General features: G+C 39.5%; 4 protein-coding genes across 9 annotated transcripts; 1 reads left to right on the forward strand and 3 right to left on the reverse strand.

Moving 5' to 3' along the window:
- Positions 1-13,012: 13,012 nt before the first annotated feature.
- Positions 13,013-16,420, reverse strand: LOC129721987 (zinc finger protein 37-like). The gene is made up of 3 exons (XM_055675140.1): positions 16,147-16,420; positions 15,958-16,075; positions 13,013-14,954 (listed from the first exon to the last, which is right to left on the reverse strand). The coding sequence occupies exons 1-3, from the start codon at positions 16,185-16,187 to the stop codon at positions 13,275-13,277; spliced, it is 1,839 nt and encodes a 612-aa protein (XP_055531115.1). The 5' UTR covers positions 16,188-16,420; the 3' UTR covers positions 13,013-13,274.
- An 859-nt stretch (positions 16,421-17,279) lies between these two features.
- Positions 17,280-94,980, reverse strand: LOC129719816 (serine/threonine-protein kinase WNK2). Of its 5 annotated transcripts, XM_055671225.1 has the most exons (14): positions 94,825-94,980; positions 92,914-93,280; positions 54,603-54,676; positions 53,028-53,513; positions 27,942-28,718; positions 27,405-27,885; positions 27,151-27,332; positions 24,398-27,023; positions 24,192-24,326; positions 23,395-23,457; positions 20,299-22,253; positions 20,087-20,237; positions 19,349-20,021; positions 17,280-19,252 (listed from the first exon to the last, which is right to left on the reverse strand). In XM_055671225.1, exons 4-14 carry the CDS (start codon positions 53,060-53,062, stop codon positions 18,744-18,746), a joined length of 7,587 nt encoding a protein of 2,528 aa, XP_055527200.1. In that variant the 5' UTR covers positions 53,063-53,513; positions 54,603-54,676; positions 92,914-93,280; positions 94,825-94,980; the 3' UTR covers positions 17,280-18,743. The 5 variants fall into 5 exon arrangements, with proteins under 5 accessions (XP_055527200.1, XP_055527198.1, XP_055527199.1 ...); XM_055671223.1 differs by lacking the exon at positions 94,825-94,980 and adding an exon at positions 93,608-93,826 and having other exon boundaries at positions 53,028-54,676; XM_055671224.1 differs by lacking the exon at positions 94,825-94,980 and adding an exon at positions 93,779-93,810 and having other exon boundaries at positions 53,028-54,676.
- Positions 94,981-98,893: 3,913 nt separating this feature from the next.
- LOC129721823 (uncharacterized) lies at positions 98,894-99,678 on the reverse strand. Its single transcript, XM_055674839.1, has 2 exons — positions 99,220-99,678; positions 98,894-99,159 (listed from the first exon to the last, which is right to left on the reverse strand). Exons 1-2 carry the CDS (start codon positions 99,550-99,552, stop codon positions 98,968-98,970), a joined length of 525 nt encoding a protein of 174 aa, XP_055530814.1. The 5' UTR covers positions 99,553-99,678; the 3' UTR covers positions 98,894-98,967.
- Positions 99,679-99,722: 44 nt separating this feature from the next.
- On the forward strand, positions 99,723-102,153 carry LOC129721822 (nitrilase and fragile histidine triad fusion protein NitFhit). Of its 2 annotated transcripts, none has more exons than XM_055674838.1 (4): positions 99,723-100,096; positions 100,151-100,525; positions 100,581-101,082; positions 101,176-101,857. In XM_055674838.1, exons 1-4 carry the CDS (start codon positions 99,887-99,889, stop codon positions 101,520-101,522), a joined length of 1,434 nt encoding a protein of 477 aa, XP_055530813.1. In that variant the 5' UTR covers positions 99,723-99,886; the 3' UTR covers positions 101,523-101,857. The 2 variants fall into 2 exon arrangements, with proteins under 2 accessions (XP_055530813.1, XP_055530812.1); XM_055674837.1 differs by having other exon boundaries at positions 99,726-100,096; positions 101,715-102,153.
- The last annotated feature ends 8,840 nt before the right edge of the window (positions 102,154-110,993 follow it).

The raw sequence follows: 110,993 nt of genomic DNA on the forward strand, positions 1-110,993 counted from the left end.
ATATCGTGTCTTAACAAAATTAAATTAAAATTATTCAATAAGATAGAAAACGTGAGTTCAATGAAAATAAGGAATACAAAGCAGAAGCAAACATGAATATTTATCATTATATAAACACACTACATGGGTTCAACAGTCTATGTATGGTCTGACACAGAAATGTCGTCGCAAAGTTTAACCCCGGGGGTTACCCAAATGTATCAACCTTAACTAGATTGCCGGTAAGTCAGTTCCATCTGCAATTTTTTAATACTGTTCAAGAAGCGTTTCTATAGCGTGTCCCTCTCTTTTTTTCAGGCTTATAGTAAATTTTCAGATACACCCTCTTCCTTTTCTGAAATTTAAAAAGGTTTTGTTTAAAAAGAGCTTTTTAATATTTTCCAAAGTAGTTTTAAGCAATACAGTGTTGTTTCGATTTTATCACGCCACCTTATTAAAAGAGATTTCAGATTTTTGAAAAAGAAAATTCAATGCTCTTACTATGCTTAGTTCATGTTTTTCAAAGCATCCCTTCTGGACAACAATATGCTTCATATTTTCGATGTACTATGGGCCCATAGGTTTACATTCGCTTATCAGGTAAGGGCACCGGTTTTGGCCATCGTATGTTATGTATGAGAGATATTTGTCCTTCTTCCTTCGAAAATTATATAATTGAATAATTTCAACGGGGAAATCGGATGAAATCGCCTATATTCTGCACTAACAATGAGTTTAAATAATCAAATTATGTTGTATTGTTTACATATTTTCCAATCAAAAAACTTCTCTAGGCTCCTGTTTTGGCCATAGCATTTCTAAATTGGCCACTTGGGTCTCCTATTGTGGCCAATTCGCGAAAAAGTTGAAGTCACACGAATTTATTTTTCATTTTGGCTTTATCATATTGATATATTTTAACAGCAGAAAATCCTCGTTTTTGAACTATCCAAAGGGCAAGTATATAAAATAATCAAACTAAATTATGATATTATGTTCACACATAGCTAGCAGGGCAAAGTACTTCAAGTTAGAATTTGTTTAAACTTAGTAGGATGTTCAATAACACTGACATCACATCATCGACCTATATTAATTTTTTGTCTGTCATTGATCTACATTAAAAAGCTTCCGCTCTTTCCTTTTTTACATAGAAACTTTTCCGTATTATTTGCTAACATCAACTTCGGTAACTCAAGTGCCATTTATTATAGTCAAATTAAGGTTGAGAATCCGAAGCGTTAGTTTTGGTAAATACAAATGAAGTTACAGATTTGTAAATAATCTGAACAAACGGAGACTTTCTAATCCCAAACCAGTTTTGTAGTTTCACATATCTCATGCGATTAAAATATCAGCTCGAAAAACTCCATATATTTCATGTTTTGCATAAACATCAATACGTTACCATGGTTTTGTTTACATACGGCCAATATCAGGATTATGAATCATGGAATTGCATTAATATGTGGCCAAGAATGGATCAATGAACGTTTTGGGAAGCTGTAGGTTATTTTGATATTGCAGAGAAAAATCACACCTAAATGTCTACATTTTTTATCCATGTACTGTAGTAATTTGTGCCTGATGCTGGTAACAAGATTTGTTATAGAAATGGGCAAATTTAAACAAAGTTATGCTCTATGAAAAATTGCTTGCAAACTACCTAAACGTTAGGCTGTATAGTGAATTGGAGAAAGCATAATTAGTTCCTTTATTAAAACTAAAATACCCATATTTATTTGCTTAAGTTTGTAATAGTTTTGTTGAATAGTATCAGCAGGTTCAATAGGAGACTTCGAATATAGAGTAATCTAAGATACTTTTTCAAAATTATCAATTTTATTCTATCATGGCTAAAACTGGTGCTATGGCCAAAACCGGTGCTTCTACCCTACTGTGTAGTGTTCGTAGTAGTACAGAAAAAGTCTTTCAAGTTCATATTCATCACCTCCGTCTTCAATATTCTGCTTGGCTTTTCCAACTGTTTGAGCAGGTATGCTTTTGCGCATGTCGGTATCTATAGCTGGATGTACATGATCCGGGGCCATGAAAGCGTGGCTTGTTTCGAAAAATTTCGATGATATTTTGCGAACCTGTACAATGTCAGAATTGATCAGGAGAAACAAATGCTGGAACATGTTCAAGTTTTTATTCTGCGCACTGCAATTGTCAATCCGAAATAAAATTTCCTGATAGTTCTCGAGTCGCTCAATGATTTTTTGAAGGCAGAGTGTTATGTCGGTTGTTTTTCATCCAGCAGTAGACTCAACCCACAGGCACGTAAAAACAGGTAGCATTTTCGCATATTCTCTGGCTGGAGCGAATGTCCCATTGTAAGCCAGTTGTCGCTGGGAGAATATCATGCTTTTGAAGCCGTCTAGCCACGGTAGTTGAATCTTGGTTCGCTTCTTCGTGAATCTATTCGGAGAACCTTCTGTATCGAAAAACTTCCATCAGAATCCAGGGAATCGTTCCAAGATATCTCCGAACATCACCTTCTGAGTCTCAGATCATCTTGACATTCGTTGTCGGATGAATCAACTGCAGTTCAGTTTTTTCTTCCGAATACTCACCGGACACCGACTTTTTTTTTAAACAGTTCTCATGGTCATACACTTCCGAACTGCGTAGGGTTGACGGTTTCTCAATTTCATATTTCTACAGATGGGACTGACTTGCGGTTACCGGCAGTTGAATTCTGTCAAAATCTATTACATGTTATAAACAGTGCCTTGACCCCCCCCCCCCCACAAAGTTGGCGCCTATGCTGATGGTTAAAACACTGTTCAAATGAAGCAACGTTTTTATAAGTGTTACGGCTCTAGAACCGACGTTCAGAAATGCCAACGAGGTTGTCACGCCGGAAACATCCCAAAAGTAGATAAAAAAGTTAAGACATGAAATTGGGCTCAATGACCGCAAAGTGAAATTTAGCGATTTAGTTAGTACCATAGGCATCTCAGAGTGTGTCATTTGTTATTCATTGATGAATCATATGAAAAACCTATGCCCGTGATGGGAGCCGCGTTTCTCAAAGGTGACTAAAATTAAAGATAAAAACTTGATTTTTTAAATAAACAGAATAAAGCTGGCTATTACAAATACGATAGACTTTTTGCAACACAGAAAATGCAGAGAATATTAAAAAATTCAAAAATAAAAAAAAATCCTAACAAAAAACTTTTTTCTCGGTAAATAATGTTTGGAAACATAATATTAAGAATGATTCATGTATTTAAAAGCCATGCCTTATCGATTATGATCAAAAACAGGATGGGACTTTAGTACCCTATTGATAAAAAAAAACAATGTGTCAAACTTTTGACGAAGAATTTTGGTGGCTCCTGAGCTCAATTGACAGCCGACAAAGAGGTGAGAGCCGTCCGAAGCACGTGTTGGTCAGTTTTTCCAGGAATTTGTCATAATATTCATCGACTTCCTTGGGCATGGTAAACAATGAATGAACAATATTATTGAACATTATTAGATCGATTGGATGTGGATTTCAAGGGAAAACGGTTGCATATGGCGAAGAAAAAAGTGCTCTTTTACCATGACAATGCTTCCACTCAGTCTGCTTGCAATACCCACCCTCCGTTTTCGCCAGATTTGGTAACGAGTATCTATTTCATTTCGGAGGGTTGTTGTGTTAATGAAAATGATCTAGCAAACTATTTACGATCTTCCCGGTTTTTTTTTTGTTACAAAAAGGAACAATAATTTTATTTGAACTACGTATTTCGACGAATATTAGCTTAGCTTAGCTAAGCTTGGCTGACTGCACATATAAATGGTTGCACTCCGTGATTGATCCGAATCAGTAAAATTGCACAGTGAATCAATTGAATGGGGTTGGGAGTGACCGAACATTCTCATTGTACAAGTTTTAGTGACTCAATGCTTTGAAGGATCAATAACGACGCCGGTCACGTCCTTGCAATCAGGTGGGAAGAGGAAAGGAATGTTAGTGTGACCTTTGCTATTTGGAGACCGTGTTAACCTCTGCATCTCCACAAAGGTCACAGGAAGGAGAATTTGTTAGTAGGAGAGGGGTCGTTAGATCAGGATTCACTTTGATAAGTGATGCGATCATACATATACCTCCTACCCGTCTCTATTTAGCTATTTTCGAATTATTCTATATTCAGCCGGCTGACTAGAGAAACACAATTAGATTATATATATTTGGTACCGGTTTAGGACAAAACATTAACAATGCCTTTGGGGCCGCACACAGGTGTGCATGGTTTATTTCAATAAAGAAAAACATTGTTTAAATTTGCTGATTTGAGACCGATATACACAATACAAGCCAGCTACACCCAAGACGGCAGCCCCGTCGCGAGACTAGGCATCGCAGCCCTAGTAAGGCAGCTGCTGTAAATAACCATACTACGAACAATCCAGAGAATGATACGAATCGGAACAATCGGTATAGACCTAGGCAAACGAAAAAGGACAACGATTGGAAACTTGGTACTTGGAATGTTAGGACTCTGCTCGAACTGGCACGCGCGGGCATCTTGGCCAGAGAGCTATGGAAGGCAAAAGTGGAGGTAGCGGCCATACAAGAGGTGCGTTGGCCTAAAACCGGGGAACGTGAATTCCGGGCGGTCGATCCGACCGCGGGCACTACTTTCAAGTATCACATCTACTACAGTGGCGGCGATAGAGCGGAACGGGGCGTCGGTTTCGTGCTACCTGGAAACCAAATGAAGCGTGTTATTAGGTGGAGGCCTATTAATGACCGTCTATGCGTATTGAGGATCAAGAGCAGTTTCTTCAATTACAGCCTTATCAACGCGTACGCACCGACAAACGATAAAACCGATGACGTAAAGGAGGAGTTCTATGAGCTCCTCGAGAAAACGTATGGAGTGCCCACAGCACGATATAAAGATCGCCATCGGAGATACGAACGCACAAGTCGGACGAGGGGAGTTCTTTCGTTCCGTTATTGGTAGGGAAAGCCTTCACTCTACCACCAACGACAACGGCTTGAGATTAGTGAACTTCGCCGCGGCCAGGGAAATGGCCATCTGTAGTACCCATTTTGCACGTCTGAATATTCGAAGGAAAACCTGGAGGCACCCCAATGGAGAGGCCTGCTCCCAGATCGACCACATGCTGATCGACGGCCGGCACTTTTCAGACGTCATAGATGTGCCTTTCGAGGGCCAAACATCGACTCGGATCACTATCTCGTGGTAGGCAAGATTCGTGCCCGGTTGTCCAATGTATTTAAATCGAGATCGGCGAGGAAGATACATCTAGACATCCAGAGGTTATCAGCGGAAGGAGTTGCTGCAGAGTATACTCGGAAAGTGGATAGACGGATCGGTGAACCAACTGGAGTGGACCTGAACGAGCAGTGGAAGCACATCCATGATGCGGTCAGCGAAACAGCGCGAGAGGTGATAGGCATGACAACGGGAACCACGCGTAGTGGGTGGTTCGATGCTGAGTGCCTAGAGGTGACGGAGGAGAAGAATCGAGCATACGCCAACACGTTAGTAGCAGCTAATCGTGTAACGCGTCAGATGTGGGAGAAATATCGGGAGGCAAGAGCTGCCGAAAAGAGGCTTCATCGCCGTAAGAAACGTGAGCACTACGATCGCGTCCTCGCGGAGGCAGAGAATTGCTTCACCAGGCACGACACGAGGAGCTTCTATAGAACGATCAACGGAATCAGGAACCGGACCGTGCCAGTACTTGCCATGTGCAATAACAGAGAGGGGAACCTGATTACCGATAAATCGCAGGTGGCCAGGCGTTGGAAGCAACATTTCGAAGTGGTGTTGAACGGCGAGGAAGGGAGGAGAGTCGTCGAAGGGAACAGGATAGAAATTGGGGAGGACGGACAAGCTGTGGACCCACCAACATTGGACGAGGTGAAGAATGCTTGCAAAGAGCTAAAAAACAACAAAGCCGCTGGGAAGGACGGCTTACCAGCCGAACTTTTTAAAGTTGGGAGCGAGCACCAGATTATCCTAAGGGTATGGTCTGAGGAACAACTACCTACGGACAAGTTGGAAAGACTCATATGCCCTATCTACAAGAAGAGACATAGACTCGAGTGTAGTAATTATCGAGGCATAACCCCTTCTCAATTCCGCTTACAAAATTCTCTCTCGTATCCTGTTCCAGCGACTGAGGCCGTTGCAGGAAGCCTTTGTTGGAAAATACCAATGCGGTTTTCGAGTGGGGCGATCTACAACGGACCAGATGTTTACCTTGAGACAGATTCTCGACAAGTTTCGAGAGCACAACCTGCAGACACATCATCTGTTCATAGACCTTCGAGCGGCTTACGATACAGTGAAACGCAACGAGCTGTGGCAAATAATGCTAGAACATGGTTTCCCAACTAAACTGATTAAACTGGTACGTGCGATGCTCGACGGTTTCACATCATGCGTCAGGACAGCGGGCGAATTTTCGACGCGTTTGTGACGTTAGATGGTCTGAAGCAAGGTGACGGGCTCTCGAACTTGCTGTTCAACATAGCTTTGGAAGGTGCGATACGAAGGGCAGGTGCAGAGGAGCGGCACCATCATCACTAAGTCTCACATGCTTCTGGGCTTTGCGGACGACATTGATATAATTGGTGTTAACCGTAGAGCAGTTGAGGAGGCCTTTACGGCTCTCAAAAGAGAAGCTGCGAGAATTGGACTCACCATAAACACTGCCAAAACGGGCGCATGAATCACGAGCTGTACGAAGTATACAAACACGCTGGTATTGTCAAGCTGATGAAACACGGCAGGTTACAGTGGGCTGGCCATGTAGCACGGATGGCGGATGAGCGACCGGCAGAGATAATATTTAGTAGAGAACCGGATCGAGGCCGACGACTTCGAGGCAGACCGCGCACGCGCTGGATGTGTGCTGTCGACGAGGATGCCAGAGCAGCGGGTGTAAGGGGAGACTGGAGAGTAGCAGCCCAAGACCGAGTTTTGTGGAGACGTATTCTGGATTTGGCATAGGATTTTAACCAATAAACCATAAGAGACTTTGGGGACACACACACACAAATTTGTGTGATTTACTTGGATAAACCATCCATTTAAATCCTGAAGCCCTACTAGTTTTTTTCTACGTTTTCGTTGATATAAGACGTAAGTAATGCGGGCACCAAGTCACAAAATGTGCTGGGCCGACCAAGAATTCAAATATTTATCTATTACTAATCCAGATATCTTCGAGAAAGTAAACGCGGTTCTTTGAAAGGCATATATCGCGTAGTCATTCGATTAAACACGATATTTATCGAATGAACGAAATCTACTTCGATTTGCGATGTATAAAAATAGTCTGCGCGAGCAGACTCCGGCTAAAAAGGTGATGATGATCAGAGAGTTATGATCAAATATCTGGGTTCATTTCGCGAAATCGTTACACTCCAAAAATCCATATACATATCAGCAAAACTCGCCCGGGTTGAATACGCGTTTACAACGAACACCGCTTTAATCTCCCTGGCCGACACAGACGCGCAGGAACCCGGCGTTTATGTCGATTTTCTCTTTTCGACGTACAAGTTCCATGCATCCAAAGCCTCAAAAATTGAAAAAAAAAAACAGATATACATATTATCCAGAACATAGTCATAAATTTGTTGACAAAGCCACAAATAAAATATATAAAATATTATATAAAACAACTGCTCGAAAGCTAAAAAAATCAAAAAATCAAAGCATATGATTATGGTAAAAGGCATATTCCAAACTCCCACAAACTACACTAACATTTTCTAGACGAAAACAATGCTTGTCAATGAAACCCTGCGAGAAACCAGACCGCGCACAACCGTGGTAATCGAGTGAATTGAATGATGTTACACACTTAGTTCATTACCAATACTAGCACCATTATAGAGAAACAAAAAAACTGTGTACTTATCTGTAGATAGCCCCTAGACTCACATCGCCAAGCAGAATTTCACCGAGTGAAGCAGCACATCCAGAGCGATGATCCTGCTTCACGACCTAACTGTCGGTTTTACCAAGAACTTGGATCTTGGAAGCGGATTGTGAGCCACGCACAGCACTCCAACGTCAAAACGATGCGGCAACTGTCAGCGATCAACAACAACAACAAAAGACCTTGAGCGCAGGTTGATTGGACCCAAGGTAGTAAAATCGGGATCAGTTAACCAATAAATCAATTCCAGTCGTCCAAATATCTGTATATCCTCACAAAAAGCACAACCGAAACTCTAAAAATTGTGATACGAAAATTTTTCGCGTCTGTTTCTGAACTACGTATTTCGACGAATATTGTGCAAAAATATCAAATGCAAATATTAATATTTTGTTTGCCGAAGTTCTCGACAATTCTGCCGAAAACTTATAGAACATTTCGCTGAATTCATCAATCGTTGAGTTCACGGCATTTAAATTTAAGTGATTATCTCAGATCAACAGCTGGATGAAGAATTAAAAAAAACTAAGATGTGAAGTAACTCTGAACTTTTCAAAATCTGCTTACAGTTCTGCACTAGTTTTTATTTACACGAAAAGTATATTTGCAGGTTTTATGTATTTTTGTCGAATGTTTTCGAAAAGTATGATGTCATACTGATGCTGAAAGGTATAAAAACTTAGTGACAATTTCAGTTCACTTGAGACAACTTAAATTAAAGGATTTCGCAAGTCGTGAAATTTATGAAAACTTGTTGTAGGAAATTGTGTCCATTATTGCCACGAACGCAGCTATTGCGCAGAAATATGATTAAAGGAAGTCTTGCTTTGCTCATGTATTGGTTATTAAAAACTACAATACTGCGCAACGCAGGGTCTCTTTGGTTGATCATATGGAGGAAATAAAATGTCCCTGCGTATTGGCGGGCTCAGATTGCATCTGCTCTAGCGAGCAAAACACCACTGCTCTCGAGCACAGTCTGAAATAGGTACATTACAAAATTGGAGGGAACATGAAAACTCGTCACAAATACCTAATGTGAAGTAGACACGGTAGTGCGTTTCCTCCGTACGGATCCTCTCCTTGTCTGGCATGGGGTGGTTGCGAGTCGAGTACAATGAGTAGCATAACGATGTTTTATGTACATGGGGGTTCAAATCAGCTGGTAGCACACTCGAGCGATCGAAAAGGGATGATAAAAATACCCACATAGAAGGTAATAAATATGAATGAAGTTGAATCCATTGCAGGTAAATTGACAAGAGCGGTACGCTCCTGGTGCGAAGGTATCAAAAGCATTAGGGTGCGGAGGTCGTAAATCTTTTTCGCAAAGGAATCAGTTGACGACGGACGGTTTCAAAGTAAATAAGCCAAGATTGGCGGGACGACGACGTCGAGCGTAAAGAAGATCGGCTGAGCTGGAAGGACCGGCTTGCCATTTTTTTTTCTCGTCGATTCCTGAAGATTTGCATTATCCTGTCAGCGAATTATTATCGTTTCAGAGCTTCTGCACTGAAATGAGATGTACGGGCATGCTCAGCTCAAACGGAAAAGTAACCGGTTTAAATGCCCGGCTGAGAAACAGATTATATGTATTTGTTTGTTTTAATCTTTTCTTTTCATAATGGAGAACACTTTGGTTTACTTGCTTTTTGGAACGGGATTTCTAAATCAATACGAAGTTGTTGCTGTTTTTCTTCAAAAATGTACTAAAAAAAAATACTATTTTTGAAGAAAAACAGCAACAGCTTCGTACCGATTTAAAAATTATGAATAGCTAAAACAGGAGTAATTGTTGATAAAGTAGTGAAACCCCGAGTTCAAACAATCAAATTCTTAGTTTCGCATTTAATCTAATCGCATCTGATATGATCGATCGATTGTCGATCTCAATCAAATTTAACAGTGTAATTTGTGGTAATTTCTTTTGATACGCGACACTTGCTGCGAAAAAACACCTTTTCTTAAAAACTGATACTGAAAAATATGATTGTATAACAACTCCTCGAAAACTATTCCCAAGAAAATAAAACACCGAAGCTTTTTCCCCAGAAAACAAAATCCCAGAATGTACCAATCACCAGAAAACTGCTACCCAGAAAGTACTAATCCCCAGAAAGTTATTATCCGGAATGAACCAATGCCCAGAAAACTATTTCCCAGAAAATACCGTTTTCCAGAAAACTGTTATCCTAAAACGAAGAAATATGCATTTTAATTTTTTTAACATGGAAAATCTGTTAGAACTGAGTTTTTGTATAATGTATAACGATTCTATCATTTGAATCAACGTATTGTCAACTAGACTACATAACGCGATCTACCTCTACTCTCACCCTCTCTGCGAAAACAAACCAAGCCAGAGGGTACAATTGATTTGGAAAGTGTGGCCAAGAGGTACGCGGTCAAAAAAAATTAAGAACCGCTGCACTAGTATATATTAAACGAATGAAAGGGAACCCGGTTACAATTCCGGAGCTTGTTGAGTATACGTTTGCATTGGCGTGCACACTGGAAACTGTAGCGCCTTTGTAATCATGGCAACATGAATCCTTTCCTCCGATAAGCCAACAAGAGATATCGGAAGAGTTTTCTTTTCTGTTTAACAGTTATACTAGCCATGAAAGTCTTTCATAGAGAGATATGGTTGGACAGGCTGGTAGAGCATGGTATTAAAATGCTGTGTCGATATTCTCTTCTTAAACCTTGAAAATCAAAGACTAGGGCACGCAAACTCTCAACAGCTTGTACCGAATCCGCAGCAGGTCTCCAAGGTTTAGAGTCTCTAGTCGATGCATCAATGTAGGTAAGGGAAGTCGGCAATTTAGATCCGTAACTTCGGGATAAGGATTGGCTCTGAAGACTGGGATGACTCAGGCTACGAGGCTGCCGGGTCGCGGGTCTGCGCGTGCTCCCAGTTCATGCGGGTGTTGCGCCGTGGGCTTGCCAGCGCTTCTGCCTCAACGCACTCCGGGGCGTTCGGCCGTGTGGTTTTGTGGGGCGCCCGTTCATCCGTTCGCGCGGGCGTGCGGTGTGCTCGCTCGCCCGTCGTGCCAGAGTTCATACGCTTTCCGGCTTGGGGTGCAGTCATCGATAAACAGTCAATTCAGAACTGGCACGGCTGAGGGAATCCGACTATCTAATTAAAACAAAGTGGCGGAATACCGATCGTTAATTGTGTTGTTTTGCAAAAACCTAAAGCTTGATATGTTAAAGCAAGGTTTCGCTACCGTTTTTAAATTAGCCTATGTCTCTGGAAAGGTACGGGTCTACTACGAAAGGCTGAAATCACGAAAGGCTAAAAACTACAAAAGGCAGAAAAACACGAAAGGCTGAATCACAAAAGGCTGAAAATTCAAAAAGCTTCTTATTTCGGTTTCATCGTTTGTGTGAATTATTTGTATTGACTATCAGACTGTCGCCAACGTCGGTATATTTTTTACCGCCGAAAATCTTCCGGTCTATGAAATAGCCCAATTTCTGCATGTAAATATAAGTTTATATTAAAAACTATATATAATGCAACACACTCGTGGCCTTTGGCCAACTCGATTGTCCGGGGTGAATGCTGTTCTTACTCGCTACCACTCGTTCGGACGTAAGCTAGGGGATCACCCCTATGTTTGGAATAGACCTAGAAAATCCAACAGATCAGTTGTTTGAGTGCACGTGGCCACCGCTTCCGACGGCGGGTCGGCGGCCGGCTCGGGCTGCGGGAGCAGTGCCGGCCTTGGGGGCCGCCACAGTCCCTTGCCCTCGATCATGCGGCAGAGCCGCATCAGGTATAATACCTATGGATACGAGAATACGAATACCTATGGGTATGGTATACGAAGTGGTAGATTGTCTAGGGGTGGTGAGGTTTGGAGACTAGGCCGTCGATTAAACGCAGAACCGCATTGGTATGGTTTTCAATCAGTATGTTCAACGAAAAAAACTTATTATTTCACACTTTTGTGGCAGGTTTCCACTTCTCTCTTAATCTATTCAATTGCCATTAATTCTTTATTTGTCTCAAAAGCATGTTACTAGAACAGATTATTTTTTGGTTTATCAAGGTGCGACCCAAAAAATTATACTTTGTCACCTTAGGAAAATTATGAATTCAATGGAGTCCAAAATTTTCAATTCTGATGCAAATTACAAAACTTTCAGCCTTTCATGATTCAGCCTTTCGCACATTCAGCCTTTTGTGAATTCAGCATTTTGTGCATCCAGCCCTTCGTTTATGATACATACTTTTCAGCCTTCGAGTTTCAGCCTTTTGAGTTTCAGCTTTCCGTTACTAACCCAAGGGTACTTACCCCACCGTTCCCCTCGATAAATCCGGAACAAATGTTCCCTACTGTCCCAAAAACTATGATAAATTTGTGATCTTTTGAAAAGGTTCGATCAATTTTCATGTTTTCGGCTCTGGAGGGGTCAGGTACGCAAGTGTTAATTGAAAATGTCAATTTAGAATGTTAACAATATAATAACTGAATACTAATGTTTTTTTCTCATTACGGTGATGCTGGAGAATAGTTTTTTGGGCATTGGTGCATTCTGGGAATCGGTTTTCTGGTAACTAGTACTTTCAGGGGTTTAGGATTCTGGTAACTAGTACATTCGGGGATTTGGTATTCTGGAGAATGGTTCATTCTGGGGAAAATCCTTCGATACTTTATTTTCTGGGGAATGGTTTTCTAGGAAAAGTCGGACAACCGAAAAATATGTTAAAAAAACGCGTGTAAATTAGTACAAAAAACATGTACAAAAATACTTACGAACTACAGTGAAAATGATAAAAAAGTGCGTCAAAAGGTCGCAGAGTAATTTCTCGCCGGGTTCGTCGCTTCTACGTTTGCTTACGGGGGAGCTTAATTTGAGTCTCTGCAGACTTTACCTACATCCGACTTGGCTAGGAACACCAAAATTCAGAGAAATGGCTCAAAAGCTATGTTCTATCATTTTTTCCATTCTGTGCTTTAGATTTGCTCCAGAACTAATGATGGATGGAATCCGGTATCGTTTTGTTCTTAAAATATAGTTTCTTGTGAGCAATCGAAGCTTGAGTAACCTCCTTAAAATATGCCAAAACTTTTCAACAAGAAACAACAGATAAAAATTTATCTTATAATACGTTTATTGCTCAACAGACTATAAAAATATGAAAAAATATTAATATATTTCTTAATCTAGCTATTTCAGCTGCAATAGTACGTTGGAAACTTTATTCTTCTGTTGACATAGAAGCTAAATGAAAAATAACGATATGTTAAACAAAATAATTGGTAGTACCTACTGAATAATGGTAAAACCACGGTGCAACTATTTACAGTTTGTATGCATTTATACTTATCTATTGCAATCGCTCGGAACAATGTTCACTAAACCAGCATAACCGACGGTATTGTCAATGAATGTGATGGAGCAGAGCTGGTTGGAGGAGTATCGTGCTGCTGTTGCAGCTGAGGATGTTCGGGTGTATTCAAATGTTGAGGGTGCGGAGCCGGTAGCACGTGACCAGAGACGGCTGCTGTTTCCGGAGCATGATTTGCAGGTTGGACATGAGGAGAGTGTTGTTGTTGTTGATGCGTCGACCTGGGCACTAAAGGGTGTTCGTGATGATGTAGCGGCATTGCATGGTAATTTAGCTGCGTTGTTACCGGGGAATTTGATTGCAGCGGATCCTGCTGCTGGTGGGCCACCGAAGGGCCTGCAAGCATCGTTTCGTACTCGGTTCTTTTATGGCAATGCTTTTTCACATGCACATGCAAATTACTCGGTTGGGCGAATCCTTTACCACAGTTCTTACAAACGTACGGTTTCTGACCGGTGTGGGTGTTGATGTGGATTTTCAACTGGAACGCCAGCGCGAACAGTGTGTGACAGTATGGACATTGAAACTTTTTTTCGGATGGAGCGCCTTCTCGTTTAACCCGTCCTTGCATATGCAATTTAGAATGGACACTCAAATTGCTAGGATGAGCGAACGATTTATCGCATAATTGGCATTTATATGGCCTCTCTCCTGTATGGGTGTTTGTATGCAATTTCAGATTTATGGCCGCCTTGAATCTAGCATCGCAGTATTGGCACTGGAAGCGATATTCCGTTCGGTCTTGGTTCGGACAACCTCCTTCCCGCGGTGGTCGACCACGGCTTCGTTTTACGAAACCATCCGTGCTCATTGCGGTTTGCACCGAATTATCGGATAAATGTTTTAAGTAGTCTTTGTGTTCATGCTCATGGTGACCTTCTGTGGTGTTATGTTGCTCTTCATAACGTGTCACTTGATTATCCGTTTGTTCAAGTTTGATTTTCTGTTCAGAAGGCCATCGGCCGTACACTGATTCTTGCTGATAGTCTCCGCTCCTAGAGCTGTCACCGTAGGCTAGTATGGTTTCGGGTTCATCAATCATTGTATTGCTCGATTCGGAACAATCTATTGAATTTTGAGTTTTACTATCATCAATAGAACTCTCGCCGTATTTCACGATAGGGTGGTGATATTGGTCGTACTTTTGTTTGGGAGGACGCCCACGCTTCCTCCGAAAATCCGTAAACTGAAACTGTTGTGCCATGGGCTCCGACATTGGATACTTTGTTTCCGGAGGAAAGTTCACCGGGTGAACACTCTCGACTGATGAAACATTGGAAGAAATGGTACCGTCAACGTTGTATTGATTATGCTGAATATGGTCGTGCTGACTCATTCCGTAGGGAACTGGATCGGAGCGTTCTGGTGATACATGCTCCGGGTGCGGATATCGGTCTGGTGTTTCCGATCTTTTGCTCCCAGTAGCAATATACTCAGAAGGCTCATCCACCGGCTGTAGCTGTGTTGAGTTGATTTCGATTATCTCTTGTTTAGGGTTTTGATTACCTATTTCCGGCGTTGTCGGTTGTGGTGGCGATGACTGCTGTTGGTTCTTCGGGAAGTTGTCCGCTATTCTGCGAATTATTTCATCATTTTTTATACACTGCCAGCGAAACTGGTAGAACTCGTCCAGACGTGCCTTGCAGATGGTGCACAACGATGACGGAATGCCGGCCAAGGGCGAGATCTAGAAACGACATTTACGATAATAATCAGGACCTTTGCAATAAAAAGGTTTTCCGTATTAAAAATACTACAAGGTTTAATGCCCTAAGGGTTGTATGAAATGCTGACGTAGGACTAAACAATGTAATTAAAACGCTTCACAGTTACAAGGTTAAAAAGTCCACTTCAAAAGCGCGAAGTTGTAAGATCGAATCTTTACAGAATCAGGCCATTTGTCCAGTTCTACAGCACGAGTGAGCAGCGCTTTTTCTTATACATAACTCGATGCGGTTTTCCTTCGAGACATTAGTTTCAATAACATCCTAACAGCAGGACGTTGAATTTTCTGATAAAGGTAGCTGTTACGAACTTCTCGAATCATTTTTAGCCACTGAAGGATATTCGCGTTGACTGTGTTGCTGATATTTGTTTGGTTTCTGCGTGCGAAAAAGAGAGAAGGAACTATTTTTACTTTTGTCATCACGCACATTTTGACAATTACATACGAGAGTTCACGTAGGTGCGAACAGCCTTCGAAATCTCTTTCAACGCGAATAACCCGAATTACAGTAGTCAGTTGGTATCTACTCATGAAGTCTGTTCTAGGCATGCTTCGATCTTTCCGACGTTACACCTTGGTAAAGGTTTCTTCTACAAAATGAACCCCGATGTAGTGCAGTAAGACGTTGTTTACGTCGAAAACACGAATAGAATTTTGCGTGTTTTCAAGTCATTTGGACTAAAAACACCGTACATTAGCTTGCTGCTTTTTTCACGCAAGACATTAATTGTATGTTTACAGCTGCTGGCATATTTTAGGGACACTCGCCTCAATCTAAATTTATTATAAACTTAATTCCATGCAAGTGGTGAAGATATAAACAACAATATTGCTACTCGCCGATGCGAAACCGATGATTACGAACAAATAATTCGTATTTTTTATCACGCCTCTTCTGCACTGTCCACTTAAGCGCACACAAGCTTGTTGCTCATACACCCACTAACCCAAGGACTCTACTTACTTGCAGCGTGGTACACTCGTAGATTTTCTGCAGCAAGAATTGGTCACGCTGGTCGTAGCATATTGGCTCTGTAATCCCGTTGGCAGATAAGCACAGTCGACACATATTATTGCTGTTGCTTAAATGAGAAGACAAAAATTCCGATAAACAGTCCGAACTCGGTGAGGAGAATAATCAAGAGAAACTAACGCCATGATTATTGCTTCCTTCAGTAGAATATTTTCCATCATCCGTCGAAAAGTTATTGCTCGCTGGAACTTGAGAGATATCCTCCAGCCAAGCGAAGTGTTTGTTGTTGTTTTCGGCAACAGGCAGCACTGCTGTTTTTTTCTTTTTCGGCGCACCACTGACCAAGATTTCCGTATTTACTATTTAATTATTTGGTTCGAAGCAGCAGTACTTTCCGATAAGGTATACACATCATTTTTGCTTTCTTCGTTATTTTTTTTCTTTTATATTTATTCAAGTTTCAATTGCCAAATCGTTCCCGTGGGATTAAAGAAATGTCAAGCTTCTTAGTGTAAAATACAGATGGCGGTAACTAACCGCTGTGGGCTGAGCTTAACGTTCGCGAGCAAGAACTTCTACGCACATCACGGGCGAGCCTAATTCTGGAATGATTATATGCCAGTTTAGTTGGGAACAAATTTGGTAGTAAATTGTAACTGAATACAGAGGTCGTATTGAATCATCAAGTATGGCAGCAATTTTTATCATTTTAGCATTATTGTCGCCCAGGTAGTATGTTTTTTTTTTCGACCGAGTGGGAATAGCATTAGAAATTTTGACATTTTTTTCGTCTTGTTGTACCTGAGAATTGGTTCTTGTTCACAGCTCCATTAACCAATAGAATGTGCGTTTAAAATCTTTCTCCTTATTTATTCAACATGTTTTCTAGGTAACTACAATGAACCATTGTATTACCGAAAATCGAATTTCTAAACTCATCAATTTTAAATTTGTTGCCCTTTAAAAAAATTACATAAGAAAAAGAGACGAAAAACTTTTATTCTTTTCAAATTGATGAAAAAACATTACGTGTTTTAAAGCCCAAGCACGGATTTCTTGGAAGAAAAAAGCTAGCTACGCTTGAAACAGTTTTGTTAACAGTTGCTTCAGTCTTTACTCGGTTAGAATGTTTTTGATTTACTCTCCTATAACCAGTAACCTATTTAACCTAAAACTGAAAACGATTGAATTAGATGATTTATCTACGCAGCAAGGACTGTCTCAGACAAATAAGGTTAAGTCTTTTCCAATACAAATACATTTTTCGGATGTGCATTTACCAACAAACTAAAAGCAAGGAAAAACACAGAAAATGCAGCGTTTGCCTTTTTCCTGTTTCAATAGATATTTAATATCTTATTTAGTTTTCAATTCATTAAATATAGAATAGAATATATAATACAATAAAGTAATGCGAACCCTGTCAAATCTGGGTTTGTTTCCGAAGAATGTTTTCCTCTCTGCTCTATCCTTGCATTGCCAATCAATTGCATTTCTTGTTTACCTCGATAATCTACCCTTGGAATCTCGTTTACGTCATGACCATACATTCAAATATTTCAAAACAGTCCGTGTTCGTCTCTCTCATGCATCACAATTAGTATAGTAACTGACATTGCTCCATTGTTCCTCACAATGATTGTTGGCGCCTTTTGTTTGTTAGATCAATTCTAGCATAATTTCGCTTCAGTTAAATTATCAATGCCCGCCTATTCCTTCCAAAGATTGTGACTTATACTCTTTTCGCAAAAGAGAATCAGAGATAGAGCAAGTGAGAGGATAATTAAACGCATACACATCTATGTTTGTTCTAGCGAGTGCCAAGCCGGTACTGAATTCCATGATGAGATGTGAAAAGCACTTCCAAGATAGTTAGTACATGGAAAATCAATTACGGATAGGGTTCAACCTTAAAAGCGCATCTCGATCGTGTATCTTTTTTTTTCTAAGAACCGGCCGAAAGGATCGCGACCTTCAAACATCACTATGCCTATCATTGTCCTGTTTTCTTCCTTTTTTTCTAACTGCATGCATGCATATTTCGTCTAGAAAATAAAGCGCCTATCAATAATTTTACGCAATTATTATAAAATATACACTATATTGTGATTCCCTTTTTACAATTCTCGTTTCATTTTACAATACGGGTATTTTTTTTTTGCATTTGCCGTCGTTAGTGAGTAAATATCTTTTCTGTTCTATGGGAATAGACAATATCTTTTCGCATGTTTCAAAAAACCGTCCAGCAGAATTTTTATATTTAAATCTACTTCGGGGCAGCCAAAAAAAAAACGAGATTATCATCAATGCACACAGCGCAATCGTTATGTTTTTTTTTTTTCGTAAAGAGTAATAGTCGAAAAGCGGGTTTTATTTGTGTGGAACCGTTTGCAGCAAGCGAGAAATCGCAACGATAAATTTTTAAACTGGAATGAAATCGTTGCGTGTTCCACACGGTGTGAAGAATGGTTCAATTTCCGCAGTCGAAAACGTTCAGCAATCCTTTGTGTAACACGATTAGGGATTGAGAGTGATAATAATTTTTGGCATTACGTAAATTCAGCCAGCGACAGGTGATGCCTTCAGTGGTAAAACCAGTTGCCAACAGAACGGTAGCTTCATCATACAAAACATAAAGCAGTTTTTACTAGCGCAGTAAATTCCTCTAACAAGAAAATCATTCTACAGTCAGGCCACTACTACATATGGTAGGTCTAATTTTTACTGTGTACGTTAACCTAGACGGTGTGGCAGCAAGTCAGCAAACCAGCCTCTCTCTACTTGTTGGTTTCATTTACAATTGTAAGCGTAGGGTCGGGTTCCATTTCGGGCCCACTTCCACCGCTACCGGTGCTACCGATCGTGTTATTGTAGTTACTGTAGGAAGCAGTAGTTATCGTAACTGTGTCAAAACCCCGACTCACAGTCAGAGTGGGTGATGTGATGTCCGCTATGACCGCCTGCAGCGGCAGCGGGGTCTGCATCGACACTGGAACCTGTGTCTGTTGCTGCTGCTGTTGTTGTTGCGGTGGTTGCGCTTGAATCGCAGGTGGTTTCATATCCTCCTTCTGTTGCTTAAGAAATTTCTCCAGCTCGAGAAAGTGGCGAAGCTTGAGCTCTTCGTGTTCAATATGCTGACGTTGCACCAACAGTTGTAGCTGCTGCCGGGCGCTCGGCATAAGCTGCATACTGCGCAGGTAATTTTGAATGGCGACTAGGTTTTGGCCGATGTCTTCGCTACTGAACGATTCCACGGCGTTTTGATCTGAATACAAAGCAGCGGTGTCTGTAAGAGGACAAAAACGATATATATTAATAACTTGAAGCAGTTTATTCAAAAGGTGTATTGACTCTATTGCTAGACCATAGAAAAGTTACTCACTGTTTACATTCTGCACCGGTATCATCTGTTGTGTCATTTGCATCGAAACGGGAGCTAATTGTTGTTGTTGCTGCTGTTGCTGCATTTGCATTTGGGGCTGTTGAGATTGCTGTGGCAAAGCCTGATGATATTGTTGCTGCATAACAGGCTGAATGAGCTGCTGTGGTACTGGTTGTTGTAGTTGTTGGTTAGGAACTGCTGGAATCATTGAAGGTTGTTGTTGTTGTTGCTGCTGCGGGGGAGGAGTTTGCTGCATTTGTTGCTGTTGAAGTAGCTGTAATTGTTGCTGCTGAAGAACAGCGGCAAAGTTCGGCTGAACAGTGTCTACATTGGGTGTCTTGGGAATTACTTGATTAAGCTTAGTTTCAAGATCGTTGGCCATTGGGACTTCACAGACGAGCTGTTGCTGCGCGGGGAATGTTTGGCAGGGCTTTTCGTCTGTTGGGGAAGAGTAGTTGGTTTTTGGCTGGTTTAGCTGCTGCTGCTGCTGCTGTTGTTGTTGAACAGCATTTTGCGGAGTATCATTATGAAGCGGTTTCGTCTGGGTAATTTTAGGAGATTCTTGTACCGTCTGAACCTGAAAGCGAGATACCTTGCGAACCATTGGCTTGGCCTCGTTCGGGAACTTGAGCTCAGCGTACTCTACCGAAGGGCTAGTCACGGCAGAGTTGTGCTGTGAATGATTTAGGTAGAAATATAATAACTTTATGCTACGAAACAAGACTTGATGTGATTTACCTGTGTTTGTAGATGATGGTGTTCGAATGCAGCCAGTTGGGGTGGTTTTGGATGCTGCAGCGTTTGTTGCACTGCTGTAGGCTCATTAATTTGAGCGGACGTCAGTTGTGCTAACTTTTGATTAAGATCAGCCAATGAATTGTTCGCAGAACTGTAACAATTAAAACAAAATTAATGACCAGCAACGTTGAATTGTCAAAAGTGAAGTTTACCTATCAATGCGATCGACGCTACCCTGGTTTGAAAGACGCTTCTCCTGGTCGCGCAGATTGGGTGTACTAGCATCGCTTCCTGCTGCACTAACGGCCGCTACCGAGTTTGGCACAGATCCGGGCAGTTGCTGCTGTTGGGCATCCACTGATTGCACGTTAATGTCAGCCGACGTGCGCCGAGAATTGTACATCGATATATCCTGCGAAGGAGGCTGGGTTTGGAGCAGATGCGGCTGTTGTGGTATATTCAAATCAACCTGCGCTGGGTTACCATCGAGGACATATTCTTGCGCAACTTCAGCTTGCGTTTCTGGGACGTATTCTTGTGCTTGATAAAACTGCTGCTGGACGATATATTCGTTGGGCGGAAGCTGTCCTTGAGGATCTTGTGATTGTTGCTGGATCGGTTGTTGTAAAGAGTGCGCTGATGTGCTGGACAGACTAGTGGAAGAAGTTTTGCTCGTTATAACATGCACATGGGTGATACTTTCTAGACCAATCTTTAACTGTTCAAGCGTTTCTGGCATACGACTAGGCAAAGAATCACGTGATGTATTATCGATTGAGACTTGAGCAGAAATTGATTGCTGTTGTTGTTGCAGCTGTTGCTGCTGCTGAATGATCGCTTGTTGATATTGCTGCTGCTGTGCCATTTGTGCCTGATACATTTGCTGCTGCTGCTGGAGCTCATATTCAGCAGTTGCTATGTCTGACATAAGCTGTGACGATTGTTGCTGTTGCTGCTGCTGCTGCTGTTGGAACTGTAGTTGCAGCTGTTGCCGATGCTGGGCTTGTAATTGATATTGCTGCTGTGCGAGAAGCTCCGCTTCTTGCTGATTTTGCTGTTCCATAATTAATCTCTGTTGGTACAGTTCCATTTGCTGCTGCTGCTGGAAAAGCATTTGCTGTTGAAGAATTTCGTTCGAAGCTTGAACGTAATTCTGCTCTGCTTGCATGGCTTCGATTTGTTGTTGTTCCGTGAATGACATAGCAGGAGCTTCAGCTACAGCAGGGGCCATCTCGTTTTGCAATGATGAGGGTTGCGTTAGATCGACGGCACCAGTAACTACAGTGGTCTCCTCACTGGGAAGAACGACTGGCGTAACTGAAAACCGCGACATTTTTCTTTCTTTTAGATGATTCATTTTTTCTACGCTTGGGGAATCGATAGGACCATTGCTTGGTACATGTGTATTGTTTGCGGTAGTAACTGGAGTGGTTGTTGGTTCGGTTGCAGCTATAGTGGTAGAAGTATCGCTATCCGTAGCAGAAATCTGCGAGCTAACTGGTTGACTAGAGGAGTATTCAGTATTACTGTTAGTAGTAGTGTTAGTGACTTTATTTTGCTCTTCATTACTGGCTAATGGCACTGTAATAATACACTGATCCGTCTTATCGGTCCCTGTATCCTTATTCTCAGATGTGACTGTTGCCGGCGTCGGTGCAGTACTAGTTCCGTCCTGTTCTAGCTCGTTGTATACGAACTGCTGTTGTATTTGGCTACCCGGAGTCACCGTGTTCTCCGGCGTGTTCTCGTGCGATGTATAATCTGTACTAATAGTACTAGTTTTTCTGGAATTTTCATCGCAACTACTGTTATTATCGTTCGCTCCGTCATCAATCAACACATGTGTAACGGTTGTCATTTCGCCGTTCCCTCCACCAAGTTCCCCAATCGTGACGATATCCTTTAAATCACCCTTGGACCCATGATCCTCAGTTGCCGCGTCGGCATTGTCGTTGCCAGCCGCAGCACTACTGCTTCCGCCGCTATCAACTGACAGTGTTTTCTGCAGCTCCCCATTGGTCCCACCAGGATGCTGTTGTGACAGCGGTGAAGATGATGCCGAAGAATTGGTCGTACTGGATACTGCCGTTGCCAGTGCCTGCCGGTCGATGATGGTCGGGTCGAACATGTGCGAAAAGTTTGACGCCGTAGTCGAAGTCTCATCGCGCTGGTAGATGAATCATTGAATGAAGCGTTAGTATTACTTTTGATTTATATTCTCGACATGTTTCTGGGGTGCAAACAAACTCGCGTTTATAAGAACGAGCTGAGGAAATCACGCTGGCATATTAGCTTTCATTAGGCTGATGTGCCAGTGTCGACAGACTAGGGAGAAGTGGAAGCAGTTAGCATCAAACGTGTGAATTTAGAATAGAAAACTTCAACATGTAACAAATAGTTGGTAGAATTGATTTCCGTAATTGGATAAATTATAAACAAATCCACAGGGGTTATACTTATTATACGTTTGTGGTGGTGCGAATCAGACGAAGTCATGATCATTTTAACTTCCATGCCACCTATCATAGCGAGTTCCTAACTTCACGAAAGTGAAGCCAATAAAGCCAGGAGCCAATACGACATCAATGTTAATTTCAAAATGTTCCGCTTTGAATCGATGCTACCCAGGGGAAGGCATGGCCCACAATGATCACTAATAAATTGTCATACATATATCACCTGCTTCTACCGAAGTTATCGTGCAATTAAACGAACCAGAAAATAAAATAGTTCCGAAAGATGGAAACGTAGCATAACGCAGTACCTACTTGTACTATTCAATTATTCCAAAATCACTGTCTGGCAAATAAATATTCATTAATACCTGAACTCAAATGATACAGGTAGGAATCAATGCAACTGGAATCCTATAGGAAGCAAGCGAAAAAAAAAACACGCATAACAAAAATGGAAACGTTGTAAAGAAACAACAAGCGCAAAACTAACAACAAAATGGGAACAATACGTTAAACGTCGTGAAGCCGTCGAGTTGGATATTTGACTAATTACGGTTTCTTCTAATTGATACCCACATGCAATTGCACTTGAAATTACTGTAAAATTCTAGCGAAAAAAACACAACACTGATAACAAAGGTTATTTGTAGTTCATTGTACATGGCTGGGGGACTGTGTTTGCTCTACATGAGTTGAACGTTAACCCCGATTATTTTTTAATAAAATTATTTAGGAAAAAAAAACGAACACGTAAAACAACGTAACTAACGCGAGAGTAACAGATACCAAAAAGGGCAAACGTAATAATTTGAATAGAAAAAGGAACGCATTATTACTCCGAAAGAAACTTACTGATCTATGTCTCTGGTGTGTTTTAAAATTCGAACGCTGGCGAGTTAAGGACGCATGACGCACCTGTGGAGTACCGTTTGTGGGGGACAGATAGAACGAGAAGGAAAAACGGTGAGGATTTGTTTTGCGTAAGCGAGCGCACACAATATTGACTTGATTGGATCAAAATACTAGACTGATTCGAAGTAAAAAATGTTTTAAAATGTTACAAAAATAGGATGTTTGAAAGATTTTTAGCACAAAAAAGAAGATCCTAATTATTTTTGCAGAGCAGATATTTTTTATTACGTAACATTTAATGAAGAGTATTGGAACTATAAAATATGTCGATGTTTGCATCGAAATACAGCATTGTCGGTATGTTAGGGAACACACTTAAACGTAATTAGCGAAGCAGTTGAGAAATTGCGCGAAATGTTTTACAAGGTTTCTTCCGTGTATTCAAAAATTTCTGCAAACAAGATTGCACAAGCAAAACGTTGGAAATGTTAGCGAAATAAACTAAGTGTGTACTATTAATTTTGTCGGAAGAAAATTTCCAGAATAAACTCTATTCCACTGTATTCCCATTCAGAACACAGACTTAACAAAGTAGAAAAAAAAAAACCCAATCCAATAGTAAAAAAAAGATACTGGTATAAACAACGTTAGTAAATTCATGAAATAAAAAAAGACCAACGAACCGATAAGCATCATTCGAAGGCAACGGTTATATGGTGCAGCTATAATCAACCAATGGTAGTGGTAGTAGTAGTAGTAATAATACTCAGCGACCGGCACGGTCAACTCAAACTTACCTTCTCGGTATTCCGTCTGCAGCATTGAGAAGCTACCGGCAACTGGTTTGGGTTTTCTTTCAGCTGTCGAAGAATGTCTCGCACCATTTCAATGAAGACTAACCTTTGCGCCTCGGTCAATAGGTCTTTTAACACCTGCAAGCGTGATAAGAGATAAAAATAAAAAAGCCCAGCGCGATACACAACTAATAAACGAAAAAACTCACCAAATCTTGTGCCACCTCCACTGGGTTGACGTTGTTTGCATCAAATTTAAAAGTAATTGTCTTTGGTCGGTTCTCCATTTCACACTCGACGATGTTATTTTCGAACCCAAGCACCTGCAATTTTGGATTACGCTCGGTAGAGCGGTAATTGCGGCGCTTTTTGCTTCCTTCATTGGTCAAGCGTTTTGGGATGGCAGCCTGTTGCGATGGCGGAAGGCCAGTCGTCGGTGTTGATTCACTAGGATTCGCAACGTGTTGGGGTTGTGGTATGGGAGTGGGTGCAGGTGTTGGAGTAACAACCATCGGAACGGCTGTTACTGCCGCTGGTTGAGGTTGAGCCAACTGTTGTTGTTGAACTGCATCTATGAATGCTTGGCTGGGTAGAGAATCTGTGCGAACCGGTTCGGGAACTGGGGCTTCGATGGGCTTAGGAAGTGGTTGTTGCTGTTGCAATTGTTGCTGCTGCTGTTGTTGTTGCTGCTGTTGTTGTTGCTGCTGCTGTTGTTGCTGCTGCTGTTGTTGCTGCTGCTGCTGTTGTTGCTGCTGTTGTTGTTGCTGCTGCTGTTGTTGTTGCTGCTGCTGCTGTTGTTGTTGTTGCTGCTGCTGTTGTAGCAACTGTTGTTGCTGTTGAAAGTAGATCTGTTGCTGAATTTGTTGCTGCTGTAACTGTTGCTGTGGAATTTGCTGAACTTGAGAGATTTGCTGCTGGATCGAGACTTGTTGTGGAATATGGTTGACCACCGGCTGCGTAACGAATTGTTGTTGAGGCTGGGATTGTGGCAATTGTTGCGGAGGCTGAGGTTGCGGTTGAGTGATTTGTTGATGATTAATCGATGTTTGAGGATTGTTAGGAATCATGTTTACTGGATGGGGTAAACTTTGATGCAGTTGCATATGCTCTTGTATCTGTTGCTGAATGTGCATCTGATGTTGATGTGTTATTTGGGCAGTTTGAATGGTTTGACCGTGAATCATCTGAGATTGTTGCGAAAATTGTTGCTGATTCGGAATCAACTGAGTTTGAAGTTGTGACTGTTGAACCGGTTGCTGGGGTTGTTGTGGTTGCTGAGAATGATGTTGAATGGGAAGAACTGCCTGCAGTTGTTGTTCTAGAGTGGGAAATTGATCTTGGATTACAGCTTGTTGAATTTGTTGATGCTGCAGATGATGTTGCTGAAGTAATTGCTGTTGGATCAATTGTTGTTGGTATACCTGCTGTTGCTGCTGGGAAATCTGGTTCATGTACTGTACATTATTCTGTTGCTGCATTGGGATTTGCTGTTGCTGCATCTGTTGAATTAGCGCTTGCTGTTGCAGCATTTGTTGAAAATACTGCTGTTGCTGTTGGGGATCACTGAATACTTGCTGAGGTTGTTGCTGCTGTTGAGTAGCTTGCACAACTGTTTGCTGTTGAGCGGCTTGAGTTTGCTGAGGTATGCTGCAAGGGATTTGCATTTGTTGGGAAATCTGAGGCATTTGGTTTAGGAACTGTTGCTGTTGAATCATTTGCTGTTGTTGCTGCTGCTGATTCAAATATTGATTGGCTTGATTTGAATAATTTTGAATCATCTGTTCATTACCAACAGGAGCTGAAATTTGTTGTTGATAGATGATTTGCTGTGCCTGCGAGGTAGGCAAAGATGAGGGTTGATAGAAGGTCTGTTGCTGCGGGATTGGAACTCCTTGACCAACCATTTGAGGAACATGTAATTCTAATGGTTGAGCTTCACAGCATTCCATTTGGCTTTGCTGTTGGGCATAAATCTGTTGTGCTAGCGCCGCTTGCTTCTGCAACGCTTCAGTCTCTTTTTCAAGCTGCACCTGTCGTGCACGCTCTTCCTTTTCCTTCAGCATCGTTTGAATTTGCACCTTTAAGATTTTTGCTACCGTTTTGGAATCATCCTCCATCAAGATCCCACTTTTATACATATCACTAGCAATTTCATCCGCATCGTCAACTCTTGTATCAAAATCGAATTGAATTGCTTCATTTTCCTTGTGTTTGTTGACACGCTTCTTAGGATCTAGGATGCGTAACCTGAACTCCATCTTGGTACATTCCGGGTTCGCAATGAAAATTTCCTTCGATATAGGTTCCAATCGTACTCCGATATCTTCGCAAAAGAATTCAAAATTCAAAAGTTCTTTGCATGTTGGTCGATTTTCCTTTTTGTCGTGAATGCACCGTTCGATGATTTCCCGTACTTCTGGGTTCTCTACCTTTTCCAAACTTGCAGGTTTGATGCCAGATGTCACCTTCTTGTAGATTTGAGCCGGCGTATTGCACTCGTTGTAAGGATATTCGCTAGTGGCCATCTCCAACATACACATACCGAAGGCGTACACATCGACCGCCTCGTCATAGTGTTCCTCGTACATCTCCGGAGCCATAAATTCAGGAGTTCCAATCACCGATTTGGCGAAGCTACGATTCTTCAGTGTGGCCAGGCCCAGATCACCAATCTTGACGCTGCCTGTGGTTCCAGTTATAAATATATTATCACATTTCAAATCACGATGGATGATAGGCGGTGCGCGTGAATGTAGGAAATGCAACCCCTTCAGTATCTGACGGCACCATGATTTGAGCACTTTCGGATTGATTTTTTTGAAGCGGCGTAAATATCTGTATAACAATAAAACAGATACAAAAGTGTTTATCTCAATAAAACTATAAAACAAGTGTGCAAGTGTAGTTACTTTTCAGAAGCGTTTCGAAAACATTGCAGTTTAAAATTTTGAAAACTACTTACGACTTTAGTGTACCAGACAGCATCAGTTCTGTCACCAGTACAATATTCTTTTTCTTGTTTCCAGCTATTGGTGGTGATTCCCAGTAGTTGTAAAACCGCACAATATTAGGATGTTGCAGTTTTTTAAGCATTTCCGCTTCCTCGCGAAAACGGGCGCGCTCTACTCGGTTGACTTTTTTATCCTAAAAACAACAAACAACCAAAAATGCTCCATTAGTGGAAATAATGAATGACCCGGCTTTCAAAAAACTCACCAGTAACTCGCACCATGCCACGGCCACACCGGTTTGTGTATCAAGTCCACGGTAAACCGTTTTGAATGATCCCCGGCCGACCTCTTTGTCGTACTTCAGGAATCTACCGCACGGTGATATTCCGATCGCCTCATCTTCGTCGTCTTCCTTCTTTTGCTGCTTGCGCTGCTCTTCGAATTTTTCCAGATCAAAAATTGGTCCATACTGTACCAGTTTTTCCTCGGAGGGCTTAAACTGCAGTGCCAAGTTTTCTGCCTCTCTGCTCAGTATCTCGATGTTATCGTCCAAGTTACGGGGATACTCCGTCTCGATAGTGTCATTATCAATGAAATTCTTCGAGTATGCGACGGCTTGTGAGTTTTCTAGACTTTTACGAATGAAGCGCAAATTGCTACGATTTAGCGAGCCATCCGATTCGGGCGAAACCAGATGCTGGCGAGAGCTGACCGGTCCATCTGGAGAGGACATTTCTGCTGCGGAGCTGGAATATGAAAACAATTGTTATTTTTTATTTTCTTGATTCTTTCTGATAGATACCTCAATCGTCTCCGTTCAATCAGCACCGTCTCTTCAGGGATATCCTCTTGTTCTTCATCCTGGTGGGATTGTTGTTCTCCCTCGATACCAGAATCATTGGTTAGCGCTTTGATGCGCGGTTTAGGCTTTAAATCAGCCAACTCCATGTTCTCTATCGTCGGGGTATTTTGTTCCGATTCGGGAGGCGTCTTTGGACTATGTTGAGTGTGCTTTTTGGGCGATTCTTGCTGCTTTCGATCGCGATCGCGTTCAGGGCAAGTCGGCTCAACCACGGTGCCCTTTTTGCGGCTCGCAGGTGTTGTATCCCGTTGCGGCTGAGTTTTGGTTGGAGTTTTCGGTTGCGATTGCCTTCTTTCATCCATTTTGTCATCGTTTTTGCTGCTGGAGATGTTGGCCGAAGGCGGCTTCTTCTCACCCGGTGAACCACGATTGTTGTTACTGCCGGCCGTTGTCGGTGACGCTGCTGTTGTTGCTGCACTACTACTATCAAACACTCTTGAGATTAGTCCACCCGTGATTGCTGCAGTATTGGCTCCGGGGGACCGATGAGCCGAGGTGGCGTGTCGGTTCGATTGACGGCTGTTGCTATTAGTACTGTTTGCACTGGGGGTAGTGTTGTTATTGTTGTTGATGTTATTCAAACTGGATGACGAGGTTGATTGACTAGCAGAACGCAATCGTCGCAGTCGGTTGTTGTTGTTGAGATTCGCTGTAGCTCGTGAGCTTTGTTGCTGTGAGTCCTGACTGTTTACAGATGGTGTTGCTTGCGCTGAATTGCTGGAAGAACGATAAACAATAGCAATAGTTTAGTTTTTTTCAGTAGCAAGCCATCTAAATTAAGTGAAACAAAAAATAAAAGATTTATATGTGTTTTTAAGTGAATAACGACAGATATTGCGCTAAGGGCAAATTTATGAAAGTAGCTTTAAAGCTTTGTTAGTTCGTCTTGAAGCGACTATCATGCCAGGGATAACTAAATTGCAGAGTAGTCATTTCGATACGTGCCGACTGCTGACCGGAGAACGGGATCGATACTGCAATCCAAAAGAATTAAAGCGTCGATGGGAAGCTGAGGTGTATCAACGAAGGACAATGAGTAGAAACAAATGATAATAAAAGTAAAAACGGCTCTGCAAAAATAAATGAATACCAGGCATAGTGCATAGTGTACGTTGTGCCAAAGATGGTCTTGGCCTGTTTGTACAAATGCACTGTAGAGAAATCGCAGGAAGGGCGAACGAGAGGAGCAGTGAGGAACATATTTACTGTGCGGTTTTCGTGGTTAGTGCCGTACCGGTGCTCATTGTGTAGTAAGAGTAATAATGGAAACGCAAAATGTTTCAATCCAAGTTTTAAGGTCGATGATAATGGAGAAATAAAAGCACAATTTCTGCTGTTTTATTCATTTTTGGAGGGGTTCCGGACAGAGAAAAGGAAAATCTTTGAAGCTTGACAAGTGATTATAGTTAACGCATGACATAAAGTTATAGAGAAAATATAACTACTAAACAAGTTTATTCTTGTCTCGCCAAAACGCTAGGAGAGAAATTTTCAACAGAAATGTCTTTGTTTGTTAACAACTAGTTAATTTGCATTCACTGCAAGTCAATGTTATAGCCACCAACCATAAGAGCCAGATTTGACCAGATTTGCGATAACGACTTCGACTTTAGTCTCCAAAGCCAATAAGTCAGAATTCGTAAAATGGATTACAAAAAAATTTCTGAAATAATTATGAAAAACTTGATGATTTGTATTCAAGAAATTGATTCTTCAAGTTTTAATAAATTTGAGTATGTTTTCATGATGTTATTGGCATCTGATTTTTTTTTTCCATTTTTTTCAAATTGTTTTTTTTTTCAATAGTAATTATTTGAAATAACATGTTCTCTTACCGTATTGACAAGGTTCATATTGTACACTGCCCATTCACCGTGAGTATTTCATTCACCGCTCACTTCTCACTTGGAAATCATTTTTTTCATAACAAAACACACTTTACGAAAAATATTTTCCCCAATCGGTCAAAATCGTTTAAAATCTGCCCACGTGGTATGTACTTTTTTTGGCTAATAAAGTATGAGTTTGGCTAATAAAGTATGAGTTTTTTTTTCGACATCATGGTTTTGTAGCCATAGTTAGAGGAAATTAAGGAAAAAATGATACTTTTCAACAACAAAGGAAAAGGCCCACGGAGCGAGGGGTGGGGTTTTGTTCTCTACAATATAAATAAGCACGCAACACATCATCTAAGCAATATGGAATAAATATTTTAACATTCAATCTTTAGAGAAGAATACTCGTGATCATCGACTCGTCGTTTCTCCTCAGAGAATCAGGAGCGTATAGAAGAATATCTTCCACTGTGAAAACAACTGCTCTGTCAGAAAATTACGCTCAATAACTACATAACAGAGTTCACTGCAGTGTTTTTACAAATTTTACATATCACATGAGGAGTTTGCTTAGTATCTCGAAACTGAAAAAAAAACCCAGCCACTTGTCACGCATGTTTCCTCTTCTAGTATTATCGAATTTATTCCAGCAGTGCTCACCGCGGTGTATTTCTGTGTATTCTCATTGGAGTGATTCACCACTCTTGTTTCAATCAGTTGTGGTGTAAGCAGCAAGTAAGTTAATTTCCTGCGAGCGACAGAAATATAACACAAATAATAAGAAAGAAGTGTGGTGCAAACAATTGCTACACGCAGCACTCATGCTGGGCAAGAAAATATTTACTCTGCTCTTTCCACTTATTGAGAAGAATAACAAGCCTGCCCGTGATCTGCCGATGGACGCATAGTTGACTCATGTGTCGTTTTTATAAATAGGAGGTTGTCTAATTAAAAAAAACTATCACAATATGTTTATCAAAAAAAGCAGTCAAATATTATAGACTGTTCCGAAAATTATGAATAGGCGAAAGTAGGTAAAGACGGACACCCTAAGGTTTAATCTAAATAATTACTTAGGTATTGCTATTTAGATCGCAGTAGTCATACGAATTGAAACTTAAGGTCATTTGTTTTCATAATCATTTTTGGTATTAGTGAACTTCCTCCAAGTTTTATCTGGGGTCTGCAAAAATAAGACTACAAATTGCTGTTTTTTGACATGGTTGGGAAAGACGGACACTTGGGGTGGGTAAGATGGACACTACGAAGGTAAAGGTGGACACTCACAAAAAACATGTAGTACGTTAAGTATTCTTTTGATTTATGTGTTAAGTGATGGCCATACATTACTCTACGTTATTAGAGTCCATCACGTGAACAGTTTGAGAGGATGGGTTTCGATGAAGGCGAAAATTCTCCGCCTATATGGCCTGTTCTAACTGCTAAGTGATTAATATCTGCTGGTTTCCCTCGCGGGTGTACTTTTTGAACATCTGTAGTACACAACAGATGCTACATGTGAAAATTCTTGGAAAATCCGTGTGTCCATCTTTCCCTACCTTAGTGTGTCCGTCTTGCCCGACCTGGTTGTAAATTTTTCAAACGATCGTAGCTCTTCATCGAAACATCGGAAATTTGCTGGATTTTCACTAGAAAACCGAGGAAAGACTAATTAATCACTTTACTATTGTGAACAAATGAAAACACGTAAGTTTCACGAGTTTTGCACTATTTTCCGTGGAATGAAAATTACATCAAATTGCGCGTTTACGAAAATATTCATTGTTTTACTCTCGGTTTTACTTATAAATTTAACAGTTTGCTTGCTGAAAACCGATAATGCTACTCAAAAGCATTAACACACTATAAAGAAGATATTCGCATCACTCAAATATCATAATACATTCTAGTTTGTGAAATATTAAAAGTGTCCATCTTACCCGCAGTGTCCGTCTTCACCTACTTTCCCTTACATCTTCTTTCTTGAATGAAACAAAAAGTACAGGATTTTTCGGGTCATTTTATTCTGAAATATAGATAATAAGTGTTTTCTTTCCAGTTTCAATTCAAGTTGGGATTATTTTTCGTAGGATACGCGAGTTCTCTAACTTTTCTCTTAACACTACTCATAAGCTTTTGCACAGTGTGTTCTCCGACCATTTTTACCACTTTAAGCCAATCTTTTTTCAATTTTTCAACATTGTCCGCTGGTTTGACATATTTCCTCAGCTTTGCCTTGGTCAAAGCCCAAAAAGTTTCAATAGGGCGAATTTCAGGGCAGTTTGGAGGATTCATCTCCTTTGGGACACATGTGACATTATTTGTTTTATACCACCCTAGTGCATACTTAGAGTAATGGCAGGCAGAGTTGTCCGTATCCTCTGTGCGGTAAAGAGAAATTCCAATTTCACCTCACACGCTTCGAACTGTAACGAGAGCGCTTCTCTTTTGTCCGTGCTCACCACGCTTTCTGTGTACGTGCGCGACAATGAGTGTGGAAAAAACAAATAAAAAGCTCTCAACGCTGGGCTGCGCTTAGTTAGCCTATACACCAGAGAGACGCCGAGACACTCACCGTTAAGGCAACTGTCAACATCAAAACGGGCGATCTGTATAATTTTGCATTGCCGTTATCCGTTTTGATGTTGACAGTTGCCTTAACGGTGAGTGTCTTGTCATTTCTCTTATATATAGGTTCCCTAGCTGCGCTACAGCGTAGAAAACTACTCCCAAATTCACCAAGGCGAATGAAGATAAACTCACCGACGCGCGCGCTCCAGTGAGATTTCTAGCGTTGCAGAGCTAGCTGCACGGAAATTTCAGACTAATGAATTCATTATTGCCGGTTGATAATTTTTTCACTAAAAACATTCTTATTTAGCATTTTACGCGCCGTAATAGCAGACATGAGTCCTGGTGTATTGTCAACTTCAAAAATGGAATTCCTTGATTTTCAGCTTTTACTAAAATGGTGTTTTTTCCAATACATGCTTTTCTCGGATGTACCAGGAGGAGTCCAAATGAACATTACCGTTAACAGAGTCTAGAAATGAGACATAAGCAATGTATTCGTGAAAAAAAAAAACTAGTCTAACTTAATTAAAATCACAAAATAGACATGTTTTGGCAGATTGTTTTCGCAAAGCCAACCTCGTATTTTATATTTTTAATATATAAATATTTCTTTAACCGTTATGTGCTCGACGGGGTTCCCGAATACCATTTTAGGTTTCACAAGACGAAATTTCATAGTTTTATTCTGGAAAAATATTCTCATTGCTGGAAATTCGGTTTTTCGGGGATATGTTCCGAAGCGGAAAAATTTTATAAATATTTGAACGGAATCTTACTACTATTGGTTCAAAGTTTATAAAATTATATTCACGGGACATATTTATGGTTTTGGGTGTTATGAAGATATGCTCTCAAAATAGTCATACGGAACAGATTTCACCGGGGCTTTTGGTGGCCATAAAAACAATTAAAAAATACAACGTCACATACCATCCAATATGGGTATTTTTGAAACGGAGTGAAATCTAGAGGCAGGATAACGACCCCTGACGCCATTTTGGAATTCCCAAATGGCGGCTTCCGGTATCTGGAAGGAACGATTTAGAATCACCAATGGCGGCGGCGCACACGACTTATCACGTCTCTTACGTACAAAAGAAAAAATAAGCTTTGACTCACTAAGTAGGTACTAGTACACTTTAGTCGATTTGTTCACGGGTGTTTTAAATTAGGGCCCTTTATTTATTCTGGATTTACGCGTTTTTTGTACGCGGAGTTTTTATGCGTCACGTATCTTCCGCGTGAAGAGCGGATTGAGTACATCGATCATTCATTTTTTGAATAATAACTTCCATTTTACTATTTTGAAAAGCTTGCCCCCATGATCCAAATCCTGCCTACGCCCATGTCATGACATAAGTGTTCTTCACATCGGTTCATTTTTTGACTGGCGCTGGAACGCGTTAAACAAAAATTGCTGTAATCTGGTCAAATCTGTATGACGTACAAGATAGAGACCAACAACTGATGTTTCTTCGCACCAGTGTACGCTATAGTGCCGCGCACGGGTGAATGTAGACGAGAGCGCAAGATAGCAACTTTTTGGAAGAGAATGTAACGCACTCGCACTATGTCTATCAAGCACTAGCGCACACTCTCGTGCGGCACATTTGTCACTAAAAGAAAAGAGTCTCTTTCTCGGTGTGGTGAGTTATGCTCTGTCTCCTCTTTGTTCGTACGATTCTTGCACGTCAGGGGATCGCCTGTGCGAAATGCCAACTCTGATGGCAGGAAGCAAGATCGGGCCAAAAGATTGGAGGATTGTTATCCTGCTTAACCATGGGTAATAACCTTTTCTGCAAACACTCTTTCACGTAAATTTTACCATTCATTGTGTCATTCGTAATGAATGGACGAGATATTTTCCCACATTCACAAATGACCTGCCAAACCATTACCTTCTTGCCGAATTTTTCGGTGTAAATGGCTTTCACTGGTCCAAGGACATCCTTTCCCTTCGGTGATGTATAAAATTGCGGTCCTGGCAGAGTCTTATAGTCCAGTTTTATGTAGGTTTCGTCATCCATGATAACACACCCCATTTTTTTGGTCAGAAGTTTGTCATAAAGCTTCCGAGCTCTCAGTTTCACAGATTCAGCTTGTTTTGGATTTCGTTTTGGCTGCTTCTGCTTCCGACGGGTCTGCAGACCCATGCTCCCCTTGGCACGCATAACGTTACTCGCCGAGGTTCCAAGCTTTCTCGCCACATCTCGTACTGATACTGAAGGATGCCGCTTGTAGTATTCCTTAACCTTTTTGTCTATTGTGGGATCAACAGGCCCGGGTTTTCTACCACGTCTTGGGGCATCAGTAAATGTGCACTCTTCACAATACTTCCGCAATGTGGTTTGAACTGCTCCGACACTTATACCTTCTTCTCTGGCTAATTTTCTTATAGAAAGACCACTCACGGTGCCCCATTTGTGCACAATTCGCTTTCTTTGCTCGGGAGAAAGGCCACGCATTTTAAAAATTTCGCACTAAATGCATCTGTTTCTTTTGGATGTAAACAACAGGACGCAGCCAACGTTTGGTTGAATACTGCACGTTATTTGAAATGACGGTTGATCGTAAGTGTATTTATAATTATCGGAACGGTCTATAGGATTTAAACCAAACTGTCTAGAAAAATCTAACATTGATTGCAATTGTCTTATTTTCAGATTCTACCAAGGACTAAGGGAAACGTGCTTCCCAAATTTTTAATTGATGAGTTTTCTAAATTAGTTTAATGTATTGAATAATTTTTATACAAAATATAAAAAAATGAACTCTCAAATAATTGAGAGAATAGGAACAATATGCAATGTATATCTTTGCTTTACAACCAATAAAAATTGCTTTACAGAATTTCATAAGTAACAAATAACTTAATATTTCTTTGTTTATTGTTCATTCGTTTGTTTGTTGACATTTGTTTATTTGTTTTACGATATCTACTGATAAACTTATCAATAAACAATACAATAAACTTCTATAAATCGTACCAGAATGAAAAGTGCTCTCCATAAAAATCCAGCAAAACTATACATTATATTTTTTTTTTGAAATTTTTTGTTCGTTCCCGCGGTGGCGATAAAGTTTGCACAATTAAATCCCTTGGTTTTCCCTGATATTTCCTGAAATATAACATTAATTTCCCTGATGTTTTCCAGCATTCAACACAACAAAGTGCAACCTAAATGAACGCAGCTCTGAAACCTCAGTGAAAAATGTATTCGGTCGGATATGAAACCAAACAGTAAATGTCTCGCATTACCTTTTACGCTAAACCAGCGCTAAAGAGCTGTTTAAAAAAGAATAGCGTTTCAGTTGAAAAATTTTTTCCTGATCATTTTCAGTTTTCCCTGATATTTCCTGATTTCCCTGATCAAAAGATGAATTCCCTGGCATTGCCTGATTTTGCTGGTTTTCGCCACCCTACTATGGTTCTGAAGGGGTTATTAAAAATCAATTTAATGCCAACAAGTCTTAATGTTAATTAGAACTTATAATTATCATGTTCGCCTTCAGTATGCTACAAAATTAGTTACTATGGTGCATTAGTACCGTCTTTTAAGGTCTGTTCAAGATATATATTTTCCTTGATAAAGATACTTGTGTGCTTCATGAATAGATTTAGTACTGGAAAATTACTAGTAAATCTGGAAACTTGGAGAAAGCGTTGTCATTCAGCTTGCCAATTAAATTGGCATGTAATAAAAAAGTTGAGTCAAAATGCGAGACAGGAAAAACGAAAGTTGTTCAAGAACGCAGCCATATCAAATGCGCAAGTTCGGAAGTTGATCACTGCAGAAAAGATAGCATAGAAAATAAAATTTTAAGTAATCGATGCGCATGTTCCTGTTACCTACAGAGTAAACCCATGCCAAATGACCCGTTGTCCAATTGCGACCATTATTGTTCTGAATGAAACTATGCATGTTTTTGCTTTAGCAAATTGTGAACAAGAAAAAAATCAACTCTCTTTTTCCTAGAACAAAATTGTGTGCTTATTTTTTGCAAGGTAACATCAGTTCCCAAAAATTCAATTGGAAATTTTCCTGTACAACCAAAAGTTTCTGAAGCCCAGTTGTGTATTAGACTCCCAGCTTGAGAGCGACTGTGTCGAGTTAACCGTGGTAAGATTTCGCCTCTAGTTGGATAAGCAGAAGAACAATGCACAGTGGGCCAGATCGTCGATTTAGCGGTATTTAATTTTTTGTGCAAAAACAGCTGTTGTTAGGTTAATAGTATATCTGAAAGATATTTTGTGTTTAAAAAGGCGCTTCTTTATAGAAAATAAAAATTAGGGTGGCTCCATTTTTATCAAAAATAGCAAAACTAACTTTTTTGCTGATAAAGATACGGTTCTTTTGAAGTAGAATACTTCTCTCAGGAAGTTCGGCTACATAGGGATGTGAAATGAAAATCTAAAACCGAAAAAAAGTGAAAAATGAGTCCAATTTCAAATGCTAATAAATCGGTTAGTATTCGATGGATTTCATTCGTTCTTGCAACAATAGATTGGAAAATCTTCTAAGATTCTTCCCAAAATAAGATAATTGTAATTTTATTATTCACACTATTGTACTATTGAGAATAGTCAAGCCTTGTCAAAACGAAAAATTCGATCCCTGATTGGTCGTTATATGCTTGCTTCCCAAGCACGGTCGACAGGATTATATACCTTGCAATTGAAAACATGCTATTTGGCCTATATAAGAGCCTGTTTCAGCCGGAGCCGCTCATAATAGTTCTAGACAGCGACAACAGCAGTCGTTCTTCCTTAGCAGCAGCACTAGCCCTGTGGTTGGGCACCACGTCTCAGGAGCAGCGCGGCTTTTCTCAGCGTGTGTCGCCAGACAGCCATTATTCCCCCGTGTTGTTTCCCCGTGCAGCATGAAGATTGCTATCAGGAAATCCAATTTTGGACATCAAAATGCTTTTTTCAAGGCAAATAAAGAAGTAATTGAAAGTTAATAATTTTTGTCAACGCAAACAAGCATTCTGTGTTGCATCCTAGCAATTCAAATTTGTCGCACCCGTCTAATCTATTGAATGTGAAATAGCTTCCACAGTGCATGTTGTCCGTGTATCTTAATTCCCCCAATGTTAGGGCAGCTCAAAGGTTGTAATTAGCAACCGATTTTGAACCGCAACATGTTTTTTTTTTTCAAGGCAAATAAAAAAATAATTGAAGGTTAATAATTTTCTGGCATCAACACAAGCAGACATTCTGTGCAGGGCAATCAAATTCTGTTGTAGTTGTCTAATTTTCACTTTATTTAGTAAACCCCCCACGGCAAGGGCAGCGCAAAGGCTGCGATCAGCATACCCGACATTGAATAATAAACTGCCCTGTTAGAACGCATTCACAAAAGCAGTTAGTTCGAATGCAGAGCTAATATGAAGACGATTCAATCAATCAGCATAAACAGAATTTCGTCGTCTCCCAGCTGCCAAGTTGCAACATGATGCAACACGCAACAGCGAGCAAACGAAATCGCTTGATGTTACAAACCGCAATAAGATACGGGTTTCCCGTTCCCCTCCGTCTACACCCAACAAAACGTCAAGAACACGTTTGAACCTTAAGCACAAAACCAGCAACCAGACCCCGCACAATAGAACCAGGACCCAAGGACTACGAGCCTCTGTCCCAACTCACGACATCGTGGCTCAGCAGTACGAATCCATACATGCCATTCGACGATTATCAGACGACCATTGAACAACAAAACACAGATTGGAAATTCCATGCTAGTTTTAAGTTAGACTTAATTTCAGCTCGTAGTCGGCAGCGAGGATAAAAAATTTGCTTTAGTTTTTAAGTCATCAGATATAATTGGCGCCGTTAAACATTAAATTGTATTTGTGCCGTGTCAAATAAACGTTATGTGAAGAAAAAAAAAGATACGGGTTAAAACCGTTGCGTGTGTGAGAGCACCATCGGTGTTTATTCGCTGGATACAAAAATCAAATGCGAATTGTGGAATAATTCGTCTAAAGAACATAAGGAAATGGTAAACCTGAACTGAAAGTCGTGGCCTATTACGTAGCACCCTTCGGCTATAAAAGAGTGTTTCTGGGAAAACTAGCTACATTCATTAGTCGGAAGGTGAACTGGATGGACCGTCCACAACGTTGACAACAGTAACAGCAGATATCGGCACTCAGCAGTAACAGACCATAGCAGCGGGTTGCGCCTGTGGTTGCCTTCAAATTAAACAAATCACTTGCCCTGTCGTTGGTCATCACGTCTCAGGAGCAGCGCGGTTCTTCTCAGCGTGTGTCGCCAGACTGCCATTATTCCCCCCGTGTTGGGGCAGCATGAAGATTGCCATCAGGAAATCCAATTTTGACCATCAAAATGCTTTTTTCAAGGCAAATAAAGAAGTCATTGAAAGTTAATAATTTTTGTCAACGCAAGCAAGTATTCTGTGTTGCATCCTAGCAATTTAAATTTGTTGCACCCGTCTAATTTACTGAATGTGAAATAGCTTCCACAGTGCATGTTGTCCGTGTATCTTAATTCCCCCAATGTTAGGGCAGCTCAAAGGTTGTAATTAGCAACCGATTTTGAACTGCAACATGCTTTTTGACGTAGAATTACGTCTTACGGCAACATATACAGGGGACCAATTTCATTAAAGGGATCCAATTTCAAAAACCAAAAACATCGAGAGCGTTACAAAAAGCACCTGACTATCTGGCGGCTGTTATGGAGTTTTCGGTAGCTGCAGAATTATTGGAAATGGCAGGCAATTCTACTAGAGAAACCGGGAGATCTAGAATCATCGGCGAATGGTTATCCGGAATGATGATAATTGAACAAACTTGCCAGTGTTGTTACTGTTGTGAAATATAATAGTACCTTTTGGTGCTCTTCAACTATGTGATTAAAGTAGGTAAAATTTTTCATCATGTGTAAGAGACGGAAACCGCGAATTTCAGCATTTGCAAGCGAGGAAAAAATCAACATTGCCTCAAGAACGTGTTGGTGGCCCTGAGAAGGACCGGTTATAATTTATACTTGTTCTCGTGCTGGATGACAGCAGATAACAGAAATGCAGCACTTACGCTCTTGCGTCTTAAATTGAAACGGTTATATTTTGATACCTCAGCAGAATTTTGACCGTCATACTCATGTCTACCATCGGCAATGTCAAACACGCAATAATCTGTTTTCACACGACACGGGGACGGGGACATTTTCTTCAACCAAGCTGCGCAACACGACACAAAACATGTTATTTTGTTGCTTCAATGAGAGTGCTATCGGTCCGGCTCGACAGAATGTCCACAAGAAATCATTTTTGTACATCCGTGCTACGAAACTGAGGAAAAACTTTAGAAACTGAAAAAAAAGGTCAAAAAAAATATCAAATGATCGCACTGAGCCAGAATGAAGTCACACATATTTTTCAAGTTATATTATTCCACCACGTGCGAAAAATAATTCATTCCTATTTTCATCCCAATATAAGAGCCTGTTTTAGCCGAAGCCGCACATCTCATAATAGTTCTGAACAGCGACGACAGCAGTCCTCCCTTAACAGCAGCGGGAGTAGTGCAGCGGGTACCATCGATAGCGGCCACAACTGTGGCATGGCTGCGGATAAGCGTAGCAGTTCAGCGGATCTCAGCATCGATAGCAGCTGGGCTAGCAGATGCAGGTACAGCGGATACCAATGGCAGCGTATAGCGGCCACAACTGTGGCATGGCTATGCATAGCGTAGCTGTTACAGCGAGTATATCAGCATCGATAGTAGCAGGGTCAGCTGATGCAACGACACTCCCTTCACTAAAATGCTGTTTCAGTGTGGTAGCGGGCAGCATCAGCAGCAGGCTTGCATGAAGTGAATACATCAGCCAGCAACTTTCTCTAAGGCCTCTGCCATAGTAGACGCGGAAAGCGGCGCGAACCGATTCGCTCGACCGTAGGTTAATGTACAGCTCTACTGATGGCTGTACATTAACCTACAGCCGAGCGAATCGGTGCGCGTCGCTTTTCGCGTCTATTATGGCAGAGGACTAATGGGAAAGTTGTATCATTTTGTTCAGAAGAATATTATTGTCAGTAATATTACAGAGATGCGATTGCGTAAATCCGATTTTGAATTGAACAATTGTTCTTTTGAGAACAAATAAAACACTTATTTGAAGAGTTAATAGCTTTTGGTACCAATAGCAGTATAGTGACAGGCTCAGCGGTAGATGCAGATGCAGCCGGTACTTCCCTGAGGCCGATGTAAAGGTAAATGGGAGCAGCACGGCGAAACAGTTCGGGTTATGCTTAGACGTGCGTCAGTTTTCGTTGTTGATATTCCCCACATGAAACGACGCGCTTTCGTATGATAGCGGTGGTATTAGCGGTAGATGCATTTGCCAACACTGTCTCCAGTAAAGCCGTGTCTAGCAGGGGGGATCTTTCTGTCAAACATCGTGTAACCAACATATACGGCAGCATGGCGTTTGTTTTGGTTTTTGTTCTTTTTAGTCATGAATTTGATCGATGTAAAATATTATAAAATTCGAACGTTTTATTTTATCAAAACTCGAGAAACCGCAAAAAACTTTCATGAATGTGTTGGTAGTGATTTTTCCCCCATTATTGTTCATAGTTACAAACATCATGGACCAACAAACGTCATGGACCAGAGTTGATCTGCGATAACGTACACATATATGAAATTTGACAACAGTGAATCCCCTCTGGGGTCTAGTTTTCAATGTGAAAACACCTTTCTTATTGTGTTGACCGTGCGCCTTAGTCCTCACTATCAAGGTAACACAGAGATGTAAGATAAACACTACATCCTATGATAAATTGAACAATTGTCCTTTATAAGGACAACAAAAGAATTAATGAAGATTTAATTTTGAAGTAGAATACTTCTCTCAGGAAGTTCGGCTACATAGGGATGTGAAATGAAAATCTAAAACTGAAAAAAGTGAGAAAAATTTCAAATTCTAATAAATCGGTTAGTTTTCGAAGGATTTCCTTCGTTTTTGCAGTAATCGATTAGAAAATCTTCTAAGATTCCAACCAAATGCATGAAATTGCAATTTTATCATTCGAACTATTGTACTATTGAAAATTCTTGAGCTTTGTCAAAAAACAAAATTCGACCTCTGATTGGTCGCATTCCCAAGCACGGTTGGCAGAGTTATGGACCTAGTAAATTGGGAATGCATCATTTGGCCTATATAAGAGCTTCATCAGATAATAAACAGGCATTTCATCGGATATTAAATTGAACAACTGAAATTTGAAGAACACAAATGAATATTTGAAGAATTAATATTTTTTCGTTTTGCGCTATAATCCAAAGTTATTTATCTTCATCTTCATGCATACTCTGACGTGTTTGCGTCGCTTAGTGTTTGGCTACGGTCATGCAGAATGCAAATAACGGCGCGATGCGATTCGGCAAGACGAAATCTGTTGAAATGTGTAGCTCTACTTCGCCTTAAAAAGAGCTGTACATTTCACCACGGTAAGGCGAATCGCATCGCGCCGGCATTCGCGTTCTGCATAACCGTAGCCTTTGTTCCGTTCCCGTTTAATGATGTCGTATTAAATGTGCATATTACAATTCAGCAGCACTTCAACTTCTCATTTGCACAAAATTTAAAAATATTCAATGAACTTCATTCAAAATATCAAACAAAAAGAAATTACAATACTGCCGATGAACGGTTAACGTTTATTAACTAGAAAAAATGACTGACACGCAAGCAGCCAGGTTTTCTTTCTTGTAAAAGTATTCTACTTCAACCTTGCGGTCGTGGCTTTGCATACAACCTTCTTGTGATTTTTAGTTCAGAGGAGTTGTAGATCCATTTATTCTGAACAACTTTGCCGAAGAAAGCTAGTCTCTATCTTGCATTGTTTTCGCGGTATGATGAATTTAATATAGCAAGTTAGGGTGTCGCTGAAAAATCTAGTTTTTTCGATGTAACTTTTTTGTTTTTGATTCTATTAAAACTTGGTCTTCTAACAGTTTTTAGGTCTTTTTGAGGTGCATATTTTCTCTGAATACTGGAAAGCGCTATCTCATTCACAAGAAAAGTTATTAGGTTTTTCGCTTTCAAAATACGCCCTTTTCAAATGTTTGTATCTACTAAAATAGCAAACACAAACTTAAACTATTGATTGCGTTTGAAAGGTCGTACTTTTCTGTATATAATATCTAAAATCTGGAGGGTGGATATTTTTCTATCTAAACATATAAAAATGCAGCTCTGTCTGTCTGTCTGTCTGTCTGTCTGATTCATATAGGCTTGGAAACTACCGAATCGATCGACGTGAAATTTTGTATATAGGAGTTTTAGGAGCCGGGAAAGGTGACTAAGATAGTTCGAGACCCCTCTCCCTTCTGCAAGGGAGGGGTCCCATACAAATGAAACACAAATTTCTGCACATCTCGAAAACTAACCAAGCAAATGGAAACAAATTTGGCATGTGGATGTTTTTAGGAGCAACAAATATGTCCATGTTGATTCGACACCCTTCCCTCTTCTGGAAGGGAGGGGTCCCATACAAATGAAACACAAACTTCTGCACATCTCGAAAACTAACCAAGCAAATGGAACCAAATTTGGCAAGTGGATGTTTTTAGGAGTAACAAATATGTCCATGTTGATTCGACACCCTTCCCTTTTCTGGAAGGGAGGGGTCCCATACAAATGAAACACAAACTTCTGCACATCTCGAAAACTAATCAAGCAAATGGAACCAAATTTGGCAAGTGGATGTTTTTAGGAGCAACAAATATGTCCATGTTGATTCGACACCCTTCCCTCTTCTGGAAGGGAGGGATCCCATACAAATGAAACACAAACTTCTGCACATCTCGAAAACTAACCAAGCAAATGGAACCAAATTTGGCAAGTGGATGTTTTTAGGAGTAACAAATATGTCCATGTTGATTCGACACCCTTCCCTTTTCTGGAAGGGAGGGGTCCCATACAAATGAAACACAAACTTCTGCACATCTCGAGAACTAATCAAGCAAATAGAACCAAATTTGGTAGGTAGATGTTTTTAGGGGTAACAAATATATCCATAATGGTTTGACACCCCTCTCTCTTCTACAAGGGAGGGGTTCCATACAAATGAAATACGAATTTCGCACAGCTCGAGAACCAATCAACCAAATACAACCAAATTTGGTATGTGAATGTTTTTAGAGGTAACAAGTATGTACATAGTGGTTCGACTCCCCTCCCTCTTCTGTGAGGGAGGAGTTCATAACAAATGAAACACAAATTTCTGCTTATCTCGAGAACTAACCAACTAAATGGAACCAAATTTGGCAGGTGATTGTTTTTAGGGGTAACAAATATAATGGTTTGACACCCCTCTCTCTTCTATAAGGGAGGGGTCCCATACAAATGAAACTCAAATCACGCACAGCTCGAGAACCAATCAAGCAAATATAACCAAATTTAGCAGGTGAATGTTTTTGGGTGTAACAAACATGTCCATAATGTTTCGACACCCTTCCTTCTTCTGGCATGTCTCCAAATACCATTTCGAAATCCAAGATGGCGACTTCCCGTTTTTGAAAATAGCGGCAAATGACCAAACATGGGTATTTCCGAAATTGTTATGGTGCACTGAAGCCACAAATCGACCTCAGACAAAATTTCGAATTGTAAGATGACGACTTCCGGTGTCTGGAAAACAGCCGAAAATGACCAAATACCACCCAATATGAGTGTTTCTTCAACAAGAATGACGCTCAGAGGCCAAAAATTGTCTCCTCATGCCAATGTTAAATCCAAGATGGCGACTTCCGGTTTCTGAAAATCAGCCGTAAATGACCAAATACCACCCAATATGGGTATTTCTGGGATTGTTATGATACACTGAAGCAAAATACCACCCAATATGGGTATTTCTGGGATTGTTATGATACACTGAAGCCACAAATCGACCTCAAACAACAATTTGAATTGTAAGATGGCGACTTCCGGTGTCTGGAAAACAGCCGAAAATGACCAAATACCACCCAATATGGGTATTTCCGGGATTGTTATGATGCACTGAAGCCACAAATCGACCTTAGACAACATTTTGAATTGTAAGATGGCGACTTCCGGTGTCTGGAAAACAGCCGAAAATGATCAAATACCACTCAATATGAGCGTTTCTTCAATCAGATTGACGCACGGACGCCAGAAATTGTTCCCAAATGCCATATTGAAATCCAATATGGCGACTTCCGGTTTCCGAAAAACAGCGACAAATGACCAAATACCACCTAATATGGGTATTTCCGGAATTGTTATGACGCACTGAAGCCACAAATCGACCTCAGACAACATTTTTGAATTGTAAGATGGCGATTTCCGGTGTCTGGAAAACAGCCGAAAATGACCAAATACCACCCAATAAGGATATTTCCGGGATTGTTATGATTCACTGAAGCCACAATTCGACCTCAGACCAGAACCAGACCATTTCAACCAGAATGACGCTCAGAGGCCAAAAATTGTCTCCTAATGCCATTCTGATATCCAAGATGGCGACTTCCGGTTTCTGAAAGACAGCGGCAAATGACCAAATACCACCCAATAGGCGTCGTACACAAATTACGTAACGCATGAAGGAGGGGGGGGGGGAGGGAGGATAAGTCTGCGTTACTTATTGTTACATAGGGGGGGGGGGTAGTTGATTCCGTTACGTAACTGAGATGTTTGCTCAAAATTGCAAATTTGATGGGGGGGACAGGTTGTCCAGCGTTACGAAACTTTAGGGGGGGGAGTCATATCTAACGTTACTTATCGTTACATAGGGGTGGGGAGGGGGTCTGAAATCTAGGTTTTTAGCGTTACGTAATTTGTGTAGGACGCCATATGGGTATTTCCGGGATTGTTATGATGCACTGAAGCCACAAATCGACCTCAGACAACATTTTGAATTGTAAGATGGCAACTTCCGGTGTCTGGAAAACAGCCTAAAATGGTCAAATACCACTCAATATGAGCGTTTCTTTGACCAGATTGACGCACGGAGGGCCGAAATTGTTTTGAAATCCAAGATGGCGACTTCCGGTGTCCGGAAAACAGCCTAAAGTGACCAAATACCACCCAATATGAGTATCTCTGGAACGAGAATTAAGCTGAAAATTGACCCCAGACACCATTATGAATTGTAAGACGGCAACTTCCGGTTTCTAAAAAACAACCAAAAATGGCCGATTTTCATACAAAATGAGTATCTTCGGAACCAGAATGATACACAGGAGCTAGAATCGACCACAGACACCATTTTGAATTCGAAGATGGTGACATCCGGTTTCTGGAAAACAGCCGTAATGACCAAATAACACCCAATATGGGTGTTTCTCAAACCAGAATGACGCTCAGGGGCCAGAAATTGTCTCCAAATGCCATTTTTAAATCCAAGATGGCGACTTACAGTTCCGGATCACCGGATCCAGAATGATGCAAGGAGCTATAAATTGACCTTAGACAACAGTTTGAATTTAAAAATGGCAACTTCTGGAAAACATCCGAAAATAACCGAATACTACTACATATGGATAAGTCCGTAATCGAAATGATGTGAAGAAGCCAAGCATTGACCCTGGACACCATTTTGAATCAGAAGATGACCACTTTCAGTTTCTGGAAAACAACGAAAATAACTGAAATGCACCCAATATATATCCGGAATAGAGGTCATGTACAAAAGCCAAAAGCTGAGGATTTGCCATTCCGCTAAAACCAATTATTTTTACACGATATAATCCAATCGCAAGGAATCAATAAATTTGAAATGTTTAAAATTATTTAATTGAAAACACTAAAATAGGCAGGACGAAGTTTGCCGGGTCAGCTAGTCTCAAATAAATCCAATTTGAACTTTGCGGTTTTGGTTGGATTTCTCGATACATGTCACATGCATGCTACTATTTTTTTAATTTTTTTGTATTTGATCGGTCTATATCACTAAACCTAAACGTAAGATCATACAAAATAAGGTTTTTTCAAACAGTTTTGTGATTCATGAAAGCCTTTTTAATAAAAAACAGGCAACAGTATATCTTTATATATATAGTTTTTTTGTTCAAGGGATTTTAACCGAGGCGGTCATTCGTCCCTAATATCTTATATTCTACATGTGTTTTAGCAGTAAAAGTATTGCATTATATACAAGATTTAACTCTGCTACGTTTACCAAAAATGGTTTTTTAAACACGAAACAACCCAGGAAATTAACAGAATCATCTCGGAAAATAAAAAACTTCACCCTACTTTTATCGACAGCATTTAAGTTACAGCGAAAATGGCTTCCTACATAAAGGAGACAAAAGTGGGGAATTATGTATGTATGTGTATGTATGACCTTCTAGATTCCACTGTCTGGCAGTGATAGGGTGAAAAAAAGACAATGCTGTTGATTCTTGTTTCTGCGTCTGTCTTGTGTTCGGAACCTAGAAGGTGTTAGCTCTACCGACCTTCCAAAGACCCTTTGCAGAATGACTGAGTACTTGCAGCGCATTCCGGAGTCAATTTCCATTCGGTAAGCCCCGCCTCAAAATAATATTAGAATCTAATAGATTTTATTATTATTCTCAGACTTTCAATTCATTTGACCTATCAATATCAAAAAAAATGACCCATATTTAATATATATAGGGTAACTGACGTCTTCGTCAGGTGATATGCGTTGTGGGCAGGATTCAGTTTGCCAAGCTCTACTGCTTATATTCCACTCAGAAACTCAATTTGTGTTAACTTACCTTGAACGTTGAAGTTTTTTTTGTTCGCATGAATGAATCACTCCATTAAAAACTCAAACATTTTTATTGTTTTTTTTTTTTGACAAAAATTAAACTGCCACTTTCACACATCTAGATATTTTTCCCGCAGGAGACAAAAGTGGGGAATTATTGCACTAAAATAAATTCACAAGCTTTTTATATACGTCATCGTTAAGCAAGAACATTAAAAAGCGATCGTGACGTTGACGATCCTGAAAAATACAAATTTAGGATGTCACCCTCGCACGCCTACATTCACTTCATACAACTCTTGGCGAAAGTAAGTTATCGTTTAACTATGGCTAAATAATTGTGGTAATTAGCGACAACCTAGTTTCTGAAGCACGAGAAATCGCCATTCGGAATGCGTTGAAAGCGAATTAGTGAACTTCTATATGTCATATAGCTAAATTCTGTTATTCTCACCATCATATAGTATATGATGGTGAGAATAACAGAATTTAGCTCGCAGATTTGTCAATACATATGAATTAGTATCAGAGATCACAAGCCTCAATGAAGAAATATTTAAGAGTTTCTACGTAATCCTAACGTTAATCAAAAATAAAATGGAAGTATGAAACATTTACTGAGAAAATCGAACATACGCTATGATGATGAACATATTTTTTTCTAAGCCTCTGTGAAACTGTTAGATCTCGTTTTTTTCACATTGTCGTAAAATTACATAGGAACGCTTCTATCAATTGGACTGTGCAACGACGAGGCACAGGAAGCACGAAACAAATTCAAATTCAAACCGTTTACGCCAGAAGAAATCAGAAAACACATTGCATTTAGTGCTGGAGTAATGCACACCATGCTGAAAACACAACACAAACAGAACATAAAAATATACTGTTGAGTGTTGCAAACTTCTATGTAAACAGCTCTCATGAGCCATAAAACTATTAAAAATCACCTTATTTATTATGATCTTACGTTTGGGTTTAGTGATATAGACCGATCAAATAAAAAAAAATAAAAAAAAAAATAGTAGCATGCATGTGGCATATATCGAGAAATCCAACCGAAACCGCAAAGTTCAAATTGGATTTATTTGAGATAGAAAAATATCCACCCTCCAGATTTTAGATATTATATACAAAAAAGTACGACCTTTCAAACGCAATCAATATTTTTAGTTTGTGTTTGCTATTTAAGTAGATACAAACATTTTAAAAGGGCGTTTTTTGAAAGCGAAAAACCTAATAACTTTTCTTGTGAATGAGATAGCGCTTTCCAGTATTCAGAGAAAATATGCACCTCAAAAAGACCTAAAAACTGTTAGAAGACCAAGTTTTAATAGAATCAAAACAAAAAAGTTACATCAAAAAAACTAGATTTTTCAGCGACACCCTAACTGCCGTTCTACGCATATTTGTCCCATGTTCCAAATCATGCAAACGAGAAAAACGATGTTAAAGTTTCACAATACTTTTACGCATTGCGTCAATGTGACAAATGCAATTATGGGCTTTTAACCAGTTTTACCTTGCAATGGACTGTTTTCAATAAATCTAGTTGAAGGTTTTTCGATTTAACACTCTTTTCCATAAAAATACCCACTGGGACAATAATGCCGAGAAATTTGCCTTCCAATATGTATTTTCTACGCATATCAGTCCCACCGCGTGCATTCGATATTTCCTAATACAAAGTTCGTACTGGGGATACATGGCTGTTTAACCTTTCACGAAAATGATCACGCTAATCTTGTTGTTTTTATACGTAAGTGATGATAGTCGAGGTGAAAGTTTAGTTAATTAAATAAGTATCAGATGACTTACCATCACAAAGGGAAATTGTTTTTTAGATTGCCCATTCCTATCATATTTGAACGTTGTTGGGCTTTCACCTTTTTGGCTACACACAAAAGACAGTTCTTACAACTTCCAATTAGTATGAATCTCATGCGTTTATCTCCTTTTATGCTCGAAAGGAAGAGCATATTACAAACCAGCAAACATGGCTTAGTTATCCCTAACAAAGATATGAGCATACCGCATTTAAATAATCAAGCATAGTGATTTTCGGTACCGCATTTTCGAAACCTGTAAAGTACCAAACGTTGTTAGGAGAAGCCTTTAGTGCTCTGTAGCCCTTCCCAAGTTATAAATGTGGGAATTAGTGGTTATTGGGATGGATTAGAATAGAAAAAATCTAGTGGGACAAATATGTGTAGAAAATCATCGATGGGACAAACAGACTTGGTATAGTTTTTCAAGATTTTCGGAACAAACAATATTAGGGGTCTTCACATCGAGCTCGTATACAGATATCCAGCCGTAAACTGTGTATCTTTCATTACTCGTCAATGGAGGTGAGTATTTTTACGGCTGGGTATTTGTTTACGAGCTCGACATGAATACCCATATTATTTTTGAAAGTTTTTCAAAAATATACGCGAAAATAGACTCATTGGTGATAAAAATCGTCCAAAAGTAACATGGGACAACTATGCGTAGAACGGCAGCTAACTTGCTATATTAAATTCATCATACCGTGAAAACAATGCAAGATAGAGACTAGCTTTCTTCGGCAAAGTTGTTTAGAATAAATGGATCTACAACTCCTTTGAACTAAGAAGAACCGTATCTTGATCAGCAAAAAAGTTAGTTTTGCTATTTTTGATAACAATGGAGCCACCCTAATTTTTATTTTCTATAAAGAAGCGCCTTTTTAAACACAAAATATCTTTCAGATATACTATTAACCTAACAACAGCTGTTTTTGCACAAAAATTAAATACCGCTAAATCGACGATCTGGACCACTGTGCAATGGCAGGGTTTTTACGTTAAACCAGAAAGTTTAGCCAGCGCAATATTTTTACCGCAAAATGTTGATACCAATTATGGTCTAGTTAGACATGCTGAAGGTAAGCTCATATACGTACCAGCAAAAGAGGAAGAGAATTGCAGGTGGCCATCACAAAGTATAACGAATTAGAAGAAATTATGCATATGAACTTAATAAGTTTTTGATTCATCTAAGAAAAATTTTTCTATTTTTTCAAGAAGGAATAATAGAAACAGTAAAATCACAAACTTTTAGATATCTTAAAACTAGCTTCTCAAGCTCTCTAGAGCAGTCTAATGACTATTTCCAAGGCCTGTAACAATAAAATTATAATAAAATTAACATGTGAAAAAAATCCATTCTCCAAGCTAACAGCAAGCTAACTTATTGAACTAACACTGACGATCAAACTACCAATTTCTTAATCACAGGTATTTTCACTTTCGATCTTTTGTTTTCTAGTATGTATGTAGTATCTAACTGTAAAGATTTTTTTCACTTTTGATAGTGTTCTAAGCAGAATGGTTTTTCGTTAAAAAGGTTATAATCTGTTGTGGACATCGTAATTCGTATTGGAAATTAGGCTATGTTTATCGTTGAATATCATTGCTTCCCGGAACAACTGTGTGAAAAAAGTGTTGATTGGAATTAACAATTCCATCGTGGGGATTATGAACCGCATTCGAAACTCCAAACCACAACAGAGTACATTCAGTAGGGATGTCCATAAATAAGTGCAAATGTCTTTTTGTTGAATCACACGGTAGTTTCACCTGTTTCGATCATGACCAATGCACTTCTTTTTGCACTATTTACAAATTATGATTAACGCACCTTGCACATTGACAACAGCTCAATAATACGTGCAGCTTCGGTAGTATATCCAGAAGGAAATGATAACAGCAGCACAACATATCAACACCCATCTTTTTCCAAACCGAACAGTGTCACAAAGTCGCACGAAAGTTTAAATTAGAAAAATACTGGGAAACAAAAACTGCACTTGAGGAAATGCTCCACCTTTGGTATAGGTTCTTCAAGGCACTGCCATTTTGAGAGGATTTCACATTCCTGCACACCATTCGGAATTGTAATCGCGTCCACTCACTTTTTTAACTTTTCCATTTACCCGTGTATTATTTGTTCATTTCGCTCCATCAATCCAATCAACAGTTTCAATCATCGTTCTGGACTAGTGCCTTCGTGTGGCGTCCGAATTCTAGCCATCCAATGAACTGCGATACCGTCAGAAACTACGCCACTGAGACAAACTACTGCCGATTCCACTTGACGCATAGAGACAATACTTGATTAACTCTGCACAATATTCATCTGCCTCTGCTACGGAGGAAGGTATGGTTTGGTTTGTGTTTTTTCACGTTGGCTCTATAGGATGATCCTGTTGAGTCACTATCGCTAGAAGGTACCGCATTCACTTTCTTTGTCCAGTTGGTGGCAGAAACTCGAAAAAGCGGCGTTATCAGTGTTAGCTTATGACAAGGATTACAGCATCACTCGGGAGGATGCCTATTTTGCACCTACTTCTCTCGACAGGGGACAAACTTCTCAATGCAATAAACAAATCGAAAACACGACTCGTACGTACGTATACCTAGTAGTCACGGTATAGCAATGACAAAGATCTGTATATTGTGTGTACTAATGGGAAACCAACCGTAACTGTGCAGTTTGTGGAGGTGCAGACGATGAGTTTGCTCGAACACGTTCAGGGAGGAAAAGAGAAAGAGAGTTAAAGACTTGAACAGCAGGTAATAACTTCACAAATCAAACGTTACAGTACTAATACCAGCGGCGCGCGGGCATCACGGGTTCAACTTTATGGTCGGCGATATTCACTGAAAACGGTCCGGTTTGAGTCCGATCGAACGAGCAACGATCGAAGACCCGCGAGTTTGTCTCATGAAAAGCTGGGGAGACTTTATTAGCACTAAATCAACACTTGAAACCGAGGGGTTCCGATGGAGGGCAATAGAGTGATCACACATGGGACGGTTACGCTGGCTAAGAACAACTTTTACACAATTACCGAAAGGCCTATTCAAGGAAGTGTTTGCTCAAAATTAGTTTTAGGAGGTAGAAAGTTGATGCAGCTAATCTGAATACATATTTTTATGTTAGTGTACCGGTGCTATTAAAGTCTTTGTCTGTAAATGGAAGCTGTGTGCTTCACATGACGTTCGCAAATAACCGCCATTAAAATAGGTACTAGTATTTAGTGAGACTTGCTCCTCTTGCTTTTAAAATGACGATCGAAGTAATTTCATCTCCTAGTGTTTTTTTCTTAGGCCTCCTCCATAGAAATCTAACAGATACATTTTCATTTTGTAGCCCAGTATTGTGTCGTCGATACGAAACCAAACAATAGAGGCCTCTTACTAGCTTTTTGTATTGGAATGAACGCTAATGAGACGGTAAAAAAAGTTTTCCTTGATTAGTTTATATTCTTCCTGATATTCCGTGAATTTTCAAATCGAAAAAAAAATTACATTTCCTTCTGGTACAGGCTTTCGCCACTTCCTGCTAATAAAAGAATAATTCAGTTTTAAGTTTTAAGTTTTAAGCTTCAAGAGACGATGATATAAAAAACAAATTTGAGATCACACGAAATAATAAGTTTGAATATAATTTTATAATTAACACGATCGATTTTTAGCAAAACTTATTTGATTATTTTTTTTTTTTTAAATCGCTCATTTTTATGAATCTATTTTGTGAATTAGTGAGTAACAAATTTTTCCTTAACTTTCCAGAGCACCAAGTTAGTAATGATATTCATTATGCCATGCATAGAACAAAAACATGAGCTAAATCAATCTTCCTCAGAATCTAGCACTGCGTAGTGATGAATTGTTTGCTAATTTCCTCTAATGTAACGCAAATGAATAACCATAAGAAACAAATCAATTTTTCGAAGTCAGCTTTACCAAATTATGATATGTCTAAAACGGTAACCCAAATTGACTAACCGCTACATTCTAGTCACGGTCTATCAGTTTGTGACAGACAGTTACCTTCGCAATTCCAAAACTCACCTTCTGCTAAAACATGCTCTTTTTGTTGCTCCCATTTGTACAGCATTATTGCGGCATTGTACGGGTGTATGTTTGAATCATCCGCCGAAAATGCCGCTCTCTCGCTTCACCAAATTCTCCTGACGGTCCGGTCTGTTCACTCCTGCGTTGATATCGGTTACTGGTTAAGGTAACCAATTCAATTTTCCTAATTTCACTTTTTTTACTAGCACTTTAATTCGACGTTTGCAATTCAGAACACTTCCATCAACCTGACAGCCAGGGATTAGTACGTCTTCTCTAGAAACCCCCGAGAGAAACTGCAAAACCCATTAACTTTTTTGCGCTGCTGAAACGTTTCTGTCTTTTCTGCTGTCGCTTGAAACGGAAAGTAACAGTTTGTTTTTCTACTGGGGCTTTTCTTTTGTGCACTCACGATGTCGTGTCGCGGCCATCGGTCGGTGAGCTTTCCGATTTTACCTTGAGTTGGTTTGTTTGTTTTCAAAGCTATAGTAGTGTAAGCGTAGGACTAGGATAAGCTTTCAGGATCTTTGGATTTTTTACATTTGCAGAAGGAGAAAAAAACTAATAAAAGGTCAAAACAAAATTTGAATTAGCAGTCGAAACTACCGGCTTTGACTATGTTTTTTGGTATTGTGCTAAGAGTGCGAAATCGTTAGTAAAGAGATACAAAGACTTTGTCCTAGAGCGATGATTTTGATTATAATTAATTTGGATCCTAAGAATCGAACGTATATCTTTGTGACAGCCGAGTATGTAGTAATAGTAAAATGATACTTTTAATTAAATTTTCTGGGTTACACTTAATCTAGTTGGATATATTCAATCGTTTCATACGTAGGAAATAGCAAAAATTTTACATTTAATTACCAACGTTTTATTTTTTTCAAACAAACGGCGAGCGATAAAAAAAGATCAACCGTTGCCTTAATTAATGATTATTGTGGGGTGAAACGCTAAACGCTAATTCCAATGTAAACGGGGGTTAGCAAAAAAAAACAATAAACTAACAGCGTGTGGAAATTTGATTTCTTAGCACGCAACCGTCAACTGTTTTCTTCTGAGGTATACTAAAAGAAGTTAAACTACTGTTACCACAAAAGCTGACAGCACCACAAGCTTGCAGCTTTTGGTTGCAACGATTGTCGTCAGTCTTACGTTGGGGTACCGTGGAGGACTCGCTAAAGGACAACCGGCTGTAGCTTCGAAGTTCTTCGCTCTTTTTACTAACGTAGGTTTGACACGACTGGGCGTTGAGATAGTTGTTTCTCCTCAGCGAATCTTCGTTCCAATACATTATAACCAACGGAACGTCGTGGAGGGGTGATAAATCATAAGAGGAAACTGGAGAATGGTTAAGGGTAAACTAAAAAAGAGACTAAAGAAGGTGGCTTTGGAAGCAACAAAAATTAGAAGGAATTGTTGAATCGGGATACAGAAAGACAGAGTGTGAGCTAGGGATGTCACTGACGCTCTTAACGACGTTGATATACGAATTTGAACTAGGCTGACGGCTTGCAAAAGTTACGTTTCTCAAGGTCTTTTCAACTGTGTAGCCGCCGTTGAAATGCTCACTTGTTGTTTGCCGGTTTGTCGGATGATCGACAGAATTGTTGTGTGCACTTTTTGGGTGGCTAGATGACGCAGTCCTGCAAATAACGAGAGAAAAAGCGAAAATAAATAACATTGTTTATCCATTTGGTGTGCAAAGTTTTTCGGATGCTATGCCACAAGTTCGGAATGTGACTATTGGAAACTCTAAAATAAGAACGGAATTATTTCTGGCTGGTTCAAGTGGTAGGAAGTAAAAATTCCGCTTAAAAGTCTTCTGAGAGTACATTTGAATCGTTCACCCCCTCGTGAAAAAAAAAAACACATAAGTATTCCAGAAAAAAAAAAAACAACTTATGATGGAATTTGAGAGAAAATCAAATCATCGTCATCAATCAGTAGCTTCATCATGCACTTGAGTAAAAGATCTAAGGGAATCGCTGGGTAATTATAGAGATGCCAATGCATAATGAATTAATGATTGAAGATAAAAGTTAATTTTACAACCGTAGTAACCGTAGTGTCAACGGTTACCACGGCTATTGAGTAATGTTTGATATTTGAGTGTTTTAAAATTTTTAACTACAGTTAAGAATGTTTCTTTTATACGCGCGTTGCTTTTACGCAAAATACTGTATTGCTTGATGTTAGAGGTATTCATGTAGCGTTTATAAACATATACTCAGTAGTGGATAGACCAACATTGCAAGTTTAGTTTAGTTAAAAATTTAGAAAAGATATACAATAAAAATCATTTTTGTATCAGTTTTCTGCCTGTTTATATAAGGTTACTAAACTATATTCCATGTTTTGTAATGTAGAGAGATGTGATCTTGTATACACAGCAAGTAAAAAATCAGCATTTACGTAATTCTTCAAGCTATGCAAAATATAGACGAAAATTTAATTTATATTATCATCAACAGAAATTCATTCTGTGCCGAACACGCATCAGTATCGGACGTGTGATCGGTGATCGCTCCGATAGAATATAAAACAAAAGACGTGTGAACAAGTGTTGGCATTGTTTGCCTGGTCGAGTGAAATAAATCCGGGTTCAAGGTCGCGCCTTTGTGCAACTGTTTCGCATCGTGACTACCAGCTGGTGCGTAAGCCGATTTGGCTGCTGGCTGAATTTTGCTACAGCAGTGGACGAGACACAAAAGAGGAAAAAGAAGAAGCCATCAGTTGACAGTGAGTTGTATCGCTGTGTGGAGTGATCTCACACCTGGCTCGCTGCTGGTGGCTGTTTGGTGCTGCTGTATTGGTGCTGCTGGCTGTAACGGCTGCAACTTCGAACGATCGGACAACCAACCTTACTGGAAGGGAGAAGTAAAAAGGTACGTGCTCTTGTCGGCGCTAGTGCGCTAGACTTAGCGGGATGGATGTAGATCCCTCGCCTCCCGCGCCACCATCCCCGAACCCCTCTGACCCTGACCCTTCTGTTACCCCCTCCCCTGTTCATTCTTCAGTCCCCCCTCGCCCCAGGCTTTACCCAGACGGAGATCCAGGGCAGCTATACTGTCTATTTTCGGCCAAAGGCGGGACCGAAATCGAAACAGTTGAACCTCTTGCAGATTTCTAAAGACGACGAAGGAGTACAAGGGCGTGACCGAAATTTCCAAGGTCCGGCCTAACAAGCTCCGTGTCGTGGTCAGTAACCTGAAAGAGGCTAACGATATAGCTTGCTCTGAGCTCTTCACACGCGAGTATCGCGTTTACATACCCGCACGAGACGTGGAGATCGACGGTGTCATAACCGATTCGAGTCTGTCCGTCGAGTGTATACTGGAAAGTGCCAAAGGGTGCTTTAAAAACAAGACCTGTCCCGATGTAAAGGTGCTCGACTGCAAGCAATTGCGGTCAGCATCGATCATCGGTGGCAAAACAGTATACACCCCGTCAGACTTGTTTCGAGTTACGTTCGCCGGGTCAGCGCTACCAAGCCACGTCTCGATCCACCGGGTTCGTCTCCCTGTGCGATTATATGTGCCTCGCGTCATGAACTGCCTGAATTGTAAGCAGTTAGGCCACACCGCCGCCTACTGCTGCAATAAGGCACGTTGTGGCAAGTGTGGGGAGAATCATGCGAATGATTCCTGCAGTAAAAATGCTGAAAAATGCATTCACTGTGGGGAGAGTCAGCATGAGCTCTCGACATGTGCGGTGTACATGCAGCGCAGGGATAAAATAAAGAGGTCTCTCAAAGAGCGTTCGAAGCGTTCTTACGCTGAGATGCTGAAGAAGACCGTTACCACTTCTCCCATTACATCAAACCCTTATGATCTGTTGTCCTCTGATGAAACCGATTCTGACGATTCACCAGCGGGAACATCTTACGCCAATCCTGGGGAGTCTAGAAAGAGGAAAAATATTTCCTCTCCTAAACTTCCCAGAAGAGGTCCTAAGATTTCTCAAAGTGAAATGAAAGTTACAAACAAACCAAACAGTGCTGCGGAAAAACAGAAGCAAGCTCCTCCTGGGCTTGCAAATTTAAAGTCCCAGAAGGAATTCCCAGCACTGCCAGGAACATCTAAACCCCCAGTTGTTCTTTTTGCACTCCCAGTTGATGAAACAAACTCTGGATTAGTGAAATTTTCTGATATTGTGGACTGGATTTTTGAAACTTTCAATGTACCCGATCCAATTAAAATTTTTCTTACAGCATTCCTCCCAACAGTTAGATCATTTTTGAAGCGGTTGACTGCCCAATGGCCCCTCCTTGCAGCGATTGTATCCTTCGATGCCTAATTCAACTGCGTATATGAAGGATTCTATCTCTGTCTTACAGTGGAATTGTAGAAGTATTTTACCAAAAATTGATTCGTTTAAAGTTTTGATAAATAAAAACAAATGCGATGCATTTTCCCTTTGTGAAACTTGGCTTACTTCAAATGTTGATCTCACATTCCATGATTTTAATATTATTCGCCTTAATCGAGACACCCCATATGGAGGAGTACTTTTAGGGATTAAAAAGTGCTATTCTTTCTATCGTATTAACCTCCCCTCGATTCCAGGCATCGAAGTCGTCGCATGTCAAATGACAATACAAGGTAAAGAGCTTTGTATTGCCTCAATATATATTCCTCCCAGAGCACAGGTTGGGCAACGGCTGCTCTTTGATTTAATAGAACTTCTTCCCTCGCCACGTTTGATTTTGGGAGACTTCAACTATCATGGCGTGGCTTGGGGTTCCCCTTACAATGATAACCGCTCCTCTTTAATCTATAACCTTTGCGATGACTTCGACATGACTATTTTAAACAACGGCGAAATGACACGTATCCCGAAACCTCCAGCGCGCCCAAGCGCTTTGGATCTATCCTTATGTTCGACGTCGCTACGGTTGGATTGCACATGGAAGGTAATCCTCGATCCTCACGGTAGCGACCATTTGCCTATTCTTATTTCAATTAATAACGGGTCAACTCGCATGCGACCAGTTGACATTCCGTATGACCTCACACGGAATGTCGATTGGAAGTTATACGAGGAAATGATTTCAAAAGCGGTCGATTCGATTCAACATCATCCACCACTTGAAGAATACAACCTCCTCGCGGGCTTGATTCTCGACGCCGCGTTGCAAGCCCAAACGAAGAAATATCCCGGCGTAACGATTAAAGAACGGCCTCCCACTCCGTGGTGGGACCAAGAGTGCTCCGATGTCTACACGCAAAGATCCGACGCGTTTTTGGCCTACCAGAAGGGAGGTATTTACGGTATTCGGAGCTTGATACCAAGCTTAAAAGCTTGGCTAAAGCAAAGAAACGCGGATATTGGCGTCGGTTCGTGAACGAGACGTCGAGGGAGACATCGATGAGCACTCTTTGGAACACAGCCCGAAGAATGCGGAACCGCGTAACGGTCAACGAAAGCGAGGAGTCTTCAAGTAGGTGGATATTTGATTTTGCCAGGAAAGTATGTCCGGACTCTGTTCCAGAGCAAAATATTGTTCGTGATGCGTCTTCGGGCCACGACGCGATAGAATCACCTTTTACGATGGCAGAATTTTCAGTTGCCCTCCTGTCCTGTAACAATAACGCGCCTGGGTTAGATAGAATCCAATTCAACTTGTTGAAGAATCTACCCGGCAATGCCAAGAGGCGCTTGTTGAACTTGTTCAATAAGTTCCTGGAGCAAAACATTGTACCGCAGGATTGGAGGCAAGTGAAGGTGATCGCCATCCGAAAACCAGGGAAACCAGCTTCTGATCACAACTCTTATAGGCCGATTGCAATGCTACCCTGTATCCGGAAATTGATGGAAAAAATGATACTCCGTCGTTTAGACCATTGGGTCGAATCAAATGGCCTACTATCGGATACTCAATTTGGCTTCCGCCGTGCCAAAGGGACGAATGATTGTCTTGCGCTGCTTTCAACAGATATTCAGCTGGCGTATGCTTGCAAAGAACAAATGGCGTCTGCGTTCTTGGACATTAAGGGGGCTTTTGATTCCGTTTCTATTGACATTCTTTCGGGCAAACTTCACCGACAAGGATTTTCTCCAATTTTAAACAATTTTTTGCACAATTTGTTGTCCGAAAAGCACATGCATTTTACGCACGGCGGTTCGGCAACTTTTTGCATTAGCTACATGGGTCTTCCCCAGGGCTCATGTTTAAGCCCCCTTCTTTACAACTTTTATGTAAATGACATCGACGAATGTCTGGCAAATTCATGCACGATAAGACAACTTGCAGACGACAGTGTAATCTCTGTTACAGGAGCCAAAGCTGCCGATTTGCAAGGACCATTGCAAGATATCTTGGACAATTTGTGCTTGGGCTTTACAGCTAGGTATCGAATTCTCTCCGGAGAAGACTGAGATAGTAGTTTTTTTCTAGGAAGGATGAACCTGCTCAGCTTCAAACACAATTAATGGGTAAAACGATTTCTCAGGTTTTGGTACACAAATATCTTGGTGTCTGGTTCGACTCTAAAGGCACCTGGGGTTGTCACGTGAGGTATCTGATGAAAAAATGTCAACAAAGAGTGAATTTTCTTCGTACAATAACCGGACAATGGTGGGGAGCCCATCCAGGAGACCTTATAAGGCTTTACCAAACAACGATATTGTCTGTTATTGAATACGGGTGTTTCTGCTTCCGCTCCGCAGCAAACACACATCTGATCAAACTGGAGCGAATACAATATCGTTGTTTGCGTATCGCCTTAGGTTGCATGCAGTCGACCCATACGATGAGTTTGGAGGTCTAAGCTGGAGTGCTACCATTGAAAAACCGCTTCTGGAGCCTGTCTTCTCGTATTCTTATCAAATGTGAGGTCTTGAACCGTCCCGTGATTGAAAATTTTGAAAGGTTAATCGAACTTAATTCTCAAACCCGTTTTATGACATTGTATTTCCATCACATGTCCCAAAATATTAACCCTTCTTCGAATATTCCAAATCGTGTCGACTTATCAAATACTTCTGATTCTACTGTGTTTTTCGATACATCCATGATAGAAGAAACTCGTGGAATTTTTTTCCAATAAATATCGAAACATCAACTGCAACAATATGTACTACACTGACGGATCACTTCTTGATGGGTCTACTGGCTTCGGTAGTTGCAATAACAATTTAACCGCCTCCCATAAGCTCGATAATCCTGCTTCTGTTTACGTCGCAGAATTGGCTGCAATTAAGTACACCCTAGGGATTATCGAAAAAATGCCCACGGACCATTATTTCATCTTTACGGACAGTCTCAGTTCCATTGAGGCTCTCCGATCGATGAAAGATGTTAAGCACTCTCCGTATTTCCTGGGGAAAATACGGGAACATCTGAGTGCTTTATCCGAAAAATCGTTTCAGATTACCTTAGCGTGGGTCCCTTCTCACTGCTCGATACCGGGCAATGAGAAAGCGGACTCTTTGGCTAAGGTGGGCGCAACAAACGGTGATATTTATGAAAGACCAATTGCTTTTAATGTATTTTTCGCACTTGTACGTCAGAATACGATCATCAGTTGGCAAAATGCTTGGACCAGAGGGGAATTGGGAAGGTGGTTACATTCCATAATCCCCAAAGTATCGACGAACCCGTGGTTCAAGGGTTGGATGTAGGTCGGGATTTCATTTGCGTGATGTCCCGGCTTATGTCCAATCACTATAGATTTGACGCGCATCTCCGTCGTGTTGGGCTCGGGGAAAGTGGTATCTGTGCCTGTGGTGAGGGTTATCACGACATAGAGCATGTGGTTTGGTCATGCCCTGTACACCGTGACGCCAGGTCTAAATTAATAGCTTCCCTGCAGGCCGAAAGTAGGCAGCCGGCTGTTCCTGTTCGTGATGTCTTGGCGAGCCGTGACCTATCCTACATGTCCCTTATATACGTTTTCCTGAAATCCCTCCACGCCCCAGTTTAATCCTATTCCCTTCCGCCTACATCCAACCAAACGACAAGAACACGTTAAGACCCCGGATCCGGAAACAGCAACTAGACCCGCACGATACTCTCAGGTCCCGAGGGAGACAACCCAATATGCCCGTCCGTAATATCTTGGCCCAGCAGCGGAACATATTCAATATGCTGCTTACCCATGGCGATGGAATACCATCAAACAACAAATCAGTGCTTTTAATGCAAAACATTCTAGCTTTAAGTTAGATTTAGTTTCAGCTCGTAGTCGGCAGCGAGGATAAAAAATTTGCTTTTAGTTATTAAGATACTTTATAAAGTAAGCTACCAGATATAATTGGCGCCGTTAAACATTAAATTGTATTTGTGCCGTGTCAAATAAATTATAGATGAAGAAAAAAAAATCAACAGAAATTTTCCAACAAATTAAGGATACCTTCAAATTTACATGTAACAGCTTATTACTAGTGAAACACGGGCAACAAAAAGGTCGATTTCCGTATTTGTAACGCTGCTTTATTCGTTCGAAGTTCGTAAGCGTTTTTAATTCCTGTATAGCAGATAAGTTTCAGTTTTGCTACATATATAAGATTATGTTCAAATTTAGCTTACGTTTAGTTTCTCTTCTCTGTTTTAACTTGTTAATATCGAAACATCTGCCCTTTGCTTTTAGACCTTCAACACAATTTTTAAATCAGATTTAGGTTAATAATTTTAGTAATATACACTGAAATTTTACCCGTTTTAGGTCCGTAGTTTGGTTAGGCACACTCTTGCTCCTCGTGGGGATTAAGCACACCTTTGCTTCTAAGCATAAATAGTTCTAAAGTAATTTACGCAAAACTTTTCACTTAACTATTATTTAATTTTACCTCTTATTTAAGTATAGTCTCCGAAATCTGATCCGATCTAGAGTTTGCAAATAAATTTTAATTGATTTTAACACCTGGATTCGCTTAGTTTAATTTTACCTCATACACCTTTTAATTTGTTTTTATGAATGATTTCCTTGTTACTCATTTTTCATATGTGCGACAATTATCAAATTCTCGACCGGCGCTTACTGTCAAACTGACAACTTCCAACATAAATTCATATTATGCAGGCGCGCGTTCGACACATAGGAGTATGGTGCAGCGAAAAACAGTCATTTCAAGAACGTTGACATTTTACAAATGGCTTGTTAAAATTTTAATTTAGAGTTTTTGGCGCTAGCAGTTAGTGCTGGTCGATTTTGACATATCTAACCAGATTTAATTAACCAAGCTCAGCTTCTGAGACATATGGTAAACAAATCGCTTTGATTTATTAGTGTTTTGATTGTGGTGCAATATATTAGTTATGGGAAAATGTCTGATTTTGTCCCAAATAATCGTGTTTTGCGGGAAGTGTTACTTTCCTCTTTTCATTGAAATAAAACGGCGGCTGAGGCACATCGAGGGTTGAAAAAAGTTTACGGAATTGCTGCTCTATTGATTGGTTCCGTCGCTCCGAAGATGGTCATTCGCGATGTTATCGTCTGTCCGCGGGAACGAGACCAAAAATGTTCTAAGACGCTGATTTAAAGGAACTGCTCGAAGAGAATCCATGTCAAACGCAGGAACAGCTTGTATTGCTCTTAGGAGCTACCCTTCAAGCCATATCCTAGCGATTACATCCTTGCGAATGAATAAAAAAAAAATATCTTTGTTCCTTATGATTTGAATCCAAGGGACGTTAAGCGTCGTATTTTTGCCTGTGAATAACTACCGCCTGCGGCAAAAAATAAAGGGTCTTTTTCATTGCATCGTGATGGGGGATGAAAAATGGATTCACTACAGCAACCTAGAGAAAAGAAAGTCATGGAGACTGTTTCTACGTCGTCCGCTCGGCCGAATATACCAGAGTGGCCACTCTACCGGGGAAAACGGGAAAAGCGGGGAAAAGGCGGAGTTTTAAATCAACCAGGAAAAAAGACGGGAAAAGCGAGAAATTAGGCTTCACACCGGGAAAATCATCTTCCTACATGGCTTCCGCTTTATTTGTTCAACCATTATTGAGGAAAAATGAACGCAGAAATCTGTTATTTTTTTTTGCGTGATGACCTAATTGGCTTGATTCTATTGGTTAGTAAAAAGCTAGTTGTTGGTTTCTGCCAAAATCTGCTCCTACATTCTTGTTAATGACCATTCATTGTTCTGCTATTTTTTTTCTTAAGCTATCAAAATAATTTTTTTTGAACAAATAGGGTATCAAACGTCTTCGTCAGTAGTTTTATTAGGCAGTTTTTCTGCAGCAATTTTATGCAAAAGAATAACAAAAAATACATCTAGCTTACCGAAACAATATACGTAGTAAAGCATTTGATTGTTATCTAATTTTATCGAAAGGTTTCTTATTATTTTCAGAGGAAATTGATAAAAAAACGAAAGTGTGCATGTATACTATTTTTGGAAAAAAAGTGAGCTTCCAGTTTTAGTGACGTGAAAATTCAGCGAAACGACTCTATGAAGGAACTAGCTAAAATCGAATCTTCATAGTTTCACAACACTGTTTTTGCAAATTGATATTTTTCTTGTATTTTTTTTTCAAAGTAAAACACCGGGAAATTTTCTAAAATATCTAATAATCTAATATAATCTAATATAAAATATCTATTTAAACCCACAACCCCCGTCTTGTCAAAGCGGTTTCTGTAATCTTGCGGCTACGAAGCACAATATAGGACTCGGGTGGACAAATATTGGAGAAGTGATTATCGCCGATCTGTTTTTCTATATTTCCTCAGAAAGTAGGCACTTTTGATCAAAAATGGCAAAAATGCACTTTTTTCGAGGAAAAGTAGAATCTTAAAAAATTACCATGGTAACAGAAAAGCTGTTAAGTGTATTATATTTTTATAAACGTTATTGATTAAGCTTTCGGAAAATCATGTGGTTACGTAGTTTTAATAAAGAAAAGAAAATGGGAAAAAATCATTATTTTAAACTTTGTTGGTCAGCATCTTTTTACTCCCAAGTATCCAAGTAACAGGTGTAGAGTAGTGAGGGGCAAAAGTACGCACTTAAATGTTTTTGAAACAGAACTATTGCAAACAATTATTATAAAATTCGGTTTTGTTTCCAAGCGGTACACGAACCTTTTGTCTTTAAAATGTATTACCAGAGTTTTTCGAATTTTGTTTGTAGCATGTGAATTTCACTTTTTAGAAAAGATACTCAAATGTGAACTTTTACCCAGCATACGGGGCAAAAGTACGCAGTTTACGGGGCAAATGTTCGCACTGCATGAACAGTGTATTTATTACACTATCCGCAATAAACTTTATATTTTTTATGCTAGTTTTGCACTGATTATTTTTGGCTGCGTTAGAGCGGTGCCGCGAAACAATTTTCTTATTTCCGGAAACCCGGTTTTCTGGGGATATGTTCTGAATCTTAGAAACGTTATGAATATTTGAACAGAATCTTACAATTATTGGTTCAAAGATCATAAAATTACTTCCACAGGCCGGGTTTTGGGTGTTCTGGTGATATGCCCTGAAAATGGACCGTCCGGAATAGATTCCACTGGGGTTTCTAGAGACCCGAATACGACACCAGATGCCATACTAGATTCCAAAATAGCGACTTCCGGTTTCCGCAAAACAACCATAAATGATTGAATACCACCCGATATGGGTATTTCTGGAATCGAATTGATGCTCTGAGGTCAAAAATCAATTTCAGACGCTATTTTTAAATTAAAGATGGTGATTTCCGGTTTGCGGTAAACAGTAAAACTTGACCAAATACCACCCCATATGAGTTATTTCGGATTCGGAATGATGTCAAGAGACCCGAAAACGATTCCAGACGCCATCTTGAATTCCAAGATGGTGACTTCCGGTTTCCGGAACACAACCCAAAATGGCCGAATACCGATGTGTGTATTTTACAGATTGGTATGATGCGCAGACACCAGAAATACACTTTAAATGCGATTTAAAGTTCAAGATGGTGAATTCCGGTTTCTGAAAAACATCTCAAATTGACCAAATACCATCTCATATGAACACTTTTGGATTCGGAATGATGCCAAGAGACCTGAACACGACACCAGACGAACCTAAAGTCACCATCTAGAATTTTAAAATGGCGTCTAAAGTCGATTTCCAGTCTCAGGGCAGGGCTATTAATTAAATCATAAAACCATAGTATTCCTTAGTTTCGGAGCATATTCGCATATCACTGATTATTCTTGAGTAATTCCTGTACAAAAACATTGGTTTTAAACGCATTTTTTCATTACGGTTAATGACACTTAGTGCGTACTTTTGCCCCACGCCCTATGCGTACTTTTGCCCCACAATGAGTTTACCAGCTGGTTTGAGTTTTATGACAAACTTCAAAATATTTTCGGCAAAACAAATTCACACTACAAACCACAATTATAGAAGAGATTTTTGGGTTCTGTTGATTTCGATTTTCTGTAGTTTTCCAATAGGTCAATCAAAATTCCCAAAACTAAGAAAATTAGATCAAAACAGCTCAAAACACAATTTTCTACATAGCTTTGCACCATTTAAACGGAATCTTATGTGCTTACATGTGTGATTACCTGACGTTATAATACTGCAAATTCATACAATGTTGCCAGTTTATTTCGCTCGTATGTTTCGAAAAGGCCATTGCGTACTTTTACCCCGTGCGTACTTTTGCCCCTCACTACTCTATACTAACAAATTCAAACGAGTCTAGTTTAGGGATGGACGAACGGCTCACAAGCCGTTCATATGAACCGGTTCTTAAAAAAGAGCGAAAGAACGAACGGCTCACGAAAAAGAACCACGGTTCTTTGAGCGCACCAAAACTGTTTGGTTCGCGCGAACTCGAAGTTTACCGAGACAACACGAACTGTCAACGTTCGTGAATCATTGTGAACCATGAGCCGTTCATATGAGTCGGTTCAGAGCCATGAGTGAGCGGTTCAGAGCCGCTCTTACAAAAAAGCCGTTTTGCCCACCCCTAGTCTAGCTGCGACCACCTGCGGCCAAGCGTTTAACACTCTTTAATCTAATTTAAATTATGGTTTTCTCAGGAAATATACAAAATCTAAATAAATTTTATGTCATGATAACAGAATAACTATTAAGTGTATTATATTCTTATAAACGTTATTAATGAGGCTTTTCGAAAATTATTTGGTTCAGTGGTTTTATAGGTGGAACTAAGAAGCTAAGCATTAAACGTAACAAAAAATGAGAATAATGTTGTTGGACTGCACCTGTTTACTCCCAGAAGTTCTCGGGATGGGTCCTCGTTTATTTTCAAGGGACTAACGAATTCGGAAGAGTTTTGCTGTGACTACCTGCGATCAAACGATTTTGAACGTTTTGTAAATTTTTGGTCCTCCTAGGAAACACACAAAATCATACATATTGTCACCCTTTTTCAAGACTGGACACCCTAACAGGCAAATAAAAAAACGAGACTATTTTTTTTTGGCTGGTGACCAATCTCTGAGCAAAATTGAAGCACACGAAAACAAATTGTATTTGTCATAGAATCGGTGTATGTATAGTATATACATTAGGTTGGTAATAAAAATCAAATTTTCGAATTTCGCCTACAAAAGTTTTGTCTTGAAAAATCCACTATGCAAAATTTCAGCTCAATCAGACTATGGGAACACGTGCTTGAGGCGGTCGAAGTTTCACGAAATATCGATGTAAAAAAGCACAAGTACACAGTAAAAAAATCTGAATACTACACGTCACGTAAAAAATTGTCTCATATAAATTTCAGTTACTTCTGACGTTAACCACGACTGTGTTCATAAATTTTGTGCAATATCGTTTCAATTTCAGTTGATTCTGACGTGATTTGTGATTTATCACGATTTTGAAAATTATGTGCAATATCATTTAAATTTGCATGGAATATTATGGAATTTTCTTTTATACGCGATGGAGGCAATTCTTTACATGCGATTCGATAAAAAGTTTTTTTTTACTTTGTAGTGGTACATGAAATTGTCGATATCGAAATTTTTTTTTATGCCAAATTTCATAGAAATGCATAAAACGTCAAGATCTGGTGTCATCTCCATAAAAAAATTGAAAAGAAGCGGCTTTTTGGGACTTTTAAAAATTTTTGAGCTTAGAATCTTCCTTACCACAAAAATTTCTAAGTCCCAGAAAGTCGATTTTTGTCGATTTCTTTCAGAAAACACCAGACCTCGACGTTTCATGCATTTCTAAGACATTTGGCCAAGGGCGACTCGTTCATAGGTGCAACCTGTGCAATGCACATAGGGACGTCAGGCAAAAAATGAATCTAAAATCCAAATTCATGCCCTCATTTTCTTGTTTTTTAGTTTTATTTTTAAATAGTAACAAAGGGAATTACTTGCTTTTATTCGCGGATGGAATTGTAATTACTTCCCCAAACTCTGATTTTCAGAATTTCTAGTTGAACAGGTAGGTTCAACAGCCACGAGTCGCCCCTGCATTTGGCATAATTTTTTTTTTCGATATCGAAAATTTCATTACCTGTGTTTTTATCGATATTTTTCGTGAAACGCTTCGAGGCACGTGTTTTCAAAGTCCGATTGAGCTGAAATTATGCATGGAGGCTTTTCTCGAGAAGACGAAACTTCTGAGTATTTATTCTGATTCTAAGGTCATTTTTTTCATACAACGCATTGCCGCCCTAATACAGGTCGGACTCGATTATCCGGAGACTCGATTATCCGGAAACTCGATTATCCGGAATTCGATTATCCGGAATTTTAGACTCGATTATCCGGAATTTCATTTTTTTGGTGTCCGTTTTCAATTTTTATTCCGAAACTTTGCCTTTACCATCCCTTCTGGCATATTTGTTACCATTTAAGTCACTTCCGGCATGTTTGGGACATGTTCGAGTTGAGTGAAAATAATCATTGTCCAATTTTTTTTTTTTTTTTTTTGCTTCTTAAGATTTTACCCCCTTTCGCCTCAGAAGTAATTTCTGGTTACGCCACTGCATCATACAAGTAAAGTAAAAAAAAGAAATATTTATTTTATGTTCGTTAATCGCAAAATTTCAGTAGAGACAGGCTGGCAACAAGGCTAACTGATAATACGTGCCCCGAAAGCTATCCGTTAAAGTCATTGATTTATAAGTGATTTTAGGGGCCAAACTTGTTAAAAAGTGTAAAGTAGTGATCTGTGATGCTTCATCTAAGTGAGAAAAGTGAAGGTTTTGTGAAAAACACAGTGTTTCTTGAGTGGAAGTTATAATTTATCCACGAAATCAAACTGAAAATTGTAAGGCAAGTTAGGTTGCGTGAGTGTGAGTGCCAACTTCGTGCGTCGCGCTAACTAGCGGTTCATTATTAACGTGCGAAAATGGAGTGCATGGTGGTGTGATCGAAGAGAATTGCACTACCTGAAGAGCGGAGAGAGTAGCGTTGCGCTGTGCTAGTCGGCGTTTGTTTCGCTGGCATAGGCATAACCAAAATAAAACAGATGAGTTATGTTTTTTTTTTTGTATCAAGAATGCATAGGCTCTGTGTGTAGTGGTTTTTAGCGGGCTTTGGACTTTGGCAGAAGTGTGAATGTGTGATCTGTTGGGTGCACGAGGTGTGGTAGCTTTTCGGCTGCGAGTAGTTTTTTTTTTTTGTTTGCAAACCAGATTGTGCGATGATGTTTTACTGTTTTACTTTTTTCTCCCACAAGTAAAAGCACTAAGAATTGTCAGGTGAGTTAACTTATCAATGGGCTCGATACGACATACACGATTTGCGTTTGGTATTATATTTATTTTCCTAAATGGTCCGCGTTCGAATATAGTTCACATCATGTGATGATCCACCGAATACCACGTAGTTGCCAGTTTGCGGAACGACGTAGCACGCCGTTTTAATTGTGCTCGTCATGAATGTTACACTGTACTGTTACAGTTTTGAATGTCCAAATTGAAAAAAGAGTGCAATTAAGGTGTTTTTCTGGAGCCTTTTTCTCGTGTAGTTTTGTGTAATAGTATTGTTTATTAGAATTTATGGTGGAATAGATTAATTGATATGTATTCACTGATATGTCGTGTGCAATGAATTTTTGAACGCACTGACTCTCGCATGACAGGTAATAGAAAATTCAATAAAGTTGAGTTTGACATCTGATGACTATTTAGTCAGCCTGAAATAATCATGATTGGTTTGGTCTTATCAATAATTTTAAGACTTTGATTAGTATGTACATCTACACCTGATGTTTGCACTTAATGTTTTAGATACACCAAGCTTTGCCATTTTTCTATCTTTCCAACAGGATCACTCCCAAGGTAATGAGTAGCTCAACTTAGTAATGAGCCAACATGACGCATAGTATGCCTCGAATCCGTCATCTACCACGTTTTTGCACGATCAGGCTTCAAGTAGGGTTCTATCAGCCAAACATGTGTTCACCTCGAAAGCAATGGTTGTGGATAATACATGAAATCTTATGCTTCACTTTTTCGATTTTTCTAGCTTTTGGGCTGCTTATGTTTTGTATACTATGTTCCAATAATGACAAGGTCGGCATTTTGTTAACAAACTTAAGACTATATTAGCTCGATGGATGGTCAATATGGAAATTTTCATTTTTAAATTAATAAGGCTTTGTATGCATGAAACTTTGCCAATTTTCCTATTTAATAGGCAACATTCGCATCGACAACTAAGATAGAATCGGCGTGAAATGTCGTAGTGTTTCGATGTAAACCGCGTTTCCGGCTCGGGAGAATTTTACTTATATTACGTTTTCGGAATATAATGATTTCGAGGGGTATACCCAGATACTTGTTCATGTCTCACTGTGACTGTTTAACCGAAGATTTCGTCCGGTCGATAAATATCGCGATTAACGAAAACGCGATGTATACCTTCCCAAGAATCGCGACGGCCGACGTGCGTTCGTTTCTTCTCGGGATTGGGATTGACTCGGGATCGACAAATAGCTGTTTGCTACGAGTAGCATGGGCTACATCGCGTGCGTCGTACGCAGAGGATCGCGACGTTTAGCTAGAAATATACTCATGGTTAGTTTTCGTAATAAGCGTTTTTCGCGGTATCTTATCGTTTTTTTAGAGCAGACAAAGTGTATACGAGAAACGTCGTTGGTCGATCTGTTAGGTAGAAAATGTCCGGTTGACCGAACCCCTAGAGACTCCGCGTCGGTACCTCCATGAGGTCGAATTATCTACATATAGATCAACAACGCGCAACTGATTTCGGTGTAAAGAGGATCACCTAACGAGGAGATATCATATCATTTGAAGTTGTCCCAATTTGATCAAAGGTCCAGTATCCTTGCGTACGATTTATTGTTGCGGTGTTACATTGTCAAACTGAATGACTTCGAACCGCATTATGAATATCGTGACGGATATGTTTACTCCCAGAAGTTCTCGGGATGGGTCCTCGTTTATTTTCAAGGGACTAACGAATTCGGAAGAGTTTTGCTGTGACTACCTGCGATCAAACGATTTTGAACGTTTTGTAAATTTTTGGTCCTCCTAGGAAACACACAAAATCATACATATTGTCACCCTTTTTCAAGACTGGACACCCTAACAGGCAAATAAAAAAACGAGACTATTTTTTTTTGGCTGGTGACCAATCTCTGAGCAAAATTGAAGCACACGAAAACAAATTGTATTTGTCATAGAATCGGTGTATGTATAGTATATACATTAGGTTGGTAATAAAAATCAAATTTTCGAATTTCGCCTACAAAAGTTTTGTCTTGAAAAATCCACTATGCAAAATTTCAGCTCAATCAGACTATGGGAACACGTGCTTGAGGCGGTCGAAGTTTCACGAAATATCGATGTAAAAAAGCACAAGTACACAGTAAAAAAATCTGAATACTACACGTCACGTAAAAAATTGTCTCATATAAATTTCAGTTACTTCTGACGTTAACCACGACTGTGTTCATAAATTTTGTGCAATATCGTTTCAATTTCAGTTGATTCTGACGTGATTTGTGATTTATCACGATTTTGAAAATTATGTGCAATATCATTTAAATTTGCATGGAATATTATGGAATTTTCTTTTATACGCGATGGAGGCAATTCTTTACATGCGATTCGATAAAAAGTTTTTTTTTACTTTGTAGTGGTACATGAAATTGTCGATATCGAAATTTTTTTTTATGCCAAATTTCATAGAAATGCATAAAACGTCAAGATCTGGTGTCATCTCCATAAAAAAATTGAAAAGAAGCGGCTTTTTGGGACTTTTAAAAATTTTTGAGCTTAGAATCTTCCTTACCACAAAAATTTCTAAGTCCCAGAAAGTCGATTTTTGTCGATTTCTTTCAGAAAACACCAGACCTCGACGTTTCATGCATTTCTAAGACATTTGGCCAAGGGCGACTCGTTCATAGGTGCAACCTGTGCAATGCACATAGGGACGTCAGGCAAAAAATGAATCTAAAATCCAAATTCATGCCCTCATTTTCTTGTTTTTTAGTTTTATTTTTAAATAGTAACAAAGGGAATTACTTGCTTTTATTCGCGGATGGAATTGTAATTACTTCCCCAAACTCTGATTTTCAGAATTTCTAGTTGAACAGGTAGGTTCAACAGCCACGAGTCGCCCCTGCATTTGGCATAATTTTTTTTTTTTTCGATATCGAAAATTTCATTACCTGTGTTTTTATCGATATTTTTCGTGAAACGCTTCGAGGCACGTGTTTTCAAAGTCCGATTGAGCTGAAATTATGCATGGAGGCTTTTCTCGAGAAGACGAAACTTCTGAGTATTTATTCTGATTCTAAGGTCATTTTTTTCATACAACGCATTGCCGCCCTAATACAGGTCGGACTCGATTATCCGGAGACTCGATTATCCGGAAACTCGATTATCCGGAATTCGATTATCCGGAATTTTAGACTCGATTATCCGGAATTTCATTTTTTTGGTGTCCGTTTTCAATTTTTATTCCGAAACTTTGCCTTTACCATCCCTTCTGGCATATTTGTTACCATTTAAGTCACTTCCGGCATGTTTGGGACATGTTCGAGTTGAGTGAAAATAATCATTGTCCAATTTTTTTTTTTTTTTTTTGCTTCTTAAGATTTTACCCCCTTTCGCCTCAGAAGTAATTTCTGGTTACGCCACTGCATCATACAAGTAAAGTAAAAAAAAGAAATATTTATTTTATGTTCGTTAATCGCAAAATTTCAGTAGAGACAGGCTGGCAACAAGGCTAACTGATAATACGTGCCCCGAAAGCTATCCGTTAAAGTCATTGATTTATAAGTGATTTTAGGGGCCAAACTTGTTAAAAAGTGTAAAGTAGTGATCTGTGATGCTTCATCTAAGTGAGAAAAGTGAAGGTTTTGTGAAAAACACAGTGTTTCTTGAGTGGAAGTTATAATTTATCCACGAAATCAAACTGAAAATTGTAAGGCAAGTTAGGTTGCGTGAGTGTGAGTGCCAACTTCGTGCGTCGCGCTAACTAGCGGTTCATTATTAACGTGCGAAAATGGAGTGCATGGTGGTGTGATCGAAGAGAATTGCACTACCTGAAGAGCGGAGAGAGTAGCGTTGCGCTGTGCTAGTCGGCGTTTGTTTCGCTGGCATAGGCATAACCAAAATAAAACAGATGAGTTATGTTTTTTTTTTTGAATCAAGAATGCATAGGCTCTGTGTGTAGTGGTTTTTAGCGGGCTTTGGACTTTGGCAGAAGTGTGAATGTGTGATCTGTTGGGTGCACGAGGTGTGGTAGCTTTTCGGCTGCGAGTAGTTTTTTTTTTTTGTTTGCAAACCAGATTGTGCGATGATGTTTTACTGTTTTACTTTTTTCTCCCACAAGTAAAAGCACTAAGAATTGTCAGGTGAGTTAACTTATCAATGGGCTCGATACGACATACACGATTTGCGTTTGGTATTATATTTATTTTCCTAAATGGTCCGCGTTCGAATATAGTTCACATCATGTGATGATCCACCGAATACCACGTAGTTGCCAGTTTGCGGAACGACGTAGCACGCCGTTTTAATTGTGCTCGTCATGAATGTTACACTGTACTGTTACAGTTTTGAATGTCCAAATTGAAAAAAGAGTGCAATTAAGGTGTTTTTCTGGAGCCTTTTTCTCGTGTAGTTTTGTGTAATAGTATTGTTTATTAGAATTTATGGTGGAATAGATTAATTGATATGTATTCACTGATATGTCGTGTGCAATGAATTTTTGAACGCACTGACTCTCGCATGACAGGTAATAGAAAATTCAATAAAGTTGAGTTTGACATCTGATGACTATTTAGTCAGCCTGAAATAATCATGATTGGTTTGGTCTTATCAATAATTTTAAGACTTTGATTAGTATGTACATCTACACCTGATGTTTGCACTTAATGTTTTAGATACACCAAGCTTTGCCATTTTTCTATCTTTCCAACAGGATCACTCCCAAGGTAATGAGTAGCTCAACTTAGTAATGAGCCAACATGACGCATAGTATGCCTCGAATCCGTCATCTACCACGTTTTTGCACGATCAGGCTTCAAGTAGGGTTCTATCAGCCAAACATGTGTTCACCTCGAAAGCAATGGTTGTGGATAATACATGAAATCTTATGCTTCACTTTTTCGATTTTTCTAGCTTTTGGGCTGCTTATGTTTTGTATACTATGTTCCAATAATGACAAGGTCGGCATTTTGTTAACAAACTTAAGACTATATTAGCTCGATGGATGGTCAATATGGAAATTTTCATTTTTAAATTAATAAGGCTTTGTATGCATGAAACTTTGCCAATTTTCCTATTTAATAGGCAACATTCGCATCGACAACTAAGATAGAATCGGCGTGAAATGTCGTAGTGTTTCGATGTAAACCGCGTTTCCGGCTCGGGAGAATTTTACTTATATTACGTTTTCGGAATATAATGATTTCGAGGGGTATACCCAGATACTTGTTCATGTCTCACTGTGACTGTTTAACCGAAGATTTCGTCCGGTCGATAAATATCGCGATTAACGAAAACGCGATGTATACCTTCCCAAGAATCGCGACGGCCGACGTGCGTTCGTTTCTTCTCGGGATTGGGATTGACTCGGGATCGACAAATAGCTGTTTGCTACGAGTAGCATGGGCTACATCGCGTGCGTCGTACGCAGAGGATCGCGACGTTTAGCTAGAAATATACTCATGGTTAGTTTTCGTAATAAGCGTTTTTCGCGGTATCTTATCGTTTTTTTAGAGCAGACAAAGTGTATACGAGAAACGTCGTTGGTCGATCTGTTAGGTAGAAAATGTCCGGTTGACCGAACCCCTAGAGACTCCGCGTCGGTACCTCCATGAGGTCGAATTATCTACATATAGATCAACAACGCGCAACTGATTTCGGTGTAAAGAGGATCACCTAACGAGGAGATATCATATCATTTGAAGTTGTCCCAATTTGATCAAAGGTCCAGTATCCTTGCGTACGATTTATTGTTGCGGTGTTACATTGTCAAACTGAATGACTTCGAACCGCATTATGAATATCGTGACGGATATGATGAACTTGTTCGCGCGATACTTGTTCTAAAGAACCCGACACTCGAAATCAGCACATCGTTTACCAAAACGAACCCTGCTGTGTACCTTGCCCTTTCTCCAACATCCCAGTGATTTCTCGTAGAAGTGCAGAGGTGTTCTCGGCTTCCAATAAGCGAGTATCACGTCAACATTTTCCTATACAAATTCCTTCTTTGACCTGCATTCGGATGCGGCCGGCGCTGGTATTGCCTAATATAAAGATTAAGGTCACCAGTTTTTACACATTGAGGATGCATGTTGGTCCCAAGCATCATCTGTTGGTTCTCTGTGTAATTACAGCTGATCTGGCAATAACGGAGTAGCAACCGCGGGCGGTCAATCATGCTCATGCTCATGCTCATGCTTAATCGCAAAATTTCAGTAATTTTTGTGTGATTCGGTTATCCGGAAAACTCGATTATCCGGAATGAAATTTTTTTTGATGTTCCGGATAATCGAGTCCGACCTGTATACATATTCTACTATATCTCCGGAGTGTATTGACCGATATTCATCAAAGTTGACATACATGTTCCTTACACATTAGAGGTAACCAAGAGCGTATGAGAAATGGAAGGGTAGCCACTGGAAGGAGGAGAGGCTGAATTTCGAACAGAAATAAAACCCATACATTTTAAGAAATATAGAACAAGTGTGTAAGTGCTGCTCGCCCAGAAAATGCCGAAGGAGATTGACAAGGTCATAGGATGTTATTTAGCCACAATTTATCGCATCGAAAAGTTTCTGCAGGATGGTCCCAAGCGGCGGAAACTGAGAAACAGAGTTCTCTACTTTGAACGCAAGTACGTCGAACCTGATCATATCGGTCCGTCTTTCTATGACACAGGCTTTTTTCGTTCATTGACAACAAAAGTTCAAGATTAATAGTTATTTCGTCTTCAAAGTGTTGTGACTCATATGTAGCCAATTAGGTTGATGAGTATTGTGTAAATAAAACGCTCTCTAATTGACTTTCTATCGCAACAAGTTTACTAAGTGGTCACTTCGTAAGTTATTTGCTTTATGGAAGAAGTTGTCAAAGTTGATATTGAAACCTAATGACCTATCATTATGAATATATCGAATAGCTGGATAATGCTCTTTATGGATAATAATTTCTTGCCGTGACTCTTCGCAGAAGTTTGGTAGAATACCGTCCAAATGCGAGATACAACCAACTGCCACCTTCGCTGCAGGAAATGGATTTACAGACAAACGAAATATCTCGCACCGGTGCTGGTTTCCTGGAGCCTTACTTCATGTTCGACCAACACTACCAGTGCGGGCCGCCGATGATACGGACAGAAGGAGAAAAACTGCTTCACAGGTCCGGTTGCTTTTATTTGGCCCGTTGCTGGATGCCAAAAATAGACTGTGTGCACTGCAGATGGAGACACAGGCTACCTGGTCAGGGGAACTGGTTCGCTTATAATTCGATGGGTTCATTATCTTGTCCGTGTTAGGTTGCTGCGGTCTCGATCTTGGAAACGCTTCGCACGCTCGGCATGGTGGTAATCGATTTGCAAAAATGTGGGTACTACAACTGACAATCAATATTTGTCTTGAGTTCATAAAATGCCAGGGGGTCTTACAACAGAGTGGACCGAAACATATCAATGATTATGATAAAATTCAATTGTTGCATCACACAATAGTCAAAGTTATACATTAGGAAAATTACGATGTGCTCCAAATCAATCTGAAGGAACGGGTTCACTGATAAGCTCGAATGACCATTGCAATACAATTTCCTAAGAAACATTGATTGCGTCAATAAAAGTTTCATTTCCTAACCGGCTTGTCTTTCACTCACTCAGACACGCATCGCCATGCAACAGGCTCTTTCGATTTTTAATCTGCCAAACATCGTAAAGTAAAAGAAGAGCGCCTAATTATTCGACAACGTGGTGTGGGTGTGGACAATCGTGCCAGGTGCACCTCGACTCCTCCAGCGATAGTAGCGACAGGTGAGAAATAATAAAAATCAATAAAAGCGCAAGTAAAACGCATTCTCTACCTCTTGAACGCCCGTTTTCTTGTTGGTGGACAACAGAAGGGGGAACGCGGGACGTTTGCTGTTTCAATCCAACTCAGCGTGACCTTGATCAACGCGAAATTCTATGGGATAGTATGTCTCTGTGTTTGGTTTACTAGTACCATACATTGAACGAATATTACAGAAATGAAGCCACAACGTGTCGCAACACGATGACCGTCCCCCTCTTTGATGGCAGCCTGGTTATCACAATAATAATGGCACTGTACTTCCCATTGTAATCATAGAACGTTTCGATGTGTGCATATAATTTACGGGAAGGCTGTGTTATTAGGCTATTAACTGTTACCATGGTGGATATGAACCTTGCGGAATTCAAAAAGAAAAACCACATTCACTAGCAGTGCTCAGTTCGGTTGGCTTTCTGCTAGGTTCGCTATAGGTACAGCCGCCAGCGCGTCGTCGCTTTCGAGTGTGTTCTTATGTGCGGTTGACATGTTTTATAACTGCACTGATTGAGCACCCTTTCAAGGCCGCTGTTTAAGAACCAGGGCTACGCAATGCGATAAGTTTTATTTTTCTCTGGTTGCGTCCATCATACAAATCAATACATCAATACAAATACTGAACTGTTTTCACTTTATAAATACCTAATGAAAATTATACCATGCGCACCCAAAAAAACCGATGCCATGACATTATCAGTCGATGGTACTGACTTCACCTTCTTCGAAAGCGGTTGTATCGACTCAGTTGATTGTTTCGACCTTTTTTCTGATACGCTCGCTTTGAAACAAACCCGGTGGATTCCGGTTTGGGTTTTCGTGGGTGATGCAGATAATCCTCAGTCTCTGGTAAGTGTCAAACTAATGTTCTCGAAATCCTCTCCTCAATATATCAGCATTGGACATAGCGCGGGTTTTAAGGATTTGCGCGACATATTTCACGCAAATTTTGTAATTTATGCGGCAAGTATTCCGCTTACGGATTGGAAGGGTAAAAACAAAACATATATCGCTCATTCCGGGTTAACAAGCCAAACGACCTTTTTTACTGGTTGGTAGTTGGTGGGCGTTAGCAGACAAACGAACCAACACGTAACGTTCGCGTATACAATAAAGCCAGCGTTTACGGCAATGTTCCCTGGTTTCCTTTGCTGTAGCACTGCGAGTGAAAGTTATTGGTAAACCGTTTATTATATCCATATGACTATTACCCAGGAACAAACATCAATTCCAAAAGTGGTCCTATAATTTAGATCCAGCCAGCCGAGCAAAGATACTAATCGGAACAAGCACCCAGTTGCCTTTATCTAAATCGATGCCCGCCCACATCCAGGGATTACGGAAGGAAGTCAAACATTAATCCGCAAATTAATCCTTTGGCTTTCCCCTTTATATGCGGCGAAATTTTCAAGGTATTCAACAGGCGCCTCTTGACTTGACGTACCGTACGACAGAGTGCACTTACTGATAAGATTGCGAAACAAAGACCGATTTCAGTGCAGATTACATTCTTTTTGTAGAAGGATGTTGCAATAAATAACTTCGCAGAATTTCGACTGCCATGCAGCAACGGAATTTATTTTTTATAACATGGTGGTTGAATAAATAGTATCCGATTTGGAGGCGCAAAAGGCAGTATTCAAGCATAGTATTCCGTTCCAATACGGTGGGTTAGCCTTTATCATTATACAAATTTGCGATCATGGACGTCAACCGTGTATAGAGCGTGTGTCTTAAAAATAGAAACGAAATAAACGTTTCTGTTTTACTAGATGATTACATGTTATGATGAAAACACAACAGCAGGCAGCACACTTCATTCATTTATCGGTGATGGTGAGGGTGATGGCGGTGACGACGGACAAGCTCTTTTCACTCATACAATTTACGGTTGAAGTCTCGGATGCTGTTCTCTGATGGCGCTTAGTTTTCTCGGCCCTGCCCTACCCCAGGCCCAGTAGCCTCCTGGCAGGGTCAATATCAACAACGACCTGCTGTCGGTATTCCCTGACGTCGCGACGTTCGTGTACGCGTACCAAACCTACATTCAAGTGAACTTATTTGTTTGTATGCATGAATCAAGCGGGCGTTACTGAAGACTGCATCGTGAATCATGGGCGTACTGAGATGTTTCTAATGCTTCATTAGATGGAGATGTTGAAATAGTTCTTTGCAGATCGAAAATATATAAAAAAGCTGGGCAGAAAACATTCCACGTAAAATTATGTCAAGTAATGCAATATTTAAACCGATGAGTATATCGTTTTTCTACGTTAACTTTTTTCTAAATTAAAGAATTCGTCTCCGTTGTGTTTTATTTTAATTCGTTAAGTACTAATATAGGTCACCATTCACAACACAACAAGCGAATGATGATACAGTTTAGTAACCGCGTAGTCATACCCACATCCAACGAAGCGGTCTTTCGTTGTAATAATTGATAACGGCGGATGGTTGTTGGGTATATAAGTAGTTTGACTGTATTCTTTGTGCATCAATTGGAGCGCAAGATCAAAGATTAAACTACAAAGTTTCACACGGATTTCGGCAAAAACATCGCATTTACTTTTTGGAACGAATTGGGATACACAAAATATAATAAAGTTATTTTAAAACAGCATTATAACATTGTACTCGAGCTAGTTTTTATTTTTTATCGTTTCCAATGTTATACCAAAATTTCTCAAAACAACCAGCCTGACTTGTTGGTTTGTGTGTAGGTTCCCCTTCACACGGAAGAGAATATACATTAATTAAACGAATATATTATCTTTATTGCGATTTGTTTGGAATTCCAAAAAGCAGATAGGTCAGAAGGCGCTCATCTATGTATCGTTCGCCTTATCTACTTGTTTCTGTCTGGATTCGGGATAACCAGCAGTACGGCTATAGAATTACTAATGCTCATGTTGTCATATACAAATAGGCAAATCAAAATTGTATCGCAGCCAAATGCAGATCAAATATATTAGCATTTTCGCAGGCAAAGTAGAGCTTCTGTGTTGCACTTTTTTTTGGTTTCCGTGTATGAAATAGGTATGCTTTGGAAAAGAATTGAATATAGCTCTAGGTACATCAATTTTAATTTTATAACTAGCACCACTGCAAGAATTGATCATACTGCTCCTATATTCATCGCTCTTATTTGTCCAATTTACCTTCAAATTGTACTATTTTTTCCCAAGTAGAACTTCCTCTACCACTCGACTAAATAGAGAGGTAAAATTAAAATTATTAATCTGGATGAAAGATTTCAAGTGTGTACACATCATCATCAACTTTATGGAAGCATTTGAATATTAAATTTTCAACAAGATGTCCGAATAACACTCAATAGTTTAGACGCATCGAAAAAATCTGGATCTGGGGAAATTGCTCCCGTATACTTGAAGAACCATCCTGCAGTATTTTTATAGTTTCTTTGGATTATTGAAAAATAAAAATTTTTCCGAAACTTGAAAATATTTTTTTTGTGACTATTTTAGATCAGGCGTGAAACAAAACTTTCGCAACAATCGTGGAATTGCCACTTTTTCCTGCATTTCAGAACTTGTTGATTCTCTTGTAAGTGTAAATACGCGCTTCTTACAATAAACTGGACTGCATTTTCTTTTCTATCGTATAAAGCACGCATGAGTATGCACATTAGCCCTGCGTCAAATTGTCGCACGACTTTTAAATAATCGCAAATGTGAGCTTTTTTCATAAATTACTGATGAATAGTCATTACGGTGTTAGCACATCGATAAATAACAAACACCAGATAAGGTGGCGAGCTTGCCCTGAAGTATAACATTAATTTCCCTGATATTTTTCAGCGTTTGGTACACAAAATTTCAACGTAGATGAACGCAACTCTGAAATACCAGTAAAAAAAGTATTCAATTGGATATGAAACCGAACCTAGGAGGTCCCGCTAAAGAGTCGTTAAAAAATGAATCGCGTCTCGGTTTGAAGTTTTCTCTGAATATTTTTTTCTGATATTTCCTGATTTCCCTGATCGAAAAATGCATTCCCTGATTTTCCGGGTTTTCGCCACCCTGACCAGATTTCAGGTGCTTTAGGACGCATTGTTAAAAAAGTGAGTAACGTTGGTGAAAGCGAGGAGTCAAATTGACGCTGACTATTTTTCCAGGCTTAAAGGGTGCACGACTTCTAAATTCATACACATTCAACTTTTGACCCGTTGGGTAGAATTATTTGAAATTTCAAGTGGAAATAGCTAAGCGTGCATTTTTGACACTATATGAGTGAGGTTCATCAGATGCGCAATAGTCAGCAAAATGTCATCGAAAAAACAGCGTGTGTGCGGAAAAGTTCTTCACGAGTACTTCCAGAAAAAGAACCGGTCGCACCGTGACATCGGAAAGAAAGCGTGAATTCAACCATTCCTGGTATCGCCAAACGGTTTGAAGAACGTCTGACTACCGATCTGAAGCCAAGATTCTAAAAGAAGTCGTCTAGAGAACCTGTATCTGTATTAGAGCAGTATGGTTTATATAGGGTGTGGAAGAAGTATACGTGAGATTGTGTTGGCGAGTCAAAAAATATCATCAACGCCCGTGTGAACAGTAGTGACGTCATAACACAAATGGGTTTACGTGCTCTTATGGAGATTGTTTTTCGATTTGTATGTTTATGTTTATTTCACAAATAATTGATATGAAAACATATTCTAGATACACCGGGGAAGTGTACTGATCATGCACCACTTTTTTTTGCTGTTCTATATCAAAATCAACTTATTTTTGCAATGATATATTAGTACCAAATTCGCAAAATTATTTCGAAAACGTCCACTGGTATTATTATGAAATTGTCAACATAATCCAATATGCATGCCAATTCGATTATAACATCTCCCGCACTACTTTCAAAAATTACTGCTAATTTTGAACTGAGAACAAAATAATTTTATTTATATCGATAGAAGGTTAAATAAAACTTTCGGATATGAGTAATGTCTGATACGATGATCGAAGAAAATATTAGCCTTTTATCATATTTATTCGGTTCATGATATGCATAATATTTTGTCATTTATCTTAGCTATTGCTATTTTGAGGCTATTTCTTCTGAAATTCATATTTATGTATTGTTATCTCTTGGATATTTTTTTGCATATCGATGAGATCGCGACTACGTTGTACAAAATAATCTTGCTGGTTTGTTCCTTCAGAAATTCATACCTCGTGAATTTTCTGGCACAGTATTCCAATGTTATTCGTGTTTAAATCTGCAAAGGCCAACGTTCTGCAACTCACCACCGGTTATTTTACTGAAAATGGTAGAGATTCCTGCGTGATATTTGAATCCGAATTCATTATGAATAACAGTCACCCAAAAAACAATACTTAGCATTTCTCCTACAATTCATATAGGACTGTCCTGGCGCCCTTCCAGTTGTTCCTCTCGGTCAGATTTTTTTATGTGACGGCACTCGAACGGATTAAACAGCTAGAACTACGAGAACGTTTTGAGCACACGTGTCCGTATCCATTTTAATCTCCAGGCTTTTTCCTCCGGGAAGCAGTATTAACTAGTCTTTTTTCATGACTATAGTCAGTAATACACTACAAGGAGACTGTACACTTAAACAATAATCAATCGCCATAGTTTTCGCGGACAATTATCAGAATTTCTAAAACAATGCCATCACTTTACACTAAAACACTGCAGGAAGACGAAACCAAAACATTGATATGACGTAGCACTCCTTCTTAGTAACGGTAGCGTAAATAACATCATAGCAGTTTTGCACTGGATATTAAAAAGTGATGTAGGGCACCAATACAACTGCAATACCATTGCCACACCCTATATAAACCATACTGGTATTAGAAAGCATCTTCTGGAACACCCTGAAGTAGGTGAAGGCATGGTTAAATATGCAGAAAATTATCGATTCCGAGGACGTGCAAAACCTTATGGGCTGGATTGAGGTCAAAGCACGGGAATTCGGTTAAAGATGAATCTAAACATATAAAAATGCAGTCCTGTATGTCTGTCTGAAATTTGTATGTAAGGGTTTTTGGGGCCGGGAAAGGTCCTTATGATGGGTTAAGACCCCTCTCTCCTCTGGAAGGGACGGGTCCCATACAAATAAAACACAAATTTCTGTACAACTCAAGAACTAATAAAAAATGAATGACCCTTTCCTTCTCTGGAAGAGAGGGCACTCATACAGATGAAACACAAATTTCTGCATAACTCGAGAACTAATCAAGCAAATAGAACCAAATTTGGCAAGTAGGGGTGCGAGCAAAAAATATTTCTCTGGTAGTTTGACCCCCTTCCTCCACCGAAAGGAAGGGCTCTCATTCAAATTAAATACAAAATTTCTGCATGGGTAAAGAATTATTCAAGCAAACAGAACCAAATTTAGCATGTGAAGGTGTCTTGGAGCAATAAATATTTCTGTGGTAGTTTGACTCCCTTCCCTTCTCTGGAAGGGAGGGCTCTAATACAAATGAAACAAAAATTCCTGCATAACTGATTAGTTCTTGATCAAGCAAATAGGGGGAGGGGGAGAGGGATAATGCAAAATCTTACTTAGCCTTATTATTGGGGGAGAGGGGGTCAAAAATTTCGAAAAAAGTCCTTACATAATTAATGGATGACGCCTTAAGAATAACAAAGTTTTAAATGGTAGTTCGACTTCTTCTGAAAGAGAAGGGTCCCATACAAATGAAATACAAATTTCTGCACAACTCGAGAACTTATCTAACTAATAGCTCCAAATTTGGCATGTGACAATTTTAGGGCAAAAAATATTTTCAAGGCGTCTCGACACCCCTCTTTCTTTTGAGTTCTCTTCTGGGCTTCCATGTAAATAAAACAAAACTTTCTGCACAACTCAAGAACTAATCAAGTAAATGGAATCAAATTTGGCATGTAATGGTTTTGATTTGGTTTTGGTTTTTGGTATTTTCATGATCGGGATTATGGATAGAAGCCAAGAATCGACCCTGGACGCCATAAGGCTCTGGAAAACAGCCCAAAATATCTGAAAACCACCCAATAAAGCTATTTCCGGAATCAGATCGATGTTCAGAGGCCAGAGATTGACTCCACATGCCATTTTGAAATTCAAGATGACGACTTTCTGATCCTGGAAAACAGGTGAATACGCCCGAATACCACCTAATAAGGATATTTCCAGAATCTAGATGATGTACGGGAGCCATAAAGCGAGGATGTTCTCACTTCGATAAAACCAATCATTTCTAACGATTTATCTTTTGAGTTTGAACACGTCCAACATCCGATTCGTAATGCATTTGCGGACTAGAAACAAATCGGTCAATCTCTACATCATTTACATCGAATATAGTTCCACTGATTAATCTGAAAATTTACGCAGTTGTCATAGAACCCATAACGAAAAGTGCATTGGAGTGAGAAAATAACACCATCACTTTTTCCCATATAACCGTGTCCCAGTTTATCAAAAACGATATTAATTTCACCATGCTTGAACCAATAGCTTTTAATAGTTTTTTCGGCTCGGATTTAGTTCTGACGCGGATTCAAAATTAGGGTTTCTGTTACAACTCTGTAATCGCGTTTTTCTCGAAACCGGGGTGCGTATTGCTCTGCATCCACTCAACCATTTCGGCGGATATTTTTTTTTAATGGATTATCTATATTGTCACGTAACCGTTTTTTATACATAATTTTTTTCCAAGACTATTCATTGGGAATAGCCCTTTAAAATATAATTCAGAAACTTATCGCGGCCTGACCGAACGGTTACGAACATTTGGCCCAGTTTTATACCCTTGTTTTATGATTTTTCTAGCTTTTGACCAAATATTGAAACACATAGACAATTTTTATTAAAATCTTGTTGGTCGGAATAGCAACTAAATTTTGATTGCGATTGCTTTGGCATTTTATCAATCAACTTAAAATTCTTGTTCGATATGCATATTGCATTTTTTTAAATATTTGAGCTATGAGTGCATGAAACTTTGCCAGTTTTTATACTCAGTAGGTATCTTAACTTGAATACAAAACAAAAGATTATCGGGGCAAAGCACCGTGTCCTCTCGCGTATGCGTCGGTGAGAGGGAATAAAGCGGTCGTACATAATGCTCCGGTGTAAACGTGTCTTCGGCCTTGGTGAGCTTTGCTCATTTAAGGATGATCGGTTTATTGTGATTTCCGAGATGTACCAAATCATTATTTCAGAGACTGTACGCCAGCCCGTTGGTTCTTTTTTAGCACGTTACGATTCAGAGTAGGTTTCGTTCGTTCGATAAATATTGTAATTATTCAATCGCGACAAAGACAAAATCTATTCCTGTTTCGCCGGTTCCCTTTTTTTTCCTTTTTTTTCTTTTTTATAAAACGGGTGTTTTGGCTTTTTCGTCATACCAGTGGTCGACACGCTCTTGTTTGCTTTCGGAGAAGGCAGTTCAGTTTCGCGCGCATTATTTTGACTGCGCTCAGTGTGACTATCTTAATACAGCGCTCTATCGGTTATTTGAGCTGGTACCAGTAGTTTGCGTTCGGCGTGCGGTTGTTGCGTTTTACGAAATCCATTCGTTTCTAGGTAAATTTGAATTAAGTTCACGGCATTAAAAGCGAAGTTTGGTGTGATACAGACTGACAACGATTGGTAGGTTGCCGAAGATAACTAGATCGTGGCGCGGTTCTATGTATATCGTCTCCTGGTGACCGGTTGCCCAGAGACCGAGAAGTAACCATGTCGTGCGCGAATTGGGGTAGAAAAGATCGCACCATCAACCTCGATGGATCCAGATCAATTCCTTTCCACTAACACTAATTCCTTCCTTTGATACTTGTGGATGATGCAGAGGATTCCTCGGTCTCTAGTAGCAACAAGTATTGAACTAACACTCCCGATATCCCTTCCTCTATTGATCTGCATTGGGCGTGGCCAGCTACGTTATTGACCAGTGATAAGAAAGATCGCCAGGAATTGTACACTGAAAATGGCTTGCCACTCCTAGGCACCATTTTGACGGTTCTTTGTACAATTTCAGCTGATTCTGGTCAATCGCGGGCAACACACGGGCGATCAAATATGCTATGCTATGCTATGCTATGCTATAATTTTTTTCCAAGACTATTCAAATTTATTTTAAATTGAATTAAGTTACGACTATCGAACTTAATTCGACATTTTCACCTAAATCACAAAACTAAAACGAACCAGACTTAAACTGGTTCCTACCAAAATTCGCACCAGTAATTAAAACAGTTTAGCTTCGCTTTTGCTAACTTGAATCTTGAACAAAAATATATTTTTGTTGAGAAACACGTCCAGCTTGATAAAATTGAAAATAAAAATTGCAATGGTCGACAGAAGTGAAAAAAGTTGTCCCAAAGCTTAAATCAATACCCTAGAAATTATAGCCTTTTAACCATTTCTATTCATTTGGGTGTTCCTGGTAAACGCAGAAGTGCGTCAAAAGGCCGCTGGGTAATTACTCGCTGTGTTCGTCGTTTTTACGTTTACTTGCGGGAAAACTTTATGGGAGTCTTTGAAGAGTTGAATCATTTCTGAAACGTCTAGGGGCGCTAACTTTTGAGGGGCAATTAACTATTTTGAGACACACCTATTTTGACAAGATAATCAATCAGATTTGGAATTCTGGTTGGATCATTGGAATAATTATTTTAAAATTTTGACTGTAAAAATAAGAAAATAAGAAATCAACAATTTCGCAATCAAATCTTTATTCTGAACCCTGTCGAATGCTTTTTCTAAGTATAGAAGAGCAGCTCCACGTGAATAACCTTCAAATTTATTAGCTCGTATCATCATAAATTGATTGGTCGACAACTTGAAACCTCAGCTGGATCCTTATCCGGCTTTGAAATTGGAGTATTTTTGGCATTTTTCTATAATATGGCTAAATATTCATTTTGAAACGATTTCTGAGAATTTCTCAAGAAGAACTTCAATTAAAATGTCACCAGGTGCTTTTGTATTTTTGGAAATTTTAGTGATAGATTAAATATCATTTAAGCTAGTTCCAATTAATAGAAATTTAATAACATCAACGTGTGACTTCGTCTTTAATTGGACTCACTATATTCCGAGTTATGAACACATTGCATTCCCCGCGAGAATTCAACTGAAATTTTAACTTTGATGATGATTAGAGATCAGATTTTTAGGTTTGTGCAAATTGTACATGTGGTTGCTGAGTAAGAAGAGTTTGAAGGTCATTTATCGAGGAAAAACCCTATCACCCCGCGGGAATAGGGTTAAATAAAGCCTATGTTAAAATTGATACGTTCTTCTTTAAATTTACTTTTTAGGAAAACTCTCCTTCCAAGAACAAATACTTAATTTGCTGAATCAAGTACGAGTGGATAGTTTCAGTCAATTAAAAAATGTAGGATTATTTTTTGCATATTTTGAACCCATTTGGCATTACTTGGTACTTTCGTTTTCGCGTCGGAAAAAGCTATGTAATAAAGTAACCTCATTATTATTGAGTGTTGTTGTAGGGTTGCTGGTGAGCGTCCATATCGAATGCTCTGAAATAAATTCAATTCAGAACTAACTTTGTAAAAAAATCCCAAGCCTCTGAAATTTTCCCTGATGACTTTTCAAATTCCCTGATATTCCCTGATTTCCCTGGTCGAAAAATTAAATCCCTGATATTCCCTGATTCTCCCGGTTTTTCCCGATAGTTGCTACCTTGGTGATTTTTCTTGAAACAAAATAAATTTTTTACTCAAGTTACCGCCATTTTCACAATTTTTGAAATTTTCAAAGGCGGTTACGTATTGTTACGTAGAAAACATATTTTGAAATATACCTTAATCAATGGCCAAAATACCCGCAGCCGACTGTTTCTGTTCGTGATGTCCTTGTTTTCCTGAAATCTAGCTATACCCCAGTATAGTCGCACCCCATTCCACCTATTGTTCTGTTAACTTTTTTCTTAAGACATAACAATAATTTTGCAAAGAAAAAGAATATTTTATGGAAAATCCTCCTAATTCATCAAAATTGCATGCGCATGGGAGCGTTTAACATCTAATTGTGTTCAAAAGTTTCTGATTGTTTAAAGAGGAAAATATTTGAAAAAATCTGAGCTATGCATGCATAATTATATTTTCGAAAAATTCGACAATATCAATAAAATTCATGCAAACCAGGTTTTCCCGAGAGCATTTAATAAGCGTCAAATTATTTTGTGCAGCAGTTTATTGGCTGGAAATGATGTATCTGACCATTGTTCCGCTAACTTTTTTAGCAGAACATTTTTGAAACAATATACTTTATGGAAAATGCACCAAACTTATTAAAGGGGCTATCCACATACCACGTGGACTTTCAGTTTTAGAGAAATTTATTTATGGCTGTTTGGAGCATATCAAGCCGCCCCAATAACAAATCACTGATTTTAAAACATATACTAGTTGCCAGTAACATATTTCCAGTTCGCTTATTTTTCGTTTTTCTGTTGTTAAAAATAGAAATTTAGTTCGAAAAATTTAGCCCTGCGGAGCACCTTCTGTTGTTGTGTCGCACTTGCAAGCACGACTCAGACTGACTATGGTCTTGATCACACAGGTCTATAAGAGTTATCAGCATCAGCTGACTCTTCTGTGTCTGATGCGACATTCCTTTCAGTCTATAAAAAACGCTTGCACAGCAGTGTGTAGTTAGGGATGAGCAATAGAATAAGTCGGCAGTGGAATGTGATACGCATATAGATTGTGGAACAGTACCACCGTCCCCGTAGTTTAATTAGTCAAAACCCCATGCCGGAGGCAGGGAGATTGCCGGTTCAAGTCACGTCGGAATGTGGTATATTTTTCCAAATCTGTATCAGATTTCCAGTTTGCTTATTTTTCGCTTTCCCTACTGCACACATTGTCTGCTTAATGAGTTTTAATCTAAGATTCAATTTCGACACGTGGTCGGATGAAAAATTTGCTCTTAGTTTGTAGAATATTTTCTAGTGCTGGGACTTTTAACCGGATATATTCGTGATCCGGTTATCCGAAGCTCGGATCACGGATGTGTAAACGAATACTATTCGGATGTCCAAATATCCGGATACGGATAATCGAATAATCGAATATCCGGATATACTATCCGAATATCCGGATTTTTTTTCTGTCTTTTAGGCCCGTTCAAATGAAATGTAACGCGAAAAACGGCTGTTTACACAATCCGAGGTCGGATATCCGGATAGTCCCAGCACTAATATTTTCCATAAGACATTGTTTTGTTGTGTGCCGTGTCAAATAAATGCTGTGGAAAAAAATAGCCAAAATACCGGTACACTTCTCTAAACACTCGAAAAAAAAAACACGAAAGTTACTTATTTAGTAGGGCCCCCCTTAAGGTATTTGAAAATTTGTCTGTGCCACCGAATTCCTTAAAGTTAAGTTTTTGAAAGATCATTAATTTGTTCAATTAGGTCGATTTCGGTGGAAGAAGAGCTCTGACGTCTTGTTTTATCGGTCAGTTAGATATATTTTAAACTGGCAGCGCAAATAGTTCGGCATTTTGCAGTTTTATTAATATCCAATGTCATGTCATATCACAAACTAGGTTGTTGTAGATTTTGTTCTTCTTACTCATTGGATATGATATCTAGATCACTTATTGGGGCCAATACCGTCAAAGCGTTGCCCAACTGTATGTGGGTGACATATTGGTGATCACAATATGCTCCAGTACAATGCGCTTTCTTCCTCCTAAATTCTTCATCATTCTTCAATGCCTCATTCGGTTCCTTATTTGGAATTCCTTATTTGAAACCGACACAAGCAGGCGTTACGCGAAGAAACGTCAGGCTAACATTAGTCATCGCGCCCGTGAAACGCAACTTTGTTGCTACTAGATGCAACGCTCCGTTGATGCCTTGAAGCTAATTTAAATATTGAATTAAACCAAGTAACTGCAACCAAACGCAGTTGAATGCTTTCGAAGTGAATAAAAATCGTGCTATCACACAAGCCGGGGGCACGATAAATGATCAAACATGCATCATATGCGCTTTATGGTTTTCGGTTGGTCTTCACGAGTTCCCCTTGACTGTTTCCAGATGAAACCAAATAAAATTAGAGCCGCAGATCGTTGAGTAATGGTTAAGAATTCGTCTCGTTGCTTCCAGGAAAATCAAACAAACAAAAGCGTTCAACACGAGCTATGAAAAATATATCTAGCTAAGAACTTAAATTCTACAATCAACAAACATTGCTACCAATTCTGATTGAGATTGACGTCAAGAACGCCTCCTGCTTTCAATTTGAACGCATGACCTGTGGCGTACGATTAGCAGACTTAGTACCTCACTTTCGCTGCCGTGAAGACTGCGCAGCATCGTGCTTGACGTCAAAACATATAACGCTCAGCACTCTGATATCTGTTTGATATAATTATCGTCATTTCATCCTTTGGAAACTGATTATCCGGTCAGTCTGACTTTGGCGCAATCATAATTTTAATTTATAATTCTCGGCAATAACGGCGCGATGGGGCGAAATTTGACGAATTGCATTTTATGATGATCACTGTTCTACCTGTTCCAATTGATAATTTATTTCGATTGTCTTTCGCTCTCATGGGTGAAAATCATAAATTAAATTTCTTGGCTCGATTAAACCGACAGTCCCGCTCATGTGATCGTCACCGAAGTCCCAGTGCAAGCTTCAGTGAGCAACTGAACTGACTGATGCCGTCTGTCAATTCATTCGTTATTCGCAGTGGATTGACAGACGATACGAATGCCAACTGCCGGTGGAAGTGATTGTCGTGGTTCTACCGTACCAAGGGCTGCCTCTGCCCGGCTCTTTGGTGCGGTGCGATGACGATAAACAGACACGCAGACATGTGATCTGGGCAGAGCACTCCGCCAGAACCATCACAACGCGGTCCACACCCTCACCTCAGATGGTTGTGTTTATGGCATAGTTGGTGCATCGGAAGAAATTCAATGCTCTTGGAATTATTATGCGTTTAGAGGTGATTGGCACTAGTCATAACAAGGTTGGACAACACTGACTGACTAGTCTCGGATTGGAAAGTTTATCAGATAGGAACGTTCGTGATAGAATGCAAGCAGTTAGGGGTTTTCAACACTCACAGGCAGCGGAATGCTTCTGCGAAACTTGTTGCAACTGCAGGGGTTGTTCTTGCAAACCAATGAGATTGTTTATTTTATTTTCTATTTTTTCATGATACCATATCCAACATGCAATTTAAAACCACCTACAAAATCAGACAATTAAAGTGAAAAAGGTCTACTTCAACTAATCTACTTTAGGCAGAAAATTGAATGCATTTATTTTGATAATCTATAAATAAAATTTAAACATTTGCCAATCAACATAATAAATAATTACGACAGAGAATAAAATGTCTTACTTTGTGTAAATCTTAAAATCGTATGTGGTGATTCTCTTATTAAGCGGCGCTTGCATCACTAGAACAAGCTATGCTTTGACATCTGTCATTGTTCATCATCTCGCTTTGTTTTGAAATCCGTCATTAGATGTCATTCCGTTTCGTTCAACAAAAAAGGTGTGTGTTTGAAAAAATTTTTGCAACGGACAATCAATCAAAAATACCGTCGACCGGATCAGAGACACCAAGCGAGTTGGTGCGCGTCGCTTTTCTGCGATTGTTTTTAAAGATGCTAGTATAGGAACGCAAATGGTTGAAGTCTCACATCCCAGAAAATAGAAGCATTACCTAACGAATGAGGATTACTTGCTTAATTGCACTAAACGCTGTCATTCTGATCCTGATATACACATACACCGACTGACAAATACTCAAGGTATTTTTTCAATTTTTTCATGATACGATCAAAATTTTTTTTATTTGTTGGATCTCAATGGACATTTCGTAATTCTTATCACTTCAATCAATTATTCCAAACCATAGAGAGGCCAACTTTGTTCCCTCTCTTCTGCAAAGCTGTCTCGTACTTTTTGTGCCGCTTTTGCTTCCATTTGTTGTGTTCAAAAACGGAGAAGGAAAGCGCAACGACAAAACGCCATACCGATGTTCACTGCTGCTGATAGTGCTGATATTGGTGAACATGCAGCTAGTCACAACCAGCGTTGCCAGGTATCCAGATTTAGCTGGATTATCCAGATTTTTGGACATGTATCCAGGTAAACAGCTTTGATGTCAAATTATCCAGATTTTTCATGGATGATCCAGATTTTATCCAGATTTTATTTTCTCTGTTCCGCAAAAAGGTCATCACTTCAATTTTGGCGCGAAATTTTGCAATTTTGTCACCTTAAATTTTGCGTACACCAAGACTTTTATCCGAAAAATTAACCTTCCACCCCACGAAATGACTGCCAGATTTTTTCCAGATTTTTATTTTGCCTTTTCCAGATTTTTTTAAAAATGACCTGGCAACGCTGGTCACAACGGCAAATGTTCAGAGCAAGTGCCTGGTAGTTATCGTTTATACTTGTAAAGTTGAAAAGACAGGAAGATTGCGGGTTCGAGACCCGTCTGAATGAGGTATATTATTTCTAAGCCTAAGTCATATTCTTTAGTTCTAGTTCACATTACAAATATTACATACACTGAATGGTTACTGTTTGTTTTTTTTTGCTTTTCGAGCTTTTAAAATTATGAGAAAGGTGCAAATAAGTACAAATATGAAAAACAGGATTCGGAAATTTAATTTTTGGGTCGACGAACAAAAATTGGACTGCAAAAATCATCGAAGTACAAAAGTTGCATCATGCTGATTACCTTTGGAGGGGCACTCCATGGCAATCGCGTGCAGTTTATTAGATAATGCTTATTTTACGGTTGAACACTTCAACTGTATAACGTTTTAACTATTGACAGTGCCCAAAATCAGATCACTTACTCCATATAGAAAAAAATCTAGTAATAACTCTTGAAAACATTTTAGCAATCAACATCATCATCCTCAATGCTCCGCGTCAGTTAGGTTTTCATTCACTTTTTCGTTCAAGTCAGCAATCTCACTTAACGTATTAATCGCAATGACTATTTCAAATAGAATAAAATACAACTCAATCGGGAACATCAAAAAGTGATGTTTTGACATGACCACGTCCAATATACAACAGTAATGAAACGTTATTTCCCGTTTATACACGGCAATCATGAAAGGGAGACCGCCGATCCAATCGATAACTTCCCAATTTCTGTCGACGTTTTAGTTTGTTTCGGTCGAGTTAGAATTAGACTTTAACAGAACCGGTCTTTTATGACGTGTGCAAAAAAAAAAACATCTTGAATCATCAGAGCTTCGAATACGAGTTCATCTGCCGTATCATTTTATGCTTATATCACAGGATTCTGATTGAATAAGAATGATCGGAACCTTACATGAGAGGGAGAGAAAAAAGGATATCAACAGAACCTGTATTGAGATAGGTAAATCCTGAAGTAGCCACTATGTGAGAAGCAGCAACAGTGAGCAACTTACCTTGGATGGAATTTAGTAAGACGTCTGCAGCTTTCCGCTCGTTGGTTTATTGTCGTTATTGCTGCTGCAGTTGATCAATGCGAGGTAACCTTCGTTCTCCTGGTTGCGTTTTATTCTTTAGCCAAGCTGCCACTGCATACGAATGCAGACTGCGTAGTCTACGGTTGCCAATGTTCACTAAACCATGACTGTTGCGGCACCAGTTAACACTGCAATCCTAGCAACGACCGGAATACAATCCGGATACGTCCGGAATATCTTAGATTTTCCACAACTTGATCTTGAAAGTTTTGCTGCCTCTTCCTTCCTCACTATTCTAACACTACGTAACGCATAATGCCTTATTAGGATATACAAGCGAAATTGGCTGCAGAAAAAAAGAATGATGTTGTATATTTAATAACCGTGAGTATCTTTTGGTTATTCTAATATTACAGTACGGACACAAATCAACATTCTAAGACTGTGACACACACGATGATTAATCGATAAAGTGCTATTTTCGCTGCGATGATTTTGACTGAAAAGATTTTCTCGTCCTTTGTGGCTCACTGTTCCCTTTTTTAAAAGGATGCTTCTTAGTGCTTTTCCTTCTTCCCAACAGCTGAAAAACTTTCATCAAATCTTTTCTGCTGACGGTGGCTTCTTCTAACGTATCTTTGTGATGGTTTTATTAGTTTTCAAGTTCACATACCGTGGCCTGAATGGGCGGAGGAAAATCCGATATTTGCTTCCGAGCCCAACAGTTTTGCAGCAAAACAATCGCACAATCGCAGAACAAAGACTAATACACTAGAGGCCCTTTTACAGTATCGTTTTGAAACACAAATGTCGCGATTGCACGAGAACTTGAAAAGAATCTCACTAATTCTGCCAGCAAGTAAAGGTGTCTTCGATTCGGAAATCAACTCAACTGTAGAGAAAATTTTGACGTTTTGATTATTTTTGTCGTCGCCCGTAGAGCACAACTACAACGAAAAGTGGTTATGCATTCGACAGATCATATCACATACTCACGCGCAAAGCTAGGCGCCACATCAATACTAATGATTTCAAAATTCGAACTGGACGGTCATTGCATTATGGGAGAAAATATACCAAAATAGTAATAATAGTTACCATTTTTGGGAGACTAAATTGCTTTTAATTATCAATTCAAGCATTGAACGATGTTTGCGTTTATCTGCGTAACTATACTAAATAATTAAAATCGTCTTAATGCATCTTTCTTACAGAAATAGTCAATCTGCAAAGACCGCAAGTGAGCGATAAGTTTTTTATTGCCCTTTTATATGTTGCTTTCCACATCACAGCAAAATTCAATGACCCATCGTTCAAGAATTTATTGCACTGTTCTGTTTAATCATTAGCGACCTATATCCGATGCATGTGTGCATACATACATGCAGACCTTATTCTTCTCTCGACGAGGAAAGGTTATTAGATTTGAACTTGAGCTTTGTAAAGCTAAAAATTAATTTGTATGAACATACGGCAGTTTCAAATCTTCCCACGACGGATAAAACGTCAAAATTTATTTGATTTTGAATAACGCTACTGTCGTATATGGGGCAGTGTCATGAAGGAACACTTCTGCTGTTGGGTGGACGTGGTTTGGGAATGTTATTTCCATGCGGCTTTCACTCATACTACTGCAGAAACCAAATTCACACGCTCCAAACGTCAAAATATCTTGAGAGCAAAAAATCTGCATTTTTCAGCGGTCCTTCTCCTTTGTACATTTGAAATTTTCTTCGCTACTCTCCCTCTCTCGCTCTCTGTCACTCCCGATGAAATTTTTATCGATGACTAGAATTTTGTTCTAACGCAGTTTTATCGCTTGAGACGAGAGTTAAGAATTTAATTATTTCCGTTGCGTTTTTTAGCTTTGTCTAGCAACAATATAATCACCTTTCACAGCGAAAACTAAACTTTCACACTACACTAGTACGAACAGGTGAAAGTTCCGATTTTGCACGAATTTTCCAATTGAAAATTAGGCGACCGACAGACGACGAACGAACCACAACCGAACCGCGAATGCCGCACCACACAAAACGATGATGATAATGGAAATTCGGTTTATTCGCGTTGAAAGAGATTTCGAAGGCTGTTCGCACCTACGTGAACTCTCGTATGTAATTGTCAAAATGTGCGTGATGACAAAAGCAAAAATATTTCCTTCTTTCTTTTTTGCACGCAGAAACCAAACAAATATCGGCAACACCGTCAACGCCAATAAGATAACTTCCTTCCTTTGAGGGGAAAAATGATTGATGCTATGCCGCTCTCTCATGTGCAGCTGGTCGTCTATATACTCGATTCCCATTGGTAAGCATGAGATAGATGCGTTTGCTCGTTGTGCAGCAGTGCTACCAGCATTTCGATTGGTGTAGTCCTAAGGAACGGTTGGAAATGAAATTATCAGAAAAATGGTTCGGTGGGCTTAGTGTCGTTATAAAATAGAAAATATCACAAATTATTCGTTTAAAAATACAAGAGAACCGAAACATTTAATTCAGTTCGTTAAATCTAAGTGCTATTCGTTTAAGCCTTGTTTTTTATTCATTAAGTTATTTTGACGTAGAACTACGTTTTTCTTTAGCCTACCACATAGGGATGTGAATAGGAAAACTATTAACGAAAAAGGGACGAAATATGTCCCTTTTTAAATGCTTATAAATCGGTTTGTTTTCAACCGATTTCCTTTATTTTTGCAGCAATTGTTTGGAAAATTATACACGCATCCACCCAAATGTAGAAAATTGCTGATAGATTATGCAAACTATTGTACTATTGATAATTGACAAGCCTTGTTTAAACAAAAATTACGTCCTCTGATTGGTCGTTATATGATTGCTTCCCAAGCACGGTCGACAGAATCACATACCTTGCAATTGAAAACATGCTATTTGGCCTATATAAGAGCCTGTTTCAGCCGAAGTCGCTCATAATAGTTCTGGACAGCGACAAGTTGTGAACAGCAGTCGTCCTTTCTTAGCAGCAGCACTAGCCCTGTGGTTGGTCACCACGTCTCAGGAGCAGCGCGGTTCTTCTCAGCGTGTGTCGCCAGACTGCCATTACTCCTCCGTGTTAGGGCAGCATGAAGATCGTCATCACCAAATCCAATTTTGAACAGCAAAATGCCTTTTTCAAAGCAAATAAACAAGTAATTGAAGGGTGAAAATTTCCTAGCATCAACACAAGCAAACATTCTTCGCGGGATCCTTGCAATCAAATTTTGTTGTAGTTTATTAAGTTAATACCCCCACTGTTGGGACAGCACAAAGGCTGCGATCAACATAACCGATTTTGAATAACAAATTGCCCTGTTAATACGCATTCACAAAGGCAGTTAATTAGAATATGCAGTACTGATATAAAGTCGATTCTATCAATCAGCGTGAACAGAATTTCGTCGTCTCTCAATTGCTCAGTTGCAACATGATGCAACACGCGACAACGAGCAAACGAAATCGCTTGATGTTACAAACCGCAATAAAATACGGGTTTAAACCGTTGCGTGTGTGAGAGCACCATCGGTGTTTACTAGCTGGATACAAAAATCAAACGCGAATTGTGGAATAATTCGTCTAAAGAACATTAGAGAATGTGACAACTGAACTGAAAGGCGTGGCCTATTACGTAGCACCCTTCGGCTATAAAAGAGTGTTTCTGGGAAAACTAGCTACATTCATTAGTCGGAAAGTGAGCTGGATGGACCGTCCAGAACGTTGACAGCAGTAGAAGCAGATACAGCACTCAGAAGTAACAGCGCGTTGCACCTGTGGCTGCCTTCAAATTAAATAAATCACTTGCGCTGTGGTTGGTCACCATGTCTCAGTAGCAGCGCGGTTCTTCTCAGCGTGCCTCGCCAGACTACCATTATTCCCCCACTGTTGGGGCAGCATAAAGATCGTCATCACCAAATCCAATTTTGAACAGCAAAATGCCTTCTGACGTAGAACTACGTTTTACTTTAGCATACCACACAGGGATGCAAACTGAAAAACTGGGACGAAATTTGTCCCTTTTCAAATGCTTGTAGGTCGGTTGGTTTTCAACCGGTTTTCTTCATTCTTGCAGCAATCGATTGGAAAAGTATACACGCATCTGCCCAAATGCAGAAAAATGTTGTTTGAATCTACGAACTATTGCAATATTGAAAATTGTCAAGCCTTGTTGAAATAAAAATAACGTCCTCTGATTGGTCGCTTGCTTGCTGTGTGTTTATGATATGATATGATGTGTGTGTGTCTCTATGATATGGTATGATGTGTATGTGTCTGTATGATATGGTATGATGTGTGTGTGTCTATGATATGGTATGATTTGTGTGTGTGTGTGTGTGTGTGTGTGTGTGTGTGTGTGTAACAGCAACAATATCGCACGCTTAGCCTGGGGGCTAATAGAGGTCTCGATCAACTCGATTTTAGTTGAGAGAATTCGTTATCGATATTGTTTTTGGCACATTTTGTATGTGTAGGATAAGTACAACGATACACCGTGCCCCAGTGCTGAGTCGAGAAAATTTCCAGCTCGAAAAGATCCTCGACTCGATCGGGAATCGAACTCGATATCACAACCGTGTAGGAGAGCTAGCCGACCGACATCGTCAACCACAGAGCCACGGGGACCACACTGTGTGTGCTGTGTATGGTTTTTAACTCGGCACGTTCTGCTAACTGCTGAGTCCGGTTCACGAAATTCACAACCCTTCATTAGCAGACATTACAACTCATTACCCAAGTAAAAATATTGGATTTATCAAAGTTTTATAGCGCTCAATACAGCCAAAAAAGCGCTATGAAACTTTGATAAAACCAGTTGTGTTACTAGGGTAATGAAACACTCAATGCATTTGTTAATAGTGTACGTAGTTCTACGTCATTTATGCGGTCGTGTCTTGGATACAACCTCCTACTTTTTTTCAACATTTGAACATTAAAAGTTAAACAGTTTTAAAAATTTAAAAATAAAGATGTTGATGCAGATCATAGATAAAAAAAAAACAAAAACAAAAATTGGTTCTATCAACCAATTGTTAATCTTTATCAAAATGAGCAAATATTAAAAATCGCGATGAAAAATTATTCATTTGCGCCTTGCCTTAAATTCAATGCATACAGAACGAGAATTGTATGCAAAAAAGTTGAATACGGCAAATGCAGTATAAATATTGTCGAACATACGTTATAAAAGTAAAATATTTTAGATAATTGCAACATTAGAGCCCTATTCAGTTTTTGTTCCAGTTTTGTCACTTTTAATTCTCAAAGCAATGTAAAACGAAAAGGTTTTAAGCACAAAGCGTTCGTTTGCAGTTGAAATGTATCGTTAAAAATGACAAACAGACGTGCCTCTTTGAAGGAAAATCCTCAAAATTCTTCGTCCTTATTCGAAACGTTACCCTCATGCGCCACCATATGAGCTTATTGCCTACTAACTTATTTTCGTAAAGCGGTTTTTTTCTTTGCTAATGGGTGTGCACGCTTGCTTAAATCAACACCAGCGGCATTACTAACGGTTTTTGTCTTTGATAATGAATGTGCAGGCTTGCTTATAGCGACATTAGCGGCATTTTTGCCCACTAAGCAAAATTTAAAAATAATCGATATGTTTCTGGTCGATGAAGTCGTCATCGAGTGGCCCGTCTGTTTGTCTGTAGATATAGCACAGAGAACAGACATTCATGTTCATATAAAGAAATTTGAAAATCGTGTGTAAAAATTTGAATCAAAATACGTTAATACACTAACGGCATCTGTCTAATGGTGCCAAGTTGCACTGCATAAATATTGCTGTATCGATATTTTATCGATATAAGTGCTTGGTTTGTAAGTGACAAAAGCGCCACATAGCGGGAGCATTACCACTTAGTGGTAAATGACGGTTGCAAGTTTTTACACATGTTTTGAAAAGAAGATGAACGTCTGTTCTCTGTGGATATAGTGTTGAAAAGGCATAACATTTGTGTGGTAGATAAACGTGGGTTTATTTTTTTCACGATTAGAATCACAAATAAATCATGCACTTTGCGAGTACACATATCGTTCAAGAGCTATCACGATTTTTACGCCGCCAATGCTTAGGTCGTATAGTAACACCTTGAAAAACCTCTAAAATCTTATCCATACAGTATGTGATGTCTCCCGGATTTTTGCATGCTGTACAAGAATATAAATATGCTTCTAAATACGACGGATCATTCAAACTCGGATCTGCAATTATGCCGAAAAGGGCATTCTGTAAAATAAATGATTTCAAAATTATTCACAGATACTTTCAAATCAAGAAGAGGCTTACTCTCAAAATTGCATGCACATCTTGGTAGTGCGGATCTTCGCACATGATAGCAACGGTCTTCATAAGTTCTGGCCATTGACCTCGGTCAGCACAGATGCGGGCCACTTCTTGCAGGTTGACCGTATCGAGTGAACATCTGTCTTGTTTGCGACCTGCGTTGGCACGGTTTAGAATATTTCCATGGCAGGGCCGGTGAACAGCACGATCTGATGAATCTGAATGTAGGAACTCTAGCGCTCTTTCCAGTTTGGATTGGGGAATGCTGTAGCGCTCGAATTTTGGTGGACGGCGCGCTCTAGGACTCACGTACTTTGATTTTTGTCTTTGCTTCATACTGTACGGTTGAGTAAATATAAAAATATTTTACTAAAACACAAAATTTTAAAAACGATATGTTCACAGAATAAGTAGTACGAATAAAGCAAAAATAAACAGAATGTCTGATTGGAACAGTCGGTAAGTGAAACGTATTGACAGTAATACGCACAGGGTGTGTCTATCTAAATATAAACAATAAATATTTTGTTTTGATATTGAAACCGAGTTACAGTGCAGTGATATAATTTAAATATTACTTATTGAAGTAGTTTTAAAAGAATCGGTATAATTATCGGGTACATTTGTATGTCATAAGGCAGCTTTAAAATTCGCTCTTGTTTAAGCTTGAATGTATACCCGGTTTAGCAGAATCAGCAGTCTGCTGTTGTTTTCGTCAGATCAGCTGATTAATTCGGTAAATTTGCGTAATTTATCCAGTATGAGATTCGCTGAAAATCCCAAAATAGCGATCGCACAGATGCGATCTACCAACGATAAGCAGCACAATTTGAGCCAGGTGAAAAGTATCATTGAAAAGGCAAAAAGCCAGGAAGCTAAGGTAATATTCTTGTCTGAAAGAGTGGGCAAATGTTTTAAAACAACTTATTTACAGTTTGTTTTCTTTCCGGAATGTTGTGATTACGTGGGAAGCAACCGAGAAGAAACACTAAAACTGTCGGAGCCTTTGACCGGACAAACGGTAAACGAATACCTACGACTCGCCAGAGATAACGATCTCTGGATTTCGTTCGGTGGAGTTCACGAAGCTATTCGTGATAGTGACACGGGCGAAGGCGAGGTTAAAAACATTTATAACACACATATTGTTGTTGATAACCGGGGGACGATAGTAGGCAAATATCGTAAGTTACACATGTTTAATGTAGTGACGCCGGAGTTTAAATTTCGGGAATCTGAAACGGTGCGTTCGGGCAGCGCACTGGTTCCTCCGATTGAGACTCCAATAGGCAGGCTGGGATTGCAGATTGTAAGTATTAAACTCTCACTGTTTTTGTGCTTAGAAATAATTTTTATAATTGCAGTGCTATGATGTACGTTTTGGAGAAGCCAGTACTCTTTTGCGGAAACAAGGTGCGGAAATTTTAACCTATCCGTCTGCGTTTGCCGTGTCCACGGGTAAAGCTCACTGGGAAGTACTGTTACGGTCACGGGCTATCGAAAACCAGTGCTTTGTGATAGCGGCGGCTCAGATAGGTTTTCATAACAAAAAACGAGAAAGTTACGGCCACGCGATGGTTGTTGATCCATGGGGAACTGTACTGGGCGAAGCTGGCCAGCAAGATCTAGACGTGGTTGTGACGACTCTGGACTACGATCGGATGAGTAGCGTAAGACAGAATATGCCCTGTTTCGAGCATCGTCGTGACGATGTTTACAATTTATCTTATTGTAACGCGATGCCAGGGGTGCCACTTCAGGAACAAAAATATTTTTTCGGAGGAATCGATATACCGAAGGAAACGATTTTCTTCTCATCGGAGCATAGTTTCGCATTTGTTAATATTCGCTGTGTCGTTCCGGGTCGTATCCTTTTGAAATAAGCTTTGATTTGGTTGAATGGCTTGAGTTGATTCCAATACGAAATACTTTCCTTAATATTTTATTTGATCGCCACAGATGTTCTAGTGACTTCGAAGCGTCCTGCGTTTCGGTTACCCGATCTGACCCCGACAGAGATAAATGACTTTTTTCAGACTGTCTGTAAAGTCCAGAAAGTTGCGGAAAAGTTGTACGATGCCAAATCAACTACGATAACCGTGCAGGACGGTCCGGATGCAGGTCAATCGGTCAATCAAGTACACTGCCATATTCTACCCAGACATAAGGGTGATTTTTCGGAGAAACGTCAGTTTTATAAAGAGTTCAACCAGCATGACAAGGATCCAAAACAGCCACGGCGATCGTTGGAGGTAATGAATGCCGAGGCAAAAAAGTTTCGAGAGGAGTTTCTGCGAATGTTCTGAGGTAGCGGGACAAATGTTCAGAATCAACTATTTTTTTTTTCCGCAAAATTCTACAAAGATACTAAAGCGAATTAGAGTTTAAGATATTTTAATTTAATGCCAAAAATGTGAAAAAAAAATCTCAGGGAAAAAATGAATCGATCGCACAAACAATCGCTGTGAGTTGTTTTCCTTAGTAGTATACATTCTTAGACGTTCTAGTTTCCACGAAACGTGCGGCGGCTCGGCTTCCCGATCTAACGCCAGCAGAGATTAGCGATTTTTTTCAGTCCATCTGTAAAGTTCAGCAGGTGGCCGAAAAGTTGTACGATGCCACATCGTCGACGGTAACTGTGCAGGATGGCCCCGAAGCGGGTCAAACGGTGCAACAGGTGCACTGTCACGTGATGCCTCGACACGCAGGTGACTTTCCGGAGAACGATCAAATTTATGGTGAGCTTAATCGGCACGATAAGGAACCGGAACGTCCGAGGCGCACGCAGGAGGAAATGGTGGCTGAAGCCAACCGGTTTCGCGACGGGTTTGCGAGCATGGGGTTATAAATTTCTGTTTATTGAACCATTAAAAGCATTAGAGTTGGTGTAAATAAATATTTTCTTATACTACGTGAGACACGAGAGTGTACCGAAAATGTGTTTTAATAGAGTGAAATTGCAATTTATTTACACATAGTTTACTTGTCTTTGAAGTTATAAGTTCGGTTGGAAAAGTCAGGTGCCGAGAAATATCGTGCGCGGTTGTTTTTGCGATCATCATTCACTAACACATTCGTGGGAATTTATAACTTGCATTGGTTTTGGTTAACAACAGAGTAGCAGCATGGAATCATGTGCCTACGAGTATCCTGACCTTTTATCGGATTAAACTTTCCGGTTATTTTGTCTATCAATGATACTTTTCATACAAAGGTCAACCTGAACAGGTCTAGGCGGATACCAAAATGATAGAATATACTATTTTATGCTGGAGCTTTTTTTTTTCCTGTATGGACTTCCTCTCTGCGACCAGAATCGTTGATCTATTGTGAGATATGCCCGGGTGTCTGCTGTATCCCGCACTTCTATTTTTAGCAATACCCCTATTGAGAAGTGGCATGCTTATTATTATTTTTGATAAGTGCTTGTGTGTAATGTACTTCCCCTCGTTTTACACGCTTACTCTGTTCTTCTATACCGAGCCTCCTTCCTTCTGCCAAATATCGCCAATTATAATTCCCTGGAGAAGTTTCGTCGTGCGTCCTTCTGGCCAGTTTTATTTATAAGAGGGACTTATTTTTTGTTAAGAGGAAGTCACGCAAAGGTATTATAGAATTCAGCGTAAAGCAAGAATAAGTGGTGGGGAGCCTGAGAATAAACTCATAATTGAAGTCCTTTTTGACATCGAATGGCCTGATTCTACTAAGATTCGAACCCACGACCATCCGCTTGACAAAGCGGACTCTGTAACCTTGCGGCTACGCAGCTCCCCTATGCTGGAGCTTTAGATTCTGTCGTTTAAAGCTCAATCAATAGGGTCCTGAAACTATACCGGTTTTTTATATATCATTCGAAAAAGCCGCGTTCTCTGAGCAAAACGTGATTTTTGAAAAAAAAAAAAAAACGTTTATCGTTTTCCTTTGATTTTTAAATGACTTAAATGAATAATAAAAAAACTGCTCGAAAGGTCTAAGATGACGTTTCGCCCATGTACGGTATATGAGAGAACTGTCATTTTAGGCATTTCGAGCAGATTTTTATCCTTCATTTAAAAATCAAAAAAAATGCTAAACATTTTTTAAAAATCACGTTTTGCTCAGAAAACTGCACTCTTCCAGCTGATATATAAAAATCAGGAAACCGTTCAAAACTTTAGGACCCCATTAATATTAAAATCACAGTTGAACTCTAAAGGAGGTTGTTATCACAATCAAATTATGTGTGATTATAAAGCTTGTATTCTGATATCATGATGATCATTATACCATAGCATCGCAATCAGAAGTCACGAAAAAAAATTCCACAAATATTTGATTAAACCACCAAGCCCCTCAGCATACATAAAGCTCAGATAGAAAAAAGCTCAGACAAATTGTCGCACACCCACACAAACGCACTTAGTGGTCGACCGCTAGGAGCACTCATGCTATTGAAAAACCCCAGCTTATAATGTACGGTCGGTAAAGTTTCGAAATTAATTAAATTTGAGACTACGGTCTTCTATTTCCAGCTTTGTGGCGATTGTCCTTTATCGCACTTGTCATTCTTCTCAGGCGGGCGAGTATACATCGCATAGTTGTTATTATGATAATGAAAAGTTATGAATCTTCGTTGTGCCGATATGGTACCCATTGTGTCGGTCGAGTCGAGCCAAAGAAACTTGACACGCATGATTGTGGTAGATGAATTTTACACATTCAACACGCTTCGTTTGACGGTATCAGTGGATAATGCGAGCTGGATCGTTTGCGCTGTACGATGGGTTGATATAGTCTTTTTTATCATTTGATGTAAGATGAGAGGCAAAAATGCATCACCGATAACCATGCGTTTACATCGACCAACAAGCATAGTGGGGCTGCATTGTATTGCATTTTTCATTATGAGGTTATACAGGTTTGGAAAAACTAAAAACTTTTGCTGATTCTTTCAAAATTTCCATCACTTTAGCTTCTTGAGCCAACTTTAGCAATAAGAATGTGCTAAGCCGTTCATTCCAAGGCAAAAATTAATGAATGTCCTATTGTTTACGGTTTAATTTAGTTTGCAAACATAATCTCATTACTTGTATGGTTATCGCTTCGGACAAATTGTTAAGCTCTGCCTTGCTCAGCCATAAGAAGGTGACAAATGCCTGCAGTGAAGGATAAACCGACGGCCCATTGACAACGACGAAGGCGATGACCATCAACTTTCAAACAACATTAAGCTGAGGGATTCCAAGTTGAGATAATCCCATTTGCTCGCTAAATAAATTTTACTTAAATACAAGAAAACACTCCGATTAAAGAGAATCAAAGAAAGTTTGACCACCTTACACTCAAGCTCGGACAAAGAAACACATAACTAACTTTGTTTTGTAGAACAATATTTTTAACACAATATCATTATAAAAGAATAAAAACTAATTAGGAAAGTTCAACTTTCCAGGATATTTTCTGCGGAGACGAAATAGCTGCTTTGCGACTCCATCCACCCAAAATTAAATAGAAGATTAAATGGTTACGGAGAATAAACTGAAATATCCTGTCACGGCTTACCGACGCTCGCAGATACAAAGGCTTTTCACACTGCCCACTCAAGGCTGCTAAAACCCTCAGAGGAAAATTACTCAGCAAAAGTGTTTAGCAGCGCACACAGCAAAGCATCAATTTAAATGTAAATTTGTCCAAGCGTGAATAACTTTTTTTGTAGTTGTTGTTTTGATGGCTCCCCCTCGTGAGTGAGGCCACGTGGAGAACACTTCCACACCCATGCTTCTTCATCACCAGCATTGGTTCGGTTGGTAAAGCCGCTCAGTCATTATTGCTATGAAATATTTTTCTGCTTCAAAACTATTAGTTCATTCAGGATTAGAAATCAGTTGAACTGTAATATTTGTCTGTGGCACGTGTGCCTTTTCCATGCTTTCGGTTGCTTTGGACCTTTGCTATTGTTTTTTCAGGTTGTTTTGTCTATTATGAGCTAGATTAATGATAGTAAGTTTGTCATCTCTGTTCGTCACAAATTCGTCCAATTACGTCTAGAATGGACGAGGCAAAATAGTCCATATAATTGCCATCGGAAATCAATCGAACCGCAATCCAGAAGAAATTGCATCTTGTGAATACTTACCATAAACTGATCATTTGTAATCAATTAAAAATGTATTCCAAGTGATTCCGCAAGTTGATCCAAAAAGTAGCTAAAGGTACGTTTAGACTATTAGACATGTCGGTCTGAAATCGGAAATCTGCTCGATTTACCGTTCGACATACTTTGTCGAACACTTTTGTATGGCAGTGTTCACACTGCTTGCACAAGTCGAAATGAAGAACTACCAAATGAATTTTTCCTCCATTTAAATATTTGCCAGGACACAAAAAACGAAAATGATGTTTGTTATGGAAAGCCAAAACAAAACACTAAAAAAAATCAAAGGTTGCTATGTTCTTGGAGTCGAACGAAAAATAGAAACGTTCCTATTCCATTCGACATATCGAACGGCATGTCGAATCACAATATCGAATGGGTGTAAACGTAAACCAACATTACATTCGATATATTTATACATTTACACAGATAGTCTAAACATACCTTAAATTGTAATGAAATCTATACCACCCTTGCTCAGTTTTTTCGAATTTATTTAACTGTGTTTGACTCTTGATTTATGTGCTCACTACATCTTGTAATTGAAATTTAAATAAAATAAAAACATTTTGGTTCACATTTCACAGTTTATTATTGAAAAAAAAAACAAAATCTAATTTTTGAAATTTAATCAGAATCAAAATTGAGATTGTTGATTACACTATTGAAATGATTATTCTAAGAAAAACTGAAATTTGAGATTGCTCTCAAGTTTAACCGTAAAAAAAACAACAGAAGGGTTGTATGCAATGCCCCGACCGCAAGGTTAACGTAGAACTACATAGAGCTGTATCTAAAATACTTGCATCGTTGCGTTTGAGAGTGATAAAACCGTGAAAAATTTTGCCTATCAATCATGAATTCTTACACACAATATCTTATTTATCGAGAGTGCACATTGTATTTGTTCTCCCGTTAATTAACATAATTATTCGAAAATAAGTCATTGGCAATTATGGGACGTTTACTCTATTCAAGTTGTCTTAGGACAAACTTACCAAAAAAATCCAACTTCTCTTTTGACCTAGGACTCATTTTAGCAGGGTGGCATGCTGTGGAAAGTTTAACGAAAATATGCGTTCTGAAAATGCATACCGTTTTGACTCAAAATTAGGACAGTCTCAAACTTCGAACACTTTGGAATAAAAACCACATTATTATAGCTATAGTAATCTAAAGTATGATTATTATATACCAGTTCGTTCCTCGGAATGTCCTTCACCCAGTGATGTACAGCTTTTAACTGTAGGACCACTTTCAGGGAACCAGCAGGCGTTGAAAAAAGTGACAGTTAGTGTTGAGACGGTTTGCCTTTCTATCTCTTAGTGATTACATTGAAGTGTTCGGAGTTTGAATCAAGGCCGAGTTTTGAATTCTCGTTAATTTATTAAACAAAACATGTTTGAAAATATATAAATAGCACTTAATCGCAACAAAAATAAAATAACCAACATGTTGAGCCTTTAAGATCGACGAGAAAATTAATTTATAGTTGATTTTTTAGTGCAAGAAGTTACATCATAGCTTAAGAGTCAGTTCGTGAAGACCGCAACTAGGTCTTGTTCCCTTTATAGAGTAGAAAAAACATGCCAATTTTCATGAAAATCGATTCAGTTTACACAAAGTTATAACAATTTTACGTTTTTAGCAGTTTTTGGACATCAATTTTTGACGTGCTTTTTTCCCCACTTACCCTTTTTCAAAAAATCTGATATTATGCAAAACATTGTACTATCATATAGATAATTAAACCCTGAAAGTTTCAGTCCGATCGGAGAACCTCGATACAACCTCCCTTGTAAAGGTGGTTGCGGTTCTCGCGAACTGACTCTTAAGTGCCCGAAATTTGATGCAGTACGGTATTATGTTACTACCACTGTATTGATCGAAAGGCGAAAGTTGTCTCAAGCTTGTGGTATAATAGTCGACACATCTTTCCAATAGTAAATTGATGTAAAGTTAAGTTGATAGTCAATTATTTTCGGTTTAGGTTTGGTATAATAACTAACTCGGAGCGTAACGAAAATTGACCATTTTCAAATTCTTGACACTCAGTCAGTTTATTACGGATAGCACAGCGAAGTATCAAAACGATTTAACTTTATAACCAATTTGTTGTTATTTTTTCACTCGCTCTAGTCCACAGAAACACGTCTACCGGAAGTTAAACTGTCAGTAATCATGTATAAACAGGCATGAATTTAGTTGTCATTGTAATCGATTACTGCAGCAAGAGGATGGGTAGCTTACTGGAAACTGGCTCGACCCGCAGCCGGCAAAGCAGCAGCTGATTTTGGCGCAGCAAGGCGGAACAGGCGACTCATTCAATCGCAGCTATCCACAGCACACGGACTAACCGGCGGATCGCGGCACTGCACAGTATTACTGAACAAGTCTGGACATGGTAGTAACTTTCAGCCATTTGGCCACTGCTAATAATTGTAAGTATGTGGGATGTTGTACCGTAAACGGGGCGAATAGAAACAGTGGTTTGCTTAAAAAAATGCAAAATGGGGGCTCAAATTCTGAACGTTCCCGAGTACCAAAAAACTTTGTCTGTGGAAGCCATTCTGCTGCACCTAGAACTTGTTCGTGTGATATACTGGGTCGGTAGTAAGCATTTCAAGTTTTCACGGTGAATTAAAGGATTGCCGTAAGGTATTCATCACCACGTTACCTATGTTTCATGGAAAACTCGCGGTTCTCAGATAAACGGGGCGAATAGAAACAACGCCGTAGCGGCTATTTTTTGTACCAAAACATGTGGATTTGAGAAATGCTATAATGTTTTATATGTAAAATGATGTCTGGAACATGTTTTGTGCATTTTCAGCCCATCATGGTCAGGACTTACCAATAAAAAAGTCCAAAAACGTATTCGCTCCGCCTGTTGCTGTTGAGATTTTGCGCAAAAAAACTGTTTCCTTGTCAAGCGGTTACGAAATATAGATATCGGATGATAGATAAATCGGATGTTACCTTTAGACTTCAATCCAGTAGACAACCACGCTAGTTTCCAAAAACGTGTCGAAAGTCTGATTTATCTGCTGCATGATGCTCGACATGGACTGACCCGAGAGATATGAATCAAGGTTTCAGTTCCGCCAAGACAAAATGTTCCCGGATGTCGTGTCCTAGATGAAACACCGGAAGATGCCAGACCGGTGGAAATGCTTGACCCAGCCCTGAGTCCCCCTGTTACTAATAAGAACTCTAATAGAACATATTCATTCATAAGATAACAAACATGAAGTAATAAACCGAACATTTCCACTATTTTGATATATTTAAATCGTTTTCTTGCCTCTCATATCAATAAATATAATGCAATTGTTCTGTTTTCTTCAAATTGAAACTAGAATTCTCTATCAGAACAAGGAAAACGTATTTTATTGGCGAGTGTTTCTATTCGCCCCATTGCGGGGTGAATAGAAACATGCAACATTTTTTCAATAAAACAATGAATTACTTATTTTATCAAAATGGACGTTACACCCTTAATAAAGGGAGGCAAGACCCATGTTTTAAAACTTTTATATTCATTCTAAACATTATAGTATTTTTTGTACACTGCAAGATATATCGCAGACTGTTTCTATTCGCCCCGTTTTACGGTACTGAAAGCGATGCGGTGCGATACGCTTCTTTTCTCACGTCAGGAATAATATCATCAGTGGCAAAATATATGAATACGCTTTGCTTCGCTTTCAGTATAACATCAGCCTGTGCCGGTAGCGTGAGCGTTTGATCATTAAGCTTGCATTGTATGAAAAGCGAAGAATAAAACGACAACTATAATCATCCCGTATTATCGGTGAATGGCAATCCAAACCAAGCTTCTCTTCTATATTACCAATCAATAATAAACAGAGTTGAGAGAGAATTATCACTGAAATTTACCGCTTCACGCCATTAAATTGATTAACCCCAATCAAGCTTTTGGAATTTGCCCGTGTATTGTAAATGACCTCTTCAACTATCTTTAAATGTGTTGTGTCCGATTACACTAGTCGACAAAAACGAAAAAAAATGTTGCCCTTAAGCTGTCGCAACTACAGCGTGACGCAATGAAAAAGGTACAGTCGCCGTTCGATAACTGCATGTCTTTTAACTGCAACGCTTTTTAACTGCAAGACCGATAACTGCAACAACTTTGCAGTTATCGGACCGCAATCCGTCAAATCTGAAGTCAAAGTCATATTCGACATTGAAGTGACAAATCTCGCGGGGGGATTCTAAATGCATTCGAAAATAAAAAAATGTTGAATCTCTAGAAACATTTCAAAAGGACTTTTCATTTTTCTCGATTTTTTTCGATTCCGTTTACTTGTTGTCTCTTCATTCTAGATGGGAGATTATAGATCTCCACTATTAATCAATTAAGCCAAATCACCATGCTATGTGGTTCACTTTCCGTAATTATTATAAGAGAAAAAAAAATCCTTGTGCATTGTTTGGCTAGCTTTCACGTCACGGATCCTGCTGATATTGATGTTGCTTTTACTTGCGTTACGTCAGCGGTTCCGAGCCTTCTGTCAAAATTTCATTCATGAATTGAGTTCAGAAACGTCTCGTAAAATGGTCTTCTGTAGTGATGAACTTTATCTTCGCCTACATATTGGTTATGTAAAGTAGTTACTAAAACGCAATAAATTATGATGCGGAAATATGACTATCAAATTGATTAATCAAAAAGCTTACCTATTTTAGTTTTCTGCTATTTTTTGCTACTATGTACTTCATTAAAAAATACTTTTCGACATCATTGAAAACAAAAATGGTAGTGACGGACCCCCCTCTAAATTTTGGCATGTGTCAAGTGTAGCAGTTATCGAACGGCATTCGATAACTGCAATGTAAACATGTTGCAGTTAGCGAACGACGACTGTAGTAGAACCGGACTACCGGTTATTATTGTGAAACGGTTGCCCGTTACCGTTCCGTTCTCAATCACACTAGCAACCGTTTTCAGTTGTAGTTTGCCGGCGATTTTGATGTTTTTACTGGTTTTTCTGTGGGACAAAAAGGGAAGCACATATTTTTATTTGATGATTTTCTATGTGAATTTGTGTAGGTGTGAAGAGGCTACGTATTTGTTTGGTTTTTGCATGCGAAAAAGAAGGAAGGAATTTTTTATGCTTTCGTCATGCACATTTTCACAATTACATATGGGAGTTCGCGTTTTTGTAGTGAGCAAGCTTCGCGCGCAACATCGTTCGATTCCGCCACTTACCACGGTGACACAACCTTTTCCCTCCGTCGCAGTCGTGGAGATGCAGAGGTAAGCTCGGTCTCCGACAGTAAAAACTATTACACCTCCCTCTTTACAATCTTCTTCCTCACCCTGACGATCGCAAGGATGTGGCCAGCTCCGTTATAGATCTATACAAAGCGGAAGCTACTGAATTGTGGTACATTGAAGATGGTAAACTAACCTCAAGTTGCCATATACGTGGTTCCCTGTGCAATTTCACTAGCTTAGATCGACCGATCGATCGACAACTACGAAACGTGCGGTCGTTGAAGCTCGAGCTCAAGCTCTTGTCATTTCTCTTCAGTATGGTTTGCCATTTCATAATGGAAAGATACACAATCAAACAATGAGTCAAGATTGCTAAAATTTACTACCGAAATTCTGAGTCAG

This window comes from Wyeomyia smithii, chromosome 2, assembly GCF_029784165.1.
Source record: "Wyeomyia smithii strain HCP4-BCI-WySm-NY-G18 chromosome 2, ASM2978416v1, whole genome shotgun sequence".
Classification (NCBI taxonomy): domain Eukaryota; kingdom Metazoa; phylum Arthropoda; class Insecta; order Diptera; family Culicidae; genus Wyeomyia; species Wyeomyia smithii.

Bases quoted from the DNA above. Each gene is read 5' to 3' on its own strand.
- LOC129721822 (XM_055674837.1), top strand. From the start codon at position 99,887: ATGTATACCCGGTTTAGCAGAATCAGCAGTCTGCTGTTGTTTTCGTCA. The intron at 100,097-100,150 runs GTAATATTCTTG...ACTTATTTACAG, and splicing joins CAAAAAGCCAGGAAGCTAAG to TTTGTTTTCTTTCCGGAATG. The intron at 100,526-100,580 runs GTAAGTATTAAA...TTATAATTGCAG, and splicing joins GCAGGCTGGGATTGCAGATT to TGCTATGATGTACGTTTTGG.
- LOC129721987 (XM_055675140.1), bottom strand. From the start codon at position 16,187: ATGATGGAAAATATTCTACTGAAGGAAGCAATAATCATGGC. The intron at 16,076-16,146 runs GTTAGTTTCTCT...TTCTCATTTAAG, and splicing joins AAGGAAGCAATAATCATGGC to CAACAGCAATAATATGTGTC. The intron at 14,955-15,957 runs GTAAGTAGAGTC...TGTCGTTTCTAG, and splicing joins ACGAGTGTACCACGCTGCAA to ATCTCGCCCTTGGCCGGCAT.
- LOC129721823 (XM_055674839.1), bottom strand. From the start codon at position 99,552: ATGAAGCAAAGACAAAAATCAAAGTACGTGAGTCCTAGAGCGCGCCGT. The intron at 99,160-99,219 runs GTAAGCCTCTTC...TTTATTTTACAG, and splicing joins ATGTGCATGCAATTTTGAGA to AATGCCCTTTTCGGCATAAT.
- LOC129719816 (XM_055671222.1), bottom strand. From the start codon at position 50,900: ATGGGTGTTGATATGTTGTGCTGCTGTTATCATTTCCTTCTGGATATA. The intron at 28,719-50,808 runs GTGCGTTAATCA...TCGTTCTTCCAG, and splicing joins AGCTGTTGTCAATGTGCAAG to CAATTCAGCGCAAGCAACAC. The intron at 27,333-27,404 runs GTGAGTTTTTTG...TGTTGTTTTTAG, and splicing joins TGGCATGGTGCGAGTTACTG to GATAAAAAAGTCAACCGAGT.